General features: G+C 46.2%; 1 protein-coding gene across 6 annotated transcripts; it reads left to right on the top strand.

Annotated features, from left to right (window-relative positions):
* The first annotated feature begins 7,576 nt into the window (after positions 1–7,576).
* Positions 7,577–103,979, top strand: LOC134349858 (tripartite motif-containing protein 2-like). Of its 6 annotated transcripts, none has more exons than XM_063054818.1 (12): positions 7,577–7,748; positions 32,126–32,548; positions 32,860–33,094; positions 35,363–35,514; positions 47,992–48,172; positions 49,715–50,438; positions 68,543–68,646; positions 68,727–68,894; positions 71,369–71,549; positions 83,928–83,998; positions 93,305–93,445; positions 97,686–103,971. In XM_063054818.1, exons 2-12 carry the CDS (start codon positions 32,418–32,420, stop codon positions 97,836–97,838), a joined length of 2,241 nt encoding a protein of 746 aa, XP_062910888.1. In that variant the 5' UTR covers positions 7,577–7,748; positions 32,126–32,417; the 3' UTR covers positions 97,839–103,971. The 6 variants fall into 6 exon arrangements, with proteins under 6 accessions (XP_062910888.1, XP_062910886.1, XP_062910889.1 ...); XM_063054816.1 differs by having other exon boundaries at positions 32,377–32,548; positions 97,686–103,955; XM_063054819.1 differs by having other exon boundaries at positions 32,377–32,548; positions 71,369–71,537; positions 97,686–103,955.
* Positions 103,980–144,179: the final 40,200 nt, after the last annotated feature.

Here is a 144,179-nt window from a genome sequence, read left to right on the forward strand (position 1 = left end):
ATAGAGTTCTTTGAGGAGGTAACCAGGCATATAGATGAGGGTAGTGCAGTGGATGTGATCTATATGGATTTTAGTAAGGCATTCAACAAGGTTCCACGCGGTAGGCTTATTCAGAAAGTCAGAAGGCATGGGATCCAGGGAAGTTTGGCCAGGTGGATTCAGAATTGGCCTGCCTGCAGAAGGCAGAGGTTCGTGGTAGAGGGAGTACATTCAGATTGGAGGATTGTGACTAGTGGTGTCCCACAAGGATCGGTTCTGGGACCTCTACTTTTCATGATTTTTTATGAACGACCTGGATGTGGGGGTAGAAGGGTGGACTGGCAAGTTTGCAGACGACACAAAGGTTGGTGGTGTTGTAGATAGTGTAGAGGATTGTCAAAGATTGCAGAGAGACATTGATAGGATGCAGAAGTGGGCTGAGAAGTGGCAGATGGAGTTCAAACCCGGAGAAGTGTGAGGTGGTACACTTTGGAAGGGCAAACTCCAAGGCAGAGTACAAAGTAAATGGCAGGATACTTGGTAGTGTGGAGGAGCAGAGGGATCTCGGGGTACATGTCCACAGATCCCTGAAAGTTGCCTCACAGGTGGATAGGGTAGTTAAGAAAGCTTATGGGGTGTTAGCCTTCATAAGTCAAGGGATAGAGTTTGAGTCGCAAGGTAATGATGCAGCTCTCTAAAACTCTGGTTAGGCCACACTTGGAGTACTGTGTCCAGTTCTGGTCGCCTCACTAGAGGAAGGATGTGGAAGCATTGGAAAGGGTACAGAGAGATTTATCAGGATGCTGCCTGGTTTAGAGAGTATGCATTATGATCAGAGATTAAGGGAGCTAGGGCTTTACTCTTTGGAGAGAAAGAGGATGAGAGGAAACATGATAGCGTATACAAGATATTAAGAGGAATAGATAGAGTGGATAGCCAGCGCCTCTTCCCCAGGGCACCACTGCTCAGTACAAGAGGAAATGGCTTTAAGGTAAGGGGTGGGAAGTTCAAGGGGGATATTACAGGAAGGTTTTTTACTCAGAGAGTGGTTGGTGCGTGGAATGCACTGCCTGAGTCAGTGGTGGAGGCAGATACACTAGTGAAATTTAAGAGACTACTGGACAGTTATATGGACGAATTTAAGGTGGGGTGTTTTATGGGACGCAGGGTTTAAGGGTCGGCACAACTTTGTGGGCCGAAGGGCCTGTAATGTGCTGTACTATTCTATGTTCTATGTAATCAAATGAGTATTAGTAGGGAATTGTTGGGGAAATTGTAGGGATTAAAATATTAAGGACAAGAAGTCCATAGGACACAGGAGCAGAATTAGTCTATTCAGCCCATCGAGTCTGCTCTTCCATTCCATCATGGCTGTTCCTGGATCCCATGTGACCCCATACACCTGCCTTCTCGCCATAACCTTTGATACCCTTGTCACCGGGTTCAGATATGGCTAAAATGCGGGGTGAGAGACACTGAAGTGTGCCAATAGGTCACAGACTTTGAGTTAAAGGGAAAAGAAAACACTAAACGCTAGGCCAAACAGGGCCGTTAACTAAAACTTTCAAATAGAGAATGAAGCCTACACTGCGGCTGAAAAAGAATAAGTAAATATAAAACCAATACTGCTCATCTTCAGAGTCACTTGACTCGACAGTCCAATTTCTCAGGCAAGGTCGAATGCAAGCAGGCAGCAAAATGTTGCTGTGTTTTGCTCAAGTCTCGACAAGCAGTAGAATGAAAAGAATAGAGTTAAGTACAATCACAATGAAATAATTGCTAGCTGAGACATGCATATTCACAAGCTCAATTGCCATTTCGACTGCGCTGCTGAATCCGTGGTTGTGACAGCTGTGACTGATCAGGAAACAACATCCGCCTTAAATCTACCTGTGGACTTGGTCTCCACCGCAGTCTGTGGCAGAGCATTCCACTGATTCACTGCTCTCTGGCAAAAAAAATTCCTCCTACCTCCATTCTAAAAGGTCACCCCTCAATTTTGAGGCTGTGCCCTCTGGTTCTGGATACCCCCATCACAGAGAACATCCTCTCCACATCCACCAAATCTATAATGCCATAGGATTTTGTCTTGCTGAGCAGACATATGTGTGGCACCTTATCAAACACCTTCTGAAAATCCAAGCAAATGACATCCACTGCCTCTCCTTTGTCCACCCTGCTTGTTACTTCCTCGAAGAACTCTGATTTGTCAGGCAAGATTTCCCTTTACAGAAACCATGCTGACTTTGACTTATTTTATCACTAGTCTCCAAGTACCCTGAAACCTCATTCTTAGTAATGGACTCCAACACTTTCCAAACCACTGAGGTGAGGATAACTGGCCTATAATTTCCTTTCTTTTGCCTACCTCCCTTCTTAAAGAGTGGAGTGACATTTACAATCTCCCAGTTCTCCAGGGCCATGCCAGAATCAAGTGATTCTTGAAAGATCATGACCAATGCATCCATTATCTTTTCAGCAACCTCTCTCAGGCTCTGGGATGTAGGCCATCTGGTTGAAGTGATTTATCCACCTTAAGACATTTGAATTTGCTTAGCACTTTTCCCCTTGTAATAGTAATGTCACTCACTCCTGCTCCATGACACTCACAGACCTCCTGCACACTGTTGGTGTCTTCCACAGTGAAGACTGATGAAAAGTACCCTCTAAGTTCATCTGCCATTTCTTTGACCCCATTACTATCTCACCAGCAACATTTTCCAGTGGTCTAATATCAACTCTCATCTCCCTTTTACTCTTCATCTAACTGAGAAAATCTTCTGGTATCCTGCTTTATATTATTGGCTAGCCTGCCCTCATATCCCCACAACATCACTGGCATTCGTAAGGCCAGTGATGTTGTGGGGATGGAACTGGACTCTCTGACGGTGGTGTCTGAAAAGAGGATGCTGTCCAAGTTGCATGCCATCTTGGACAATGTCTCCCAACCACTACATAATGTACTGGTTGGGCACAGGAGTACATTTAGCCAGACTCATTCTACCGGGATGCAACACAGAGTGTCATAGGAAGTCATTCCTGCCTGTGGCCATCAAACTTTACAACTTCTCCCTTGGAGGGTCAGACACCCTGAGCCAATAGGCTGGTCCTGGATTTATTTCCATCTGGCATAATTTACATATTATTATTTAATTAGTTATGGTTTATATTGCTATATTTATATTCTATTCTTGGTTGGTGCAACTGTAACGAAACCCAATTTCCCTCGGGATCAATAAAGTATGTCTGTCTATCTATCTATCTATTTATCTATCTATCTATCTATCTATCTATCTATATTTCATCTTTTCCCCTCTTATAGCTTTTTTAGTTGCCTTAGGTTGGATTTTAAAAGCTTCCCAATCCAACTTCCCACTCACTTTTGCTACCTTATATGCCCTTTCCTTGGCTTTTATGCAGTCCTTAACTTCCTTTGTCAATCATGCTTGCCTACCCCTGCCATTTGAGAACTTCTTCCTCTGTGGGACATAGCTATCCTTTGCCTTGTGAACTTTCCCCAGAAACTTCAGCCATCTCTGCTCTGCCATCATCCCCGCCAATCCATGTGGGCAAGCTCCTCTCTCATGCTTCTGTAATTCCCATTATCCTATTGTGATACTGAAACATGTGACTCATGCTTCTCCCTCCCAAGTTGCAGTATGAATTCAATTATATTATGAACACTTCTCCGAAGTCTTCCTTTATTTTAATCTCCCTAATAAGATCTGGGTAATTACAGAACACCCAATCTAAGATAGCTTTTCCCCTACTAGGCTCAAGCAGAAGCTGCTCTAAAACGCCAACTCATAGGCATTCAACAAATTCCCTTTCTTACGATTTGACGCTGGCCTGATTTTCCCAATGCCAGAGTCATGGTAGCACTGTGTAAATGTTTGTCTCTGCCGGATCTGGAGTATGGTGTGCAGCTCTGGTCACCGTCACTTCTTTCCTGGAAGCTTTGGGGAGGGTGCAGACATTGCTCACAGGATGCTGCCTGGATTGGAGAGTATGTACTGTAACATAGAACATTGGAACAGTACAGCACAGGAACGGCCCTTTGGCCTGTGAAATACATACCGACCATGGTGCAAAACTAAATGAATCCTGTCTGACTGAAGATGACCCGTGTCCCTCTATTACAGAGTAACACACACAAACTGCTGCAGGAACTCAGCTGGTCAAGAAGATCTATGGAGAGGAATAAACAGTTGACATTTTGGGCTGAAACCCTGTCCTGATGAAGGGGCTTGGCCCAAAATGCCAACCCTCTCTTCTTTTCCATATATGCTGCTGACATCCAGCATTTTGTGGGTGCTGCTCAGGATTTCCAGCATCTGCAGAATCTCCATTCCATGCCTTGGAGTGCTGTTCTATCTGCCTCCAGCAACCCACCACTCTGCAAAAAATGTTGCCCTGCAGATCTCCTTTAACCTTTCTCCTTTCCTTATAAACCACTCCTGCATTTGACCTTTCTACCCTGGGAGAAAGACTCTGACCATCTACTCTAATCTTAATTTTAGAAACTTTTATCAAGTCTCCCCTCGGCTCCAGAGAAAACAACCCAAGTTTGTACATTCTGCACACTCTCCAAAGTTTTCTCATCCTTCCTATAGTCTGTCAACCAGAACTGCACACGATGCCCCAAATATTATCCAACCAAAGTTTTGTGCAGCTCCAACATTACTTACCAACTTTTCAAATGAAAGCCTGATCTATTGAAAGCAAACATGCAAAACACATTCTCTAGCAGCCTACCCACTTGTCTGGCCGCTTTCAGAGAGCTGTGGACTTGTACCCCAAAATCCCTTTGTACATCAATACTTCTGAGGGTCCTATTATTTACTGTAGAATTTCCCCTTATATTTGACCTCCCAAAATAAACATCTGTCCACAGATCCCACTCTGTCTATTGACAAACTTCCTCACTATCCACAGCTCCACAAATTTGAGTGCAATCTGCAAACTTACTAATCAATCCACTGACTTTTTCATCCTAACCATGAATAAGCATTGAATGTCATTTACAGTACACATGTCAAGAAGAATGAAATAATTGTTACTCCAGCCTGATGCAGCACAAAACAACACAATAAGATAAAGAACCCAATAATAAAAAAACACTATATATACACACACACACACACACACACACACACACACACACACACACATATATATATATATATATATATATATATATAGAGGGCTTATGGACATAGACTATTGTATGTCCGTAAAGTAATGCAAGGCATAGGAGAGTCAATATGTACAGAACTATGAAAAGTCTTAGGAACAAATATATAGGGAGGCACAGTACTGCATTTGTCAATATGGAGCAGAAAGCAAACTTGGTATTCTGGCAGGAACAAAGGATGTTGGGAATGTTGAGAGAGGAGCGCTGCAGAAGGAGTGTGGGAGAGTACTGTGCAAACGTCTGAGGCACCCTACCTATATAAATGGTACATGCCTAAGATTTTGGCACAGTACTGTAAGGTTCCTGATGGGAAATGATAAAGTAGTAATGGTTGAGGGAGGGGATGGGCAGGGTGGTGTGGTGGTGATTTAGTCCGTGGAGGTGTGATCAGACGTACTGCTCGGGGAAAGTAGCTGTTTGTGAGTCTGGTGGTTGGATGCAACATATCTCCTTCCTGCTGGGATTAAGACAAACAGCACATGAGCAGGGTGGGTGGGATCCGTCATGATGTTACTGGCCTTTTTCTGACTACATGCTTTGGCAGTGAAGCCAGCAGAGCATCTGAGTGGGTGGGGTGTATTTGGATTTTCACAAAGCTTCAATAACATTCCATGTAAGAGATTAACGCGCACAGAATTAAAGGTGAAGGAATTGGCAGGAAGGTGTTGTCATTGAGAAGGAAGCAGATTGCTGACAGAAACAGAAACAAGGGAGCACCTTTCCAAGTGTCAGGTAGTGACTATTGCAGGATCACAGGTTCACCACCTTTTACATGGTCAGGTACTGACCAGCAGGGTATCACAGGCCCACACCAACGCCTGTGCCTTCCTGCCTGTCCTTTCGATACAAAGTATATCCTCTAATATTAAGCTACCAATACCTAGGCTTCTTTCGGCCACAACTAAGTGATGCCCACAATTTTATACTGACCAATCTCTAACTCTGCCATAAGTTCGTCCACCTTATTCCAAATACTACGTGCATTTCACCTTCAGTCCTGCAATTTTCGCCCTTTTGAATTTTGCCTGTGGTACAATTTAACTGTTTGCTCTGTCTGCATTTGTACCCAATCATCGGTTTGTCCTTCCTTACATTCATGTCACACCCATCATCTGCTTGTAAACCTGCTCAGTTCTGTCATAATACCTGCCGTTCCCATCACCCTGCCATATTAGTTTAACCGACTCCCGACAGCTCTAGTAAATCTGCCCGCAAGAATATTGGTCCCCCTTACAGTCAAGTGCAACCTGTCCCTTTTATACAGGTCACACCTGCCAGAGAAGAGGTCCCAACTGTACAGAAATCTGAATCCCTGGCCCTGCTCCAATTCTTCAGCCACGCATTTATCTGCCACCTCATTCCATTCCTATCCTCACTGGCACGTGATACAGGCAGTTATCCCGAGATCACTACCCTTGAGGTCCTGCTTCTCAGCTTCCTTCCTAACTCGCTGTAGTCTGTTTTCAGGCCCTCCTCCACCCCTTTTTCTTTCTGTGTCATTGATACCAATATGTACTGCAACTTCTGGCTGCTCACCCTCCCTTTTCAGGTTATTGTGGATGAGTCCAGAAACATCTCAGATCCTGGCACCTGGGAGGCAAACCACCATCCGTGTTCCATTTTCGCTTTCACTGAGTCACCTATCTGTTCCTCTGACTATAGAGTCCACTATCATTGCTGCCATCCTCTTCCTTTCCCTCCCTTCTGAGCTACAGGGCCAGACTCTGTGCCTTATGGAATTCCACAGATTCATGACCCTCTGGGTGAAGAAAATCTTCATCATCTCTGTTCCAAAAGGACGTCCCATTATTTTGAGTCTCTGCTATTGAATGGTGTATTTCTGCTGCATTGGTGGCAGAGAACATTATTAGTGCATTAGCAGAAGGGTACTGGATAATATCTGGATAATTAATTGAGCCACATTAATTGAGTAGGGTATTGTTGCTGTCTTGGGGATATACTACACCAGATATTGTTTATGCATTGATGAATGTACTATGCCGGGCATTGCTGCTGCATGGGGAGGGGATCATGTATTACACCGGACGTTGTTGCTGCATTGGTGGGAGTATTGCTCCGGGCATTGTTGCTGCATTAGTGATATTGGGTTCAGGCATTGTTGCTGCATTAGGGATACACTGCCTGGGCATTGTTGCTGCATTGGTGGGAGTACAGTCCAGGCGTTGTTGGTGCACCAGTGATGTGGTGTTCGGGCATTGTTGCTGTGTTGAGCCGGTGCGAGCCCTCTCCACGCACCGCTCCCGGAGTGAGCCCCGCCCCAGCTCGCTCCTGGTGCCCGGTAAGCAGCCGCTGTCGGCCCCCTCCACCGGTGCTCGGTGCCCGGTCCCTCCCCGGGGCGGAGCCGCTCCGCCCCCGCCCGGCACCGCCTTGCTGCAGCCTGACGTCAGTGCCCGCAGTCAGCGGTCGGCGGCGGGCGGACGGACCGGACCGGGGGATCGGGAGTGCCGGGAGGAGGGATCGGCGGGTGGATCGGCAGACGGATCCGTCGTCCTCGGCCTCTGGCGCCGCCGCTTCCCGCAGCCGGGGCTCGCATCCCGCGGCCATGAGCGGCACCGTGAGTCTCTGTGTCCGGGGCCTGTGGGCGGGCTGGCAAGCGGAGAGAGGGAGCCGCCGGTCGCGACGACGGGGGTATCACGGCTAGGAGGGGCTGCACCGGCTGCTGATCCCGGTGTCCGAGACCCGGGCTGGGAGCGGCTCAGGCCTCAGGATTAGCGGCGAGGGAGTGGCCCCGGGGCTCGAGAATGGGCTGGCCGGGCGGCTCCGGCCTCAGGATCGGCGGAGTTAACGGGGCCGTCCCCTGGTAGCAGAGAATAGCCAGCGTGGGTCACAGTTTGTGGCTGAGGGAGGGGTACGGGGTGATGGGGTGGGGTTGATGGAGGGAGAGGGGTGGGGATTATGGGAGGGTAGGGGGTGAGGGGAGGGGTACGCGGTGTTGGGATGGGAGGGAGGGGTGCGAGGTGATGGGAGGGGAGGGATATGGGGTGATGGGGTGTGGTTGATGGAGGGAGAGGGGTGATGGGGAGGGTGGGGATTATAGGAGGGTAGGGGGTGAGGGGAGGGGGTGGGGATTATGGGAGGGTGGGGGTGAGGGGAGGGGTATGGGGTGGTGGGAGGGGAGGGGTAGGGGGTGATGGGGTGGGGTTGATGGAGGAAGAGGGGTGATGGGGAGAGGTTGGGGATTATGAGAGGGAAGGGGGTAAGGGGAGGGGTGGTGGTGAAGGGGGGTTTGATGGGAGGGGAGGGGTATGGGGTGATGGGGTGGGGTTGATGGAGGGAGAGGGCTGATCGGGAAGGGGTGGGGATTATGGGAGGGTGGTGTTCAGGGGAGGGGTGGTGGTGAAGGGCGGGTGTTGATGGGAGGGATGGGGACAGGGTGATATGAGTGGGATTCTGGTGGTTGGGTTGACAAGCCCCTGAATTCCATTGAGACTCTGCATTGGTGCGGAGTGTGTGTGGGGTCACTGACCGGATTGACCCTCCATCTCCCCACTTGTCTCCCTCTGCTTCCCCCTCCCCCTATCTCCCTCAGCGCCCTGCTCCTCAGTCACTCAGACCTCTCCCTGCTGGGCCATCACTCACAATGAGTCTGCACACCCTTCCCATCCCCTGTCACCCACCCTCGGACACAGTCCTCCTCCCACCAGGTTTAGTGTCTGTGCCTAAGGCTAACCCTGGATGGAACATCAATTGTGTGGGTCCGTCTGCCAGTGAGGGTCAGTGTGTGTGTGGGACCGTCCCCTGTGAGAGTCAGTGTGTGTGTGTGGGTCCGTCCTCCGGTGAGGGTCAGTGTGTGTGTGTGGGACCGTCCCCCAGTGAGGGTCAGTGTGTGGGTCAGTCCCCCGTGAGGGGCAGTGTGTGTGTGGGTCCGTCCCTCAGTGAGGGTCAGTGTGTGTGTGGGTCCGTCCCCTGTGAGGGTCAGTATGTGTGTGGGTCCGTCCCCCAGTGAGAGTCAGTGTGTGTATGTGTGGGTCCGTCCCCTAGTGAGGGTCAGTGTGTGTGTGGGTGGGTCCATCCCCCAGTGAGGGTCAGTGTGTGTGTGGGTCCGTCCCCCAGTGAGGGTCAGTGTGTGTGTGGGTCCATCCCCCAGTGAGGGTCAGTATGTGTGGGTCTGTCCCCCAGTGAGGGTCAGTGTGTGTGGGTCTGTCCCCCAGTGAGGGTCAATGTGTGTGTGGGACCGTCCCCCAGTGAGGGTCAGTGTGTGTGTGGGTCCGCCCCCCCAGTGAGGGTCAGTGTGTGTGGGGCCGCCCTGCCAGTGAGGGTCAGTGTGTGTGGGGCCATCCCCCAGTGAGGGTCAGTTTGTGTGGGTCCGCCCCCCAGTGAGGGTCAGTGTGTGTGTGGGTCCGCCCCCCAGTGAGGGTCAGTGTGTGTGGGGCCATCCCCCAGTGAGGGTCAGTGTGTGTGGGGCCGTCTGCCAGTGAGGGTCAGTGTGTGTGTGGGTCCGTCCCCCAGTGAGGGTCAGTGTGTGTGGGTCCGTCCCCTGTGAGGGTCAGTATGTGTGTGGGTCCGTCCCCCAGTGAGGATCAGTGTGTGTGTGGGTCAATGTGTGTGTGGGTCCGTCCCCCAGTGAGGGTCAGTGTGTGTGTGGGTCCGTCCCCCAGTGAGGGTCAGTGTGTGTGTGGGTCCGTCCCCTGTGAGGGTCAGTATGTGTGTGGGTCCGTCCCCCAGTGAGAGTCAGTGTGTGTGTGTGGGTCCATCCCCTGTGAGGGTCAGTGTGTGTGTGGGTCCGTCCCCCGTGAGGGTCAGTGTGTGTGTGGGTCCGTCCCCCAGTGAGGGTCAGTGTGTGTGGGTCCGTCTGCCAGTGAGGGTCAGTGTGTGTGTGGGTCCATCCCCCAGTGAGGGTCAGTGTGTGTGGGTCCGTCCCCCAGTGAGGGTCAGTGTGTGTGGGTCTGTCCCCCAGTGAGGGTCAATGTGTGTGTGGGTCCGTCCCCCAGTGAGGGTCAGTGTGTGTGTGGGTCCGCCCCCCAGTGAGGGTCAGTGTGTGTGGGGCCGTCCGCCAGTGAGGGTTAGTGTGTGTGTGGGTCCGCCCCCCAGTGAGGGTCAGTGTGTGTGGGGCCATCCCCCAGTGAGGGTCAGTGTGTGTGGGGCCGTCCGCCAGTGAGGGTCAGTGTGTGTGTGGGTCCGTCCCCCAGTGAGGGTCAGTGTGTGTGGGTCCGTCCCCTGTGAGGGTCAGTATGTGTGTGGGTCCGTCCCCCAGTGAGGGTCAGTGTGTGTGTGGGTCCGTCCCCCAGTGAGGGTCAGTGTGTGTGTGGGTCCGTCCCCCAGTGAGGGTCAGTGTGTGTGTGGGTCAGTGTGTGTGTGGGTCCGTCCCCCAGTGAGGGTCAGTGTGTGTGTGGGTCCGTCCCCTGTGAGGGTCAGTATGTGTGTGGGTCCGTCCCCCAGTGAGTCAGTGTGTGTGTGTGGGTCCGTCCCCCTGTGAGGGTCAGTGTGTGTGTGGGTCTGTCCCCCGTGAGGGTCAGTGTGTGTGTGGGTCTGTCCCCCAGTGAGGGTCAGTGTGTGTGGGTCCGTCTGCCAGTGAGGGTCAGTGTGTGTGTGGGTCCGTCTGCCAGTGAGGGTCAGTGTATGTGTGGGTCCATCCCCCAGTGAGGGTCAGTGTGTGTGGGTCCGTCCCCCAGTGAGGGTCAGTGTGTGGGGGTCTGTCCCCCAGTGAGGGTCAATGTGTGTGTGGGACCGTCCCCCAGTGAGGGTCAGTGTGTGTGTGGGTCCGTCCCCCAGTGAGGGTCAGTGTGTGTGGGGCCGTCTGCCAGTGAGGGTCAGTGTGTGTGTGGGTCCGCCCCCCAGTGAGGGTCAGTGTGTGTGTGGGTCCGTCCCCCAGTGAGGGTCAGTGTGTGTGGGGCCGTCCGCCAGTGAGGGTCAGTGTGTGTGTGGGTCCGTCCCCCAGTGAGGGTCAGTGTGTGTGGGTCCGTCCCCCAGTGAGGGTCAGTGTGTGTGGGTCCGTCCCCCAGTGAGGGTCAGTGTGTGTGTGGGTCCGTCCCCCAGTGAGGGTCAGTGTGTGTGGGGCCGTCCGCCAGTGAGGGTTAGTGTGTGTGTGGGTCCGCCCCCCAGTGAGGGTCAGTGTGTGTGGGGCCATCCCCCAGTGAGGGTCAGTGTGTGTGGGGCCGTCCGCCAGTGAGGGTCAGTGTGTGTGTGGGTCCGTCCCCCAGTGAGGGTCAGTGTGTGTGGGTCCGTCCCCCAGTGAGGGTCAGTGTGTGTGGGTCCATCCCCCAGTGAGGGTCAGTGTGTGTGTGGGTCCGTCCCCCAGTGAGGGTCAGTGTGTGTGGGTCCGTCCCCCAGTGAGGGTCAGTGTGTGTGTGGGTCCGTCCCCCAGTGAGGGTCAGTGTGTGTGTGGGTCAGTGTGTGTGTGGGTCCGTCCCCCAATGAGGGTCAGTGTGTGTGTGGGTCCGTCCCCTGTGAGGGTCAGTATGTGTGTGGGTCCGTCCCCCAGTGAGAGTCAGTGTGTGTGTGTGGGTCCGTCCCCCAGTGAGGGTCAGTGTGTGTGTGGGTCCGTCCCCCAGTGAGGGTCAGTGTGTGTGTGGGTCAGTGTGTGTGTGGGTCCGTCCCCTGTGAGGGTCAGTATGTGTGTGGGTCCGTCCCCCAGTGAGAGTCAGTGTGTGTGTGTGGGTCCGTCCCCTGTGAGGGTCAGTGTGTGTGTGTGTCTGTCCCCCGTGAGGGTCAGTGTGTGTGTGGGTCTGTCCCCCAGTGAGGGTCAGTGTGTGTGGGTCCGTCTGCCAGTGAGGGTCAGTGTGTGTGTGGGTCCGTCTGCCAGTGAGGGTCAGTGTGTGTGTGGGTCCATCCCCCAGTGAGGGTCAGTGTGTGTGGGTCCGTCCCCCAGTGAGGGTCAGTGTGTGGGGGTCTGTCCCCCAGTGAGGGTCAATGTGTGTGTGGGACTGTCCCCCAGTGAGGGTCAGTGTGTGTGTGGGTCTGTCCCCCAGTGAGGGTCAGTGTGTGTGGGGCCGTCCGCCAGTGAGGGTCAGTGTGTGTGTGGGTCCGTCCCCCAGTGAGGGTCAGTGTGTGTGGGTCCGTCCCCCAGTGAGGGTCAGTGTGTGTGGGTCCATCCCCCAGTGAGGGTCAGTGTGTGTGGGTCCATCCCCCAGTGAGGGTCAGTGTGTGTGTGGGTCCTCCAGTGTGGTGGTAAGGAAAGCAAATGCAATGTTCCTCAACTTGCAAGTTAACCTTTAGGGATTCCTGCACTTTGCAGCTCTGATTTTTGAATTTCCTCTGTTTATTCCTTTATTTGCCTTTATTCCTTCTACGAAAGTGCATGACCGTACACTTACTGGCACTGTATTCCATCTGCCCATTCTCCTAATCTATCTAAATCCTTCTGCAGATTCTCTGCTTCTTCAACACTACCTGCCCCTGTCTATCTTTGTATCATCCGCAATCCAAATCATTGATTTATAACGTGAGCAGAATCTGTTTCTAAGGATTTAATTGTATTTTGTATCAACAGAGCCACCCCATCGCATTCACTGGTCTTTCTCATCCCCACTGCTGGGAATATCCCCAACTACTCCAGAGGAACCCTAATATGACTTACCATAAATTGTTGATTGTGCTCAGTGGATATTATTCTTTCTGCTGGGTTTGATGTGTGTCCTTTATTGCAGGTCTAGGCAATGCCCCCACTGCTGATGTTTGCCTGTGTAATTGGTCTTTCCCTGTTCACCTTCTCCCTCCTGCAGTACGGAAACCACATCTCACCCCCTTCCGTTTCACAGAATCGGTTAAACCAGAGCTCTCACCATCTTCATCAGCACCTTATTCAAAGTTCCGGCACCTCATGCATCATGTTCCTTGTGAAATGCTGAGGTTAACAACTCTTCCTGCTGATTAATGATTCAGGATCTGGCCAAAACCACTTATTATTTGTGTCTTCTGGTGATAATGCATCCCTTGGTACTGAGCGTGAGTGATCAGCCATGATCTCAGTAGAAGGGCTTGAGTGGTCTCTGCCTGTTTCTTTAGTGTTGGTTGGAAAGTGATGGTGTTGTTGGGTCTTGAGTTCTAGGGAAAGGTTGCAACAAACACAAAACTGCTGGAAGAACTCAGCAGGCCAGGCAGCATCAATGGAAAAGAGTAAACAGTCGACATTTTGGGCCAAGGCCTTTCACCAGGCCTGAGGGAAAAAAAGATGAGAAGTCAGAGTAAGAAGATGGGGGGGTATAGGTATACATGGAGAGGTGGTAAATTGGATTAGACATTGGCTCGATGGAAGAAGCCAGAGAGTGGTGGTAGAGAATTGCTTCTCTGAGTGGAGGCCTGTGACTAGTGGTGTGCCACAGGGATCAGTGCTGGGTCCATTGTTATTTGTCATCTATATCAATGATCTGGATGATAATGTGGTAAATTGGATCAGCAAGTTTGCTGATGATACAAAGATTGGAGGTGCAGTAGACAGTGAGGAAGGTTTTCAGAGCCTGCAGAGGGACTTGGACCAGCTGGAAAAATGGGCTGAAAAATGGCAGATGGAGTTTAATACTGACAAATGTGAGGTATTGCACGTTGGAAGGACAAACCAACATAGAACATACAGGGTTAATGGTAAGGCACTGAGGAGTGCAGTGGAACAGAGGGATCTGGGAATACAGATACAAAATTCCCTAAAAGTGGCATCACAGGTAGATAGGGTCGTAAAGAGAGCCTTTGGTACGTTGGCCTTTATTAATCGAAGTATTGAGTATAAGAGCTGGAATGTTATGATGAGGTTGTATAAGGCATTGGTGAGGCCGAATCTGGAGTATTGTGTTCAGTTTTGGTCACCAAATTACAGGAAGAATATAAATAAGGTTGAAAGAGTGCAGAGAAGGTTTACAAGGATGTTGCCGGGACTTGAGAAACTGAGTTACAGAGAAAGGTTGAATAGGTTAGGACTTTATTCCCTGGAGCGTAGAAGAATGAGGGGAGATTTGATAGAGGTATATAAAATTATGATGGGTATAGATAGAGTGAATGCAAGCAGGCTTTTTCCACTGAGGCAAGGGGAGAAAAAAACCAGAGGACATGGGTTAAGGGTGAGGGGGGAAAAGTTTAAAGGGAACATTGGGGGGGCTTCTTCACACAGAGAGTGGTGGGAGTATGGAATGAGCTGCCAGACGAGGTGGTAAATGCGGGTTCTTTTTTAACATTTAAGAATAAATTGGACGGATACATGGATAGGAGGTGTATGGAGGGATATGGTCCGTGTGCAGGTCAGTGGGACTAGGCAGAAAATGGTTCGGCACAGCCAAGAAGGGCCAAAGTGCCTGTTTCTGTGCTGTAGTTTCTATGGTTCTATGAAATACGAGTTGGTAGGTGATAGGTGAAACCAGGAAGGGGAAGGGGATGAAGGGAAGAACTGGGAAGTCGATTGGTGAGAGAGGTAAAGGCTGGAGAAGGGGGAATCTGACAGGAAAGGACAGAAGGTCATAGAAAAAAGGGAAGGGGGAAGCTCCAGAGGGAAGTGATGGGTAGGTAGGGGGATAAGGTGATAGAGGGAAATGGGAATGGGGATTGGTGAGGGGGAGGGCGTTACCGAAAGTTTGAAAAATCAATGTCAATATCTTCAGGTTTGGAGGCTACACAGAGTGACTATAAGGTATTGCTCCTCCAACACAAATGTGGCCTCATCACAATAGTGGAGGATGCCATGGATTGACTGTGGAAGACACGAGTACTGTGCCAGATGTAGTGTGTGAAGGAATAGAAGTTTCTATTACAAGGGAGAAGGTGCTCAAAAAGCTGAAATATCTAAGGGTACATAAGTCACCTGGACCAGATGAACTGCATCCAAGGATTCTGAAAGAGATAGCGGTAGAGATTGCGGAGGCATTAGTAATGATCTTTCAAAAATAATTGGACTGTGGCATGGTGCCAGAGGACTGAAAAACTGCAATGTCACTTCTCTCTTTAAGAAAGGAGGAAGGCAGCAGAAAGGAAATTGCTGACCAGTTACCTTGACCTCAGTGGTTGGGAAGATGTTAAAGTCAATTGTTGAGGGTGAGGTGATGGAGTACTTGGTGACACAGGACAAGATAGAACAAAGCCATGGTTTTCTTCAGGGAAAATCCTGCCTGATGAACCTGTTGGAATTCTTTAAGGAGATTACAAGTAGGATAGATAAAGTGGATACAGTAGATCTTATATATTTAGACTTTCAGAAGGCCTTTGACAAGGTGCCACACATGAGGCTACTGACTAAGTTAAGAGCCCATGGTATTATAGGAAAGTTAGTAACATGGTTAGAGCATTGGCTGATTGGTAGGGGGCAGCGAGTGAGAATAAATAGTTTCTTTTCTGGGTGGCTGCCAGTGACTAGTGGTGTTCCGCAGGGGTCGGTGTTGGGACCACTTCTTTTTATGCTGTATATCAGTCATTTAGATGATGGAATAGATAGCTTTGTTGCCAAGTTTGCAGATGATTCGAAGATTGGTGGAGGAGCAAGTAATGTTGAGGAAACAGGTAGGATGCAGAAGGACTTAGACAGATTAGGAGATTGGGCAAGAAAGTGGCAAATGAAATATAATGTTGGAAAATGCATGGTCATGCACTTTGGTAGTAAATGTAAATGTGCAGTCTATTTTCTAACCATGGAAAAAATCCGAAAATCTGAGATGCAGTGGGACTTTGGAGTCCTTGTGCAGAACAGCCTAAAAGTTAACTTGCAGGTTGAGTCAGTGGTGAAGAAAGCAAATGCAGTGTGAGCATTAATTTCAAGAGATCTTGAATATAAGAGCCGGGATTTGATGCTGTGGCTTTATAAGGCACTGGTGAGGCCTCACCTTGAGTATTGTGAATGGTTTTGGGCTTCTCATCTCAGAAAACTGTGCTGTCATTGGAGAGGGTCCAGAGGCAGTTCACGAGGATGATTCCGGGAATGAAAGGGTTATCATATGAGGAAAGTTTGATGACTCTGGGTCTGTACTTGCTGGAATTTAGAAGGATGACAGGGAATCTTATTGAAACCTTTGAAAGGCCTAGACAGAGTAGATGTGGAAGGGATGTTTCCCGTGATGGGAGAGTCTAGAACAAGAGGGCACAGCCTCAGGGTAGAGGTACATTCATTTAAAAAAGATGTAGAGAAATTACTTTAGCCAAAGGGTTGTGAATTTGTGGAATTTGTTACCACATGCAGCTGTGGAGACCAGGTGGTTGGGTGTATTTAAGGCAGAGATTGATAGGTTCTTGATTGGACATGGCATCAAAGGTTACGGGGAGAAGGCAGGAGAATGGGGTTGAGGAGGGGGGTAAAAGGGTCAGCCATGATTGAATGGCAAAGCAGACTCGACGGGCCAAATGGTCTAGTTCTGCTCCTGTGTTTTATAGTCTTATTGCTTTGTGTCAGAATGGGAAGTAGAATTAAAATTGGTTGCCGCTGGGAGATCCAGCTTTTTCTGGCAGGTGGAGTGTAGGTGTTCAGTGAAGCTCCCAATCTGCGTCGGGTCTTGCAGATATACAAGAGGCTACACCAGGAGCATCGGATACAGTAGAAGACAGCAATAGACTCACAGGTGAAGTGTTGCCTCACTTGGAAAGATTGTTTGGGGCCCTGAATGGTAGTGAGGGAGGAGGTGTAGCACTTGTTCTGCTTGGAAGGATAAGTACCAGGAGGGAGATCAGTTGGGTTGCGGGGGGGGGGGGCGGGTGGTAGATGAATAGACAAAGGAGTCACGTAGGGAGTGATCCTTCTGGAAAGCAATAAGTGGGGGGGAGCGGCGGCGATGAAAATATGTGCTTGGTGGTGGGATTCAATTGGAGGTGGCGTAGAAGATGGTGGCAAAGACGATCACAGAAGGATACGTGGCTATGGTAGGGGGTCTCTGAGCACATGGTCAGAGTCGGATGACAGCAGAGATCACAGAGGGGGGCAGTGAGAGGTTTCACTGAACTCCTGTTGAAGGGAGAATTTAAACTTCAGTTAGGCATCCCTGGAAAAGACCTCACTGTGTAGTAGTCCAATCACAAAGAATAAGGAAAGGAATAGGTTAGAACTTTATTCCTTGGAATGTAGATTGAAGGGAGTTTTGATGGAGGTATACAAAATTATTAGGGATATAGATAGGGTAAATGTAGGTAGATCTTTTTCTACTGAAGTTGGGTGAGACTAGAGCTAGAGGTCATGGGTTAAGGGTGAAAGGTGAAATGTTCAAGTGGAACATGAGGGGGAGCTTCTTCACTCAGAGGATAGTGAGAATGTGGAACAAGCTACCAGTGGAAATGGTGTATGCGTGCTCATTTTTAGCATTTTAGTCATAGTCATACTTTATTGATCCTGGGGGAAATTGGTTTTCATTACAGTTGCACCATAATTAAATAGTAATAAAACCATAAATAATTAAATAGTAATATCTAAATTATGCCAGGAAAATTTTTAAGAGAAATTTGGACAGGTACGTGAATGGGAGGGTTATGAAAGGCTATAGTGCGGGTACAGGTCGATGAGAGAAGGCTGATTAATAGTTTGGCATGGATTAGAGGGACTGAAGGGCCTGTTTGTGACTGTAGTATTCTAGTGACTAGACAATGACAATGTACTTCTAAACAAGAGAAAGCCTACAGATGGTGATGTTGCACTGCACCTGCAACCTTTGTCTTTGGTGTTAAAGTCACATGAATGAATATAGATGGAGTGAGATGTCCTTGCTCCTTGTATTTGAATCCTCTGGTAACAGTCCCAGACCTGGAACGTTACCTGCTTCTCTTTGCCCAGGCTGAATCTATCTATTCCCTGCTTTCAGTACAGGCTTGCTTTAACTTGGTGGTTGGTATCCAGAGGGTATAACTTCGTTCACCCATCACTAAACTATTCCCATAACATTGGACTCACTTTGAAGGCCTCTTCATCTCATGTTCTCTATATTTATTGCTTATTTATTATTACTATTTATATTTTTCCCATTTTTCTATTTGCACAATTTGTTTGACCGTCCTCTTGGGTCGGTCTTTCACAGATTCTTTTGTGTTATTTGCATTTATTGTGATTGCCTGCAAGAATCTCAGGGCTGTATGTGGTGACATATATGTACTTTGATATTAAATTCATTTTCAGCTTTGCAAGGACACTGTGGTCTCTGAACACCAGTGCCTTCTATCCTTCCACTGTTTTAAGATCTATTTCACCTCTGCAATTTTTTTTAACAGCGAGAAGATGATCATGTTGTGTTCCATCTGCCTCTTCCTTGCTGCTCCACTTACACCATCTGTGTTCACTCGAAGCTTCCCTGTACCCTGTTCACGGCTCATGCTGACACCCAACTTTTATCACAGATCGGTCATAGCTCATCCCTTCATCCAAAGCATGCAGGCAGATTGCCTCACCCAACTCTGGCCACGGCTCTTGAAACCAGAAATGGCCCGTATAGTCCTCCGTTCAGCTGCCTGTTTAGCTCACCTCTGGATATTACCATCAATAGCTTGCTCTATGTTTGTTCAATAATCTCTTGTGTGGCACTCGACTCAGTTCCAACCTCACCACATCAGCTGGTCCACCGAACCCTCCCTCTCAGTGTACTCTGTTGGTTAACATCAGTGTTATAGTGCATGAACCCTCGTCTTTAACAATAGATTGCAGCACTCTCCTGCTGGTGTCAGACTAACTGACCTGTGATTGTTTTTCTCTGAATCATAATCAGGTTCAATATCACTGATATATGTCGTGAAATTTATTGTTATGTAGCAGCAGTACATAAAAATATAAATTACATGAAGATATATAGTGCAAAAAGGGAGAGGAAAAAATAAAATAGTGAGGTAGTGGTCATGGGTTCATTATCCATTCAGAAATCTGATGTGGAGGGAGGGAAGCTGATCCTGAAACATTGAGTGTGTGTCTTCAGGCTTCTGTACTTCCTCTTCGATAGTAGCAATGAGAAAAGGGCATTTCCTGGGTGATGGTGGCCTATAAAGATGGCAGATGAACTAAATGAGTATTTTGCATCAGTCTTCACTGTGGAGGACACGAGCAGTGTGCCAGATGTTGTAGTGCAGGAAGGCAGAGAAATGGGTGCAGTTACTATCAGAAGGAAGAAGGTGCTCAAAAAGTTGTAGGACCTAAATGTACCAGAGGAACTGCACCCTAGGGTTCTGAAAGAGGTAGTGTTACAGATTGTGGTGGCATGAGAAATGATCTTTCAAAAATCATTGGACTGTGGCATGGTGCCAGAGGACTGGAAAATGGCAAATGTCACTCCACTTTTTAAGAAAGGAGGAAGGCAGCAGAAAGGAAATTATAGACCAGTTAGCCTGACCAAAATGGTTGGGAAGATGTTAGAGTCGATTGTTAGGGCAAGGTGATGGAATACTTGGTGACACAGGACAGGATAGGATAAAGTCAGCATGGTTTCCTTCAGGGAAAATCCTGCCTGATGAACTTGTTGGAATTCTTTGAGGAGATTACAGGTAGGATAGAAAAAGGGGATGCAGTGGATGTTGTATATTTGGACTTTCAGAAGGCCATTGACAAGGTGCCACACATGAGGCTGCTTACCAAGTTAAGAGTCCATGGTATTACAGAAAAGTTATATGGTTAAAGCATTGGCTGATTGGTAGGAGGCAGCGAGTGGGAATAAAAGGATCCTTTTCTGGTTGACTGCCAGTGACTAGTAGTGTTCTGCAGGAGTTGGTGTTGGGACCTCTTCTTTTTATGCTGTATATAAATGATTTAGATGATGAAATAGATGGCTTTATTGCCAAGTTTGCAGATGATATGAAGATTGGTGGAGGGACAGGTAGTGTTGGGGAAATAGGTAGGCTGTAGAAGGATTAAGACAGATTAGGAGAATGGACAAGAAAGTGGCAAATGAAATACAGTGTTGAAAAATGCCTGGTCATGCATTTTGGTAGCAGAAATAAATGTGCGGTTGTAGTGGTGTGCTACACACAGCGCTAGAATAACCACACGGAGTCGGTGAGTTAGAGTTGCGATGAAAGAGATTTAATCAAACTTCGCGGCCTGCTTTAAAGCCTTCCCGTTCCCGCCCTCCTTGGGGTGGAACTGCTGTGGGGAATGCATATTCCCAGACCCTTTCTGCGCGCGGGATTTTCCCCCTGCTGGTGAAGATGGCCTGGCGCCCTTTTTGGGGCTGGCCCTCTGCCTGCATCCGCTGTTGTGAGCCGGTTCGTGTGTGCCAGAAAGTGGGTCGCCACATAACCCCCCCACCCTAGAATCGGCGATACCTCCCCCAAAGTCCACAGTCTGGATCGGCCTCTGTTTGGGAGGTCTGCCCCTGCACCGCGGTGCCTGAGCCTGGACCGGTTGCACCAAGTCCACATGGGCCGGTTTGAGTCGGTCCACTGTGAAAACCTCCTCTCTCCTCCCAATGTCCAGCACGAACGTGGACCCGTTGTTCCTGATCACCTTAAACGGTCCCTCGTAGGGCCGCTGTAGCGGTGCCCGGTGTCCGCCCCGTCGTACAAAAAGAAACTTACAGTTCTGCAGGTCTTTGGGTACGCAGGTCGGGCTCTGTCCGTGCTGTGAAGTGGGTATGGGGGCCAGGTTACCGAGCCTCTCCCGTAGTCTGTCCAGGACTGCTGTGGGTTCTTCCTCTTGCCCCCTTGGGGCTGGTATGAACTCTCCTGGGACGACCAGGGGTGCGCCATACACCAACTCGTCCGACGAGGTGTGCAGATCCTCTTTGGGCGCCGTGCAGATTCCGAGCAGGACCCAGGGAAGCTCGTCCACCCAGTTAGGCCCCTCCAGGCGGGCCATGAGAGCCGATTTCAGGTGACGGTGGAAGCGCTCCACTAGTCCGTTTGACTGTGGGTGGTAGGCAGTTGTGTGGTGTAGCTGAGATCCTAAAAGGTTGGCCATAGCCGACCACAGGCTGGAGGTGAACTGGGCGCCGCTGTCGGAGGTAATGTGGGCCAGTACCCCGAAGTGGGCTACCCAGGTTGCGATCAGTGCTCGGGCGCAGGAGTCGGAGGTGGTGTCGGTGAGCGGGACTGTCTCTGGCCATCTGGTGAACCGGTCTATCATAGTTAGGAGGTACCGCGCTCCTCGTGACACTGGCAGGGGCCCCACGATATCCACATGGATGTGGTCGAACCTCCGGCGGGTGGGTTCGAACCGCTGCGGCGGAGCCTTGGTATGCCACTGCACCTTGGCCGTTTGGCACTGCATGCACGTTTTGGCCCATTCACTGACCCGTTTACACAGTCCTTGCCACACGAACCTGTTGGCGACCAGCCGGACGGTTGTCCTGATGGAGGGGTGCGCTAAGTTGTGAATGAACTGGAAAACCCGCTGGCGCCAGGCTGCTGGGACAATGGGGCGGGGTTGGCTGGTAGCTACGTCTAGTAGGGTCCTCTCACCTGGGCCTACGGGGAGGTCTTGGAGCTGCAAACCGGAGACTGCAGTCCTGTAACTGGGGATCTCAGTGTCTGCCTGCTGTGCCTCTGCCAGCTCTGCATAGTCCACCCCCTGGGACAAGGCCTGTATGGTAGGTCTGGAAAGTGCGTCCGCCACGACGTTGTCCTTTCCAGAGACATGCCGGATGTCCGCCGTGTACTCGGAGATGTAGGACAGATGTCGCTGCTGGCGGGACGACCAGGGGTCGGACACCTTCATGAACGCAAAGGTAAGCGGTTTGTGGTCTGTGAACGCGGTGAAGGGCCTACCTTCTAAGAAGTACCTGAAATGCCGGATTGCCAGGTATAGTGCCAATAGCTCCCGGTCGAAAGCACTGTATTTGAGTTCAGGTCGTAGGTGTTTGCTGAAGAACGCCAGGGGTTGCCAGCGACCCTCTGAGTTGTTCCAGTACTCCACCGACTGCTGTGTTGGATGCGTCCACCGTGAGGGCAGTAGGAACGTCCGTTCTGGGGTGCACTGGCATCGCGGCCTTTGCCAAGGCTTCTTTGGTTTTAACAAAAGCGGCTGCGGCCTCTTCGTCCCAGATAATGTCCTTGCCCTTACCCGACATTAGAGTGAACAGGGGTCGCATGGTTCGGGCTGCTGAGGGGAGGAAACAGTGGTAGAAATTCACCATACCCACGAATTCCTGCAGGCCTTTGATTGTGTTGGGTCGGGGGAAGTTGCGGACCGTGTCTACCTTGGCGGGCAGCGGGGTTGCCCCGTCTTTAGTAATCCTGTGGCCCAGGAAGTCGATGGTATCAAGTCCGAACTGGCATTTGGCTGGGTTGATTGTAAGGCCGAATTCGCTCAGGTGGGAGTAGAGCTGGTGGAGGTGGGACAGATGCTCCTGCCGACTACTGCTGGCTATGAGGATGTCGTCCAAATAGATGAATGCAAAGTCCAGGTCGCGTCCCACCGCGTCCATTAGCCGCTGGAAAGTCCGTGCGGCATTCTTTAGACCAAACGGCATTCGGAGGAATTCGAAAAGTCCGAATGGGGTGATAAGTGCTGTTTTGGGGATGTCGTCCGGATGTACAGGGAGTTGATGGTATCCCCGGACGAGGTCTACCTTGGAAAAGATCCTTGCGCCGTGTAGGTTTGCTGCGAAGTCTTGAATGTGCGGCACAGGGTAGCGGTCTGGCGTTGTAGCCTCATTCAGTCTGCGGTAGTCACCGCATGGTCTCCATCCTCCCCCGTTGCCTTGGGCACCATGTGAAGGGGGGAGGCCCATGGGCAGTCGGACCGTCGTATGATCCCCAATTCCTCCATCTTCTTGAACTCCTCCTTCGCCAGTCGGAGCTTGTCTGGGGGAAGCCTTCGAGCACGGGCGTGGAGGGGTGGTCCCTGGGTCGGGATGTGGTGCTGTACTCCGTGTCTGGGCATGGCTGCCGTGAACTGCGGTGTCAGTACTGATGGGAAATCCGCCAGGACCCTGGTGAATTCGTCGTCGGACAGCGTGATGGAGTCCAGGTGTGGGGCTGGCAACTGTGCTTCACCCAGGGAGAACGTTTGAAAAGTCTTGGCGTGGACTAATCGCTTCCCTTGCAGGCCGACCAGCAGGCTGTGGGCTTGTAGAAAATCTGCCCCCAGGAGTGGATGGGCCACGGTGGCCAGTGTGAAGTCCCATGTGAACCGGCTGGAGCTGAACTGTAGCCGCACCGTGCAGGTGCCGTAGGTTCGTATTGTGCTGCCATTTGCGGCCCTCAGGGTGGGTCCCGGTTCCCTGTTGCGGGTGTCGTAACTCGTTGGAGGTAAGACGCTGATCTCCGCTCCGGTGTCGACCAAAAAGCGGCGTCCCGACTGCTTGTCCCAGACGTACAGGAGGCTGTCCTGATGGCCAGCCGCCGTAGCCATCAGTGGTGGCTGGCCCTGGCGTTTCCTGGGAATTTGCAGGGTGGTCTGCAGCGGCGGGCCTCTGTGCCCCACCGCTGGTGGTAGAAACACCATTGTTCGTTGGGCTCCTCACTCCCGTCGCCGGTTTTGTAGGCTCTGCTGCCGGGCCTGGTCTGGTCTGTCGTTGGGCACGCGGCTTGGTGATCTGTGCGACGGATGCCCCTCTCTCTTTCCTGGCATTCCACAGCACATCTGCTCGGGCCGCCACCTCCCGGGGTTTGCTGAAATCTGCGTCGGACAGCAGCAGGCATATGTCCTCGGGCAGTTGCTCTAGGAACGCCTGCTCAAACATGAGGCAGGGTTTGTGTCCTTCAGCCAGGGCCAGCATCTCGTTTATTAAGGCTGATGGCGGCCTGTCTCCCAAACCATCCAGGTACATTAAGCGGCGTGCTCGTTCGCGCCGTGAAAGTCCGAAAGTCCTTATGAGCAGTGCTTTGAATGCTGTGTATTTGCTGTCCTCCGGGGGCAACTGTATAAACTCCTCAACTTGTGCAGCAGTCTCCTGGTCGAGTGAGCTCAGCACGTAGTAGTAGCGAGTGGACTCCGAGGTTATCTACCGAATGTGGAACTGTGCTTCTGCTTGTTCGAACCATAATTGGGGTCGCAGCGTCCAGAAGCTTGGCAGTTTTAACGAAACTGTGTGAACAGATGTAGCGTCGGTCATCTCTGGTCCAAATATTGTTTGGGTCGTCGGGGTCACCAATTGTAGCGGTGTGCTACACGCAGCGCTAGAATAACCACACGGAGTCGGTGAGTTAGAGTTGCGATGAAAGAGATTTATTCAAACTTCGCGGCCTGCTTTAAAGCCTTCCTGTTCCCACCCTCCCTGGTGCAAGACTGCTGTGGGGAATGCATATTCCCAGACCCTTTCTGCACGCGGGATTTTCCCCCTGCTGGTGAAGATGGCCTGGCGCCCTTTTTGGGGCTGGCCCTCTGCCTGTGCGCGCTGTTGTGAGCTGGTTCGTGTGTGCCAGAAAGTGGGTCACCACACGGTCTATTTTCTAAATGTAGAGAAAATGCTAAAATCTGAGATTCAAAGGGATTTGGCAGTCCTTGTACAGAACACCCTAAAGGTTAACTTGCAGGTTGAGTCGGTGGTGTGGAAGGCAAATGCAATGTTAGTATTCATTTCAAGAGATCTAGAATATAAGAACAAGGTTGTGATGCTGAGGCTTTATAAGGCACTGGTGAGGCCTTATCTTGAGTATTGTGTATAGTTTTGGGCTCCTCATCTTAGAAAAGATGTGCTGGCATTGGAGAGGGTCCAGAGGAGGTTCACAAGGATGATTCCAGGAATGAAAGGATTGTTGTATGAGGAATGTTTGATGGCTCTGTGTCTACAGCTGGAATTTGGAGGGATGAGGGAGGATCTCATTGAAACCTTTCGAATGTTGAAAGGCTTAGACACAGTAGATGTGGAAGAGATGCTTCCCATGGTGGGAGAGTCTAGGACAAGGGGGCACTGCCTCAGGATAGAGAGGCATCCATTCAAAACAAAGATGTGGAGAAATTTCTTTAGCCAGAGGGTGGTGAACTTGTGGAACTTGTTGCCATGTGCAGCTGTGGAGGCCAGGTCGTTGAGTGTATTTAAGGCAGAGATTGATAGGTTCTTGATTGGACATGGCATCAGATTTTGTGGGGAGAAGGCTGGGAACTGGGGTTGAGGAGGAGAAAAAAAAAGATTAGCCATGATTGAATGGTGGAGCAGACTGGATGGGCCAAATGGCCTAATTCTGCTCCTATGTCTTATGTCAGCTTTTTGAGGCATCGCCCTTTGAAGATGTCCTCGATGCCGGGGAGGTTAGTGTCCACGATGGAGCTGACTGAGTTTGTAACTTGCAGCTTTTTCTGATTCTGTGTGGTTGTCCCTTCATACCAGACAGCAATGCCACCAGTTAGAAAGCTCTCCACAGTACAACTGCGAGTTCTTTGATGTATCAAGTCTCCTCAAACTCCTAATGAAATATAACTACTGATGAACTTTCTTTCCTCTATATTTCAGTTACATTTTCTACCTTGCAGTCTGTGTGATGCCATTGAATTCATCCACTTTCCCGCAATACTCCAGGTCCAACGATCTACTGGCTTTCTAGCTCATTGGATTGTTACTGCTGCTGATATTTTTAAGCTCCCCATTCACTCTGGTCCTCCACTGCTCTATGTTTAATTTCTCTATCATTTTCTTTTTCTTCAAAGTACAGTCTCTTGTCTTAGTCTGGAATGGGCCCATGTTACCTCTGGGTAGTTTTTTCCTTGACACTCACCCCCGGTGGTTTAACAATCTTAATGTGTGTTTCTCGTGTTTCGTTTTCATTCTCTTGTGCTAGCCCTTGGCTGAAGTTTGAGAGATTGGCTCTTTTTGGGTTGGCTGTAGCCAGTGTTGCTCCTCTTTCCATCCAGTATGATATGATGTTTCTGTTGACCACAACTAGACCACTTTTCTTGTTGGGTTTTTGTGATGTAAAAGGGTACATAATGTTTAAACTATTTGAGTTTAAAGAATAGTTGATGTTTTAGAGAGATACCCTACATCAGATTCTGAATTAAGGTCTTGACTTGAATTGTTGACCATTCCCTTCCTTTGACCTGCCCAAGATTACAGGGGAGGGAACAGTGGAAACTCTAGACCTTACACCATAAGACATAGGAGCAGAATTAGGCCATTCAGCCCATCAAGTCTGCTCTGCCATTCCATCATGGCTGATCCCAGATCCCACTCAACCCCATACACCTGCCTTCTGGCCGTATGCTTTGATGCCCTGACTGATCAGAAAACGATCAACTTCTGCTTTAAATACACGCTCAGATTTGACCTCCACAGCAGTCTGTGGCAGAGCATTTAACCCATTTAATAATCTCTGGCTAAAAAAAAGTTCCTCCTTGCCTCTGTTCTGAAAGGTCGCTTCTTAATTTTGAGGTTGTGCCCTCTAGTTCTGGATACCCCCACCATAGGAAACATCCTCTCCACATCCACTCTATCTAGTCCTTTCAACATTCGGTAGGTTTCAATGAGATCACCCTGCATTCTTCTAAATTCCAGTGAGTACAGGCCCAAAGCTGTCACAAGCTCCTCATAGGTTAACCCCATCATTCCTGGAATCATCCTTGTGAACCTCCTTTGGACTGTCTCCAATGACAAAACATTCTTTCTGAGATGTGGGACTCAAAACCGTTGACAATACTCTCAGTGTTGGCTGACTAGTGTCTTATAAAGGCTCAGCATTATCTCCTTGCTTTTATACTCTGCTCCCCTTGAGATAAATGCCAATATTGCATTTGCCTTCTTCACCACAGACTCAACCTGTAAATTAACCTTCTGGGAGTCTTGCACAAGGACTCCCAAGTCCCTCTACACCTTAGAAGTCCTTGTGCAAAACCTTGACGGGACTGGACAGGATGGATGTGGAGGGAATGTTTCTTCCTGAGGGTATCTAGAAATGGGGTCACTGTGTGGTGATGGTTTGTTCCCCCTTTCAATGATGGTGAGTCTTTGGAGCTCTTCCTCACAGGGTGATGAAAGCACAGTCCTTGAATATTGTTAAGGTAGAGGAAGAGCGATTCTTGGTGAGCTACCTGGGTGGGTGGGAATGGGAAGATGAAATTGTGGTCAGATCAGCAGTGTGAGCACCTTCATTGGCTATATACTTTCCTGCTCCGAATCCATTTGTTCGCGTTTTATCAGCATCCTTCTGAAGGCCTTGACATACAAGATGATGAATTTTGCGGTTCACTTTGTAGTCTGTGAAGTAGTTGCTTCCTGGTTCCTTAAAGACATACGAGCAGAGTTAGGGTCATTCGGCCTGACAGGTTTTCTCTGCCATTCCATCTTGGCTGATTTAGTATCCCTGCCAACCTATTCTCCTGCCTATTCCCCGTAGCCTTTGATGCCCTGTAAAATCAAGAACCTGTCAACTCCACTTTAAATATACCCAGTGGCTAAATTACAAAAATAAATAGTGCAAAAAGAGGAAGAGTGCTTTGTGAGGTATAGTCCTCAATGGTGTTGCCCGTGATAGGTCTGTGAGGGTTTACGACTTCTGCAGCTTTTTCCGATCCTGTGCAGTGACCCCTCCATACCAGATGGTGATGCAACCAGTCAAAATGCTTTCCACCATACATCTGTAGAAATTTGCTCTGGCGACACTCCAGATGTCCTCAAATTCCTAATGAAGTAGAACATATAGAACATAGAATAGTACAGCACAGTACAGGCCCTTCGGCCCACAATGTTGTGCCGACCCTCAAACCCTGCCTCCCACATAAACCCCCAACTTAAATTCCTCCATATACCTGTCTAGTAGTCTCTTAAACTTCACTAGTGTATCTGCCTCCACCACTGACTCAGGCAGTGCATTCCACGCACCAACCACTCTCTGAGTAAAAAACCTTCCTGTAATATCCCCCTTGAACTTCCCACCCCTTACCTTAAAGCCATGTCCTCTTGTATTGAGCAGTGGTGCCCTGGGGAAGAGGCGCTGGCTATCCACTCTATCTATTCCTCTTATTATCTTGTACACCTCTATCATGTCTCCTCTCATCCTCCTTCTCTCCAAAGAGTAAAGCCCTAGCTCCCTCAATCTCTGATCATAATGCATACTCTCTAAACCAGGCAGCATCGTGGTAAATCTCTCTGTACCCTTTCCAGTGCTTCCACATCCTTCCTATAGTGAGGCGACCAGAACTGGACACAGTACTCCAAGTGTGGCCTAACCAGAGTTTTATAGAGCTGCATCATTACATTGCGACTTTTAAACTCTATCTCTCGACTTATGAAGGCTAACACCCCATAAGCTTTCTTAACTACCCTATCCACCTGTGAGGCACTTTCAGGGATCTGTGGACATGTACCTCCAGATCCCTCTGCTCCTTCACACTACCAAGTATCCTGCTATTTACTTTGTACTCTGCCTTGGAGTTTGTCCTTCCAAAGTGTACCACCTCACATTTCTCAAGGTTGAACTCCATCTGCCACTTCTCAACCCACTTCTGCATTCTATCAATGTCTCTGTGCAATCTTTGACAATCCCCTACGCTATCTACAACACCACCAACCTTTGTGTCGTCTGCAAACTTGCCAACCCACCCTTCTACCCCCACATCCAGGTCGTTAATAAAAATCACGAAAAGTAGAGGTTCCAGAACAGATCCTTGTGGGACACCACTAGTCACAATCCTCCAATCTGAATGTACTCCCTCTACCACGAACCTCTGCCTTCTGCAGGCAAGCCAATTTTGAATCCACCTGGCCAAACTTCCCTGGAACCCATGCCTTTTGACTTTTTGAATAAGCCTACCATGTGGAACCTTGTCAAATGCCTTACTAAAATCCATATAGATCACATCCACCGCACTACCCTCATCTATATGCCTGGTCACCTCCTCAAAGAACTCTATCAGGCTTGTTAGACACGAACTGCCCTTCACAAAGCCATGCTGACTGTCCCTGATCAGACCATGATTCTCTAAATGCCCATAGATCCTATCTCTAAGAATCTTTTCCAACAGCTTTCCCACCACAGACGTAAGGCTCACTGGTCTATAATTACCCGGACTATCCCTAGTACCTCTTTTGAACAAGGGGACACATTCGCCTCCCTCCAATCCTCTGGTACCATTCTCGTAGACAACGAGGACATAAAGATTCTAGCCAGAGGCTCAGCAATCTCTTCCCTTGCCTCATGGAGCAACCTGGGGAATATTCCGTCAGGCCCCGGGTACTCATCCATCCTAATGTATTTTAACAACTCCAACACCACCTCTCCCTTAATATCAACATGCTCTAGAACATCAACCTCACTCACATTGTCCTCACCGTCATCAAGTTCCCTCTCATTGGTGAATACAGAAGAGAAGTTTCATTGAGGACCTCGCTCACTTCCACAGCCTCCAGGCACATCTTCCCACCTTTATCTCTAATCGGTCCTACCTTCACTCCTGTCATCCTTTTGTTCTTCACATAATTGAAGAATGCCTTGGGGTTTTCCTTTACCCTACTCGCCAAGGCCTTCTCATGCCCCCTTCTTGTTCTTCTCAGCCCCTTCATAAGCTCCTTTCTTGCTTCCCTATATTTCTCAATAGACCCATCTGATCCTTGCTTCTAAACCTCTTGTATGCTGCCTTCTTCCACCTGATTAGATTTTCCACCTCGCTTGTCACCCAGGACTGTCTCAAGTATGACTGTGTAATAGTTAGGACTGTGTGGTAGTCACTCACTCTGCTGTTCTGTGTCAGAGACACACTCACTTGCCCTGAATTGTGGTCTTATGGAGGAACACTCAGCCACACTCAGGTTGGAGGAACAACACTTTATATTCCGTCCGGGTAGCCTCCAACCTGATGGCATGAACATTGACTTCTCTAACTTCCGCTAAGGCCCCACCTCCCCCTCGTACCCCATCTGTTACTTTTTTTTTAATGCACATATTCTTTCTCTCACTCTCCTTTCTCTCCCTCTGTCCCTCTGAATATACCCCTTGCCCATCCTCTGGGCCCCCCCCCCGTCTTTCTTCCCGGACCTCCTGTCCCATGATCCTCTCGTATCCCTTTTGCCTATCACCTGTCCAGCTCTTGGCTCTATCCCTCCCCCTCCTGACTTCTCCTATCATTTTGGATCTCCCCCTCCCCCTCCAACTTTCAAATCCCTTACTCACTCTTCCTTCAGTTAGTCCTGACGAAGGGTCTCGACCTGAAACGTCGACTGAACCTCTTCCTACAGATGCTGCCTGGCCTGCTGCGTTCACCAGCAACTTTGATGTGTGTTGCAATATTACATGTATTTGTTGGAAAAAGTATGTGAACCTCTTGGATAAGGCCTTCTACAAAAGCTACTTGGAGTCGGGTGTTCCAATCAATGAGATGAGATTGGAGGTGTGGGTTGTAGAGGTGCCCTGCCCTATAAAAAAGACACACAAAGTCAGGTTACTGACAGGGCCTGCATTTCTCAAGAAAGATCTGTTTATGTGCATGATGCCTCGATCGAAACAACTTTAAAAGGACCTTAGAAGAAGAATTGTAGAGATGCATGAAGCTGAAAAAGGCTACAAAAGCATTTCTAAAGACCCGAGTGTTCATCAGACCACAGTAAGAGAAATTGTCTCCAAATGGAGGAAATTTGGTACTGTTGCTGCGTCCCTAGCAGTGGGCATCCTACAAGGATAAATCCAACAGAACAAGGGTAGCAGCAAAAGACCTAACTGCACACATCTGTAGAACTTGCTGAAGTCTCTGTTCATGTGTCCACTGTAAGAAAAACACTGAACAAGAATGGTGTTCGTGGAAGGACACCACAGAGAAACCCACTGCTCTCTTAAAAAAAAAACATTGCTGCACATCTCCAGTTTGCAAAAGATCACTTGGATTTTCTACAATGCTTCTGGGACAATGTTCTGTGGACAAATAAGATGAAAGTTGAACTTTTTGGCACCTGAAGCTTAATAAAAACATAGAAAACCTACAACACAACACAGGCCCTTCGGCCCACAAAGTTGTGCTGAACATGTCCCTACCTTAGAAATTATTAGGCTTTCCCATAGCCCTCTATTTTCCTAAGCTCCATGTACCTATCCAAAAGTCTCTTAAAAGACCTTATCATATCCGCCTCCACCACTGTTGCCGGCAGCCCATTCCACGCACTCACCAGTCTCTGTGTTTAAAAAAAAAGAAATCAACAGAATGGTTTAAAAAGAAGAAAATTTGTATTCTGTAATGGCCGAGTCAAAGTCCTGACCTTAAATCCTATGGCGATGTCGTGGAAGGAATTGAAGCAAGCAGTGCATGCAAGGAAGCCCACCAGCATCCCAGAGTTGAAGCAGTTTTGTGAGGAATGGCCTAAAATTTCTCCAAGCTGATGTGCAGGACTGATCAACAGTTACTTGAAACTTTTGGTGGAAGTTAATTGCTGTATGGTGGGGCGGGTGGGGGGGGGTCACACCAGTAACTGAAAGCAAAAGGTTCACATACTTTTTCTAACAAATACATGTGATTTTGGATCATTTTTCTCAATAAATAAATGTACAAGTAGAATTTTTTTGTGTTATTCAGATTCTCTTTTTCTAGTCTCAGACTTGCCTGAAGATTTGATTACATTTTTGGTCAAATTTATGCAGAAATAGAGAAAATTCTATAAGGTTCACAAACTTTCTAGTACTACTGAATATGTCTCTATATTACCCTGAGTTTCATAGCAAATACAAAGAAATACAATAGAATCAATGTAAGACTGCACCCAACAAGACAGACATACAACCAATGTGAAAATACATAAAGAGAAAGAAAAATGAAATAATAATAAATAAGCAATAAATGGTGTGAATTGAGATGAGTCCTTGAAAGTAAGTCAATAGCTCGTGGGAACAGGTCAGTGTTGTATAGTGAAGTTTGAGTTTGTGGACTACTCATTCGGGATGTCTCCTTCATCATGCAACCTGATCCCATGGCATATGCTCCTGGAGCTGGTGCTGAAGACCCTCAGGGCATTTCTCTCCTGCTGTACACCATTGTACCTCCCCCTCTGTAGGGTCAACTCTGTGGGTGTACACCACCACAGTGCCCAAGGTCTGAGAGCAGGGCTCTTTAAGGTCACTGAGGAGAGACTTCAGATTTTTGGTTTTTGATTCAGTTTAAACAGTGAATTTGTTTTGTGTTGCTTCATCTCCCCTCACCCAATCCTTCCTTTCCCCTTTTCCCCCTTTTCTCCCTACCCCCGTGGTATCATTTGCTGCAAGTTGGCTTCTAAGATTTCTGACCCATTTCTCTCCCTCCTTTTCCCGCACCTCTCCTTCCACCATTCTCTCTTTCTGCTGTCTATTGTTCCCTGCCCTCCTCTGTCAAACTCTTTTATTTTCCACCCTCCCTCTTACCCCCTTCCTTCACCTTGTTCTTTCTTTTTCCTTGGCCCCACTTCTCTTTGCCCTTCTTTCCATCTCTCCCTGTCCTCCCCCACCTCTGCCCTCTCACTGCCCCCACCCCTCTTGCTGCTCCTCTGCAGGTTGGCCGTGCTGTATGAGTGGTAATTGAGTAGAGCTGACGATGGCGAGTTGTGAGTCTCTCAGCAGCCCGGTGGTCCGACAGATTGACAAGCAGTTCCTTGTCTGCAGCATCTGTCTTGATCGCTACAACAACCCCAAGGTGCTGCCCTGCCTGCACACCTTCTGTGAGAGGTGAGTGTACTTCACCACTTCCTGAGCGTTGTCACAGAGTGAGAGAGAGAGTGTGTGTGTGTGCGCGCGCGCGCCTCCAAGTGTGGGACTGGTAGTGTTGATTGGCGCCTAGTGTTGGTGCCTGCATTCAGTAGAATGGTGGGGATGGGGATGGGACAGTGAGTGCAGGAGTTTGACCTGGGAAGGTCAGTGGGTGTGGGTGAAGTTTGGGGGAAGGTCAGTGGGAGGGCTGTTGTTGGTGGGTGGAATTTGGTTTCTGTCTGCATTCAGCAGTCTCTGGCTCTCTCACCATCACTCCCTCCCCTCTCCAGGTGCCTACAGAACTACATACCGCCGCAGAGCCTGAGCTTGTCCTGCCCCGTGTGCCGACAGACATCTATCCTCCCCGAGAAGGGGGTGGCTGCCCTCCAGAACAACTTCTTCATCAGTAATCTGATGGAGGTGCTTCAGCGAGATCCGTCCTGCAACCGAGAGGAGACGTCCATGAAAGCAACAGTGGGGGCCGTCTCCGGGCACTCTCTTTCCTGCCCCAACCACGAGGGCAAGGTTAGTGGACCTACCACCTCTGGCCCCACGCTGCCTAGGGTCACAGGGCAGGAGTTGGGGTGGAGTTGGACCTGATGTTTAGTATACATCATAATCTTCCCCCAGCATATAGTCAAGTTCAGTTTATACCGCCAAACGAAACAATGTTCCTCCGCGCAACACAGTACATGTAACTTGTACGTCTCAACGCATGAAGTAATGTTATCACATATAAGTTAACAAATAACAAGGTGCATTTATGACACAAGTTAAAAGGTGAACAGTCTAATGCCACTGGTGCTTCATACATGATGAAACCTGGGTGGTGGCAGGAAATTCAGTCTGTGTGCCTGGAGGAAGAAGCTGTTTCCCATCCTAACAGTCCTTGTTCTAATGCTACAGTACCTCCTGACTGATGGTAGGGGTCAGAGATTGTTGGACAGATACACTCACACTCTCACTCTGGCCCTCTGACCCCCTCCACCTGTCCGCTCTTCCCGCACCCCCCACCCCCCAGCTAGCTGCCCCCTCTCTGGTTCCTGCCTAATACCATTGTATTAGCCTTTATCCAATGTAGTACTTTTCCACAAGCTCTGATCTTGTCCATAACTATACTGGACAGAGCTGTTCCAATCCGTTATCAAAAACCAGTCCCATTGAAATATCATGTTGCTAGTCATGGATTAGCTTCAGGTTTTTTGTCAACTGACTATACATATATACCACCAAAAAAAAAGCAAAGTTTCTCTGGACTGTGGTGATCCACAAAACATATTATCACACACAGCACAAAAAACAAAACATTATCACAAATAAGTTAATATAATCCATAGTGCATACAGTCAAGTGCAGTAAATGGCTTGCTTGTCCTGGTGAGGAGACCTCGATGACGGCAGGGTATTCATTAGTTTCACAGCCTGAGGGAAGAAGCTGTTACCCAGTCTGGCAGTCCTAGTCCTGATGCCCCTGTAGCTCCTTCCTGACAGTGGTGGGGCAGAGAGAGTGTGGGATGGGTGGTAGGGATCCTCAACAATGCTCTAGGCCAGTGATCCCCCCAGCAGTTTTATACTGTCCTTTGTAGGGTCTTTCAGTCCAATGCCTTGTAGAACCCATTCCACACAGTGATGCAGCCAGACAGGGCACTCGATGGTGCTCTTGTAGAAAGTTATTAGAAGTTGTTGCCCAGTGCACGGTCCAATGTGTCCCCTTCCTTCATTGAATTAGATGAAGGGTCTCGACCCAAAACATTGATTCTTCATTTCCCTCTGTGGATGCTGCCATGACTTGCTGAGTTCTTCTAGCATTTTGTACGTTGTTCTACATTTCCAGTATCTGCTGTCTCTTGTGTCTCCATCAACATCTTGTGTCAAGAAACCCTTGATGCATCTAACAATATCTGCCTTGTCCAAGCCTCTGACAGTAAGGAAGTCTCAATCAATATTGGGGAAATCAAGGGCATGCACTACAACTACCCTGAACTTTCTATCATCTGCCCCTCTATCTCTTTGTTCACTGTGGACAGGATAGAATAAAATACAAGAATTAGTGTTTATGGATTTAAAAACATTATTTTCATAACTCTCAAAATGGTGAAGATTTGTATCACATTAGTAAAAATATATTTTATTGAACAGTAGCTCTGCCCATTCTGCCTGACTGGATGGTCTCTCCAGGATGTCGCTGTGCCCCTCTCCCTTGTCACTGGTCCTCTTTCACATCCCTCTCTTGTGTCTGAAACCTGGAATGCTGAGCTGCCAGTCTTGCCCTACCCTCAGCCAATTCTCTGTAATGGTTACAACTCTGTGGTTCTGTGTGGGTTTGAGACCCCCTGAGTACCACACAGTCTCAGCCTGGGACAGGACTGGCTTCCCTCATAGCTCGAGGACTTTTGGATTCCTCAATGTGCTTTTTGGTTCACACCTCTCACTTTCCATGCCTGTTCTCACTATCACTGGACACCCCCCCCCCACCCCCACCATCCCGGGGTGTCTCTGGGTCAGTCCCAGCATCTCCCTAATGGGGAGGGTCCTACTACACTGACATCCACCAGGAGTAGGTGGTGGAATGTGTTATATCAATAGGGTTCAGAGGTTCTGCGACTGGCTGTCCTCCCTGCCCATTCCAAGAGTTATATTACCCCAGCCGGTCTGTAGAGTCTTTGACCCCTCAACAGCCGAGCATCCCGGTCCTGTCCAGTGGAAGGCCGTCTCTACCCCGTCCTGTCGACGTCCCTCACCTCCTGGGTCAGGTGGACGCACCCTCTGGCCTGACGGTGGTTCTCTGTGACAGGTGATGGAGTTTTACTGCGGCCCCTGTGAGACGGCCATGTGCGGGGAGTGTACCGAGGCCGAGCACCGTGAGCACCGCACTGTGCCACTCAAGGATGTGGTGGAGCAACATAAGGCGGCACTTCGCAAGCAACTGGACACCATCAAGAGCCGGTGAGCAGAGCAATTGCACCCTCCAGCTCCGGACCTCCGACTTACCCCTGACCCCCTTCCCCACACTGACCCCTCCCACCTGCACTGTTTCCCTCTTCCCTTCCACTGCCTCCCCCCTCTTTCTCTTCCCTCCTCCTCTTTCCCCACCACTACTCTCTGGGTTGTGCTCTTCCTCAGGCCCTCACCGTTTGTCCATTGGGTGTTGGATGGGGAGGGGACCCTGTCTCCGGGTGTTCTGTTGGTCAGAGCTGTGGGCTGTTACAGGTGGGTCAGTTCTATGGTTTTGAATTAGTGGGTGGGTGGATGTGCAGTAACTGAGGAATCTGGGCACAAGCCTACAAGAAGGGCAGGGTATGGTGAGAGAGTGGTGAGATCTGGGCTTCCTAATGCAGACCTGGTTCAGATCTAGAACGTATGGCCCTACTGCCCCACACTGTACTCTGGACTTCCTGTACCTGGGAATTCTTCTCAGTGAGATGGAACTCACCACAGTCTGCACCACATTAACTTGGACGGTCTCGGCAAGAAATGTTGACTGTTTTTTCATTTCCGTAGATGCTGCCTGATCTGATGAGTTCCTCCAGCGTTTTCTGTGTTGCTTTGGATTTTCAGTATCTGCAGAATCTCCTGTGATTGTTAATACAAACTGGTGGACTGGAGCAGGGCAGGAGCTGCCCTGTGAACCCTGACCTTGTTGACTCTGGGGTTGCCCACAGCTCATCCTAATCCGGGCTCTGATAAACATTCAATTCCTCTACCACAACGATCTACATGTCCATCGATGAATGGCAGGTTCCCCATGTGACTTGTCTCTCATAAGAGTGGTGTCCGTGATGGAATGAAATTGATTTATATAGTCACACACATCGCGCTAGAGTGCAAAGCTTGTCTTGTATACTGTTCCTACATTACACAGTGCATTGAAGTACAACAAAATGAAACAATAGCAATGTAGAATGAAGTGTTCCAGTTACAGAGAAAGTGTGGTAATGCACACACACTGCTGGAGGAACTCAGCAAGTTGTGCAGCATCTGTGGAGGGGAATAAGCAGGGTCTAGGCCCAAAATATAAAATGTTTATTCCCCCTTCCATAGATGCTGGCTGACTTGCTGAGACCCTCCTGCAGTGTGTATGTGTGTTACTGTGTGTTTCCAGCATCTGCACAGTCTCTTGTGTTTAAAGAAAGTGCAGTCCAGGTAAACGATAAAGTGTACGATCATGACGAGGTAGATTGTGAGGTCAAGAGTCTGTCCTATCATACAGCAATCTGTATGATGTATAATGGGAGTGGGCACCTGACAATGGAGATGGACAGTACAGGAGAGGGAGTTTGTGTTCCAGCTCTGGAGAAGCAGAGAACACGGGATTTGATGGACGGGGATAAGGTGACAATTGGATAAGAGTTCAGTGTTGAGTGTTCAAGGAGCAGACCAAAATGAATATAGCATCAATTGAAAAGAGAAAACACTGGCAACACACAACTTGTCAGGCAGTGTCTGTAGAAAGAGGAACTGTTAATATTTTAGGCCGAAGACCCAAGTCAGGCAGTGTCTGTGGGAAAAGAACTCCTTCAGAACTGGGTATGACCAGATGAACTGCACCCTAGGGTTCTGAAAGAGGCAGCATTAGAGATTGTGATGGCATTAAAAGTGATCTTTCAAAAATCATTGGACTCTGGCATAGTGCCAGAGGACTGGAAAATTGCAAATGTCACTCTACTGTTTAAGAAAGGAGGAAGGCAGCAGAAAGGAGATTATAGACCAGTTAGCCTGACCTCAGTGGTTGGGAAGACATTGGAGTTAATTATTAAGGATGAGGTGATGGAGTACTTGGTGACACAGCATAAGATAGTACAAAGTCAGCATGGTTTCCTTCAGGGAAAATTATACCTGATGAACCTGTTGGAATTCTTTGAGGAGATTACAAGTAGGATAGATAAAAGGGATGCAGTGGATGTTGTATATTTGGACTTTCAAAAAGGCCTTTGACAAGGTGCCACACATGAGGCTGCTTACCAAGTTAAGAGTCTATGGTATTACAGGAAAGTTACTAACATGGTTAAAGCATTGGCTGATTGGTAGGAGGCAGCGAGTGGGAATAAAAGGATCCTTTTCTGGTTGGCTGCCAATGACTAGTGGAATAGATGGCTTTGTTGCCAGGTTTGCAGTTGATACAAAGATTGGTGGAGGGGCAAGTAGTATTGAGGAAGCAGGTAGGATGCAGAAGGACTTAGACAGATAAGGAGAATGGGCAAGAAAGTGGCAAATTCTTCAAAATGGTTATTTCTTCAGCAGCTTGATCGGGGCACAACTGCGCAAGCACATGGACGTCAACCAGTGAGAACACTGAGAAGAGTTTAAAAGCAAGAAGTGTTTAAAGGGAGACGGTTATTTTTTTCAGCAGTTTGATTGGGGCACGACTGCGCAAGTGCGTGGATGTCAGCCAGTGAGAACAGCGAGAAGAGTTTAAAAGGAGACACCTTATAGAGCGGGTGTTGGAGGAGTGAGCGACGGAGTAGAGGTAGACAGAGTAGAAAAGCTTTGGCTCAATGGGGCTTTGGTGATAATGGGTCGAGGTGAGGTAGGTTGACTTTGTAGAATACAAACAGGAAGAATGTGTGTGAGGCTGGTGTTCTTGTGCTCGGAGTCAGATGTGGGAAGTCTGGGAGACTCCAAGCCTCCTGGATGGCCACATCTGCACCAGGTGCGTCGAGCTGCAGCTCCTTAGGGACCGTGTTAGGGAACTGGAGATGCAGCTCGATGGCCTTTGTCTGGTCAGGGAAACTGAGGAGGTAATAGAGGGACCTGTAGGCAGTGGGTAACAGTCAGGAGGAAAGGGCAGGAGTCAGAGGCTAGAGAGCACCCCCGAGGCTGTACCCCTTGACAATAAGTACTTGTGCTTGAGTACTGCTGGGGGAGAGGGGTACGACCTACCTGGGGGAAGCAACAGAGTCTGGCCCTGTGGCTCAGAACGCTAGGGAAAGGAAAGGATGGCAGCAGTGATAGGGGACTCTATAGTTAGGCGGTCAGACAGGCGATTCTGTGAATGCAGGAAAAAAGCATAGATGGTAGTTTGCCTCCCAGGTGCCAGGATCTGGGATGTTTTTGATTACGTCCACGATATCCTGAAGTGGGAAGGAGAACAGCCAGAGGTTGTGGTACATATTGGTACCAATGACATAGGCAGGAAAAGGGAGGAGGTCCTGAAAGCAGACTGCAGGGAGTTAGGAAGGAAGTTGAGAAGCAGGATCTCAAAGGTAGTCATCTTGCGATTACTGTCTGTGCCACATGACAGTGAGTATAGGATAGAATGAGGTGAAGGATAAATGTGTCACTGAGGGATTGGAGCGGGGGCAGGCATTTAGATTTGTGGATCATTGAGACCTCTTTTGGGGCAGGAGTGACTTGTACAAAAAGGACGGGTTGCATTTGAATCCCAGGAGGACCAGTATCCTAGCGGGGAGGTTTGCTAAGGCTACTGGGGAAAGTTTAAACTAGGATTGCTGGGGGGTGGGAACCAAACTGAAGAGATGGAGGAGGAGGAGGTTGGCTCACAAGTCGAGAAAGCTTGGAGACAGTGCGAGTGGGAAGATAGGCAAGTTATAGAGAAGGGATGAGCTCAAACCTATGGTTTGAGATGAGTCTATTTTAATGCAAGTAGTATAATGAACAAAGCAGATGAGCTTAGAGAGTGGATCAATATTTGGAGCTATGATGTTGTGGCCATTACAGAGACTTGGATGGCTCAGGGGCAGGAATGGTTACTTCGAGTGACAGGCTTTAGGTGTTTCAGAAAGGTCAGGGAGGGAGGCAAAAGAGGTGGGGGTGTGGCACTGTTGATCAGAGATAGTGTCATGGCTGAAGAAAAGGAGGAAGACATGGAGGGATTGTCTACAGAGTCTTTGGGTGGAAGTTAGGAACAGGAAGGGGTCAATAACTCCACTGGGTGTTTTTTATAGACTACACAATAGGGACATCAAGGAGCAGATAGGGAGACAGATTCTGGAATCGGTAATAGTAACAGGGTTGTCGTGGTGGAAGATTTTAATTTCCCAAATATCGATTGGCATGTCCCTAGAGCAAGGGGTTTAGATGGGGTGGAGTTTGTTAGGTGTGTTCAAGATGGTTTCCTGACACAATATGTAGATAAGCCTACAAGAGGAGAGGCTGTACTTGATCTGGTATTTGGAAATGAATCTGGTCAGGTGTCAGATCTCTCAGTGGGAGAGTATTTTGGGGATAGTGATCGCAATTCTATCTCCTTTACCATAGCATTGGAGAGGGATAGGAACAGACAAGTTAGGAAAGTGTTTAATTGGAGTAAGGGGAGATATGAGGCTATCAGGCAAGAACTTAGAAGCATAGAAACCATAGAAACCACAGCACAGAAACAGGCCCTTTGGCCCTTCTTGGCTGTGCTGAACCATTTTCTGCCTAGTCCCACTGACCTGCACACGGACCATATCCCTCCATACACCTCCCATCCATGTATCTGTCCAATTGATTGTTAAATGTTAAAAAAGAACCCGCATTTACCACCTCGTCTGGCAGCTCATTCCATACTCCCACCACTCTCTGTGTGAAGAACCCCACCTTAATGTTCCCTTTAAACTTTTCTCCCCTCACCCTTAACCCATGTCCTCTGGTTTTTTTCTCCCCTTGCCTCAGTGGAAAAAGCCTGCTTGCATTCACTCTATCTATACCCATCATAATTTTATATACCTCTATCAAATCTCCCCTCATTCTTCTACACTCCAGGGAATAAAGTCCTAACCTATTCGACCTTTCTCTGTAACTGAGTTTCTCAAGTCCCGGCAACATCCTTGTAAACCTTCTCTGCACTCTTTCAACCTTATTTATATCCTTCCTGTAATTTAGTGACCAAAACTGAACCCAATACTCCAGATTCGGCCTCACCAATGCCTTATACAACCTCATCATAACATTCCAGCTCTTATACGCAATACTTCGATTAATAAAGGCCCAATGTACCAAAAGATCTCTTTACGACCCTATCTACCTGTGACGACACTTTTAGGGAATTTTGTATCTGTATTCCCAGATCCCTCTGTTCCACTGCACTCCTCAGTGCCTTACCATTAACCCTGTATGTTCTACGTTGGTTTGTCCTTCCAACGTGCAATACCTCACACTTGTCAGTATTAAACTCCAGCTGCCATTTTTCAGCCCATTTTTCCAGCTGGTCCAAGTCCCTCTGCAGGCTCTGAAAACCTTCCTCACTGTCTACTACACCTCCAATCTTTGTATCATCAGCAAACTTGCTGATCCAATTTACCATATTATCATCCAGATCATTGATATAGATGAAAAATAACAATGGACCCAGCACTTATCCCTGTGGCACACCACTAGTCACAGGCCTCCACTCAGAGAAGCAATTCTCTACCACCACTGTCTGGCTTCTTCCATCGAGCCAATGTCTAATCCAATTTACCACCTCTCCATGTATACCTAGCGACTGAATTTTCCTAACTAACCTCCCATGCGGGACCTTGTCAAAGGCCTTACTGAAGTCCATGTAGACAATATCCACTGTCTTCCCTTCATCCACTTTCCTGGTAACCTCCTCGAAAAACTCTCAACAGATTGGTCAAACATGACCTACCACGCACAAAGCCATGTTGACTCTCCCTAATAAGCCCCTGTCTATCCAAATGCTTGTAGATTCTGTCTCTTAGTACTCCCTCCAATAACTTACCTACTACTGACGTTAAACTCACCGGCCTATAATTTCCCGGATTACTTTTCGATCCTTTTTTAAACAACGGAACAACATGAGCCACTCTCCAATCCTCCGGCACTTCACCCGTAGACAGCGACATTTTAAATATTTCTGCCAGGGCCCCTGCAATTTCAACACTAGTCTCCTTCAAGGTCCGAGGGAACACTCTGTCAGGTCCCAGGGATTTATCTACTTTAATTTTCCTGAAGACAGCAAGCACCTCCTCCTTTTCAATCTGTACAGTTTCCATGGTCTCACTACTTGATTCCCTCAATTCCATAGATTTCATGCCAGCTTCCTTAGTAAATACAGATGCAAAAAACCTATTTAAGATTTCCCCCATTTCCTTTGGTTCCGCACAAAGCCGACCACTCTGATCTTCAAGAGGACCAATTTTATCCCTTACAATCCTTTTGCTCTTAATATACTTGCAAAAGCTCTTTGGATTATCCTTCACTTCGACTGCCAAGGCAACCTCATGTCTTCTTTTTGCCCTCCTGATTTCTTTCTTAAGTATTTTCTTGCACTTCTTATACTCCTCAAGCACCTGATTTACCCCCTGTTTCCTATACATTTCATACAACTCCCTCTTCTTCTTTATCAGAGTTGCAATATCCCTTGAGAACCAAGGTTCCTTATTCCTATTCAATTTGCCTTTAATCCTGACAAGAACATACAAACTCTGCACTCTCAAAATTTCCCCTTTGAAGGCTTCCCACCTACCAATCACATCTTTGCCAGAGAACAACCTGTCCCAATCCACGCTTTTTAGATCCTTTCTCATTTCTTCAAATTTGGCCTTCTTCCAGTTCAGAACCTCAACCCTAGGACCAGATCTATCCTTGTCCATGATCAAATTGAAACTAATGGTGTTATGGTCACTGGAACCAAAGTGCTCTCCTACACAGCCTTACGTCACTTGCCCTAATTCGTTTCCTAACAGGAGATCCAATATTGCATCCCCTCTAGTTGGTCCCTCTATATATTGATTTAGAAAACTTCCCTGAACACATTTTACAAACTCTAAACCATCTAGACCCTTAACAGTATGGGAGTCCTGATCAATGTATGGAAAATTAAAATCCCCTCCCACCCCAACTTTATGTTTCCTGCAGTTGCCTGCTATCTCTCTGCAGATTTGCGCTTCCAAGTCATGTTGACTATTGGGTGGTCTGTTATACAATCCCACTAATGTGGCCATACCTTTCCTGTTTCTCAGCTCCACCCATAAGGACTCAGTAGACAAGCCCTCTAATCTGTCCTGCCTGAGCACTGCTGTAATATTTTCCCTAACAAGTAATGCTACTCCCCCACCTTTCATTCCTCTGCCTCGATCACATCTGAAACATCGGAACCCTGGAATATTAAGCTGCCAGTCCTGCCCCTCCTGTAGCCAAGTTTCACTAATTGCTACAACATCATAATTTCACGTGTCAATGCACGCCCTCAACTCATCCGCCTTCCCCGCAGTACTCCTAGCATTGAAATATATACACCTCAGAAGATTTTTACCACCACTCACAACCTTTCTATCAACGGATTTGCTTAAACTTTCAACATCATTTATTTTCACCCCAGCCACACTGTCAGCTCTGGCACTCTGGTTCCCATCCCCCTGCAAATCATAAATTGGGAACATGTTCTCAGGGAAATGTACGGAAGAAATGTGGCAAATGTTCAGGAGATATTTGCATGGAGTTCTGCATAGGTACCTTCCAATGAGACAGGGAAGTTATGGTAGGGTACAGGAACCGTGGTGTACAAAGGCTGTTGTAAATCTAGTCAAGAAGAAAAGAAGAGCTTACAAAAGGTTCAAAAAACTAGGCAATGATAGAGATCTGGAAGATTATAAGGCTAGCAGGAAGGTGCTTAAGAAAGAAAGTAGGAGAGCCAGAAGAGGCCATGAGAAGGCCTTGGCGGACAGGATTAAGGAAAACCCTAAGGCATTCTACAAGTATGTGAAGAGCAAGAGGATAAGACATGAGAGAATAGGACCAAACAAGTGTGACAATGGAAAAGTGTGTAGGGAACCGGAGGAGATAGCAGAGGTGCTTAATGAGTACTTTGCTTCAGTATTCAGTATGGAAAAGGATCTTGGCGATTGTAGAGATGACTTGCAGCAGACTGAAAAGCTTGAGCATGTAGATATTAAGAAAGAGGATGTGCTGGAGCTTTTGGAAAGCATCAAGTTGGATAGGTCACTGGGACCGGACGAGATGTACCCCAGGCTGTGTGGGAGGTGAGGGAGGAGATTGCAGAGTCTCTGGCAATGATCTTTGCATCATTAATGAGGATGGGAGAGGTTCCGGAGGATTGGAGGGTTGCAGATGTTGTTCCAATATTCAAGAAAGGGAGTAAAGATAGCCCAGGAAATTATAGACCAGTGAGCAATGTTCCCTCTAATTTTTGGTAGTCAGTGTGCGCAAAAAATCTTATGTTGTGGTCCCGGAGGACTGGAAAATTGCAAGTGTCACTCTACTCTTTAAGAAGGGAGGAAAGCAAAAGAAAGAAACTTGAAGGCAGTTAGCCTAATCTCAGTGGTTGGGAAAGGGTTGGAGTCCATTAGTAAGTATGAGGTTTTGGAGTACTTGGAGACTAACGATAAAATAAGTCTAAGTCAGCATGGATAAAATGCTGGAGGAACTCAGCAGGCCAGGCAGCAGCTATGGTGAAGAGTACAGTCAAAGTTTTGGGCCGAAACCTCTTGGCAGACTGAAGAAAAAATGCTGAGGAATAGATGTAAAAGGTGGGGGGAGGGGGAGAGGAGAGAGAAACCCAAAGTGATGGGTGAAACCTGAAGGGGAAGGGATAAAGTAAAAACTGGGAATTTGTTTGGTAAAAGAGATCCAGGTCTGGAGAAGGTTGAGTCTGATAGAAGACAGAAGGCCATGGAAGAAAGAAAAGGGAAGCGAAGGGAAGGGAACCAGAGGGAAGCGATGGGAGGGCAAGGATATAAGGTGAGGGAGGAAAAAAGAGGATGGGGAATGGTGAAGGAGGAGGCTATGGATACACATATCAGAATGGGAAGTGGAATTAAAATGGGTGGCCACTGGGAGATCCGGCTTTTTCTGGCAGATGGAGTGTAGGTGCTTGGCAAAGTGGTCTCCCAATCTACGTCAGGTCTCACTGCTATGCAGGAGGCCACACTGGGAGCAACACACACAGTATATGACCCCAACAGACTCACAGCTGAAGTTACAGCTCACCTGGAAGGACTATTTGAGGCCCTGAATGGTAGTGAGGGAGGAAGTGTAGGGGCAGGTGAAGCACTTGCAAGGATAAGTACCAGGAGGGAGATGAGTGGGCAGGGATGAATGGACAAGGGAGTCACGTAGGGAGCAATCCCTGTGGCAAGCAGAAAGTGGAAGGGTGAGGAAAAGATGTTCTTCTTGGTGGGATCCCTTAGGAGATGGCAGAAGTTGCGGACAGTTATGTGCTGGACGTGGAGGCTAGTGGGGTGGTAGGTGAGAACAGGAGGAACCCTATCCCTGGTAGGGTGGTGGGACGATGGTGAGAGCGTGTAATGGAAGAAATGTGGTTGAGGGCAGCGTTGATGGTGGAGGAAGGGAAGCCCCTTTCTTTGAAGGAGGAGGACATCTTTGTTCTGGAGTGAAAAGCCTCATCCTGAGAGCAGATATAGCAGAGACAGAGGAATTGAGAAAAAGGGATGGCGTTTTTACAAGTACCAGGGTGGGAAAGGTATGGTCCAGGCAGCTGTGAGAGTCCGTGGGTTTGTAACAGACATCAGTAGATAAGCTGTCTTCAGAGACAGAGAGTTTGGGGGGGCGGGGGAGGTGTTGGAAATGGACCAGGTAAATTTGAGAGCAGGGTGGAAGTTGGAGAAAAAGTGGATGAAATTGACAAGTTCAGCATTGGGTACAAGTAGCAGCACCAATGTAGTTGTCAATGTAGTGTCAGAGAAGTGCAGGGTGATCACCAGTGTAGGCTTGGAACATACACTGTACCACGTAGCCAACAAACAGGCAGGTATAGCTGGGACCCATGCGAATGCTAAGGCTGCACCTTTTGTTTGAAGGGAGTGGGAGGAGCCAAAGGAGAAATTATGTAGAGCGAGGACAAGTTCTGTTAGGCAGAGGAGAGTGGTGGTGGAGGGGAACTGGTTGGATCTGGTGTCCAGAAAGGAACGGACAGCTTTGAGTCTTCCTGGTGGAGATGGAGGTGTATCGGGACTGGGCATCCACAGTGAAAATAAGACGATGGGGGCCAGGGAACTTGAAATCATTGAGAAGATCCAGAGCGTGTGCAGTGTCACAGATGTTGGTAGGAAGGGACTGAACCAGGGGGATAAAACAGAGTCGAGGTATGCCGATATGAGTTCAGTGAGGCAGGTACAAGCTGAAACAATGAGTCTACCTGGACAAGCTGGTTTGTAGAACTTGGGTAGCAGGTAGAAACGGGAGATGTGGGGTGCGGGAACTATGAAGTTGTTGGCGTTGGATTGGAGACCCCCCACCCCCACCCCCAGAGTCAATAAGGTTGATGATGTTGTGGGAGACAATGGCCTGGTGTTCCTTAGTGGGGTCCTTTTTGAGGGGTAAGTAAGAGGAAGTGTATGAGAGTTGGGGCTGGGCCTCAGCAAGGTAGACGGAGGTCAGTATGCCAGACTACTACATGCTCCCTTGTCAGCGGGTTTGATAGTGAGGTTAGGATTGGTGCAGAACGAGTGGAGAGCAGAGCTTTCAGCCATTAATGAGGTTTGAATTAGAGAGAGGAATGTTGAAGTCTAGACTCTCCCCACCTTTTAAATCTTTTTTTCTCCAGTCCTGCCAAAGGGTCTCGGCCCAAAACGTCAACTGTACTCTTTTCCATAGATGTTGCCTGGTCTGCTGAGTTCCCCCAGCACTTTGTGTGTGTTGCTTGGATTTCCAGCATCTGCAGACTTTCTCCTGTTTGTGCTAAGTCAGCATGGTTTCTGTGAAGGGAAATTTTGCCTGACAAATCTGTTAGAGTTCTTCAAGGAAGTAACAAGCAGGATGGACAAAGGAGAAGCACAGAATGTCACTTACTTGGATTTTCAGAAGGCATTTGACAAGGTGCCACAGATGAGGCTGCTGAACAAGATCAAATCCCGTGACATTACAGGAAAGATACTGGCATGGATAGCGGAATGGCTGACAGGCGAGACAACAAGTGGGAATAAAGGGGGGCTTTTCTGGTGGCTGCCAGTGACTAGTGGTGTTCCTCCGGGATCAGTATAGGGACTACTACTCTTCACATTGTTTGTCAATAATTTAGATAGTGGAATTGATGGCTTTGTGGCAAAGTTTGCAGATTATAAGATAGGTAGAGGGGTAGGTAGTGTTGAGGAAGCAATATGATTGCAGCAGGACTTAGACAAATTGGAAGAATAGGCAAAAAAGTGGCAGATGGAATATAGTGTTGGGAAATGTATGATAATGCATTTTAGTAAAAGGAACAAAAGTGCAGACTATTATCTAAATGGTGAGAAAATTCAAACATCAGAGGTGTAGAGGGACTTAAAGAGTCCTTGTGCAAGACTCCCAGAAGGTTAATTTACAGGTTGAGTCTGTAGTAAAGAAGGCAAATGCAATGTTAGCATTTATTTCAATGGAAATAGAATATAAAAGCAAGGAAATAATGCTGAGCCTTTATAAGACACTGGTTAGGCCACACACAGCATTGTCAACTGTTTTGGGCCCCATATCTCAAAGGATGTGGTGTCATCGGAGAGAGTCCAGAGGGGGTTCATGAGGATGATTCCAGGAATGAAGGGGTTAACATATGAGGAGCTTTTGGCACCTTTGGGCCTGTACTCACTGGAATTTAGAAGAATGTGGGGGGAATTCATTGAAACCTACTGACTGTTGAAAGGACTAGATAAAGTGGATGTGGAGAGGATAATTCCTATGGTGGGGGTATCCAGAACTAGAGGGTACAGCCTCAAAATTGAGGGGTGACCCTTTTGATCAGAGGTAAGGAGGATTTTTTTTAGCCGGAGAGTAGTGAATCTGTGGAATGCTCTGCTGCAGACTAAGTACGTGGTTACTTTTGAAGCGGAAATTGATAGTTACCTGATCGGTCGGGGCATCAAAGGATATGGGAAGAGGGCAGGTGAGTCAGAATCAGGATCAGCCATGATGAAATTTACAAAGTAGACTGGATAGGCTGAATGGCCTAATTCTGCTCCTGTCTTATGATTTTCGAAGAGCTATTTAATTACCGACTTCGAAATACAGTGCAAACCAGGCCCTTCCTGCCCACCGAGCCACACAGCACAGCAACTCACCAATTTAACCCCAGCCTAATCATAGAACAATTTACAATGACCAATTAACCTACTAACTGGTACGTGCTTGGACTGTGGGATGAAACTGGAGCACTAGAAAATACGCAAACATTCTATGAGGAGAATGTAGAAACTGCTTGCAGAGGGTGCTGGAATCGAAGTTCCAACTCCCAACACCCCGAACTGTAATAGTGTCATGCTAACTGCTGAGTGACTGTGGTGCCCCGTGATTCTCTAAGTGGGCGGAGAGTAGGCACTGAACACAGGTGGAATTATTAATTAATAAGTGGGTCCATTGAAGGTGGTGGTGGGGGGGGGGAAGAGAATTGGGAGGGGGCAGATGGAGAGGGGGAGTTCCGGGAGGGAGGGGAGGTGTGGAACCACTAAGTTGCTGAAGGGGAAGGAATGCTGGTCTGCAAAGTGACTGCCCCCTCTGCTCTCACCTTCTCCCCTCTGCCCACCACAGGCTCCCCCAGCTGAACGCGGCCATCGAGTTGATCGATGGGATCTGCCGGCAGCTGGCAGTGAACAAGGACGAGGCAGTGGGGCAGGTGAGCCGAACCTTCGAGGAGCTGGAACAGACCCTGCAGCAACGCAAGGCTGGCCTGGTGCAGGGCCTGGAGAGCGTCTGCAGCAGCAAGCAGGAGGTGAGGGGGGGTGGGGATGGAGAGGGGAGGGGGAGAGGGAAAAGAAAGGGGCAGGGCGGAGGGGGGAGGGGACGGGTAAAGGTGGAGGAGGTTTAGTGTGAGGGGTAGTAGAGGGTTATGAGGGTGGAGGGCTTTGTGAATGCAAGGCTGGTCAGATGTAGGGCCTGTGGAGCATCTGCAGCCCTGGGCAGGAGGTGAGGTGGATAGGGGAGATGGGTGGCTGACAGGGTGGGGAGGTGTGAAGGGTTAAAGGAGTGGCAGGAAGAGGGGAAGCAGAGAGTTAGAGGAGTGGGTGGTAGAGAAGGGAGGTTAGGGTTAGAAGGGTGGGGGAAGAGGGGGAGGGAGGATGGGCAGGGATAGAAGGGGAATGGGCGAGGAAGAGGGATTGGGTGTGACTGCTGAAGGAAGGGGCTGGGGTGGTGATCGGGTTTCACCTGTCTGTGGTTGGGCACCGGACTGTGGTGAATGACCGGGGCTCAGGTTTGAGGGTTCACCTATTGCAGGGTGATGTGTGGTATTGAGGACCTGGTTGGGATTGCACTGTGCACCTGGTGCTGAGAGGGTGGGGAATGGTCTCTCTGTGACCCTATTACCCGTGGTGTGGGTCTCCCCTGCATTCATGCGGCCAGTGGGGTCAGACGCGACGCCTTGCCCTTTGCCCTCTAGTTGTCTCAAGGTGCTGGGGTTGGAGCAGCCTCTACATGGCTTCGTCAGCTATTTGGCCCATTGAGTCTTCTCCGACATTCCACTTTTATCCCTCTCAACCCCATTTTCCCGCCTCTCCCTGTAACCTTTGACACTCTGACTAATCGAGGACCTATCAACCTCTGATTGAGCCGCGAACCGTCACTACCTCAGTACAGCAGCTATGACCACTTCGCACCCTAATGGATTTCTTCATTCTAATTATGTTCTTCGTTGATAAATTCATGTATAGTTTACATTTAATTTATATTTTGGTCGTGAATGCTGCTTATATGCAGCTGTGTCAAAATTTAAAGTAAATTTATTATCGAAGTACAAACCTTTGTACATCTGTATCACCATATACAAACCTGAGATTCATTCTATTCCAGGCATTTACAAGAGAATTAAAAAAATGGAATTTATGAGAAATTGTGCATAAAGATTGACAAACAACCAATGTGTAAAAGAAGCCAAACTGCAAATTAAGTAATATCAAGAACATAAGTTGAAAGTGAGCTGGGTCCTTGAAAGTGAGGCTGTAAGTAGTGGAATCAGTCCAAGTTGACATGACCTTGCCCTTTGCCCTTGAGTTCTGTGGAGGCACTGAGGGACAGAATGCTCTCCCCTGACCCTGTCAGCTCTCTGGACACTGACATGACCCCGCCCTGTGTCTGTACAGCTGATGAGGTGTGGACACTGGTGCGCCTCATGCTCTTTGTCCTTGGGTTCCCTGGAGGTGCTGGGTGATGGAGTGCTCACCCCGTGACCCTGTCAGTCTTCTGGACACTGACCATGTTCATGTCTATGTGGTTGATGGAGTGCGGACACTGATGTGCCCATGTTCTTTGTCCCTAGGTTCTCCGGAGGCAGCTGCAGCAGTTGATTCAGGGCCGGGAGCAGATCCGGAGTAGTTCGGAGTTTACGGAGCAGGCTCTCAGCCAGGGAACTGAGGCTGAGGTGCTCCTGGTGAAGAAGCAGATGAATGAAACACTGAGAGAGCTTGCTGAGCAGGAGTTCCCTCTGCACCCTCAGGAGAATGAACACCTCGAGTGTGTGGTGGAGACGGAGGCAGTACGGCGTTCCTTGCAGAACCTGGGGGCCCTGCTCACCACCAGCGCAGTGGCCCGGCAGACAGTGGCCTCGGGTGAAGGACTGCGCAACACAGTGGTGGGTCAGCCCACCACGGTCACCATCACCACCAAGGACAAAGATGGTGAGCTGGTGAAGACGGGCAGTGCGGACGTCCGGGCACAGATCACTGCTCCAGACAGTAGCACAGCTGAGGGTGAGATCGTGGATAACCGGAATGGCACCTATGACCTGCTCTACACCCTGAGGTCAGAGGGCGACCACATGCTATCCATCACTCTGTATGGACAACCGGTCAGGGGCAGCCCCTTCCGGGTCCGCGCTGCCAAGTCCTCCGAGGCGGTGCAGTCGCCGGATGATGTCAGACGTAGAGTGAAGTCACCGGGCAGCGGCCACATACGGCAAAAGGCTGTCCGGCGCCCAGCCAGCATGTATGGCACTGGCAAGAGGAAGGACAATCCCATTGAGGACGAACTGATCTTCCGTGTGGGTGAGTTGGCACAGCAGCCTGGGGCTGGGGGCTGGGGGCAGTGGAGAGAGTGAGGGGGCAGAGCGAGGAGTGATGGTGACACAAAAGACTGGGGGTACAGGAGGTACAGGATTTGAGAGAGAGCTGGGGGAATGGGAAATGAGAGGGAACTGGTGATGAATGGAGGAGGAGAAATGGGGAGTGGGGGAGAGAGAGCTGATGGGTATCCAGGGAGAGAGAGAGAGCTGGGGAAAACTAATGGAAGGGTGGAGAGAGAGTGTGTGCTGGAGAAAACTGATGGAAGGGAGGGAGCTGAGGGATGAACAGGGAAGGGGTGGGGGATTTGGGGAACGAGATTGAGGGGCAGGAACAAACATGGAGAGATAGAGTTGAGGGGTGTGGGGTTGTGAACAGATGGAAACAAGTGAATGAGAGAGAGTTGGGGGCATGTAGGGGAGTTGTTTGGAGACCATGGCTGGGTAGATGGGAGTGGGGAAGGGAAGGGTCACAGAGAGTCCGTACCTGTATTTGGACAATCCAGATTTGGACCATCAGACATAGCAGTATTCGTTCTTTCACTCCATCGTGTCTGCTCTGCTATTCCATCATTTATTATCCCTCTCAACCCCATTCTCCTGTCTTCTCCCGTAACCTTTGATGCTTTGACTAATCAATAACTTATCAGACTCCCTTTAAATATACCCAATGACTTGGCCTCCACAGCTGTCTGGCACTGAATTCCACAGATTCACTATCCTCTGGCTAAAGAAATTCCTCCTCATCGCTGTTCTAAATGAACATTTCTCTCTTCTGAGGCTGTTCCCTCTGGTCCTGGACCTCCCCACTATGGGAAACATCCTTTCCACGTCCACTCTATCCAGCTCTTTCAATATTCAGTAGGTTCAATAGGTACATTTAATGTCACAGAAGTGTATACAATATACATCCTGAAATTCCTTTTCTTCGCAAACATCCATGAAAACAGGAGTGCGCCAAAGAATGAATGACAGTTAAATGTTAGAACCCCAAAGACCCCCCACTCCTCCGACGCACAAGCAGCAACAAGGCAAAAATCCGCCCCCCCCCACACCAGCAAAAAAACATTAGTGCCCTCCGCTAGGCACTCAAGTGTGCAGCAAAGCATCAATAAAGACACAGAATTGCAGTACCCCAAAGGCTATTTGTTCACCCAGTAATTCGACATACCCCAGGCTCTCTCTCTCCTTAGTAAGGGCAAAGATGTGTCCCCATTTCCCAGCGAGAGGGGAGATACAACAAACAACGTGCTGACTTATGGTGTTAAAAGTCTGTTGTGTTGCTTTTTCCGAGCTCTGGGCCCAAAGAACTCGTGTCTCTGGGCACACAGCCATCAGCTAGCCTGCTGCTTCCGGTGTCCCTACCTCAGTCAGGAGCACCGACCTCGAATCAGCCCGACTCCAGAGCCACGAAAATCTGGCACCGCTAGTCTTCCAGGCCGCGCCCTTGGCATCTCAAAAAGTGGCCGGTCATGAGGCCCTGAGAGTGGGTCCCATTCCTGCAAAGAATCGAACTCAGAGTGTAACTCCAGGTCAGGGTCTTCAAAAGAACCTTGAGAGGGGAAAAAAGGAGATATCAAAGATAGAAATAGAGCTGTTTCCAAGGATGCGGGCAAAGGAGTCGCTGTTTAGCGCCATCATGACTATGCTGTTCCCTTTGATAGGTTTAATTGAGATTCTCCTTTATTTTTCTAACCTCCAGCAAGTACAGGCCAAGGGGCATCAAATTCTCCTCATTCGTAAACCCTTTCATTTGTGGTATCGTTCTCTTGCGCCTCCTCTGGACCTGTTCCGAAGCCAGCACATCTTTTCTTAGTTAAGGGGCCCAAGACTGCTTTCAATACTCCCAAGTGTGGTCTGACCAATGCCTTATAAAGCCTCAGATTACATCCTTGTTTTTATATTCTTGTCCTCTCGAAATGAATGCTAACATTCCACGTGCCTTTCTCACCATCGACTCAACCATGGAGTTTGTGTTTGGCTGCTTGGAATGAGTGGTGAAGGCTCGAGACGGTGGTCGGTGAGGGAACGGGAAAAGTAGTTGAAATGACACAACAGGAGCTCAAGACAACTTGTGGACAGTAGACAGTGTTTTGTTAAGCACCGGTTCTTTGCTTGGTGTCACTAGTGCAGAGGACGCCACAGTGTGGTTTGGTCAGGAAGGTTCATTGCTCGACATTCAAGATGAGGTAGTGAAATTGGATCAGACGTTGCCTTTGTGGGAGAAGCCAGAGAGTGGTAGTAGATGGTTGCCTCTGTTTGGAGGCCTGCGACTAGTGTTGTGCTGCAGGGATTGGTGCTGGGTCCATTGTTCTTTGTCATTATTATCAATGATCTAGGTGACAAGATGGCTGAAAGAAGATTATAACTGGGAGCTTAATGTCCAAGGATACACATTGTATTGAAAGGATAGGCAGGAAGGCAGAGTGGTGCCATTGCTCTGTTGGTAAAAAAAAATGAAATCAAATCATTAGAAAGGGGTGACATAGGGTTGGAAGGTGTTAGATCATAGTGGATACAGCTAAGGAACTGCAAGGGACCCTGATGGGAGTTGTATACAGACCCCCCAACAGTAGCCAGGATGTGATCTACAAATTACAATGGGAGATAGAAAATGCGTGTCAAAAGGACAATGTTATAATAGTATCACTTTTAGTACGCTGGATGAACTCAGCAGGTCGGGCAGCATCAGTCAGAAACGATGAGTCGACGTTTCGGGCCAGAACCCTTCATCAGGACTGAAGAATGAAAGATGTGGAAGGATTTGAAGAATGCTTCTAGCTTCAGATGAAAGACCAGTAGTTTGAAAGACAAAGGGGTGGGGGAGGGGAAGCATTGACGTCATAGCCCTGAAAACAATGGCTAGTAGAAGAAGGAGGCGGAACTATGAGGGGGCTGGGGGAGGGGGTAGAGTGAAATAGGGATAGAGGAAGGGAGGGGGAGGGAATTACCGGAAGTTGGAGAATTCTATGTTCATACCAAGAGGCTGGAGACTACCTAGACGGCATATGAGGTGTTGCTCCTCCAACCTGAGTTTAGCCTCATCATGGCAGTAGAGGAGGCCATGTATTGACATATCTGAATGGGAATGGGAAGCAGAGTTGAAGTGGGTGGCTACCGGGAGATCCTGTCTTGTTGTGGCGGACGGAGTGGAAGTGCTCGATGAAGCGGTCCCCCAATCTGCGTTGGGTTTCACCGATGAGGAGGCCGCATCAGGAGCACTGGATGCAATAGATTGCTCTATTCCTATTTCACTCTACCCCCTCCCCCAGCTCCCTCATGGTTCCGCCTCCTCCTACTACCCATTGTTTTCAGGGCTATTGCGCCAATGCTTCCCCTCCCCCACCCCTTTGTCTTTCAAATTACTGGTCTTTCAACTGAAACTACAAGAATTCTTCAAATCCTTCCCCATCTTTCATTCTTCAGTCCTGACGAAGGGTTCTGGCCCGAAACGTTGACTCATCATTTCTAACTGATGCTGCTGGACCTGCTGAGTTCATCCAGCATACTGAAAGTGTTGCTTTGATCACAGCATCTGCAGATTATTTAATGTTATAATAGTCATGGGGGACTTCACTATGCAGGTAGATTGGGAAAATAAGGTTGGTACTGGATACCAAAAGATGGAATTCATGAATGCCTATGAGTTAGCTTTTTAGAGCAGCCTGTGGTTGAGCCCACCAGGGGATCAGCTATTCTGGATTGGATGTTGTGCAATGAACCGAAATTTTATCTTAAGTCAGAGCTTAAAACGAAGAACCCTTAGGGGGACAGGTGATAATCGAATGATCAAGTTCCACCTGAAATTTGAGGAGAAGCTAAAGTCAGATGTATCAGTATTACAGTGGAGTAAAGGGGATTACAGAGGCATGAGGGAGGAGTTGGCCAGAATTGATTGGAAAAGAACACTGGCAGGGATGATGGCAGAGTAGCAATGTATGTACCAAAGAGGAAGAAATAGTCTAAAGGCAAGATGAAACAACTGTGGCAAACAAGAAGAGAAAGAGGCAGAAGAAAGGAATGTATAGGCCAATTAGTCTGATCTCAGTGGTTAGGAAGACGTTGGAGTCAATTGTTGGGTCAGTTTGATAGGCCAAATGGTCAAATTCTTATGGTCAAGGATGTGGTTTCAGGGTACTTGGAGGCACATGATAAAGTAGCCTGTAGTCAGCATTGTTTCATCAAACCTTGCCTGAGAAATCTGTTGAAATTCTTTGAAGAAATAACAAGCAGGATAGACAAAGGAGAATCAGTTGATGTGTATTTGGATTTTCAGAAGGCCTTTGACAAGGTGCCATACATGAGATTGCTTAGCAAGGTAAGAGCCTGTGGTATTACAGGAAAGATTCTAGCATGGATAAAGCAGTAGCTGACTGGCAGGAGGTAAAGCGTGGGAATAAAGGGAGCCTTTTCTGTGTGGCTGCTGATGACTAGTGATAGTCCACAGGGGTCTGTGTTGGGACCGATTCTTTTTATGTTATATGTCAGTGACTTGGAAGATGAAATTGATGGCTTTGTTGCAAAGTTTGCAAATGATATGAAGGTAGATGGAGGGGCAGGTAGTTTTGAGGAAGTAGAGAGGCTACAGAAGAAAATAGGAGCAGAATTAGGCCATTCAGCCCATTGAGTCTGTTCCATCACTCCATTATGGTTGATCCTGGATCCCATTCAACCCCGAAACATCGACTGCACTTTTTTTCCATAGATGCTGCCTGGCCTGCTGAGTTCCTCCAGCATTTTTTGTGTGTTGCTTGGATTTCCAGCATCTGCAGATTTTCTCTTGTTTGTGACAGGAGATGGGATGTTCTGTTGAATTTGTATAAGATGTTGGTGGGGCCTAATCGGGAGTATTGTCTGCAGTGTTGGCCACTTACCTACAGGAAAAGAGTAGAGAGATTATTCACAAAGATGTTGCCAAGACTTGTATAGTGAAAGGATGAATAGGTATGGTTTGAGCAGAGATTTGATAGAGGGATACATACTTAAGAGAGGCATAGATAGGGTAAATGTAAGCAGGGTTTTTCCACTGAGATTGGGTGAGATTACAACTAGATCATGGGTTAAGGGTAAAAGGTGAAATATTTAAGGGGAATACGAGGGGGAACTTCTTCTTTGAGGATGGTGGGAGTGTGGAACGAGCTGCCAGAGGAAGTAGTGGATGTGGGTACGATTTCAACATTTAAGAGAAGTTTGCATAGGTACAATAATGGGAAGGGTATGGAGGACTATGGGCCAGATGCAGGTTGATGGGTCTAGGCAGATAAACAGGTTGGCACAGACTAGATGGGTTGAAGGGTCTGTAGTGTTCTGTGACTCTGTGATCAGTGGTGTTCCCCAGGGATCTGTACTGGGACCTCTTCTGTTTGTGATGTACAGTTGGAAGAAAGAGTTGGTGAACCCTTTGCAATTACCTGATTTTCTGCATTAATTATTTATAAAATGTGGTCTGATATTCATTTAAATCAATAATAGACAAATATAATCTGACTGAAATAAACACAATTGTAATTTTCATGTCTCTATTGCATTAGAAACATAGAAAACATACAGCACAATACAGGCCCTTCGGTTCACAAAGCTGTGCTGAACATGTCCCTACCTTAGAACTACCTAGGCTTTACCCAGAGCCCTCTTTTTTTTTTGTAATTTTTTTTAATTGAATTTCATCATCAAACATTTCCAAAAGATGTATTTCAGATACTGTACATATATATCGTGTAATCATATTTGTCACAAATCTCCACATAATATTTATCTGAGGTTCTGTGTACCCATCCAGGAGTCTCTTAAAAGACCCTATTGTTTCCGCCTCCACCGCCGCTGCTAGCAGCCCATTCCACACACTCAGCACTCTCTGCCTCTGACTATCCACACAATCAGTGCATCTCATTATCTTATACACCTCTATCAGGTCACCTCTTATCCTCGGTCGCTCCAAAGAGAAAAGGCAGAGTTCACTCAACCTATTCTCATAAGGCATGCTCCCCAATCCAGGCAACATCCTTGTAAATCTCCTCTGCACCTTTCTATGGTTTCCACATCCTTCCTAGAGTGAGGCATTGTTTAATGATTTACAGTCCAGGGTGGAAGTGAACCCTTGTATTTAATAACTGATAGAACCTCCTTTAGCAGCAATAACCTCCACCAATCAGACTTGTACAACAGTGAGGAGGAATTTTAGACCATTCCTCTATTTAAAACAGTTTCAGTTCATCAATATCTTGGGGCTACCTTGCATGAACAGCCACAACATCTCAATTGGGTTAGGGTCTGGACTTTGACTCTGACTTGGCCATTCCAAAACACAAACTTTCTTCTTTTTAAACCATTCTGTTGTTGATTTACTCTTGTCTTTCAGATCATTGTCTTGTTACATTATCCAACTTCTACGTTATTAAGCTTCAGGTGACAGACTGCTACCCTGACATTCTCCTGTAAAATGTATTGATACAATTTTGAATTCATTGTTCTCTCAATGAATGCAAGCTGTCCAGGCCCTGAGGCAGCAAAGCAGCCCCAAACCATGATGCTCCTTCCACCATGCTTCACAGTTGGGATGAGGTTTTGATGTTGGTGTGCTGTGCCCTTTTTCCTCCGAACATAACAATATGCATTTCTGCCAAATAGTTCAACTTCTGTATCATCTGTCCACCAAACATTGTCTCAGAAGCATTGTGGAATATCCAGGTGGTCTTTTGCAAACTTGAGACGTGCAGCAATGTTTTGTTTTGGAGAGCAGTGGTTTTTTTCATGGTGTCCTTCCATGACCACCATTCTTGTTCAGTGTTTTTCTTATAGCAAACACATGAACAGAGACTTCAGCAAGCTCTAAAGGTTTCTGCAGGTCTTTTGCTGTTACCAACCACAAACAAGGGAAAATCTGCAGATGCTGGCAATCCAAGGAACACACACAAATGCTGGATGAATGCCCCAGGCCAGGCAGCATCTATGGAAAAGAATATAGCCGACATTTTGAACCCTGAAACTCCTCCAGCATTGCACATTGTACTCTTGGTGTGATCTTTGCAGGACACCCACTCCTAGGGAGAGTAGCAACAGTACTGAATTTCCTCCATTTGTAGTCAATTTCTCTTGCTGTGGACTGATGAATGCTCAGGTCTTTAGAAATGCTTTTGTAGCCTTTTCAAGGTTCATGCATCTCTTCAATTCTTCTTCTAAGGTCCTTTGAAATTTGCAACTGTATTTAAATGACCTGCATGAAAATGTTGATGGGTGGGTTAGTAAGGTTTCAGTTAATACAAGGATTGGTGATGTTGTAGATCACTTGCAGATATGGATGGAGAAAGGCGATTGAATTTGAATTGACTTTATTTCTTACATCCTTCACATACGTGAGGAGTAAAAGTCTTTACGCTACGTCTCCGTCTAAATGTGCAATCATAGTAGTTTATAACAATTTATGATAAATAGGACAATCAATGTAATATGGAGTACACTCAAATCAGCATGAGTTAATCAGTCTGATCGCCTGGTGGAAGAAGCTGTCCCAGAGCCTGTTGGTCCTGGCTTTTATGCTGTGGTCCTGGCTTTTATCCTGGATGGTAGCAGCTGGAATAGATTGTGGTTGGGGTGACTTGGATCCCCAATGATCCTACGGGCCCTTTTTACAGACCTGTCTCAGTAAATGTCTTGAATCATGGGAAGTTCATAACTACAGACGCGCTGGGCTGTCTGCACCACTCTCTGCAGAGCCCTGCAATTAAGGGAGGTACAGTTCTCGTACCAGGCAGTGATGCAGTCAGTCAGGATGCTCTCAATTGTGCCCCTGTAGAAAGTTCTTAGGATTTGGGGGCCCATACCAAACTTCCTCAACCATCTGAGGTGAAAGAGGCGCTGTTGTGCCTTTTTCACCACACAGCTGGTGTGTACAGACCAGGTGAGATCCTTGATGTTGTGGATGCCGAGGAACTTAAAGCTGTTTACCCTCTCAACCCCAGGTCTATTGATGTCAATGGGGTTAGCCAGTCTCCATTCCTCCTGTAATCTACAACCAACTCCTTTGTTTTTGCAACATTGAGGGAGAGGTTGTTTTCCTGATACCACTGTGTCAGAGAGATGATTTCTTCCCTGTAGGCTACCTCGTTATTGTTTGAGATAGGCCAATCAGTGTAGTGTCATCAACAAATTTAATTAACAGATTAGAGCTGTGGGTGGCAACACAGTCATGGGTATACAGGGAGTAAAGGAGGGGACTCAGTACACAGCCCTGTATTGAGAGTCAGAGGGTTGGAGTTGAGGGAGCCCACTCTTACTACCTGCTGGTGATCTGACACGAATTCCAGGATCTAGCTGCACGGCAGGGTCAAGGCTGAGCTCTCTGAGCTTATGGTCGAGCCGGATGGAACTATGGTGTTGAATGCTGAACTGTAGTCCAAGAACAGCATTCTCACATAAGCATTGACTTTTACCCATCCAAATGTGAAGTGTTGCCCCTTGATTGGTCAAACATAAAGAGATAGTACAATGTTGATGGCTAGACCTTAACAGTGTTGATGAGCAGGGGGATCTTAGGGTCCAAGTTCAGAGATCCCTGAAAGTGACTATACAGGTTGATTAGGGTGGTTAGGAAGGCATGCAGCATGCTTGCTTTTATTGAGGCATTGAATTCAAAAGTCAGGAAGTTAAGTTGTAGTTCATAAAACTCTAGTTAGGCTGTATCTGGAGTATTGCATACAGTTCTGGTCACCCAATTATAGGAAGGATGGTGAGACTTTGGAAAGCGTACAGGAATTGTTTATCAGGCTGTTGCCTGGATTAGAGGGCATCAGAGTCAAGTTTAATATCACTGCCATATGTCATGAAATTTGTTAATTTGAGGCAGCAGTGCAGGGCAATGCATAATAAAAACTTACTTCAGTGTGAGTCTTGCTTCAGTGGTGGGCGAGTTGTTGGAGAAGATCCTGAGAGGCAGGATTTATGAGCATTTGGAGAGACATAATCTGATTAGGGATAGTCAGCATGGCTTTGTCAGGGCAGGTTGTGCCTTACAAGCCTGATTCAATTCTCAGAAGATGTAACAAAGCACATTAGTAAAGGTAAAGCAGTGGATTTTGTGTATATGGTAAGACATTTGATAAGCAACACACATCAAAGTTGCTGGTGAACGCAGAAGGTCAGGCAGCATCTGTAGGAAGAGGTGCAGTCGACGTTTCAGGCCGAGACCCTTCGTCAGGACTAACTGAAGGAAGAGTGAGTAAGGGATTTGAAAGTTGGAGGGGGAGGGGGAGATCCAAAATGATAGGAGAAGACAGGAGGGGGAGGGATAGAGCCAAGAGCTGGACAGGTGATAGGCAAAAGGGGATTTGATAAGGTTCCCCATGCAAGGTTCATTCAGAAAGTAAACATGGGATCCAGGGAGACCTTGCTTTGTGGATTCAGAATTGGCTTGCCCACAGAAGGCAAAGGGCGGTTATAGATGGTTTGTATTCTGCATGGAGGACGGTGACCAGTGGTGTTCTGCAGGGATCTATTCTGGGACCCCTACTCTTCATGATTTTTATAAATGACCTGGATGAGGAAGTGGAGGGATGGGATAGTAAATTTGCTGATGACACAAAAGTTGGGGGTGTTGTGGATAGTATGGAGGGCTGTCAGAGGTTACAGCGGGACATTGATAGGATGCAGAACTGGGCTGAGAAGTGGCAGATGGAGTTCAACCCAGATAAGTGTGAAGTGGTTTATTTTGGTAGGTCAAATATGGCAGAATATAGTATTAATGGTAAGATCTTGGCAGTGTGGATGATCAGCGAGGTCTTGGGGTCCATATCCATAGAACACTCAAAGCTGTTGTGCTGGTTGACAATGTTGTTAAGAAGGCATACGGTGTATTTGCCTTCATCAACCGTGGGATTGAGTTCAAGAGCCGTGAGGTAATGTTAACAGCGATACAAGACCTTAGTTAGACTGCACTTGGAGTACCGTGTTCATTTCTGGTCACCTCATTACAAGAAGGATGTGGATACTATAGAGAGAGTGTAGAAGAGATTTACAAGGATGTTACCTGGATTGGAGAGAATGCCTTATGAGAATAGGCTGAGTGAACTTGTCCTTTTCTCCTTGGAGTGACAGAGGAGAGGTGACCTGATAGAGATGTACAAGATGATAGGAGGCAATGACCGTGTGGCTAGCCATAGGCTTCTTTCCCAGGGCTGAAAGGGCTAACATGAGGGGGCATACTTTTAAGGTGCTTTGAAAAGGTACAAGGGGGATATCAGGGGTAAGATTTTCCACACAGAGTGGTGAGTGCGTGGAATGCACTGCGAGCGATGGTGGTGGGGTGGATACAATAGGGTCTTTTAAGAGACTCTTAGGTAGGTATATATAGGCATCTGTTAGTCTCATGAGGCCATGGGCAAGGTTGTGTGGAAGACTGGCAGTTGCCCATGCTGCAAGTCTCCCCTCTCCACGCCACTGATGTTGTCCAAGGGAAGGGCACTAGGGCCGATACAGCTTGACACCAGTGTTGTTGCAGAGCAGTGTGTGGTTAAGTGCCTTGCTCAAAGACACAACACGCTGCCTCAGCTGAGGCTCAAACTAGCGACCTTCAGATCACTAGCCCAACGCCTTAACCACTTGGCCATGCGCCAACACAGATAGGTATATGGAGCTTAAAAAAATAGAAGGCTCTGTGGTTGGGAAATTCTTGGCAGTTTCTGGAGTAATTTGCATGGTTGGCACATTGTGGGCTGAAGGGTCTGTAATTTCTGTTTCTGTTTCTATGTAACTATAAATTACAAAAAGAAAATATATGACATTGAGTAAGTACAAAAAGAGGAAAAAGAATAGATAGTTTACATGGATTTATTGTCCATTCAGAAATCGGATGGGAGAGGTAAAGAAGCTGTACCTGAAATGTTGAATGTATGTCTTCAGGCTCCTGTACCTTCTCTTTGATGATACCGATGAGAAGATGGCATGTCCTATGTGATGGGGTTCTTAATGATGGATGCTGCCTTTTTGAAGCATTGCCTATTGAAGATGTTCTTGACGCTGGGGATGATGGAGCTGGCTGAGTTTACAGCTTTCTGCAGCAATAACAAGAGATTGGGCAAACTTAGGTTATTTTCTTTGGTGTGCCAGAGGCTGGGATTAATAAGATTATGAGAGACATAGAGTAGACTGACAGTATCTTTTTGCCAGGGTTGAAACGTCTAGTACCAGAGGGCATGCATTTAAGTTGAGAGCAGGGAAAGGAGATGTGGTGGATGCCCGGAATGTACTGCTAGGGTTGGTGGAGGCAGATACGGTAGAGGTATTTAAGAGGTTCTTCGGAATAAACCTGCTGGATATCGTTAGGCATTTGATTACTAATTTAATTGGCATAATATTACAGGCAGAAGTGCCTGTTCCAGGGCTGTACTTCCTACGTTCCAGGCCGGCTATTTTCCTGGAGTGTTGGAAGCTGAGGGGTGACGTTTATAAAAGATCATAAAATCCTGATGTGCAGTCTTTTCCCCAGGGTAGGAAAGACATAAACTAGCTTTACAATAAAAGGAGATCAATTTAAAACGGACCTGAGGGGCAACTTTTTTGTGCAGACGGTGGTGAGTATGTGGAAGGAGCTGCCATTGGAAATGGTTGAGGCAGATACAATTTAAGAAGCATTTGGATAGGTACATAGAGGGGCAGTGACTAGTGGGATATGGGCCGAACACTGGAAATCAGGACTAGCTGGATGGGCACTGTGGTCAGCAGGGCCATGATGGGTCGAAGGGCGTGTATCCATTATGACCTTTTAAATCTTTCCCCTTTCACCCTACATCTGTGCCCTCTAGTTTGAGACCCTTATGCTGGAGGAAAAGTGCTGTCACTCTCCACCTTATCTACACTCCTCATGATTTTGTAAACCTCTGTAAGTCACCTGTTATCCTTCTTCACTCCAGGGAAAACTCCCAGCCTTGCCTTATAACTCAAGCCATCAGTGCTGGCAACATCCCAGTGAATATTGCTGTACCGTCTCTAGCTTGTTCTCTAGTATCTCCAGATGTGGTCTCACAAAGCATCTTGTAACATCCTGTAGCGGCTATACTGGGGCATAGGCCGCCAACAGCAGCTTGCCGGAGCCCTCTGTCCTGGGCCAGTCTTTCAGGTCAAGATGTAGCACATCTATGTTTTCTAGGCAAAGCTCCTTCTTCTCCCAGAGATGAAGTCTTTGCAGCTGCTGTTGGTGTTTCTGTAGATCTGGGTTTTTATGGGATGTGGTTGCTAGCCCTATTTCCAACCCTCCTCTTTTGGACATGGGGCTATGTAATCATACCAGCTACATTTTCATCTAAGTTGTTTACAAATACGACAAATAGTGGACCCAGCACTGATCCTGACATATCATTGGATACAAGTCTGCAATCTGAAGCACAATCCTCCACTGCTCTCTTCTGACACCTACCACCAAGCCAATTTTGTATCCAAATGGCTGTCTGATCCTGGATCCAATGTGATCAAATCTTTTGGACCAGCCCACTGTGTGGGACCCTGTCTATACCCTTGCCACAGTCCAGAAAGACCATGTACAACTCTGCTCTTATCATTCCTCTTGGTTACCTCAATCACATTTATGTGACACAATGTCCCATGCACCAAGCCTTGCTGACAAGCCATGTACTTATGCATCTATGTACTACTAAAACTCTCATGCTCTGTTTGTGACCTCCAATTAGCTCAAATGGTGCATTACAGTGGCACTATTTTTGGCTAAATCAACTTTAAATGCGCTAACTTACAGAATGCAGGCAAAGTTCAGGGTTATATATTTGTATAAAATTGCTCACTCGCCAAAATCAACAGCCCCGCTTTCACCCGAGAGCTGATGTCAGCCATGATGGAAACCGCAACGCGACACCACGACGCATGAGCACGGCCAGCCTCAGAAGCGACTCATGATACTCACAGCAGCGACACCAACAGGATAAAAGGGCAGGGCAGCTCTATTTCAAGCTGTCACTTTCTGCTAATCACCATCAGCATGTGCAGGATTGGGACAGATCAAACTGAGACCCATCAATAAGAGATAGTTCAATCTTATTGTAATGATGTACTTCGAGACACCCATCAAACCCTTTGCTGCATTCAAAGGGCAGCGGTGACTATATTACGTCCATTTAGGAGAGCACCAACCACATCATCAAGAATAATCAGCATCCTAGAGGCTTTTGGTGTTACTGTTTCATATCTTCTTTCCAGCAATAGGGTAAAAAAATATGGTCAGCCTAATTATGCCGCATGGAAAGAGAAGGGGGACATTATGGTCAAGAGATGATGCCAAACATCGTTGGGAAGCGGCAAGGAGAGGGAGAGAACAAGAATCAGATGAGGCCGTGGCCGCATGACTCCAGGATCAAAGAGTCAGGACAAAAAAAGATGAAAGAAGAAGAGACAGAGGAGGAGAGGCATGCATGTCTCCAAAATGACAACAACTGGCATAGAAGGAGGAGAGACAAAGAGATGAAGGAGCTGAGAAATGCATCTCTCCAGGATCAGAGACAAACAACAAACAGCAGAAGAGATGAAGAGACGAGGGATGAAAGGACTGCACATCTCCAGAATGACAAAAACAGGCACAGGAGGAGGAGAGAGGAAGAGACAAAGGAGCAGAGAAATGCATGTCTCCAGGATCAGAGACAAAGAATAAACAGCAGAAGAGATGAAGAGATAGCGGATGAAAGGACTGCACGTCCCTAGAATGACAATGAGAAGCACAAGGGTGACAGATCAACCAGAAATGATGCCATCAAAAGTGACCTTCGTTAAACGAGGAGGAGCTATATTTGCCTTGCTACGCGTCATTCTTCTTTAAGAAACTGAGGTTTTCTTCTTCAATTTCCAAAGCATAGCAATACCAATAGCATTCAGAAAAATTTAATGTTCATTCTGGTCACATCAGACTGCACTACCCTTCTCTCAAAGGGTGCCCCAACGGGCCACCCCATTATCTAGTATGACATAAACCTGACTAACCCTAATCAGTCCTTGTCTTTGCGAATGCAGGTAGACAGTCTCTCTGAATTCCCTCCAGTTCCCAGCACTGGTGTTAGGTTCACAGGCCTGTAGTTCATGGTATCTCATTGTCATCCTCCTTGAAGGCACATTTTTCATCCTCCAGTCTTCCGGTAAATCACCATGGCTAAAGAAAATACCAAAATCTCAAATTTTGGTATGAAAATCTCAAGATTCACATTTATTAATTTATCAAGTATGTTATAGTGAAATGCATTGCTTGTCTCAAGATATCAAATTGAGATGAAGGGTCTCAGCCTGAAACATCAGCTGTTTATTCCTCTCCACAAATGCTGCCTGACCTGAGTCCCTTCAACAATTTGTATGTGTTGCTCCAGAAATTTCTTTACTTGCTTCCCACAATGTCTTAGGATATACTTGGTCAGCGGATTTATCCACCTTTATGTGTCTTGAGACAGCCAGTTCCTACATTTTTGTAACATGGATTGTTTTTGAGACATCACTCTTCTCTTGCCTGAATTCCAAAGCTTCTATGACCTTCTGTATGGCAAATATCGATGAGAAATACTCCTTTAACTCCTCACCCTTCTTCCATGACTCCATACAGTCAGACACACTGATCCTTTAGGAAACGTATTCTCTCCTCAGTTGCCCTTTTTGTCTTAATTTACTTGATAGAGGTGTTGAATTGAATTGACTTTATTTCTTACATCCTTCACATACATGAGTAAAAATCTTTATGTTATATCTCTGTCTAAGTGTGCAATGTGTAATCATAGTAATTTATAATAAATAGAATAGTCAATGTAACATAGAAATCCACTCAAATCAGTGTGAATTAATCAGTCTGTAACAAGGTGTTACAAGAGTAACTGGAGGCTTTTTCCCAGGTGGAAATGGCTAATAAGACCAGAAGACATAGGAGCAGAATTAAGCCATTTGGCTAATCAAGTCTGCTTTGCCATTCAATCATGGCTGATCCTCCCCAGCCCTACTCCCAGTAACCTTTGATGCCATGTCCAATTAAGAACCTATCAAGCTCTGCCTTAAATACACCCCAACAACCTGGTCTCCACAGCTGCCTATGGTAATAAATTCCACAAATTCACCACCCTCTAGCTAAAGAAATTTCGCTGCGATTGAGGGGTCTTCATTTTAAGATGATTGGAGGATGTCAGGGGTAGGTGGTCGTTGTTGTTTGTTTTTTTTTAAACAGAGTGGTAGGTGCCTGGAATGCACTGCTGGGGTAGAAACATAGAAAACCTACAGCACAATACAGGCCCTTCAGCCCACAAAGTTGTGCTGAACATGTCCCTACCTTAGAAATTACAAGGCTTACCCATAGCCCTCTGATCTTCCGCACTGCCAAGAGTCTTACCATTAATACTATATTCTGCCATCATATTTGACCTACCAAAATGAACCACCTCACACTTAGCTGGGTTGAACTCCATCTGCCATTTCTCAGCCCAGTTTTGCATCCTATCAATGTCCCGCTGTAACCTCTGACAACCCTCCACACTATGCACAATACCCCCAACCTTTGTGTCATCAGCAAATTTACTAACCTATCCCTCCACTTCCTCATCCAGGTCATCTATAAAAATCACAAAGAGTAAGGGTCCCAGAACAGATCCCTAAGGCACACCAGTGGTCACCGGCCTTCATGCAGAATATGACCTGTCTGCAACCACTCTTTGCTTTCTGTGGGCAAGCCAATTCTGGATCCACAAAGCAATGTCCCCTTGGATCCCATGCCTCCTTACTTTCTCAATAAGCCTTGCAAGGGGTACCTTATCAAATGCCTTGCTGAAATCCATATACACTACATCTACTGCTCTTCCTTCATCAATGTGTTTAGTCACATCCTCAAAAAAATCAATCAGGCTGATAAGGCACGACCTGCCCTTGACAAAGCCATGCTGACTATTCTTCATCATATTATATCTCTCCAAATGTTCATAAATACTGCCTCTCAGGATCTTTTCCATCAACTTACCAACCACTGCAGTAAGACTCACTGGTCTGTAATTTCCTGGGCTATCTCTACTCCCTTTCTTGAATAAGGGAACAACATCCGCAACCCTCCAATCCTCCGGAACCTCTCCCATCCCCACTGATGATGCAAAGATCATCGCCAGAGGCTCAGCAATCTCCTCCCTCGCCTCCCACAGTACCCTGTGGTACATCTTATCTGGTCCTGGCGACTTATCCAACTTGATGCTTTCCAAAAGCTCCAGCACATCCTCTTTCTTAATGTCTATATGCTCAGGCTTTTCAGTCTGTTGCTAGTCATCACTACAATTACCAAGGTCCGTTTCTATAGTGAATACTGAAGTAAAGTGTTCATTAAGTTCCTCTGCTATTTCCTCTGGATCCATACACACGTTTCCACTGTCACACTTGATAGGTCCTATTCTTTCATATCTTCTTGCTGTTCATGTACTTGTAGGATGCCTTGGGGCTTTCCTTAATCCTGCCTGCCAAGGCCTTCTCATGGCCCCTTCTGGCTCTCCTAATTTCCTTCTTAAGCACCTTCCTGTTAGCCTTATAATCTTCTAGATCTCTAACATTACCTGGCTCTCTGAACCTTTTGTAAGCTTTTCTTTTCTTCTTGACTAGATTTATTACAGCCTTTGTATACCACAGTTCCCGTACCCTACTATAACTTCCCTGTCTCATTGGAACATACCTCTGCAGAACTCCACACAAATATCCCCTGAACATTTGGCACATTTCTTCTGTACTTTTCCTTGAGAGCATCTGTTCCCAACTTAATCTTCCAATTTCCTGCCTGATAGCCTCATAATTCCCCTTACTCCAATTAAATGCTTTTCTAACTTGTCTGTTCCTATCTCTTTTGAATGCTATTGTAAAGGAGATAGAATTATGATCACTATCTCCAAATATCCTGAATATTGCTGTGACGTTTTAGACCAGAAGACCGTAAGATATAGGAGCAGAATTAGGCCATTTGGCTCATCGAGTCTACTCCACCAATCAATCATGGCTGATCCATTTTTCCTCTCAGCCCCAATCTCCTCCTCCCCCCCCCAACCCGATCTCCTTTCATGTTCTGACCAATCAAAAATCTATCAACCTCTGCCTTACATATACTTAAGACTTGACCTCCACAACTTCCTGTGGCAATGAATTCCACAGATTCAACACTCTGGCTAAAGAAATTCCTCATGACCATTCTAAAAGGACACCCCAAATTTTGAGGCTATGTCCTCTGTATTAGACTCTCCCACCATAGGAAACATCCTCTCATTCACTCTCTATCAAGGCCTTTCACCATTCAATAGGTTTCAATGAGTTCACCCCTCATTCTTTTGAATTCCAGTGATTACAGTTCCAGAGCCATAAAATGCTCTTCATATGACAAGCTGTTTAATCCTGGAATCATTTTTGTGAACCTGCTTTGAACCCTCTCCAGTTTCAGCACATCTTTTCTAAGATGCTGCTTTAGTCTGCCTCTGGGTCTAGCCATCCGCAGATGTGTGCTTGAGTGTCTTTGAATCTGTGCAGGGTGGTGGATTGTGTTCGTGTGTGTGTCTGTGGCAATCTGTCTCTCAGCCCCTCACAGCTGTGTGTGTGAGCGTCTCTGTGTATCCCTGTATCGCAGCCCCTCACGGTTGTGTGTGTGTGTGTGTGTGTCTGTCTCTGTGTATCCCTGTATTGTAGCCCCTCAGGGTTCTGTATGTGTGTGTCTCTGTCTATACCTGTATTGCAGCCTCTCACGGTTGTGTGTGTGTCTGTCTATCCCTGTATCGTAGCCCCTCACGGGGGTGTGAGTGTGTGTCCCTGTCTTTATCTGTATTGTAGCCCCTCACAGTTCTGTGTGTGTCTGTCTCTGTGTATCCCTGTATCATAGCCCTTTACGGTTCTGTGTGTGTGTGTGTGTGTGTGTGTGTGTTCCTCCATCCATACCTGTATTGTAGCTGCTCACAGTTCTCTGTGTGTCTATGTATCCTTGTATCACAGCCCCTCACGGTTCTGTGCATGTGTGACTGTCTATACCTGTATTGTAGCCCCTCACAGTTCTGTGTGTGTGTACCTCTGTGTATTCCTGTATCACAGCCCCTTACAGTTCTGTGTGTGTTGTGCCCACAGGGAGTAGAGGTCGGGAGAAGGGAGAGTTCACCAACCTGCAGGGAATCTCTGCCTCGGGAAACAACCGCATTGTGGTTGCCGATAGCAACAACCAATGTATCCAGGTACTGGCACTGCGTCTGTGAGCAGGGAACTGTCTTTGACAGGAGGGAGCGTTTGTGACGATGTGCTGTCTGTCCCCCAGATATTCTCCAACGATGGACAGTTCAAACTACGCTTCGGGGTGCGGGGGCGATCTCCAGGCCAACTCCAGCGTCCAACTGGAGTGACCATTGACCCCAACGGTGACATCATTGTGGCCGATTATGACAACCGATGGGTCAGCACCTTCACTCCTGATGGCAAGTTCAAGGTAGGGGCTGAATGGGTGGTGGGGGGAGTGAGGGGGGATAGGTGAATAGGTAGGGCCCGAATGGGTGTAGGGGAGTAAAAGCAAAGGGCAGGTATGGGGACCGAATGGGGCAGTGTGAGAGAGAGCGGAGAGGTGGAGTGGGGGTGGTCCGGGGGGAGTAAATTGGTAGGAAAGTGGAGGTTGTGAGTGTAGAGAGGGGAGAAGGTAATAAGATGGCAATAAGATTGAAAAGTGCAGAGAAACTTTCAAAAAAATGTTGCAGGGACTCGAGGACATGAGTTATAGAGAAAGTTTCAATACGTTAGGACTTAGGGAGATTGGATGAGGGGTATAGATCGGGTAAATGCAAGCAGGCTTTTTCCACTGAGCTTGGGTGAGACTACAACTAGAGGTCAAGGGTTAAGGGTGAGAGGTGAAATGTTCAAGGGGAACATGAGGAGGAACCTCTTCACTCAGAGTGGTGATAGTGTGTAACAGGTTGTCAGCACAAGTGGTGGATGTGGGGCCGATTTCAACATTTGAGAGAAATTTGGATAGGTACATGAATGGGAGGGGTATGGAGGGTTATGATCCCAGTGCAGGTCGATAGGACAAGGCAGATCAATAATTCAGCATGGACCAGATAGGCTGAATGGCCTGTTTCTGTGTTCTATGACTCTGACTGCAAGTTATGTTGCAACTTTATAAAACTCTCGTTTGGCCACATATGGAGTATTGCATCATTTCTGTTTGCTAGGATGTGAAGGCTATGGAGAGGGGGAAAAGAGGGACTCACCAGACTGCTGCCTGGATTAGAGAGCATGTCTTATAAGGGCTTTTCAGCAGAGGAGGATGGAGAAGCACCTTGACAGAGATGTAAATACGAGGAGTGATTGATAAGTTCGTGGCCTAAGGTAGAAGGAGTCAATCTTAGAAAACCTAGCACATTTATTTTTCAACATCGCCCCCTCCTACATGTACACACTTAGTCCAGTGGTCATGGAGCATACGCATCTCTTTGTAGAAGTGGTCCACAGCAGGGGTCATTGATAAATTCGTGGCCCAAGGTAAAAGGAGATGAGTTATTAACTTCAAACTTTCTGCATAATCACTCAGAGTTGAACTGCACGTGCATGTAATGAGAGCGTCTTGGACCTCCAGGTGGTCCACAGTAGGGGTGATAGATAAGTTCGTGGCCTTGGGTAGAAAGAGATGATTTATATGCACGTGCAGTTTAACACTTTGAGTGAAATTGCAGAAAGTTTGAAGTTAATAAATCATGTCCTTTTACCTTCGGCCACGAACTTATCAGTCACCCCTGCTGTGGACCACTTTCTGGAGGTCCAAGACACTGACTTCTACAAAGAAGGGATCTGTATGCTCCACGACTGCTGGACTGAGTGTGTAAATGTAGGAAAAATAAATGTTCTAGGTTTTCTAAAATTGACTCCTTTTACCTTTCACCCCTTGTAATATCAGAGGGATTGATAAAGTGTATAGCTGGTTGCTTTAACCCAGTTTTGCAATGTCTGATAGCAGAGGGCATGTATTCAAGCTGAGAAGGGGTAAATTCAAAGGAGATGTGAGAGGCAAGACGTTAAAAAAAAAGTATGTGTGGTGGGTGCCTGGAATGCACTGCTGGAGTGGTGTTGGCAGAAATGATGGGCGTCAGATTCATTCAGTCAATGGATTACTTAGCTCAGCTAAGAGGGGAGGGGCAGTGAATGGGGAGAGAACGAGGGAGGGGGCAGTGAGTGGGGAGAGGAGGGGCGTGAGCGAGTGAGATGGAGGGGGTGTAGTAAACTACATTAACAAGCATTCTCCGATACAATTGCTCAAGAGTAAACATCAAACAGAAACAGGCCCATTGGACCTCCATCAGATCTCCTCTCGGCCTCCGCTGCTCCAGAGAAAACAACCCAAGTTTGTCCAACCTCTTGCTAGAGCACATGACCTCAAATCCAGGCAACATCTTGGTAAACCTTTTCTGCATTCTCTTCAAAGTCTTGACATCCTTCCCAGAATGGGGTGAACAGAGCTGTGTGCAATACTCCAGATGCAGCCTAACTAGAGTTTTATGAAGCTGCCACATAACTTCCTGACTTTTGAACTCAATGCCTCAATCAATAAAGTCGAACATAGCACCCGTCATGTTAACCACCTTATTATTTGCTCGTTCCTCTATCTGTGTCTAATTCCTCACCAACAGTACTGTGCAAATCCCTCTATATGGTTCACCCCCACAGTCTCCTTAGATTCTTGGGAAGGGGCAACAGCCTTGCCTGGTTCCCCCATTCTGAACCCCCCCGTCCGTTTCGCCCGCCCCTGTCATCCACTTCCACCCTCCACTCCCCCATCTTCCCCTTCCAGACAACCCCTCCTGGTCTCCCCACCCTGTCCCCTCCCCCCCTTCCCCTCTTACTGACCCTCGCTTTCTCTTTGACTCTCACTTTGTCTCTGAACTTCTTTCACTTTGTCTCCGACTCTCTCTGCAGAGTAAGATCGGTGCGGGGAAGCTGTTGGGTCCGAAGGGTGTGGCAGTAGACCGGAACGGCCACCTGATTGTGGTTGATAACAAAGCGTGTAGTGTCTTCATCTTCCAGTCCAACGGGAAGCTGGTGACGCGGTTCGGGGCTCGAGGCACTGCAGACAGACAGTTTGCAGGTACACTGGACGGTAATAACTCCCACTACCTCTTCCTCTGCACCACACAGGCCCTTTGGCCTGGCTCATCTGTGCTGACCGATGGTGCAGTTTTGTATTAGTTCCATTGGGTTGGGCTGTATTAGCCCCAAGTCCCTCTGTTTCTCTCCCATCCACGTACCTGATCAAACTCGGCCACCAGCACTTCCTTTATTCATCCATGTATCTGATCAAACTGTTTCCACCTCTTCCTTTATCCATCACCCTTCCTAACCAAGTGCTGTATTGGGGGGATAGCAAGATAGGCAGAGTGTGGCGTGGCTCTGCAGGTAAAGAATAGCATCAAATCAGTAGAAAGATGTGACATAGGATCAGAAAATGGTGAATCCTTGTGGGCTGAGTTAAGAAACTGCAAGGGTAAAAGGACCCTGATGGTAGTTATCTACAACAGTAGGTGGGATGTGAACTACAGATTACGACGGGAAATAGAAAAGGAATGTCAAAAGGGCAATGTTAAGATGGACATGGGAGACTTCAACATGCAGCTTGATTGGGGAAAATCAGGAATCTCAAGAGAGTGAGTTTGTTGAATGTTTACAAGTGGCTTTTTAGAGCGGTTTGTTGCTGACCCGACTAGGGAATCGGCTATACTGGATTGGGTGTGAAATCCGTTATCTCTGGAAATACAGCTCATTAACCCCTCGCTAACAGCCACTGGACTCTGTGGCAAGGAAACCACCTTTCACAGCTCTGTATGTCTAGAGTGTACACAACTTTGTCCTGCCAAACCCGTGAGATTTGGATGTCTCGCCCACCCAAACTCCGGTTTGTGTAAATGCTGTATGATTTATGGCCTCCTGCAATCGCCCGTTGGCAAGAAATAGCAGATTGCACACTGCGTGGAATTATAAAGAAAGTATATTGAAGGATGTTAACTTAAGCAAACATTTGTTAAAGAAAAGTGACTAGTGGTGTTCCGCAGGGGTCGGTGTTGGGACCACTTCTTTTAATGCTCTATATAAATGATTTAGATGATGGATTAGATGGCTTTGTTGCCAAGTTTGCAGATGATACGAAGATTGGTGGAGGGGCAGGTAGTGTTGGGGAAACAGGTAGGATGCAGAAGGACTTAGACAGATTAGGAGAATGGGCAAGAAAGTGGCAAATGAAATACAATGTTGGAAAACACATGGTCATGCACTTTGGTAGTAGAAATAAATGTGCAGACTATTTTCTAAACGGGGAGAAAATCCAGGAATCTGAGATGCAGAGGGACTTGGGAGTGCACAACACCCTGAAGATTAACGTGAAGACTGAATCGGTGGTGAGGAAGGCAAATGCCATGTTAGCATTCATTTCAAAAGGTCTAGAATCCAAGAGCAAGGATGTGATGCTGAGGTGTTATAAGGCACTGGTGAGGCCTCACCTTGAGTATTGTGAACAGTTTTGAGCCCCTCATCTTAGAAGAGATGTGCTGACATTGGAGAGGGTCCAGAGGAGGTTCACAAGGATGATTCCAGGAATGAAAGGGTTATCATAAGAGGAATGTTTGATGGCTCTGGGTCTGTACTCGCTGGAATTCAGAAGGATGAAGGGGGATCTCATTGAAACCTTTTGAATGTTGAAAGGCCTAGATAGAGATGATGTACAAAGGATGTTTCCCATGGTGGGAGAATCTAGGACAAGAGGGCACAGCCTCTTCAAAACAGATGTGGAAAAATTTTTTTAGTCAAAGGGTGGTGAATTTGTTGTCACTTGCAGCTGTGGAGGACTGGTCGTTGGATGTATTTACGGCAGAGATTGATAGGTTCATGATTGGACATGGCATCAAAGGTTACGGGGAGAAGGTCGGGAACTGGGGTTGAGGAGGGGGGAGAAAAAGGATCCACTATGATTGAATGGCGGAGGAGATTCGAATAGCCAGATGGCCTATTTCTGCTCGTATGACTTATGGTCTTACGGAAAAGAAAGGGAAAAAACAAAAAGGGCTCATTACAGTTGAATAGTCACATGTGCATGGTGGAGCTCAAATATTCCAATAGCTATTGTTTTGGGTTGATCACTGTATCAACCCCTATTCACCACTCCCCAGTAAAAGTTCTCCTCTTGGGTTCCATTGGATCGTACATTCGAATCCTACGGTCTGTTCTCTTGAGGCCTTTCTCTCTCCATTTCTCACTGAAAAAGACCTCGGCCTACACCAAGGTCCATCACAAAGTCTGTTCCCCCACTGTTTTCCAGAACCTTCTCCCAGTTCCACCCTCCTGACTGGATGACACACACATTCCTAAGCATCCCTTAACTTTAATCCAAACACTGCCAGCAGAACACACTGCTCCAACAGAAAAACCAATACATAAAATACCCTGCAACACTAGCAATAAAACCTTTACCAGGGCATTACACTCTTTCCCCCCCCCATAGTTATATCTTCGTGACCTTGAAATTTATCATCCCCTCATTAGCAACAATTTTCAAAGGAATTTCGTGATGTCAGGACCCCCAGTGCATTTGTAAATTTCGGTCCACAATGTTTCTGAATGTGTCCACAGTATCCTGTAGGGGGAGGGTGAGCAGCCAACAACATATGTAGAAAAAGGGATGAGGTCCTGAAAGCAGAATACAGGGAGTTAGGAAGGAAGCTGAGAAGCAGGACCTCAAGGGTAATAATTTTGGGATTGCTGCCTGTGCCACGTGACAGTGAGTGTAGAAATAGAATGAGATGGAGGATAAATGCATGGCTGAAGAATTGGAGCAGGGGGCAGGGATTCAGATTTCTGGATAATTGGGACCTCTTCTGGGACAGGTAGGACCTGTACAAAAGGGAACGGATGCACTTGAATCCGAGGGGGACCAATATTCTTGTGGGTTGGTTTACTAGAGCTGTTGAGAGTGGTTTAAACTAATATGGCAGCGGTATGGGAAACAGCATGATAGAACCAGCATGGATGCAACATTAATGTAAGGAAGGACAAGCCAATGATTGGGTGCAAATGCAGACGGAGCAAAGAGTTAAATTGTACCACAAAGGCAAAATTCAAAAGAGTGAAGAATGCAGGACTGAAGGTGCCGTAGTTAATTGCGTGTAGTATTCAGGATGAGGTGGATGAACTCGTAGCACAATTAGAGATTGGTCTGTATGATGTTGTGGGCATCACTGAGTCAAGGCTGAAAGAAGTCCATAGTTAGGAGCTTAATATCAAAGGATAGACTTTGTATCAAACGGACAGGCAGGAAGGCATAGGCGGTGGTGTGGCTCTGTTGGTAAGGGATGGAGTTACATCTTTAGAAAGAGGTGACATAGGGTCAGAGAATCTTGAATCTTTGTGTGCGTAGTTAAGAAAATGGAAGGGTAAAAAACTGTTATGGCAATCATATACGCATCCAAATAGTAGCCAAGATGTGGTGGTGTGATTGCCCAAAGAGCTGGAAAAGGCATGTAATTAGTGTAATGTCCTAACTGTAATGGGGGACCAATATCCAAGGGGATTAGGAAAATCAGGTTGGTGTCACATCGCAAGAGAGGGAATTTGTTGAATGCCTAGGAGGTGGCGTTTTAGAGCAGTTTGTGCTTGAGCCCACTAGGGGGAAGGCTACCTCAAATTGAATATTGTGTAATAACCCAGATTTTATCAGGGAGCTTGAGGTAAAGGAACCCTTGGGAGGCAGTGATCATAATATGATTGGATTTGTACTGCAATTTGAGAGGGAGATGCATAAGTCACATGTATCAGTATCACAATGGGATAAAAGGAACTACAGTGGCATAAGAGAGGACCTTACCCAGGTGGATTAGAGGAGGATACTGGCAGGGATGACAGCAGAGCAGAGGTGGATGAAGTTTCTGGGAATAGTTCACAAGGCGCAGGATAGATATGTCCTAGAGCAGAAGTTCTCAAATGTCAGGAGTAGGCAACTGTGGCTGACAAAGGAAGTTAAGGACTGCATAAAAGGAAAGGATATATAAGGTAGCAAAAGTGAGTGGGAAGCTGGATGATTAGGAAGCTTTTAAAATCCAACAAAAGGCAACTGAAAAAGCTATAAGAAAGGAAAAGATGAAATATGAGGGCAGACTAGCCAATAATATAAAGTAGGATACTAGAAGTTTCTTCTGTTACATAAAGAGTAAGAGGGAGGTGAGAGTTGATACAGGACCACTGGAAAATGATGCTGGTGAGGTAGTAATGGGGGACAAAGAAATGGCAGATGAGCTTGAGAAGAACTTTGCGTCAGTCTTCACTGTGGAAGACACTAGCAATGTGCCAGAGGTCAGGGAGCAGGAGTGAGAGCCATTGCTATTACAAAGGAAAAAGTGTTAGGCAAACTCAAAGGTTTTATGGTGGATAAGTCACCTGGACCAGATGGACTACAACCCAGAGTCCTGAGAGAGGTTGCTGAAGAGGTACCAGATGTATTGGCCATGATCTTTGAAAAATCACTTGATTCTGGCATGGTCCCAGAGGAATGGAAAATTGCAAATGTCACCCCACTCTTTAAGAAGGGAGAAAAGCAAAAGAAAGGAAATTATAGGCCAGTTAGCCTAACCTCAGTGGTTGGGAAAGTGTTGGGAGTCTATCATTAAGGATGCGGTTTTGGGCTACTTGGAGACTAACGATAAAATAATTCAAAGTCAGCATGGTTTCTGTAAAGGGAAATCTTGCCTGACAAATCTGTTAGAGTTCTTTGAGGAAGCAACAAGCAGGGTGGACAAAGGAAAGGTGGTGGATGTCATTTACTTGGATTTTAAGAAGGCATTTGTTGAGGTGTCACATGAGGCTGCTTAACAAGGTAAAATACAATGGCCTTGCAGGAAAGATACTGGCATGGATAGGGGAAGGTTTGACAGGCAGGAGGCAGTGAGTGGGAAGAAAAGGGGCCTTTTCTGGTTGGCTGCCAGTGACTAGTGGTGTTCCTCAAGGTTCAGTATTGGGACTGCTACTTTTCACCTTGCTTGTCAGCAACCTGGATATTGGAATTGATGGCTTTGTGGCAAAGTTTGTGGATGATACGAAGATAGATGAAGGTGTAGGTAGGGCTGAGGAAACAATGCGATTGCAGCAGAACTTAGACAAATTGGAAGATTGGGCAAAATGTGGCAGATGGGATACAGTGTTTGAAAATGTATTATGCATTTTGGTGAAAGGAACAATAGTGCGACTATTATCTAAAAGGGGAGGAACTTCAAACATCAGTGGCATAGAGGAACTTGGGAGTCCTTGTGCAAGACTCCCAGAAGGTTAATTTGCAGGTTGAGTTTATGGTAAAGAATGCATATGCAATGTTGGGATTTATTTCAAGGGGACTAGAATATAAAAGCAAGGATATAATGCTGAGGCTTTATAAGACACTAGTCAGTCCGTAGTTGGAATGTTGTCAACAGTTTTGGGCCCCTAATCTCAGACAAGAAATGTTGTCATTGGAGAGCATCCAATGTACAGGGGTTCATGAGGATGATTCTGGGAATGAAGGGGTTAACATTTGAGGAGCATTTGGCAGCTTTGGGCCTGTACTCACTGGAATGTGGGGTAATCTCATTGAAACCTACTGAATGTTGAAAGGACCAGATAAGGTGGATGTGGAGAGGACGTTTCCTGTGGTGGGGGTATCCAGAACTAGAGGGCACAGCTTCAAAATTATTGGTGACCTTTTAAAACAGAGGTGAGGAAGAATTTTTTTAAGCCAAAGTGGGGAATCTGTGGACTGCTTTGCCACAGACTGCAGTGAAGGCCAAGTCTGTGGTTATATTTAAAGCAGAAGTTGATAGTTTCCTGATTGGTTAGGGCATCAAAGGATATGGCAAGAACGTAGGTATCTGGGGTTGAGTGGGATCCAGGATTAGCCATGATGGAATGGTGGAGCACAGCTGATGGGCTGGTGGCCTAATTCTGCTCCTGTGTCTTATGGTCTAAGATTCTGGGAACCTGAAAGATCTGAAGGTAGGTAAGTCACCTGGACCAGATGGTGTACACCTCAGGGCTCTGAAAGAGGTGGCTGAAGCGGTTGTAGAGACATTCTAATGATCTTTCAAGAATCACTAGATTCTGGAATGGTTCTGGAAGACTGGAAAATTGCAAATGTCACTACACTCTTCAAAAAGGGAGAGAGGCAGAAGAAAGAAACTATAGGCTAGTTAGTCTGACCTCAGTGGTTGGGAAGATGTTGGTGTTGATTAATAAGAGTGAGATCTCAGGGTACTTGGAGATGCATGAAAATCTTGCCTAACAAATCTGTTGGAATTCTTTGAAGAAATAAGCAACATAGACAAAGGAGAATCAGTTGATATGTACTTCGGTTTTCAGAAGGCCTTTGACAAGGTGCCACACATGAGGCTGCTTAACAAGCTATTAGATTAGATTAGATTCAACTTTATTGTTATTGTGCCGATTACAGATTCAAAGCCAGTGAAATGCAGTTAGCATCTAACCAGAAGTGCAAAGAATAGTGTTATTTACAAAATAACTACGAATAAAAAGTACTACAGCACACAAATATAAAAGTACTGAGAAAGTACAATATGGGTGCAGTACTGCTTAGCGCTGTGATGTGAGGTTCAGCAGGGTCACAGCCTCAGGGAAGAAGTTCTTCTTGTGCCTGCTGGTGTGGGAGCGGAGGCTCCTGTAGCGCCTACCGGATGGGAGGAGAGTAAGAAGTCCATGGTTAGGGTGAGATGCATCCTTGATAATGCTTTTCGCCTTGCCCAGGCAGCGTTTATGGTAGATGTTCTCAATGGTAGGCAATTGGGTGCTGATAATCTGCTGGGCAGTTTTCACCACACGCTGGAGTGCTATGAACCCCTGGTATTACAAGTACAATTCCAGCATGGATAGGACATTGGCTGATTGGCAGAAGGCAAAGAGTGGGATAAAAGGAGCCTTTTCTGCTTAGCTGCCGGTGACTAGTGGTGTTCCACTGGGGTCTTTGTTGGGACTGATGCTTTTTATGCTATACAGTGCTTATAAAATGTATTCAACCCCCTTGGAAGTTTTCATGTTTTATTATGTTACAACATTGAACCATAGTGGATTTAATTTGGCTTTTTTTTTACCTGATCAACATAAAATACTCTTTGTGTCAAAAGGAAAACAATTTTCTAGAAATTGTTCTAAAGTTATTTTAATCATTAAATACAAAATATTTGATTGCGTAATTACTCACCCCCTTCCAAGTCAGGATTTAGTAGATGCTCCTTTGGCAGCAATTACAGCCTTGAGTCTGTGTGGATAGGTCTGTATCAGCTTTGCGCATCTGGACACTCAATTTTTCCCCATTATTCTTCACAAAACTGCTGAAGCTCTGTCATATTGCATGGGGCTCGTGAGTGAACAGCCCTTTTCAAGTCTAGCCACAATTTCTCAATTGGATTGAAGTCTGGAGTCTGATCTGGCCACTGCAGGACATTAACTTTGTTGTTTATAAGCCATTCCTGTGTAGCTTTGGCTTTATGCTTGGTGTCATTATCTTGCTGGAAAACAAATCTTCTCCCAAGTCAGAGTTCTCTTGCAGGCCTCTTTTCCTCCGGGCTTTCCCTGTACTTTGCTGCATTCATTTTACCCTTTCGCTTCACAAGCCTTCCAGGGCCTGCTGCAGTGAAGCATCCCCACAGTATGATGCAGCCACCACCTTCACAGTAAGGATGGTGTGTTATTGATGAAGTGCAGTATTTGGCTTATAACCATATAACAATTACAGCACGGAAACAGGCCATCTCGGCCCTTCTAGTCCATGCTGAACTCCTACTCTCACCTAGTCCCACCGACCCACACTCGATCCATAACCCTCCATTCCTTTCCTGTCCATATATCTATCCAATTTAACTTTTAAACGACAACATCGAACCTGCCTCAACCACTTCTGCTGGAAGCTCATTCCACACAGCCACCACTCTCTGAGTAAAGAAGCTCCCCCTCATGTTACCCCTAAACTTTTGCCCTTTAATTCTCAAATCATGCCCTCTTGTTTGAATCTCCCCCACTCTCAATGGAAAAAGCCTATCCACGTCAACTCTATCAATCCCCCTCATAATTTTAAATACTTCTATCAAGTCCCCTCTCAACCTTCCATGCTTCAAAGAATAGAGACCTAACTTGTTCAACCTTTCTCTGTAACTTAGGAGATGAAACCCAGGCAACATTTTAGTAAACCTCCTCTGTACTCTCTCAATTTTATTGACATCTTTCCTATAATTCGGTGACCAGAATTATGCCAAACATAGCATTTAGTCGGTTGGCCAAAAAGCTCAATTTTGGTTTCATCAGACCATAGAACCTTCTTCCAGCTGACTTGAGTGTCTCCCACATGCCTTGTAGTAAACTCTAGCTGAGGTTTCATGTGAATTTTTTTCAACAGTGGCTTTCTCTTTGCTACTCTCTCATAAAACTGCAACTGGTGAAGCACCCAGGCAGCAGTTGTTGTATGCGCAGTCACTCCCATCTCAGCCACTGAAGCTTGTACTTCTCCTAGAGTTGTCATAGGTCTCTTGGTGGCCTCCCTCACTAGTCCCCTTCTTGCAGTCACTCAGATTTTGAGGACAGCCTGCTCTATGAGATTTACAGCTGTGCCATATCTTTTCATTTTTTGATGATTAACTTAACTGTACTGCAAAGGATATTCAGTGAACTGGAAATTTTGTTGTATCCATCTCCTGACTTGTACTTTTCAATAACCTGTTTTGCAGGGTTGTTTGGAGTGTTCTTTAGTCTTCATGGTGTAGTTTTTGCCAGGATAATAACTCACCAGCAGTTGGACCTTCCAGATACAGGTGTATTTTTACTACAATCAATTGAAACACCTTGATTGTCCACTGGTGATCTCCATTTAACTAATTTTGTAACTTCTAAAACTAATTGGCTGCACCAGTGATGATTTGGTGTGTTATATTATAGGGGGTGAATACTCTGATGCAATGAATTAGTTTGTGTTTTATTTTTGAATTAATTTGGATCACTTTATAGAGATCTGCTCTCACTTTGACCCAAAAGAGTCTTTTACTTTTGATCAGTGTCAAAAAAAGCCAAATTAAATCCACTGTGATTCAATGTTGTAAAAGTATAAAACATGACAACTTCCAAGGTGGGGGGGGGGTTGGTGAATACTTTTTATAGGCACTGTATGTCAATGATATGGATGATGGAGTTGATGGCTTTGTTGCAAAGTTTGCAGACGATAAGAAGATATTTGGAGGGGGCAGGTAGTTTTGAAGAAGTAGGATACAGAAGGAGTTAGATTAGGAGAATGGGCAAAGAAGTGGCAGATGGAATATGGTGTTTGGAAGTGTATGGTCATGCACTGTGTTAGAGGAAATGAAAAGGTTTGAGTATTTTCTAAATGGGGAGGAAATAGAATGTAATGTTGAGACTTCATAAAGCACTGGCGAGGCAATACTTGGAACATTGTGAGCAGTTTTGGGTCTCTTAGAAAGGATGTGCTGAAATGGGAGAGGGCTCAAAGGGGGGGTCACCAAAATGATTCCGGGATTGAATGGCTTGTTGTATGAAGAGTGTTTGATGACTCTGGGCCTGTATTCACTAGAATTCAGAAGAATGAAGGGTGACCTCAGTGAAACTTAATCGAATGGTGAAAGGCCTCGATAGTGGATGTGATGCTTCCTATGGTGGGAAAGTCCAAGGCCAAAGAGTGGTGTATTTGTGGAATTTGTTGCCACAGGCAGCTGTGGAGGCCAAGTCTTATGAATATTTAAGGCAGTGATTGATAGATTCTTGATTGGTCATGGTGTGAAGGGATATGGGGAGAGGCAGGAGATTGGGACTGAGAGGAAAATTGGATCAGCCATGATGAAATTGCGGTGCAGACTCGATGGGCCAAATGGCCTAATTCTGCTCCATGTCTTAGTCTTATGGTTTATCTATCAACATACCTGACCAAACTTTCTCTCCACCACTTCCTTTATCAGCTTGTTTCAAATACGCAACGCCCTCTGTCTGAAACTATAGTTTAAATTTCTCCCACCTTATGTTAAATCTATGTGCATTACCCTCCCTGGGGTAAAAATTTTTCTATGTTAATCCTTCAGAGAACTGCAGTTTTCTGGTCAAACACCAAGTTCCCTTTCGGAAATCAGATGTCATGTTACCTGATTACCAAGTGTGAACGGTTCTGCCACTTTCCTGGTAACATGCTGGGTGGCCTGTGCTTTCCTGCTGTCCCTCTCTCTTGCATTTGGTCTTTCCCACTCCAAAGCAACCCTCCCTGACATGAGGGAATTTTAGCAAATTCAACCTCACGCATCAGCCGCCTCGCTCACATTTACATTTCTCAGTCCGGGCTGTGGGGCAGGTAGGTGTGCAATTTGGGGGAGATGTAGGTGTGTTGGAAGGAGATGTGGATGTGTTGGGGGAGGTGTGGGTGTGTGGGAGGGAGGTGTGGGGAGGTGTGTGATTTGGGGGAGGTGCGGGTGCATTTGGGGAGGTGCAGGTATGTTTGGGTAGGTGTGTGATTTGGGGGAGGTACAGGTGTGTTTGGGGAGGTGTGTAATTTGGGGGAGGTGTGTTATTTGGGGGAGATGTGGGTGTGTGATTTGGGGGAGGTGTTGGTGTGTTTGGGGAGGTGTGTGATTTGGTGGAGATGGTGTGTTTGGGGAGGTGTGTGATTTGGGGGAGATGTGGGTGTGTGATTTGGGGGAGGTGTTGGTGTGTTTGGGGAGGTGTGTAATTTGGTGGAGATGGAGTGTTTGGGGAGGTGTGAGATTTGGGGGAGATGTGGGTTTGGTTGGGGAGGTGTGTGATTTGGGGGAGATGTGGATGTGTTGGGGGGGTGTGGGGAGGTGTGTGATTTGGGAAAGGTGCGGGTGCATTTGGAGAGGTGTGGGTGTGTTTGGGGAGGCGTGTGATTTGGGGGAGGTGGTGTGTTTGGGGAGGTGTGTGATTTGGGGGAGATGTGGGTGTGTTGGGAGGGTGTGATTTGGAGGAGGTGTGGGTGTGTTTGGGGAGGTGTGTGATTTGGGGGAGATGGTGTGTTTGGGGAGGTGTGTGATTTGGGGGAGATGGTGTGTTTGGGGAGGTGTGAGATTTGGGGGAAATGTAGGTGTATTGGAGGGAGGTATGTGATTTGGGGGAGAGGTGGATGTGTTTGGGGAGGTGTGTGATTTGGGGGAGATGGTGTGTTTGGGGAGGTGTGTGATTTGGGGGAGATGGTGTGTTTGGGGAGGTGTGTGATTTGGGGGAGATGTGGGTGTGTTGGAGGAGATGTGGGTGTGTTGGGTGGGTGTGTGATTTGGGCGAGATGTGGGTGTGTTGGGTGGGTGTGTGATTTGGGGGAGATATGGGTGTGTTGGGTGGGTGTGTGATTTGGGCGAGATGTGGGTGTGTTGGGTGGGTGTGTGATTTGAGGGAGATGTTGGTGTGCCAGGGGTGGGTGTGTGATTTGGGGGAGATGTGGGTGTGTTTGGGGAAGTGTGTGATTTGGGGGAGATGGTGTGTTTGGGGAGGTGTGAGATTTGGGGGAGATGTGGGTGTGTTGGAGGGAGGTATGTGATTTGGGGGAGATGTGGGTGTGTTTGGGGAGGTGTGTGATTTGGGGGAGATGGTGTGTTTGGGGAGGTGTGTGATTTGGGGGAGATGTGGGTGTGTTGGAGGGAGGTGTGTGATTTGGGGGAGATGTAGGTGTGTGATTTGAGGGAGATGTTGGTGTGCCAGGGGTGGGTGTGTGATTTGGGGGAGATATGGGTGTGTTGGGTGGGTGTGTGATTTGGGCGAGATGTGGGTGTGTTGGGTGGGTGTGTGATTTGAGGGAGATGTTGGTGTGCTAGGGGTGGGTGCGTGATTTGGGGGAGATGTGGGTGTGTTTGGGGAAGTGTGTGATTTGGGGGAGATGGTGTGTTTGGGGAGGTGTGAGATTTGGGGGAGATGTTGGTGTGCCAGGGGTGGGTGTGTGATTTGGGGGAGATGTGGGTGTGTTGGGTGGGTGTGATTTGAGGGAGATGTTGGTGAGCCAGGGGTGGGTGTGTGATTTGAGGGAGATATGGGTGCGTCAGGGCTAGCTGTGGGGTCCAGGCAGCTGCGGAGCATGGTCTATGTGGGTGTGGAGTGGTGTCCAGTAGTGGGTTCTGCAGGGTTTGGAGTGAGGATCAGGAGGGATTGGGAGTTCGGGTGGTGGAGGGGTGTGGGTATTTTGGGCAAAGTTAAGGATTTGGTGTGGATGGAGGCCAATGCTTCTGTGGGGAGTCATGCCGGTCGCTTCACCCTGAGCACCACACAGGCATCCCAGGTGGAATTGGTGGGGCATCCCAGATGAGATTGGTGGGGCATCCCAGATGGGCAGTGTAGCCCGGACTGGTGCGGTGTCCTTAATGTTTCCTCTGTAGTTCACTTTTCCTCTCTGTACGGGGAGAGGAGGTATGACTTCTTTGGGCTGCTGCTGTGACCTGGACTTTCGCGCTCTCTCTTTCTTTGGCAGGACCACACTTTGTTGCTGTCAACAATAGGAATGAGATCCTGGTGACTGATTTCCACAACCACTCCGTCAAGGTGAGGACTTCCTTATTCTCACTGATCTTATGGTTGCTTTCGAGGCCACTATTGTTACCACACCTACTTACACCTGAAGGTGTCGAATATAGTGCAGGGTAGTGTATAAAATCCTAAGGCTTTGGAGCAGAATTAGCCTTTTAGCCTATCGAGTCTGCTCAGCAATTCCATCTTGGCTGATCCATTTCCCTCTCAAACCCCTATCTCCTGTCTTCATGTAATCTTTGATGCCCCAAGTTAGTCAAGAATCTGTCAATCTCCACTTTAAATACACTCAATGACCTGGCCTCCACAGCTGCCTGTGGCAACGAATTCCACAGATTCATCACCTGTTGGTGAAAGAAATTCCTCTTCACCTCTGTACTAAATGGACATCCCTCTATTCTGAGCTTATACCCTCTGATCCTGGACTCCTCTACTATAGAAAACATCCTCTCCATATCCACTTTAGGCTTTTCACCATTCGGTAGGAGATCCCCCCGACTCATTCTTTTCAATTTCAGTTACAGGTCCAGAACCATTAGATGCTTCTCATATGATAAGCCTTTCAAACCCAGAATCATCTCGTGAACCTCCTTTGAACCCTCTCCAGTGTCAGCGCATCCTTTCTAAGATAAGCTAAGCCCCTCCACCTATATAACCATATAAGAATTACAGCACGGAAACAGGCCATCTCGGCCCTTCTAGTCCGTGCCGAACTTTTACTCTCACCTAGTCCCAACGACCTGCACTCAGCCCATAACCCTCCATTCCTTTCCTGTCCATATAGCTGTCCAGTTTAACTCTAAATGATATCGAACCTGCCTCAACCACTTCTGCTGGAAGCTCATTCCACACAGCTACCACTCTCTGAGTAAAGAAGGTCCCCCTCATGTTACCCCTAATGTTACCTATCTTCATATCGTCTGTAAACTTGGTGACAAAGCTATCAATTCCATCATCCAAATCATTGATATACAGAATAAAAAGAAGCCATCCCAACACAGACCCCTGTGGAACAGCACTAATCACTGGCAGCCAATCAGAAAAAGCCACCTTTATTCCCACTCTTTGCTTGCCAATCAACCAATGCTCTATCCATACTAATATCTTTCTTGTAATATCAAGTTCTCTTATCTTGCTAAGCTACCTCATGTTTGACACCTTGTCAAAGGCTTTTGAAAATCCAAGTATGCAACTTCCAATTCTCCTTTGTCTATCCTGCTTGTTATTTCTTCGAATAATTCTAACAGGCAAGATTTTTCCTTGAGGAAACCATGCTGGCTTTGGTCTGTTTTATCACGTGCCTTAAAGTACCCTGAAATCTCATCCTTAACAATCAACTCCATTATCTTCCCAAACACTGAGGTCAGGCTAACTGGCCAATAATTTCCTTTCTTTTGCCTTCCTCCATTTTTAAAGAGTGGATGACATTTATAATTTTCCAGTCTTCCAGAATCTAGTGATTCTTGAAAAATCATTACTTATACCTCTACAAACTCTTCAGCCACCTCTTCCAGAATCCTAGGGTGTAGACCATCTACCTTCTCCCTTGTAATAATGCAAAATAATTATTCAGTTCATCCACCATACCCTTGTGCCCTGTTACTAGTCCATTGTCAATTTCCAGCTGTCCAATATCAATTCTTGCCTCTCTTTTACTCCTTATGTATCTGAAAAGAAACTTTTGGTATGCTCTTTAATATCATTGATTAGCTTACCTTCATGTTGGCTCGACTTCTCTTGTCGGTAACAGTTGCATTTTCCTGCCTTCAGAAAACTACTCTGGAATGTATCCTGAAACTATTGAATTGCTCCCAGAAACTCCAGCCCTTGTTGCTCTGCTGTTATCTCTGCTAGTGTCCTGTTTTAATCATCTGTCATGCCTCTGTAATTCCCTTTACTCTCCTGTAATTTTGATACATCTCACTTTTGCTCCTTCCTCTCAAATGCAGGGTGAATTTTATCATATTATGATCACTGCCTCCTAAGGGTTACCTTAAGCTCTGTAATCAAATCCAGTTCATTACACACACCCAATCCAGAATAGCCTTTCCCCCAGTGGGCTCAATCACAAACTGCCCTAAAAAGCCATCTCATAGGCATTCTGCAAATTTTCTCTCTTGGAATCCAGCACCAAACTGATTTTCTCAATCTACTTGCATATTGAAATCCCCTGTAACTATCAAAACATTGCCCTTTTGACAAGTCTTTTCCATCTCCTGTTGTAATTTGTAGCCCACATCCTGGCTACTGTTCAGAGGCCTGTATATAATTCCCATCAGTGTATTTTTTGTCATTGCAGTTTCTTAACTCCACCCACAAGGATTCAACATCTGCTGATCCTATGTCACCTCTTCCTCAGGATTTGATTTCATTTTTTACCAACAGAGTTACCCCACCCCTCTGCCTACCTGCCTGTCCTTTGGATACAATGTGTATCCTTGGATGTTGAGATCCCAACTATGATCTTATTTCAGTCTTAACTCAGTGATGCCCACAACGTCATACTTGCCAATCTCTAACTACGCTACATGATTATCTACTTTATTCTGTATATTGCATGGATTCAAATATAACATCTTCAATCCTGTATCAACATCCTTTTTGATTTGTCCCACTGTTACACTGCAACTCATCCCACTGATTGTAATTTTGCCCTGTCATCTGCCATTGCTTCCTGACAGTCTCACTATACTCTTCTTCTGTTTGCAAACCAACAGCCCTATCCTCAGTCCTATCATTCAGGTTCCCATACCCCTGCCGTGCACTTTAGTAGAAGGAAGAGAGATGTAATCTGTTTTCTAAACTGGTAGAAAATTTAAAACTTAGAGCTAAGGGACTTGGGAGCCCTGGTGCGGGATTTCCTAAAGGTTGACTCGCAGGTTGAGTCTGTGGTCTTCATTTTGAGGGGACTAGGATGTAAAAAAAAAAGGAAGTAATGTTGATGCAGTTTTGGGGGTGGGTGGTGTAGAAAGTACGTGCTGGAATTACAGAGGGTCCAGAGGAGGTTCACTAGAATGATCCCAGGAATGAATGGGTTAATGTGTGAGGAGCATTTTGATGGCTGTGGGCCTGTACTTGCTGGAGTTTAGAAGATTGGGGCTGGGATGTATGGGGTGTGGAATCTCATTGAAACCTGTTGAATATTGAAAGGCCAAGACAGTTCACTTGGAGAGGATGTTCCTGTAGTGGGTGTGTCTAGGACCAGAGGACACAGCCTCAGAATAGAGGAACATACACTTAGAACACAGTTGTTGGGATTTTTTTTTCCCCAGATGGTGAATCTATGGAATTCATTGCTACAGACTGCTGTGGAGGCCAAGTCATTGAGTATAATAAAGTAGAGGTTGATCGATTCTTGATTAGACAGGGTGTCAAAGGTTATGGGAAGAAGGCAGGAGGATGGGGTTGAAAGGAACAATAAATCAGCCATGATAGAATGGTGGAGTAGACTAGATCAGCATAGTGGCCTAATACTGCTCCTATGTCTGATAGTCTTATGCTATTGGCCCCAGTTACGTTGGTGAAGTCGGGAGGCAGCTGTGTGATTCAGATCCAATGATGATGAAGGAATGGGATATTTCCAGGTGAGGATGGTGTGTGCTGTGAAGAGGAATCTTCAGATGGTGGTGTTCCCTGCTCGACCTGTGATGAATGGAAAGCTTGGGAGGTTCTGTCAGCGTCACCTAGCCTGATGACTACAGTCAGTCTGTAGATACTCCGCACTGGGATGATTGGTGGTTCGAGTGTGGATGGGTGCTCATTGACTTTCTCTTGGTGGTGCGGGTTTTGACCCTATTGTTGCCGTCATCTTGGCGAGCAGAGAGCATTCCATCACGTACTGATGTCCCCTGCGCATATTGGAAAGGACTATCATCAGTTAGAGATCTGGGCACAGATGTAGCACATGGAATTTAATCTGGGCAAGTGCGAGGTTCTGCACTTTGGGAGATCAGACTCTGGGTGGCATGGTCAGTGCAAATGCTTTCCAATGCAGTGATCACTTCTATTCCCGCAGTTGTCTGTAAGGAGTTTGTGCCTCTCCCCATGACTGCGTGGGTTTCCTCTGAGTGCCTCACTTTCCTCCCACAATACAGAGATGTACCGGTTAGGGTTGGTGAGTGATGGGCATACTATGTTGGCACCAGAAACATCGCAACATTTGCGGACTGCCCCCAGCAAATCCTCAGACCGCATTGGTCATTGACGCAAAGCAACACTGACTGTTTGCTTCTGACATTTAGATCTACAGGTGACAAAGCTGATTTAATCTGATCTTAATCAATCGAAAAGAAAAAGTGTACAGTTAGTAGTGGACTTCTTGATAGCACTGAGGTCCAGTGGGCTCCAGGTCTTCACTGGTCTTTGCATCAGTCTTCACTGTGGAAGACACTTGCAGTGTGCCAGATGTTGAAGGGTACGAGGGAAGAGAAGTGAGTGCAGCTTCTATTACAAGGGAGAAGGTGCTCAAAAAGCTGAAAGACCTAAGGGAACTTAAATCACCTGGACCAGATGAAATGCACCCTGGGATTCTGACTCTGGTAGCAGTAGAGATTGTGGAGGCATTAGTAATGATTTTTCAAAAATTATTGGACTCTGACGTGGTACCAGAGGACTGGAAAATTACAAATGTCATTTCATCCCACTCTTTAAGAAAGGAGGGAGGTAGCAGAAAGGAAATTATAGACCAGTTAGGCTGCCCTCAGTGGTTGGGAAGATGTTGGAATCAATTGTTGAGAATAAGGTTATGGAGTACTTGGTGACAAAGGACAAGATCAGACAAAGGAATAGGAAGTATGGCTGTGAGGTTGGTGTTCTGTAGTGGGTGTCGGATGTGGGAAGTCCTGGAGACTCCCCCTCTCAGACGGCTACGTCTACGCCAGGTGCATCGAGCCGCAGCTCCTTAGGGACTGTGATAGGGAACTGGAGATGCAGTTCGATGATCTTTGTCCGGTCAGGGGAAGTGAGGAGGTGATAGAGAGGAGCTATAGGCAAGTAGTCACACCTGGGCCTCGGGAGACAGAAAAGTGGGTAACAGGAGAGGGAAGGGCAAAATTCAGATACTACAGAGTACCCCTGTGGCTGTCCCCCTTAACAATAAGTACTCCTGTTTGAGTACTGTTGGGGTAGGGACCTACTTGGGGGAAACAACAGTGACCACACCTCTGGTACAGAGTCTGGCCCTGTGGTTTAGAAGGGTAGGGAAAGGAAGAGGATGGCAGCAGTGATAGGGGTCTATATAGTTGTGGGATAAGACAGGCGATTCATTGGACCCAGGAAGGAAGCACAGATGGTAGTTTGCCTCCCAGGTGCCAGGGCCCGGGATGTTTCTGATTGCGTCCATGTTATCCTGAAGTGGGAAGGAGAACAGCCAGAGGTCATGGTGCATATTGGTACCAACAACATAGGTAGGAAAAGGGAGGAAGTGCTGAAAACAAGACTACAGGGAATTAAAAAAGAAGCAGAGAAGTAGGACCACGAGGGTAGTAATCTCGGGATTACTGCCTGTGCCACATATCTGAGTATAGGAATAGAGTGAGGTAGATTGTCATGGAGAGATTGTCTACGGAGTCTCTTTTGGGTGGAAGTTAGGAATAGGAAGGGGTCATTAACTTTACTGGGTGTTTTTATAGACCACCTAATAGTAACTGGGACATCGAGGAGCAGATGGGGAGACAGATTCTGGAACGGTGTAATAGTAACAGGGTTGTCGTGATAGGAGATTTTAATTTCCCCGATATTGATTGGCATCTCCCTCGAGTGAGGGGGTTAGATGGGGTGGAGTTTGTTAGGTGTGTTCAGGAAGGTTTCCTGACACAATATGTAGATAAACCTACAAAAGGAGAGACTGTACTTGATCTGGTATTGGGAAATGAACCTGGTCAAGTGTCAGGTCCCTCAGTGGGAGAGCATTTTGGAAATTCTATCTCCTTTAGAATAGCATTGGAGAGAGATAGGAACAGACAAGTTAGGAAAACGTTTAATTGGAGTAAGGGAAAATATGAAGCTATCATGCAAGAACTTGAAAGCATAAATTGGGAGGAGTTCTCAGGGAAATATATGGCAGTAATGTGGTAATTGTTCAGGGGATATTTGCGTGGCATTCTGCATAGGTACGTTTCAGTGAGACAGGGAAAGGATGGTAGTGTACAGGAACCATGGTGTACAAAGGGTGTTGAAAACCTAGTCAGGAAGAAAAGAAAAGCTTACGAAAGTTTCAAAAAACTAAGTAATGATAGAGATCAAGAAAATTAAAAGGCTAGCAGGAAGAAGATTAAGAATGAAATTAGGAGACCAAGAAGGGCCCATGAGAAGGCCTTAGCGAGCAGGATTTTTAAAAAAATCCCCTGACTTACAGTGACTGAAAAGCTTGAGCATATAAACATTAAGAAAGAGGATGTGCTGGAGCTTTTGGAAAACATCAAGTTGGATAAGTCGCCCGGACCGGATGAGATGTACCCCAGGCTACTGTGGGAGGCGAGGGAGGAGATTGCTGAGCCTCTGGCGATGATCTTTGCATCATCAGTGGGGATGGGAGAGGTTCCAGAGGATTGGAGATGTTGTTTCCTTATTCAAGACAGGGAATAGAGATAGCCCTGGAAATTATAGACCAGTGAGTCTTACTTCGATTATTGGTAAGTTGTCAGGGAAGATCCTGAGAGGCAGGATTTATGAACATTTGGAGAGGCATAATATGATTAGGAATAGTCAGCATGGCTTTGTCAAAGGCAGGTTGTGCTTTATGAGCCTGATTGAATTTTTTGAGGATGTGACTAACACACTGATGAAGGTAGAGCAGTAGATGTAGGGTACATGGATTTCAGCAAGGCATTTGATAAGGTACCCCCTGCATGGCTTATTGAAAAAGTAAGGAGGCATGGGGTCCAAGGGGATGTTGCTTTGTGGATCCAAAAATGGCTTGCCCACAGAAGGCAAAGAGTGGTTGCAGGTGGGTTATATTCTGCATGGAGGTTGGTGACCAATATTGTGCCTCAGGGATCTGTTCTGGGACCCCTTCTCTTTGTGATATTTATAAATGACTTGAATGAGGAAGTCGAAGTATGGGTTAGTAAATTGCTGATGATAACAAAGGTTGGGGGTGTTGTGGCTAGTTTAGAAGGCTGTCAGAGGTTACAGCGGGACGTTGATAGGATGCAAAACTGGTCTGAGAAGTGGCAGATAGAGTTCCACCCAGATAAGTGTGAAGTGGTTCATTTTGGTCTGTCAAATATGATGGCAGAATATAGTATTAATGGTAAAACTCTTTGTGGTGTGGGGGATCAGAGAGATCTTGGGGTCCATGCCCATAGGACACTCAAAGCTGTTGCGAAGGTTGTTAGAAAGGCGTATGGTGTGTTGGCCTTCATCACTCGTGGGATTGAGTTAAGAGCCGTGAGGTTATGTTAAAACTAACCTCACGGCTTGGTCAGACCCCACTTGGAGTACTGTGCCCCACTTGGAGTACTGTACCTTGGTCAGACCCCACTTGGAGTACTGTGCTCAGTTCTGGTCACCTCACTACAGGAAGGATGTAGATACTATAGAGAGAGTGCAGAGGAGATTTACAAGGATGTTGCCTGGATTGGAGAGCGTTCCTTATGAGAATAGGTTGAATGAACTTGGCCTTTTTTCCTTGGAGCGATGGAGAATGAGAGGTGACCTGATGGAGGTGTATAAGATGTTGAGAGGCATTGATCGTGTGGGTAGTCAGAGGCTTTTTCCCAGGGCTGAAATGTCTAACCCGAGGGGCATAGTTTTACAGTGCTTGGAAGTAGGTACAAGGGGCATGTCAGAGGCAAGTTTTTCACACAGAGAGTGTTGGGTGCATGGAATATACTACCAGTGAAGGTGGTAGGGGAGGATACAATAGGGTCTTTTAAGAGACTCTTAGATAGGTACATGGAGCTTAGGAACATAGAGGGCTATGCAGTAGGGAAATTCTAGGCAGTTTCTAGAGTAGGTTACATGGTTGGCACAACATTGTGGGCCAAGGGGCCTGTAATGTGCAGTTGAATTCTATGTTCCTATGATACTAAGATTAGTGGAGGTGCAGGTAGTGTTGAGGAAAGAGGTAGGCTGCAGAAGGACTGAGATGATTAGGAGAATGGGCAAGAGAGTGGCAAATTAAATACATTGTTGGAAAATGACCAGGTACTTTGGTAGTAGAAATAAATGTGCGGACTGTTTTCTAAATGGGGAGGAAATCCAAAAATCTGAGATGCCAAGTGACTTAGCAGTCCTTGTGCAGAACGCCCTAAAGGTTAACTTGGAGGATGAATTGGTGGTGAGGAAGTTAGCATTCATTTCAAGAGGTCTAAATACAACAGCAGAGCTGTGATGCTGAGGCTTTGTAAGGCACTGGTGAGGCCTCACCTTGAGTATTGTGAACAGTTTTGGGCTCCTCATTTAAGAAAAGATGTGCTGATATTGGATAGAGTCCAGAGGAGATTCACAAGGATGATTCTGGGAATGAAAGGGTTATCATTACAAGGAACATTTGGTGGCTCTGGGTCTGTACTCACTGGAATTCAGAAGGAGGAAGGGGGATCTCATTGGAACCTTTTGAATGTTGAAAGGCCTAGACAGAGTAGATGTAGAAAGGATGTTTCCCATGTTGGGAGAGTCTAGGACAAGAGGGCACAGCCTCAGGACAGAGGGGCATGCATTTAAAACAGAGATGTGGAGACATTTCTTTAGCCAGAGGGTGCTCAATTTATGGAGTTTATTACCACAGGCAGCAGTGGTGGCCAAGTCGTCGGGTGTATTTAAGGCAGAGGCTCAGGTTCTTGATTAGACATGCCGTCAAAGGTTACGGGGAGAAGGCTGGGGAGTGGGTTTGAGGAGGGGGGTAAAAGGATCAGCTATGACTAAGTGGTGGAGAAGAGTTGTACTGGCCAAGTGGCCTAATTCTGCTCCTGTGTCTAATGGCTTTATGGTCTACTTCACTGAAAATGGCTGAACAAAGAATGCCAGTAATGGATAGCACTGATGTCCAGCGGGGTCTCAGAGGTCCAGCTCTACGGTTCACTGAACATGATTGCACAAGTGGAGCGGTTGATAAAGAAGATCTGTGCCATCCATTCATTCGTCTTCATTGGTAGAATTGTTGAGAATAAGAGTGAGGAAATCATGGTGCATCAAACCACACTGGGAGTATTGTGCAGTGTTGTTCACCTCTTTGCAGGCATGATGTACAGGAGGTTGCCTAGGATGCTCCCTGCATTAGAGGATAGGGGTGATGATGAGATGGTGGACAAACATGGGCTGTTCTCCTTGGAGCAAGCTTGTCTGCATTGTTGTGCTGATGGCTTCCTAACTCTACAGGTTTATAATTCAGACGGTGAATTCCTCTTCAAGTTTGGGTCCCATGGTGAGGGGAATGGACAGTTCAACGCCCCAACTGGAGTGGCTGTGGATGCCAACGGAAACATCATTGTAGCTGATTGGGGCAACAGCCGAATACAGGTGGGTGATGGGATGTCCATGAGTATGTGAAGGGATGGGGTGGAGGGAGCTTCATTCTGTGTTTGACCCTGGGAGTGTGTGATGGGACGGTGTTGAGGGAGTTTTACACTGTGTCTGATCCTGGGAGCATGTGATGGGACAGTGTGAAGTGAGTTTCACTCCATGTCTGACCCAGTAGTGTGTGATGGGTCAGTGTGGAGGGAGCTTCACCTTGTGTATGACCCTGGGAACGTGTGATTGTATGGTGTAGTGTTGATGGGACAGTGTGGAGTTGAACGCTAGCTCTTAGAGCATTTCCCTTCACTTATCTCTCTCATTCTTGTCAATTCCCAAAACCTATTTGACAGAACTGGTCCCTACTCAACAATTTCTCTTTTGGCTCCTCCTGCTTTCTTCAGACTCAAGGGGTAGCCATAGGCACCCAGATGGGCGCTAGCTATGCCTGCCTTTTCGTTGGCTACATGGAATAGTCCGTGTTCCAAGCCTTTCCTGTTAATGCTCCCTAGCTCCTCCTATTTATGTTGACGACTGCATTGGTGCTGCTTTGCCAGTTCCATCAATTTTTGTGTCCAACTTCCACGTAGCCCTTAGCTTCATTTGGTCTATTCCTGACATCTCCCTCTCCTTTCTTTATCTCTGTCTCCATCCCTGGAGGCAAACTGTGACTGACATCTTTTATAAACCTACTGATTCCCACGGCTGTCTTGACTGTACCTCTTCCCACCCTATTTCCTGTATGTTAAAAAAACCCTTTTCTCAGTTCCTTCATCTTCGCCATACCTGTTCCTGGGATGATGCCTTCCCTTCCAGAAGTGTCCTCTTCATTCAAAGACGGGGTTTTCCTTCCTCCACCATTGATGCCTCCCTCACCCACATTGCCTCCATTTCCGGGACATCTGCACTCACTCCATCTTCCTGCCACCTTAACGGTGATAGAGTTCCTCTTGTCCTCACCTACCACCCTAGAGTATCCACATCCATTACATCATTCTTCACAACTCTGCCATCTCCAAAGGAGTCTTACCACCAAACATATCTTTACCTCCCCTCCTACTCTCTACTTTCTGCAGGGAGCACTTCATCCATCATTCCTTTATCCATTTGTCCCTCCCTACTAATCTCCCTCCAGACCTTTATCCCTGCAAGTGAGAGAAATGCTACACCTGCCCATTCATCTCTTCCCTCACCTCCATTTAGGGCCCAAAGCAGTGCTTCCAGGTGAGGCAGTACTTTATCTGAAAATCTGTTGGGGTCATCTATTGTATCCAGTGCTCCCAATGCAGCCTCCTCTGTGTCAGTGAGACCCGACGTAAACTGGGGAACTGCTTTGTTGAGCACCTCCACTCAATCTGCCAAAGGCAGATTTCCTTGATGGCCAAACATTTTAATTCCCATTCCCGTTCCCATTCTGCTGTGTTGGCTCAAGGCGTCTGTTTGTGCCAGGATGAACCCATTTTCAGGTTGGAGGAGCAACACCTTATATTCTGTCTGGGTAGCCTCCAACATGGAGGTATGAACATCGATTTCTCCTTCCAGTAATTTTTCTCCTCCCCCTTCCTTCTTTTCATTTCCCACTCTGGCCTCCTCCTCACCCCCACCCCCCCCATGCCCTACCTTCTTCCCTTTCTCCTATGGTCAACACTCCTCTCCTCTCTGATTCTTTCCTCTCCAGGTGGGTGTGAAAGGTAAAGGGCTGGTTTCACCCATCATCTTCCAGCTAGCCTGCTTCCCCTCCCCCCCCCCACCTTTTTATTCTGGTGTCTTCCCCCTTCCTTTTCAGTCCTGATGAAGGACGTGGCTTGAAATGTCAACTGTTTCCATAGATGCTGCCTGAACTACTGGGTTCCTCCAGCATTTTGTGCATTGCTTTTGATTTCCAACATCTGCAGAATCTCTTGTCCTGTTGCCTTCTTTGCCTTAGCAACTCAGGTGCTCGTCTAGACACCTCTTCAATGTCTCTGCCTCCTCCACCACCTCTTCAGGCACTGCATTCCAGACTCCAGCCCCTCTCTGGGGTAAGCATTCATCCTCGGATTCCTTGAAACCTCTTTCCTCTTACCTTACACCTCTACCCTCTGGTGTCTGTCTGTCTGTTCTGGCCCATTCTGTTCATTCTGCTCATCATGTTGGTCTTATCTTCAGCCAGATGGTGGTGAATCTGTAGAATTCATTGCCAGAAGGTTGCGGAGGCCATGTCATTGAGTATATTTAAAGTGGAGTTTGATAGGTTCTTGATTAGTCAGGGCATTGAAGATTACGGGGAGAAGATAGAAGAATACAGTTGAGAGGAATAATCTATCAGTTATGATGGAATGGCAGAGCAGACTCGATGGGCTGAATGGCCTAATCTGCTCCTATGTCTTGTGGTCTTGTACTTTACATACCTCACTCAGATATAACAAGCCTTACACCTGTAAAGCTCCGCTATATTGGCTCGTATATATCTAAGGGAAATCCCGCCCGGCGCCCACCTGGGTGGGTTGCTGTACCACTGCCACCCCAAATCAGTCCCAAACATCAAGCATCAGGCAACACACACACCAAGTTTTACCAAGTACACTTTATAGATGTTACTAAGTCTATGAAATTAATATAAGTTCAATACAGAAAAAGAAGGAATGGAAAAAGGCGCCAGACTTATCAAAGTTCAAATTCTTCGTGCACAAGTTAGAGCTCAGGAAGTTCCTCGGGACCACCCGGACCCCCGTGGACCTGCGGCTCGGGACCGCCCGGACCCCCGTGGACCTGCGGCTCGGGACCGCCCGGACCCCCGTGGACCTGCGGCTCGGGACCGCCCGGACCCCCGTGGACCTGCGGCTCAGGACCGCCCGGACCCCGTGGACTCGTGGCTCGGGACCGCCCGGAGTGATCGACAGGAGCCTTCCTTCATGTCCGTCATCTATCCTGGTCTCTCGTCCGACTCCCTGCCAAAAACCCCCGTTCCCAGTCATATGAGACAGCATTATCACCCCAAGAAATAATAACGTGAACACCCATTGGCTAATAGCACTATGCTGTCTGTATTAACCCAGGCAAATGACTTTCTCGGCATTTAACATAACAAAGAAGCCATTTTAATCCACATACACAGCAATTTAAAAGATCAACATAACAAAGAAGCCATTTTAATTTTAACATACAAAGAAGAGACCCCGTACACACCGTTAATGGCAGGACCCTCAATAGCATTGATGTTACAAAGAGATGCTGGGGTGGAAGCTCCCTCAAAGTGGCTATGCAGCTTGATCGGGTGGTTAAGGAGGTATTTGACATGCTTGCCTTTATGAGTCAAAGTATTGAATCCAAAAGTCAGAAAGTTATGTTGCAGCTTGATAAAACTCTAGTGAGCCATATGTGGAGTATTGCATGCAGTTCTGGTCACCCCATTGTAGGAAGGACATAGAACATAGAAAACTTACAGCACAATACAGCCCTCTGGCCCACAACGCTGTGCTGAACATGTACTTACTTTAGAAATTACCTAGTGTTACCTATAGCCCTCTATTTTTCTAAGCTCCATGTACCTGTCCAGGACTCTCTTAAAGACCCTATCGTATCCGCCTTCACCACTGTAGCTGGCAGTCCATTCCACGCACTCACCACTCTCTGAGTAAAAAAAACTTGCCCCGGACATCTCCTCTGTACCTGCTTTCAAGCATCTTAAAACTGTGCAATTTTGTATTAGCCATTTCAGCCCTGGGAAAAAGCCTCTGACTATCCACACGATCAATGCCTCCCATCATCTTATACACCTCTATCAGGTCACCTCTCATCTTCCGTCGCTTCAAGGAGAAAAGGCTGAGTTCTATTCTCATAAGGCATGCTCCCCAATCCAGGCAACATCCTTGTAAATCTCCTCTGCACCCTTTCTATGGTTTCCACATCCTTCCTGTAGTGAGGCGACATAATTGAGCACAGTACTCCAAGTGGGGTCTGACCAGGGTCCTATATAGCTGTAACATCACCTCTTGGCTCTTAAACCCAATCCCATGGTTGATGAAGGCCAATGCACCATGTGCCTTCTTAACCACAGAGTCAACCTGCGCAACAGCTTTGAGTGTTGAGGACATCAAAGCTTTGGAGAGGGCAGGGTTCTGCAGCTACTGAAGGTGCACAGATGTTGGTCAGTCTCACTTCTCCCCTCTCCAGTTCCCCCTGCTCAAACTCTTCCCAGCCCTATCTCCCTCCCACCCTCTCCACTGTCAGCCCAATGTGACTTGCCCTCTGTTTCTCTCCATAGGTATTTGACAGCTCGGGATCTTTCCTATCATACATTAACACGGCCGCAGACCCTCTGTATGGCCCCCAGGGACTGGCTTTGACGTCTGATGGACACGTAGCTGTGGCAGACTCGGGCAATCACTGTTTCAAGGTTTATCGATACCTGCAGTGAATGAGGCGTAGTGACTGGCCAGAGCGGCCTGAGCTCAGGACCTGTGTGATTGTAAATATCATGGAGTCCAGCAGTGATACGCCAGTGTGGAGAGAAACCACAGAAATCAGCGACTGCTATTTACCCTGCATCCATGTACAGCGGGCTGGATGCTGTCTGGAGATCAGCCAGGTCCTGACCATAACTGCATCACAGGACTGGCTGACCGCTCACTGGAACCACTAAATACACAATGTTTCCGGGGATAAAGAAAAGACACAACACAGTGACGTCCCACTAGCTCATTCCCAGTGTGCGACTGACCCCCAGTGAGGGTCAGTGTGTGGGACCGACCCCCAGTGAGGGTCAGTGTGTGGGTGTGTGTATGTGTGTGGGACCAACGTCCTCCAGCGAAGGTCAGTATGTGTGCCCCACTGAGGATCAGTGTGTATGTGTGGGATGTCCCCCTGTGAGGGTTAATGTGTGTGTTTGCGTGTGTGGGACCCAGCCTCCAGTGAGGGTCTGCGTGTGCATGGGACCAACCCCCAGTGAGAGTCGATGTGAATGTGGGACCGTCCCCCAGTGAGAATCTGTGTGTGTGTGTATGTTTTAGTCTTGTCCTCTTGTTGGGTCACTGTCATGAGGTGGGAAGGAGGCTTATTTCATGATATATCTGGAGGAGGAAGCTTTGGTCAGTGGCCTGGGGTCATCATTTCTCTGCTGCCCACCCGGGCTGTCTGCAGACCTTCATCTGAGGGATCCCCTGCTCCACCTTCCATCAGTATCATTCACCAACTCCCTGTCACTGTCGCTCTAATCGATACATCTCTCTCTCTCTCTCTCTCTCTATATATATATATATATATATATATATATATATCTCTCTATCTCTGTCTCTTTATCTCTGTCTCTCTCTCTCTCTTTATCTCTGTCTCTCTCTCTCTCTATCTCTATCTCTCTCTCTTTCTATCTCTCTCTATTCCTTTCAATCTCTCAATCTCTCCATGATCACTGAGGGAGCAAAACGTGCCAACTCAGGGAGCTCCCACAGTATTGAGGAAGGGCAAAACTGAGTGTATGTCACACGTGGCTCCTTGGTGCCCATGATGGAAGATTGGCATCTTCCTCAGTCTTAGCTGGACTGCCCACCTCCCCCCCCCCCCCCGTCCTGGTCTGGTCCCCTCCAAATGGCCTCCTGTCTGTATCTCCCACTGTCTGACCTCCCTCTGTGTCACCCTCATCTGATCCTGCCAGCCGTGTGACTACTCCCCTCACCCTGTTCCCCCTTAACTCACCCTTGCTTATCTGCAGGAACAGTTTCCCCTCGCTCTGTTATTGCTCCCCCTGCACTCACTGCCCTGGGCTGATGGTGGGTAGGGTGCACTGATCTCTGACTGCCCATGCTGAAGAGGAAGGGAGGGGCGTTGGATGGGAGGGGCTTCTCTGATCGATGCCTCCTGATAACTGTCTGTAAAATAAATTAACTATTTGCAACAGGTGTCTGTCTGATTGGACATGAACCCCATCCTACAGGAACCAGTCAGTGGACCCTCCCCCCCCCACCATCCACCCCTCCTCCACAACTCCATCCCTCACACTCTCCCTCCCCAGCAGTCACATTAGCTCCAGAAATCTGCTGGAAAACCTCACTGGGTCAAGCAGTATTTGCTGGGAGAAAAGGAACTTTAGTGCGTTCTCTCTTCATAATATCAACAATTCCTCCCTCACAGATGCTGCTCATCCTCCGAGTTATTTCAGCTGATGTATTCCAGATTTCAGTATCACTCCCTCCACACCGGAGTCAGTAAATACAATTCCTTCCTGAAGAAGGGCAGAGGGATGACAGGTCAGAGACCAGCGTGTAGGAAATCATCAGATTAGTCTCTAAGCTGAAAGGCTGGGTGATCAGTGAGAGTTCACGTTTGTTGGTTCCATAAAACAGCAGAATTAGGCCATTTGGCCCACTGAGTCTACTCCATTCAAACATGGCTGATCCTTTTTCTCCCCCTCCTCAGCCCCACAACTTCTGATGCATGTCCAATCAAGAACCTATCAATCTCTGCCTTAAATACACCCATTGGCCTGGCCTACACAGCTGCATGTGGTAACAAATTCCACAGATTCACCACCCTCTAGCTGAAGAAATTTCTCATCTCTTTTCTAAATGGACGTCTCTCTATCCTGAGGCTGTGCCCTTTAGTCAGAGAAATCCTCACCCTGGGAAGCATTCTTTCCACATCTACTCTACGTAGGCCTTTCAACATCTGAAAGTTTCAATGAGATATCCCCCCCATCCTTCTAAATTCCAGTGAGAACTGGCCCAGAGCCATCAAATGTTCCGCACATGATTATCCTTTCATTCCTGGAATCGTCGTCGTGAACGTCCTGTGAACCATCTCCAATGTTAGCACATCTTTTCTTAGATACACAAAGTGAGGCCTCACCAGTGCCTTATAAAGAAAGCCTCAGCATCTTATCCCTGCTCTTATATTCTAGACCTCTTGAAATGAATCCTAACATTGCAATTGCCTTCTTCACCACCAACTCAACATGCAAGTTAACATTTAGGATGTTCTGCACAAGACTCCCTAGTCTCATTGCATCTCAGATTTCTGGATTTTATGCCTGCACATTTATTTCTACTACCAAAGCACGAGACCATGCATCTTCCAACATTGTATTTAATTTGCCACTTTCTTGCCCATTCTGGGAATGAAGGGGTTAACATAGGAGTGTTTGGCAAGTTGGGGCCTGTACTCACTGAAAAGATGTGATAGAATGGACATGGAGAAGATGTTTCCTATGGTGGGGGTATGGTGAGAAGGCAGGTGTGTGGAGTTGAGTGGGATCCGGGATCAGCCATGATGGAATGGCGGAGCAGACCTGAAGGGCTCCTATTCTGCTCCTATGTCTTATGGTCTTACTCTCCTAATCTTCCTAAGCCCTTCTGCAGCCTTCCTGTTTCCTCAACAATCTTATTCGTTTGAAAACCAGGTACCAGCCGTCTATTCCATCATCTAAATCATTGATATACCATATAAAAAGAAGCAGGCCCAATACTGAACCCTGCGGACCATCACTTGTCAATGGCAACCTTCTCACATATCCTGTGGTGTCCTGTCCAATCAGAAAACTATCAACTTCTGCCTTAAATATACCCATGGAACTGGCCTCCACTGCAGTCTGTGGCAGCGCATTCCACAGATTCACTACTCTGTCTAAAATAATACCTGCTTACCTCTGTTCTGAAAGATCGACCTTCAATTTTGAGGCTGTGCCCTTTAGTTCTGGATACCCCCTTCATAGGCAACATCCTCATCCACCCTGTCCTTTCAATGTTCGGTAGATTTGAATGAGATTCCCCCAGCATTCTTCTAAACTCCAGTGAGTACTGGCCCAAAGCTGCTGAACACTCCTCATATGTTAACCCCTTCATTACTGGAATCGTACTTGTGAGCCTCCTCTGGACTCTCTCCAATGACAACTCATCCTTTCTGAAATATGGGGGTCAAAACTGTTGACGATACTTGGTGTGGCCTGACTAATGTTTTAGAGAGCCACAACATTTATCTCTTTATATTCTATTTCCCTTGAAATAAATGCCAACATTGCATTTGCCGCCTTTCCTCCATCTGTCAATTAATCTTCAGGGAGTCTTGCACAAGGACTCCTAAGTCCCCCTGCCCCTCTGGTGTTTGTACATTCTCATTTAAGACCATAAGATATAGGAGCAGAAGTAGGCCATTCGGCCCATTGAGTCTGCTTCACCATTCAATCATGGGCTGATCCAATTCTTCCAGTCATCCCCACTCCCCTATCTTCTCCACATACTCTTTGATGTCCTGGCTAATCAAGAACCTATCTATCTCTGTCTTAAATGACTTGGCCTCCACAGCCGCTTAAGGCAACAAATTCCACAGATTTACCACCCTCTGACCAAAGTAATTTCTCCGCATCTCTTTTTCTCAATTGACGTCCTTCAATCCTGAAGTCATGCCTTCTTGTCCTAGACTCCCCTACCACAGGAAATAACTTTGCCATATCTAATCTGTTCAGGCCTTTTAACGTTCAGAATGTTTCTATGAGATTCTCTACCCCCCCCCCCCCAATTCTCCTGAACTCCAGGGAATACAGCCCAAGAGCTGCCAGATGTTCCTCAAACAGTAACCCTTTCATTCCTGGAATCATTCTGGTGAATCTTTTCTGAACCCTCTCCAATGTCAGAATAAGGAGCCCAAAACTGGACACAGTACTCCAAAGTGTGGTCTCACGAGTGCCTGATGGAGCCTCAACATCACATCCCTGCTCTTATATTCTATACCTCTAGAAGTGAAAGCCAACATTACATTGGCCTTTTGCACCGCCGACTCAACCTGGAGGTTAACCTTTAGGATATCCTGCACGAGGACTCCCAAGTCCCTTTGCATCTCTGCATTTTGAATGTCTCCCCATCTAAATAATAGTTTGCCGGTTTATTTCTTCCACCAAAGTGCATGACCATACACTTTCCAACATTGTATTTCATTTGCCACTTCTTTGCCCATTCCCCTAAACTATCTAGTTCTCTCTGCAGACTCTCTGTTTCCTTAACACTACCTGCTCCTCCACTTATCTTTATATCATGGCAAATTTAGCCACAAATCCATTAATCCCATAGTCCAAATCATTGACATACATTGTAAAAAGCAGCGGTCCCAACACCGACCCCTGTGGAACTCAGCTGGTAACTGGCAGCCAACCAGAATAGGATCCCTTTATTCCCACCCTGTGTTCTGCCGACCAGCCAATGCTCCACCCATGCTAGTAACTCCTTGGGATCTTGTCTTGCTAAGCAGCCTCATGTGCAGCACCTTGTCAAAGGCCTTCTGAAAATCCAAGTACCCCATGTCTACTGCATCTCCTTTGTCTACCCTGCTTGTAATTTCCTCAAAGAATTGCAGTAGGTTTGTCAGGCAGGATTTTCTTTTCAGGAAACCATGCTGGCTTTGGCCTATCTTGTCATGTGCCTCCAGGTACTCTGTAGTCTCATCCCAAACAATCAATTCCAACAACTTCCCAACCACTGATGTCAGGCTAACAGGTCTATAGTTTCCTTTCTGCTGCCTCCCACTCTTCTTAAATAGCGGAGTAACTTTTGCAATTTTCCAGTCGTCTGGTACAATGCCAGAATCTATCAATTCTTGAAAGATCATTGTTAATGCCTCTGCAATCTCTCCAGCTACTTCCTTCAGAAGCCAAGGGTGCATTCCATGAGGGCCAGGAGATTTGTCCACTCTCAGACCACTAAGCTTCCTGAGCACTTCTTAATTGTAATTTTTACTGCACAAACTTCACTTCCTGACACTCTTGAATGTCTGGTGTACTGCAGACGTCTTTCACTGTGATGCAAAATACGCATTCAGTTCCTCTGCTATCCCTGCATCTCTCATTACAATATCTCCAGTATCATTTTGTATTGGTCCTATATCTACCCGCGAAGCCCTTTTACCCTTTATATACTGAAAAAAGCTTTTAGTATCTTCTTTGATATTAGTCGCCAGCTTCCTCTCATAATTCATCTTTTTCTTCTGAATGACCTTCCTAGTTTTCTTCTGCAAGTTTGTAAAAGCTCCCCAGTCCTCTGTCTTTCATCTAGCTCTGGCTTCCTTGTATGCCTTCTCTTTCGTGTTTACTTTGGCACTGACTTCACTTTTAAGCCATTGTAGTGTCCTTCCATTCAATAATTTTATCTTATTTGGAATATTCTGTCTTGCACTTCCCTCATTTTCTGCAGCAACTCCAGCCATTGCTGCTCTGCTGTCCTTCCTGCAAATGTTCCTTTCCAGTCAACTTTGGCCAGTTCCCCTCTCATGCCTTTGTGGTTTCCTTTATTCCGCTGAAATACTGACACATTGGATTTTACTTTTTCCCTCTCAACTTTCAATGAGAACTTGATCATATTGTTATCACTGTTCCCAAAGGGTTCCTTACCTTAAGCTCTGTTATCACTTCAGGATCATTGCACAACCAGCACAGCTGATTCACTAGTGGGCTCAACAACAAGCTGTTCTAAAAAGCCATCCCTTAGACGTTCTACAAACTCTCTCTCTTGAGGTCCAGTACCGGCCTGGTTTTCCCAATCCACCTTCATGTTAAAATTGCAACTATTATCATGAAATTGCCTTTCTTCTTTCTTTTCCAATATTTTTATTATTAATTTTACATATAAGAATACAGAGTACAAGAAAAAATATCAGTACATTATACTAAATTGCATATAAAGACTCCTTACCCTATAGTCATACAAATTAATTAATTCATAACATTGAAATATAGTGATTTTATTATATAAGAAAAAATCTAACCCACTACTAAGACCGAAGCTGATTAGTAAAGGAAAAAAAAAAGTCATCACCTGTGCTTTAAGAGCAAATCAAAGGTTTTGAAAATAATTCAAAACAAGGTCCCCACAATGTTTGAAAGTTTTGGCTTGATTCAGAGATTGAACTTCGAATTTTCTCTAAATTTAAACATGACATCACATCACGTAACCATTGAGCATGCATAGGAGGGGCTGCATCTTTCCATTTAAGCAAGAGCGTTCTTCTGGCCATAAGAAAAATAAAAGTCAAAATGTGCAAGTCAGATGACTCCAAAATAATATCCCTTCCTCCAACAATACCAGATAAAGCGGTCAAAGGATTAGGGTTAAAGTTTACTTTGAAAAGTATCGAAAAAGTTTGAAATACTTCTTTCCAATATTTTCCAAGTCTCGGGCATGTCCAAAACATATGAATGAGTGAAGTTTCTCCATTATTACTTTTATCACAATACGGAGATATATCTAAATAAAAATGAGACAACTTATCCTTAGTCATATGGGCCCTATGGCCCACTTTAAATTGTAGGAGAGAGTGGCAGGCACATAACGATGAAGTGTTAACCAATTTCAAAATTTGGTTCCAAGTTTCCTCAGAAATTTGGTCTGTAAGTCTGTAAATCTTGTTCCCAAAGATTTTTAATTTTATCTAAAGGAACACTTCTCATTCCCAGCAGCATATTATAAATATTAGATACAGATTCATTGTAAAAAGCTTTCAAACTAGAAATTACATTTAGTAGATTCTTATCAGGTCTTTTAGGAAATGTACTTATTTGAGACGATAAAAAATCTCTTATTTGTAGTTATCAAAAAAAAAGAGCTTTGGGTAAACAATATTTAGTTGACAGTTGTTCAAATGAAAAGAGACTTTCCTCTACAAACAAGTCCTGAAAACATTTAATACCTAATCTATCCCATTCTTTAAAAGCCGCATGAATCATAGAGGGTTTTAAAAAATAATTGGAAAGAGAAAATCTCAATAAGCCAAAGTATTTTTGGAATTGTATCCAAATCCTCATAGTGTGCTTAACTACCAGATTACCAGTTAATTTACTCAGGGACAAAGGAAGTGAGGATCCAAGAAGAGAAATAATAGAAATTTATTAACAGAGTTAGCTTCTTAAAAAAAAAACCATATCGGGTAATCCTCACGATTAATGTAATATAACTAAAATGTAAGATTTCTTATATTAACTGCCCAATAACCAAATTTAAGTTTGGTAAGGCTAATCCTCCATTCTTTTTATCTTTCTGAAGATGAATTTTATTTAATCTAGAATGCTTATTCTTCCATTTATAAGAAGATATAATAGAGTCAAGAAAATCAAAAAAAGATCTAGGAATAAAAACCGGCAGTGCCTGAAAAAGGTATATAAATTTAGGTAATATATTCATTTTGATAGAATTAATTAGGCCAATCAGTGATAAGGAAAGAGGCGACCAATTTGATAGTATCCTTTTTACATGATTCAATAGGGTAAGAAAATTTTCTTTAAATAAATGCTTATAGTTCTTAGTGATTGTTACACTCAAGTGTAACAATCACTAGTAGTAAGTGTAAATTGGTTTCTTATAATTTTAAAAGGAAGGTTAGAATTTGTTGGTATCAAATTATTCAAAGGGAAAAGTTCATTTTTATGTAGATTTAATTTATAATCTGAGAACTGGCTAAAGCAGGAGAGTAAAGAAAGTGCAGGGGTAACAAAGTCTCAACATTAGAAATAAATAGCAGCAGATCATCAGCGTACAGCGAGACTTTGTGAACAGTGTCTCTCCTTAAAATACTGGTGATATCATTAGATTCTCGAAAGGCAATGGCTAAAGTTTCTAAGGCCAGATCAAAAAGCAGAGGGCTCAATGGACGGCCTTGTCTAGTGCCACGTTGAAGCTTAAATGAGAATTAGTGATATCAATAGCGGAAGGAGCTAAATAAAGTAATTTAATCCGTTGAATGAAAATGGGTACAAAATTGAATTTTTCTAAAGTTTTAAATAAATAATTCAACTCTGTTGAAAGCTTTCTCAGCATCTAGGGATACCACACATTCCAATATTATGTTAGAAGGAGAATAAATAACACTTAATAACTGATGAATATTAAAGTGAGAATATCAATTTTTGATAAATCCAGTTTAGTCATTGGAAATTATATGGTAAAATATTTTCAATCCTATGGGCCAAAGCGTTAGATAGGATCTTAGTATCAACATTAAGTAAAGAAATTGGTCTATAAAAGAGCATTCAGTTGGATCCTTATTCTTTTTAAGGATAAGTGAAATGGAAGCCTCATAAAAAGATTGAGGGAGTCTGCCTGACTTGAATGAATCCGAAAAAAATGAAAATAAATGAGGTATAAGCAGTGAGGAAACGATCTTGTAAAACTCTCCAGAAAATCCATCTGGACCCGGAGCTTTCCAACAACTTTCTGTTGCCAGCAGAAATTGTAGGAATATTTAGTTGATCTAAAAAAAATATTCATTACAGTGTTATCCTTAGAAGATTCAAAACTATACAGTTTAGAATAAAATTCTCTAGAAGTATCATTTATTTCTAAATAATCAGTTGTCCTATCACCATTTGCTTTGCATATTTCTTTAATCTGCTGTTTAGCTAAAAAGGTTTTAATTTGATCAGCCAATAATTTACCTGTTTTATCTCCATGAATATAAAATTGAATTTTATATTTTAGGAGTTGGGTTTCAATTGGATAGGTTAAAAGAAGATCATATTTAGTTTTAGTTTCAACAAGTCTTTTATATAAGGCAGGTTCTGGAGCCAAGGGATACTCTTGGTCTAATTGTCTCAGCTGATTAGCTAAATCACTTTACTCTTTATTAGCTTTTTTCTTAATACTTGCGGTATAAGAAATAATTTGTCCTCTAATATACACCTTAAAGGCATCTCATGTCCTCTAACGTATTCTCTTAAAAAAAAAGTAATTTATCTCTCCATAAACTTTAAAAAAAATCTTTATCAGATAACAAAGTTAAATTAAATCGCCAAAACCTAGTTGCCTGAAGAAGAACAGGAAGATTTAAAGATAGAAACACAGGAGTGTGATCTGATACAACAATCTCTTTATATTCACAGGAATATATAGAGGAATATCACAGGAATATAATGATGGAATCATTTAGCTATCAATAAAAAATAATCAATTCTGGAATATATATAATGGACATGAGAGAAAAACGAATATTCCTTGTCTACTGGATGAAAAAAAACTCCAAGCATCAACAATACCACCTTTCATTAAAAAAGATTTCATAAACACAGTTGAATTATTTGATATCATTAGTTTAGAAGATAAATGATCTGAAGCTGGATCTAAGCAACAATTAAAATCTCCACCCATCACTAATGAGTACAGACTTAGATCTGGCAAAAATGAAAAAAAAATGCTCAAAGAAACCTGGGTCATCTATATTCGGAGCATACACATTGGCAAATACCATTAGTTTGTTTATTTAGTTTCTCTGATGCTATAACAAAACGTCCATTAGTATCAGAAATTACTTCATGTTGAACAAAGGGAACTTCATTATCTATGGATTGAAACTTCTCTGGCTTTGGCCTGAAATGAGGAATGGGAATGAGATTCTCTCCATCTATTAAAAAGGCGTAAATTGTCACACTTATGTACATAGGTTTCTTGAAGAAAAACAATTGGTACCTTAAGTTTTTTAATATAGACAAAAATCTTATTTCTTTTCACGCGGTGATTTAGCCCTTTCACGTTAAAACTAAGTAAATTAATACTTTGATCCATTTTAAAGCTATTTATAAGAAAGGTTAAAGTAGCAATCAAAGAAATGTATATCAAACCCAAATAATAAACCTTGAGATATATTAACTAAGCAACAGAATTGACTAGATTCCCAAATCAGCTTCAAGAAAAAAACTCCCCTTCCCCCTCCCTCCTCCCAAACAGAGAAAATTCGTTAAAGAACAACTGCTATCTACCCCCACTGAAAACATTCCCTTAGAAAGCCTGTTGGAACCGCTCCAAAGAATTCAAGGTTATTTACTGTTCCAACCAAGACTAAATAATATACAATAAAAAACAAGCTTAGACAGGTTTATCAAACAGAAAGAGCAATTATTCATACTGAAAAATATTAAACAGTCATTTTTATAATATATAGTATTTCTATTTTTGCAAGGTTTTTAACCTATTCAATATATGTATACAGTCATTTTTTTTGAGTCTAAAATTTCTTGCGCCTGCTCCTTCGTACAAAACCATTTAAATGATCCATCTTCCACTGTGATTCTCATTTGAGCCGGAGAACGAAGAGAAGGCTTAAAATTTTGGCTGTAAAGCTCCGCCATAACTTTTTTAAACTTAACATGTTCTGCCATAACTTCTGATGAAAAATCTTCAACAATACAAATCTTCTGACCTTGGTAGTCAATCATACCTTTTCCACGGGCATCACGAATCAGACGGTCCTTTATTTGAAATTCATGGAAACATATTATGACTGATCTTGGTTTCGATTTTGAAGTCGATCCGTAGATAGGCGACCTGTGAACACGATCAATCAAAGGTAGAGACTTTATGATATCAGGGAATAATTCCATCAAAAGGTTTGCAAAGAATTATTTAGAATTATCTCCTTCCGTTTGCTCTTTAAGTTCCAAGATATGTAAGTTGTTCCTCCTACTTCCGTTTTCCAAATCAATAATCTTCTGTCTCAGTATTCATTGGACTTGGTTTGTATTTCATACAGCTTTTGCAAATCATCCATTCGCTCATCCAGTATAGAAATAACCTCTTCATGTTCCTTTATCTTCTTGTCATGCTCAGTTAGAGTTGCTTGAATATCATCTAATTTCATACCTATTTGCTTAATTTCAGTGCTGATTTGTTGTGAATCAGCTGATGCTTCTTTTCTGAACTATTGAAACTCCTCAGTAAGCTTTTGAATTGAGCCCGTAATAGCTTCCAAAGCTGCTTTGGTAGTCATAGTAATATAATAACCCATCTAGCAGTAGTATTTCAAAAGGTTGGAAACAAAAGTAAGTTAGGAGAACCAGCAGGGAGCTTTTACTCCATCGGCGACCACCAGGCAAATCCCGACATTGCCTTTCTGAAACGCCTTTTCTATCTCGTAAGAACATAAGAAATAGAAGCAGGAGTAGGCCATCTGGCCCATCGAGCCTGCCCTGCCATTCAGTAAGATCATGGCTGATCTGTCTGTAAACTCAGCTCCATCTACCTGCCTTTTCCCCAAAACCCTTAATTCCCTTAATATGTAAAAACCTATCTAACTGTTTCTTAAATGTATTTAGTGAGGAAGCCTCAACTGCTTCCCTGGGCAGAGAATTCCACAGGTTCACCTCATCTCCGACCTAAATCTTCTCCCCTGAATCTTGAGGCAATGTCCCCTAATTCTATTCTTACCCACTAATGGAAACAACTTTCCTACTTTTATCTTACCTATCCCTTTCAAAATTTTGTATGTTTCTGTAAGATCCCCTCTCATTCTTCTGAACTCCAAGGAGTATAGTCCCAGGCGACTCAATCTCTCCTCATAGGTTAACCCCTTCATCCCTGGAATCAACCTGGTGAAACTCCTCTGCACTGCCTCCAAAGCCGATATATCCCTCCTCAAGTAATGAGACCAGAACTGCATACAGTACTCCAGGTGCGGCCTCACCGGTACCCTGTATAGTTGCAGTATGACCTCCCTGCTCTTGAATTCAATCCCTCTAGCAATGAAGGCCAACATTCTGTTTGCCTTCTTAATAACCTGTTGTACCTGCAAGCCAACTTTTTTGCGATTTATGAACAAGCACTCCCAAGTCCCTCTGCACAACAGCATGCTGCAAACTTTCACCAATTAAATAATAATCTGCTCTTCTATTATTCCTTCCAAAGTGGATGATCTCACGTTTACCAACGTTGTATCTCCTGCTGTAATTTGTAATCCACACCTGGCTACTGTTTGGAGGCCTGTATACAACTGCCATTAGGGTTCTTTTACCCTTGCCATTTCTTAACTCAACCCATAGAGATTGTACACCTTCTAATCCTATGTCATCTCTTTCCAATGGTTTAATATTATTTCTTATACACAGAGCCACACCACTCCCTCTGCCTACTAACCCATCTTTCTGCTATACCGTATATCCTTAGAAGTTCAGCTCCCAATGGCAGCCATCCTTTAGCCCATAATAAAGTGACTACTGACTGTATATTTGTGGTCTCCTGTTGCTTTAGCCCACCCACTTCATTCCTGTGTATTATGGATTTATAGATGCTCTTCTGCACATCACTGTTGTAACATATTTGAGTTAGTGTCACCTTCCTGTCAGCTTGAACCAGTCTGGCCTTTCTCCTCTGACCTCTCTCATTAACAAGGTATTTTCACCAACAGAACTGCCGCTCACTGGATTTTTGTTTTTTTGAGTTTTTGTAAACTCTGGAGACTGTAGTGTGTGGAAAGTCCCAGGAGATCAGCAGATTCTCAAATCACCCCGTCTGGCACCACCAATCATTCCATGGTCAAAGTCATTTAGATCATATTTCTTCCCCATTTTGATGTTTAGAATGAATAACTGAACCTCTTGACCATATCTGCATGATTTTATATATTAAGTTGCTGCCACATGATTGGTTAATTGGTATTAACAAGCAGGTTTACAAGACTAATTAATAAAGTGGTCACTGCATGTATATCACAAATGGCAGAGGTTTTAGTCCAGATCTGGGACACACCGCTGGTCACAAATCTCCAGCCAGAATAAGCCCCATTGATCACTACCCTCTGTCCTCTTTGGGCAAGTCAGTTCTGAATCTAGACAACCAAGTCACAATGGATCACATGTATGTTAATCTTCTGGATGACTCCATCATGAGGGACCTTGTCAAATGCCTTAGTAAAATCCACGTAGACAAAATCCACAGCTCTACCTTCATCAATTACTCTAATCAGCTCATCAAAAAACTCAATCAAGTTAGTTGGACCTGACTTGTCCTGCGCTAAGCCATGCTGGCTCTCCCTAAATAGGCAATGGATTTCCAAATGCTGATAAATCCTATCCCTAAGAATTCTCTCCAGTAACCTCCCAACCATAGTTTCCAGGATTTTCCGGCTTGAATAATAAAATAACATTAGCAGTTCACCAGTCCTCTGAGGACTCAAAGATATTAGACAAAGATATCAGTCTCATTACTTACCTCTCTCAATAACCTTAATGTTTCTCAAGAAACCTGACTTAACCTCTTCCCTAATCTTGAAATGCCTTGGCTTCTGAACATGCTCCACTGTAACCTCACTACCCTCTACATCTAATAGACACCTGGGACATGTACAGTGAATGTGTGGGTGTTAATGAAGGCTGTGGTTTCATGAGCATGGTAACAAGGTGGAGCCCATGTAACAACAATGGAGTGGATAGTGAAGAAGATGCACAGAAAGATCAACTTCATAAATCAGGACACAGAATATGAAAGTATTTCACAACTTCACAAAACACAAGGGAGACTGTATGGAATATTGTGAGCAGTTCTGGTCATCACACTATGGGAAGGACGTGATCATAAACGCAAAAGATTCTGCACATGCTGCAAATTCAGAGCAACACACACAAAATACTGGAGAAACTCAGCAGGTCAGGCCATGGCGGATTGAAAACTTTGAACATGAATGGGTCAAGGACAGTGAAAGCTGACAGATCAATTGTCTTTGTGATGCACCATCAATAATTCCAAAAGACTGGAAGTAGGGTAAATACTGAAAGGCTTTTACTCGCAGTGAAACGTGACTTCCAGCATGCTGAGTGTCTGCCCCTGGACTGAGGAGGAGGAGCAATGGCGAAATGGCCTTTATTCAGGGGTCTGTGGGAGGAGCCACAGGGGCAGTCATCAGAGGGGCATGTCCAGACAGTTAACCCAGTTACAACATATTTGCTCCTGCCATGTGCTTGGAGGTGGATGCTACCATTTTGTGGAACTGTTTTACATCCTCCATTTTGTCAGATGGAGTTGCTTTGCTTTCTGTGTTTTAAAGTAGACATGATGATGTTTCAGGTAATCTGTGGGACTAGAGATCATTTCCAAATAAGAAGTTATTTGTCATGTGTTCTTTGATATAACATAACATACAGGCTTGTGAATGTTGGGGTTGATGCCCGCCCGGAGGGATTTGACCTGGTTAATGATGAGAACCAACAGCCATAAATTACCGACTGTCACTTGCTGGGAAGAGGGCAATAAATGGATGCTGGCCTGGAGCAGAGCCAATAAAAAGATGTTAAAGGTCAATCAGATGACTGACAGCCAATGACACTAGAACGCAATATTTGATATAAAAGTGGACACTTCGAGTATGCTATCAGCAATAACTCTCTCAAGAGACCCACCATTGCAAGGAAAAATACCCATTTCAGGGCCTGGGTGAAGAAAGGATTGATCATCTGGCCAATGGAGATTCCCTATTTTGGTTTTATAAATGGGAAAAGTGGTCTGAGTGAGTATTGGTACCGAGTGAACAGTAGAATTCATGTTCTAAGCTATTGGCTCGGGGTCAACATGTTTATGTTGCTGTTTGTGCAGAGACAATAAAATGTCAGCTTTGATGAATTATGAGTTGCATAGTGAGTTTCCCGACCTAGTTCCATTGATGAATGGTCAACAGGAAGCGTCTATGGAATTGAATAAACATCTTGGGCTGAGACCCTCCATCGGGACTGGAAAGGGAGGGGGAAGAAGCTAGAATTATGTGGCGAGGGAAGAGGAAGGAGTACAAGCCGGAAGGTGATAGATGAGACCAGGCAAGGGGGAGGGTGGAATGTGGCTGCATTGGATAGAGGTTTCTCCAGGATGTTATTAGAATTGAAGAACATTAATTATGAGGAGAAGTTGGACAGGCTGGATACGTTTTCCAAAAGACCATAAGCTATAGGAGCAGAATTAGGCCATCTGGCCCATTGAATCTTCACCGCCATTTCATCATGGCTGATCTATTTTCCTCTCAGCCCCAAACTCCTGCCTTCTCCCACTCCATACCACCCCTTCCCCATATTCCTTCAAGCCCAAATCAAGAATCTATCAACCTCTGCCATAAATATATGTAAAGATTTAGTCACCACTCTCTGGCTAAAGAAATTCCTCCTCATCTCCGTACTAATTGGACATCCCTCTATTCTGAGGTTGTGTTCTCTGGTCTTAGACTTCCCCATCACAGGAAGCATCCTCTCCATATCCACACTAGTGAGTCCTTTCAACATTCCATAAGACCATAAGACATAGAAGCAGAATTAGGCCATTCAGCCCATCGAGTGGCACCTTATCAAATGCCTTTTGAAAATATAAGTAAATGACATCCACTGCCTCTCCTTTGTCCACCCTGCTTGTTACTTCCTCGAAGAACTCCAACAGATTTGTCAGGCAAGATTTCTCTTTACTGGATCCACACTGATTTTGAATTATTTTATCATTAGTCTTTAAGTACCTCAAAACCTCCAACACTTTCCCAACCACGGAGTTTAGGTTAACTGGCCTATAATTTCCTTTCTTTCGTCTTCCTCCCTCTTAAAGAGTGGTGTGACATTTGCAATTTTCCAGTCCTCCGGGACCATGCCAGAATCAAATGATTCTTGAAAGATCATGACCAATGCATCCGTTCTCTCTTCAGCAACCTCCCTCAGGACTCTGGGATGTAGTCCATCTGGCCCAGGTGACTTATCCACCTTAAGACCTTTGAGTTTGCCGAGCGCTTTTTTCTTTGTAATAGCAATGGCTCTTACTCCTGCTCCCTGACACTCATGAACCTCTGGCACACTGCTAGTGTCTTCCACAGTGAAGACTGATGAAAAGTACTCATTAGGTTCATCAGCCAGTTCTTTGTCTCCTATTACTACCTCACCAGCATCATTTTCCAATGATCCAATATCAGCACTCACCTCCCTTTTCCTCTTTAAATAACTGAAAAAATTTTTCCAGTATCCTGTTTTTTATTATTGATTAGTCTGCCCTCATATTTCATCTTTTCCCTTCTTATTGCTTTTTTCAGTTGCCTTCTGTTGGATTTTAAAAGCTTCCCAATCATTCAACTTCCCACAACACACATCAAAGTTGCTGGTGAATGCAGCAGGCCAGGCAGCATCTCGAGGAAGAGGTACAGTCGACGTTTCGGGCCGAGACCCTTCATCAGGACTAACTGAAAGAAGAGCAGTAAGAGATTTGAAAGTGTGAGAGGGAGGGGGGATCCAAAATGATAGGAGAAGACAGGAGGGGGAGGGATGGAGCCAAGAGCTGGACAGGTGATTGTCAAAAGGGATATGAGAGGATCATAGGACGGGAGGCCTAGGGAGAAAGAAAGGGGGAGGGGGGAGAAGCCCAGAGGATGGGCAAGGAGTATAGTGAGAGGGACAGAGGGAGAAAAAGGAAGAGAGAAAAAGTATATATATATATAAAATAAAGAATGGATGGGGTATGAGGGGGAGGTGGGGCATTAACGGAAATTAGAGAAGTCAATGTTCATGCCATCAGGTTGGAGGCTACCCAGACGGAATATAAAGTGTTGTTCCTCCAACCTGAGTGTGGCTTCATCTTTACAGTAGAGGAGGCCGTAGATAGACATATCAGAATGGGAATGGGATGTGGAATTAAAATGTGTGGCCACTGGGAGATCCTGCTTTCTCTGGCGGACAGAGCGTAGGTGTTCAGCGAAACGGTCTCCCAGTCTGCGTTGGGTCTCGCCAATATATAGAACGCCACATCGGGAGCACCGGACGCAGTATATCACACCCAGCCAACTCACAGGTGAAGTGTCGCCTCACCTGGAAGGACAGTCTGGGGCCCTGAATGGTGGTAAGGGAGGAAGTGTAAGGGCATGTGTAGCACTGTTCCGCTTACAAGGGTAAGTGCTGGGAGGGAGATCGGTGAGGAGGGATGGGGGGGACAAATGGACAAGGGAGTCGCGTAGGGAGCGATCCCTGTGGAAAGCCGAGAGTGTGGGGGAGGGAAAGATTTTCTTAGTGCTGGGATCCAGTTGGAGGTGGCGGAAGTTACGGAGAATTATATGTTGAACCCGGAAGCTGGTGGGGTGGTAGGTGAGGGCCAGAGGAACCCTATTCCTAGTGGGGTGGTGGGAGGATGGAGTAAGAGCAGATGTATGTGAAATGGGGGAGATGCGTTTGAGAGCAGAGTTGATGGTGGAGGAAGGGAAGCCCCTTTCTTTAAAAAAGGAGGACATCTCCTTCGTCCTGGAATGAAAAGCCTCATCCTGAGAGCAGATGCGGCGGAGACGGAGGAATTGCGAGAAGAGGATGGCATTTTTGCAAGAGACAGGGTGAGAAGAGGAATAGTCCAGATAGCTGTGAGAGTCAGTAGGCTTATAGTAGACATCAGTAGATAAGCTGTCTCCAGAGACAGAGACAGAAAGATCTAGAAAGGGGAGGGAGTTGTTGGAAATGGACCAGGTAAACTTGAGGGCAGGGTGTAAGTTGGAGGCAAAGTTAATGAAGTCAACGAGCTCAGCATGCATGCAGGAAGCAGCGCCAATGCAGTCATCAATGTAGCAAAGGAAAAGTGGGGGACAGATACCAGTATAGGTTTGGTGAGACGCGACACAGACTGGGAGATCATTTCGCTGAACACCTACACTCTGTCTGCCAGAGAAAGCAGGATCTCCCAGTGGCCACACATTTTAATTCCACATCCCATTCCCATTCTGATATATCTATCCACGGCCTCCTCTACTGTAAAGATGAAGCCACACTCAGGTTGGAGGAACAACACCTTATATTCCATCTGGGAAGCCTCCAACCTGATGGCATGAACATTGACTTCTCTAACTTCCGTTAATGCCCCACCTCCCCCTCGTACCCCATCCGTTATTTATTATATATATATATATATGTGTGTATATATATATATATATATATATGTGTGTGTGTGTGTGTGTATATATATATATATATATATATATATATATATATATATATTTATATTCTTTTTCTCTCTCTCCTTTTTCTCCCTCTGTCCCTCTCACTATACTCCTTGTCCATCCTCTGGGCTTCCCCCCCCCCTTTTTCTTTCTCCCTAGGCCTCCTGTCCCAGGATCCTCTCATATCCCTTTTGCCAATCAACTGCCCAGTTCTTGGCTCCATCCCTCCCCCTCATGTCTTCTCCTATCATTTTGGATCTCCCCCTCTCCCTTCCACATTCAAATCTCTTACTAGCTCTTTCAGTTAGTCCTGACGAAGGGTCTCGGTCCAAAACATCGACTGTACCTCTTCCTAGAGATGCTGCCTGGCCTGCTGTGTTCACCAGCAACTTTTGTGTGTGTTGCTGGAAATTCCAGCATCTGCAGATTTCCTCATGTTTGCATCCAACTTCTCACTCACTTTTGCTACATTATAAGCCGTTTCCTTGGCTTTTATGCAGTCCTTAACTTCCTTTGTCAGCCACGGTTGCCTACCCCTGCCATTTGAAAACAACTTCTTCTGAGAGACACGTCTATCCTGCACCTTGTGAACTATTCCCAGAAACTTCAGCCATCTCTGCTCTGCCATCATCCCCACCAGTATCCTCCTCCAATCCACCTGGGCAAGCTCCCCTCTCTTGCCTCTGTAATTCCCTTCATTCTTTCGTGATACTGGTACATGTGACTTGTGCTTTTCTCTCTCAAATTGCAGTATGAATTCAATCATATTATGATTACTGTCTCCTAAGGGTTCCTTTACATTAAGCTCCCTAATAAGATCTGGGTTATTACACAACACCCAATCTAAGTTGTCCTTTCCCTGAGTAGGCTCAAGCACAAACAGCTCTAAAAATCCATCTTGTATGCATTCCCTCACTTGTGATCTGACACCAACCTGATTTTACCAATCGCTTTGCATATTCAATTCTCCCATTACAATTGTGATATTACCATTAGTAGATGCCTTTTCCAGCTCCCTTTGCAATCTCAACCCTGCATTTTGGCTACTATTTGGAGGCCTATATATGATTCCCATAATCTTTGTTTTACCTTTGCAGTTTCTTAACTCCTCCCAGAAAGATTCAACAATCTCTGGCACTGTGTCACCTCTTTCTAAATATCTAATTCTATCTCTTACCAACAGAGCCACACCACTGCCTACGCCTTCCTGCCTGGCCTTTCGATACAAAATATATCCTTTGATGTTAAACTCTCAACTATGGCCTTCTTTCAGCCGCGACTCAGTGATGCCCACAACGTCACACTGACTGTTCTAGAACTGCACCACGAGTTGGTCCACCTGATTCTGAATGCTACGCATATTTAAATACAGCACCTTCAGTCCTGGATTCTTCACCCTTTTGAATTTTGCCTTTGGTACAATTTATTTCCTTGATCTATCTGCATTTGTACCCAATTGTTGGCTTGTCCTTCCTTACATTCATATTACACCCATGATCTTTTTGAAAATCTGCTGGCTTGAGTTTACTGGCTCCCATTCCCCACCATATTAATGTGGGACAGAAAGGCTCAGCACGACTTTTGTGCAGATTTCTGCATTTTAACATTGCTTTACATAATATTCCAGCGACGTGCTCAGACCAGGCCACCACACGGATTGCCTTGCTCTTGGTGACACTTTTCGATGCCTTGATGTCCTTGGTGGATTTGACTGATGATTTGGCATGCATAGATGCAGGAATGATGAGCCTGTAGCCCTTTAGCATCAAGAATGGTGAGTGTCTCTTTCATACCAATAAGGTCTAAGTCTGTGAGCTCCTTTTGGAACAACTGGCCTTTCACGTTCATGGTATTGCATGGCCTTGCTGCAGATTTGGTCCTTACTCAGATCAGTGCAAATTTTGTATAGTTGACTTTGTGATTCAGGAAAGCTTTCACAAATCTAAGCTAAGTAGATTAGATCTTTTCCATGGGAATTAACTTCCGCCCACTCTCTTTTGCATGGCATCCTCAACAGAGTGTCTGGTGTTGTGAAAGAGTTGCCGGGGACATGTTCAATGTCATAACAGTATCACATAAGCTTCATCCTGAATCTTTGCAGACGTGGAGGTAAGTCATTCAAATGTTCCAAGCTGAGGAGGCTGAAGAGTGGCCTGTGGTCTGTTTCAAGGTGGAATTTTGTGCCTATCAAATAGCAACTGAAGAATTCACAAGCCCACAAAAGAGCCAGTGTCTCCTTTTTGATTTGAGCATAACACTGTTCAGTAGGAGTCAGTGCTCTTGATGCATATGCCACTGCTTTCCATACACCACCACAGTATTGCATGAACACTCCCCCTAGGCCAAAGGAAGAGGCATCTGCTGAGACCTTGATAGCTTTGTTCAGGTCATAGAGCACCAATGTTGATGGAGACATAAGCTCTGCTTTAAGTGATGAGAATGACCTCTCTTGCAATGCGTCCTGCATCCAAATATTTCTCTGAGAGAGAAGGTCACGTAGTGGTTTTGTTTTCTTTGCCAAATCTGCAATGAACTTTCCCAGCTGGTTTACTGTGCCAAGAAAACTGCAGATCTCTGATACATTCGTAGGTTGTTCCATGTTCTGAACTCCTCTGCCAGTTTGTCTGAATCTGGTTGCACTCCCTCTGAGGACAATTAGTGGCCTAAGAACTTCGCCCTCCAACTCTGCAAATGCATATTTCTTTTCGTTCAGGGTGATTCCTGGGTGTTTCAGCTTCTCAAAGGGAGCTTCAACATTTTTGTCATGTTCCTCACTTGAGCCTCCGAAGATGAGTATATCATCCATGTGGCAGGGTACTCCTTCCAGTCCCTCCAAAGTTTGATTCATCCTCATCTGAAAGAGTTCAAGGGCTGATGATATGCCAACAGTGAGACCCTTGACGGCAGAACATCCATTTGGTGTGATAAAGAGTGTGAGCTTCTGTGCTCCAGGAGCTCAACGGATCTGCCAGAACACCAAGTCTGCATCTAGTTTGCCTGTGCAGTTGCCTGTGGTAACAAATTCCACAAATTCAACACCCACTGGCTAAAGAAATTTCTCCACATCTCTATTCTAAATGGATGCTTTTCTATTCTGAGGCTGTGCCCTCTTGTCCTGGACTCCCCACCATGGAAACACTCTGAAGAGGCCTTTCGACATTTGAAAGGTTTCAGTGAGATCCCCACTCATACTTCTGAATTCCAGTGAGTACAGACCCAGAACCATCAAATGTTCCTTGTATGATAACTCTTTCATTCCTGGAATCATCCTTGTGAACCTTGCAAGACCATAAGATATAGGAGCAGAAGTAGGCCATTTGGCCCATTGAGTCTGCTCCGCCATTCAATCATGGACTGATCCAATTCATCCAGTCATCCCCACTTCCCTGCCCTGGCTAATCAAGAACCTATCTATCTCTGACTTAAATACACCCAATGACTTGACCTCCACAGCCGCTCGTGGCAACAAATTCCACAGATTTACCATCCTCTGACTAAAGTAATTTCTCCATATCTCAGTTCAAAAAGGACGTCCTTCAGTCCTGAAGTCGTGCACTCTTGTCCTAGAATTCCCTACCATGGGAAATAACTTTGCCATATCTAACCTGTTCAGGCCTTTTAACATATGGAATGTTTCTATGAGATCCCCCCTCATTCTCCTGAACTCCAGGGAATACAGCCCAAGAGCTGCCAGACGTTCCTCATACGGTAACCCTTTCATTCCTGGAATCATTCTCGTGAATCTCCTCTGAACCCTCTCCAACGTCAGTATATTTTTTATAAAATAAGCCCAAAACTGCACACAATACTCCAAGTGTGGTCTCACGAGCACCTTATAGAGCCTCAACATCACATCCCTGCTCTTATATTCTATACCTCTAGAAATGAATGCCAACATTGCATTCGCCTTCTTCACCACCGACTCAACCTGGAGGTGAACCTTTAGGGTATCCTGCTCAAGGACTCCCAAGTCCCCTTGCATCTCTGCATTTTGAATTCTCCCCCGATCTAAATAATAGTCTGCCTGTTTATTTCTTCCACCAAAGTGAATGATCATACACTTTCCAATGTTGTATTTCATTTGCCACTTCTTTGCCCATTCCCCTAAACTACCTAAGTCTCTCTGCAGGCTCTCTGTTTCCACAACACTACCCGCTCCTCCATCTATCTTTGTATCACCTGGCCAGCATAACTTTTCTTAGAGGAGAAGCCCAAAACTGTTCACAATACATTAACAATGCCTTATAAAGTCTCAGCATCACACCCCTGCTCTTGTATTTTAGACCTCTTAAAATGAATGCTAACATTGAATTTGCCTTCCTCACCACCGACTCTACCTGCAAGTTAACCATTAATGTGTTCTGCACAAGGACTCTCAAGCCCCTTTGCATCTCAGACTTCTGGATTTTCTCCCCTTTTAGAAACTAGTCTGCACATTTATTTCTGCTACCAAAGTGCATGACCATGCATTTTCCAACATTGTGTTTCATTTGTCACTTTCTTGCCCATTCTCCTAATCTAAGTCCTGCACCCTGTCTGTTTTCTCAACAGTACCTGCCCCTCCACCAATCTACATATCATCTGAAAACTTGGCATCAAAGCCATCTAGTCTATCATTGAAACCATTTATATACAGCATAAAAAGACACTGTCCTATGAACACCACTAGTACCTGGCAGCCAAACAGAAAAGGATCCTTTTACTTCCACTCGCTGTCCCCTACCAATCAGCTAATACTCTATGTTAGTAACTTTCCTATAATACCATGGGCTCTTAACTTGGTAAGCAGCCTCATGTGTGGCACCTTGTCAAAGGCCTTCTGAAAGTCCAAATATACAACATCCACTACATCCCCTTTATCTATCCTACATGTAATACACGTAGTTCCAACAGGTTCGTCAGGCAAGATTTTCCTTATGGACAAGGATAGATCTGGTCCTAGGGTTGAGGTTCTTAACTGGAAGAAGGCCAAATTTGAAGAAATGAGAAAGGATCTAAAAAGCGTGGATTGGGACAGGTTGTTCTCTGGCAAGGATGTGATCAGTAGGTGGGAAGCCTTCAAAGGAGAAATTTTGAGAGTGCAGAATTTGTATGTTCCTGTCAGGATTAAAGGCAAAGTGAATAGGAATAAGGAACCTTGGTTCTCAAGGGATATTGCAACTCTGATGAAGAAAAAGAGGGAGTTGTATGACAGGTATAGGAAGCAGGGAGTAAATAAGGTGCTTGAGGAGTATAAGAAGTGCAAGAAAATACTTAAGAAAGAAATCAGGAGGGATAAAGGAAGACATGAGGTTGCCTTGGCAGTCAAAGTGAAGGATAATCCAAAGAGCTTTTACAGGTATATTAAGAGCAAGAGGATTGTAAGGGATAAAATTGGTCCTCTTGAAGATCAGAGTGGTCGGCTATGTGCGGAACCAAAGGAAATGGGACAGATCTTAAATAGGTTTTTCGCATCTGCATTTACTAAGGAAACTGGCATGAAGTCTATGGAATTAAGGGAAACAGGTAGTGAGATCATGGAAACTGTAAAGATCAAAAAGGAGGAGGTCCTTGCTGCCTTGAGGAAAATTAAAGTGGATAAATCCCCGGGACCTGACAGGGTGTTCCCTCAGACCTTGAAGGAGACTAGTGTTGAAATTGCAGGGGCCCTGGCAGAAATATTTAAAATGTCGCTGTCTACAGGTGAGGTGCCGGAGGATTGGAGAGTGGCTCATGTTGTTCTGTTGTTTAAAAAAGGATCGAAAAGTAATCTGGGAAATTATAGGCCAGTAAGTTTAACGTCGGTAGTAGGTAAGTTATTGGAGGGAGTACTAAGAGACAGAATCTACAAGCATTTGGATAGACAGGGACTTATTAGGGAGAGTCAACATGGCTTTGTGCGTGGTAGGTCATGTTTGACCAATCTATTGGAGTTTTTCAAGGAGGTTACCAGGAAAGTGGATGAAGGGAAGGCAGTGGATATTGTCTACATGGACTTCAGTAAGGCCTTTGACAAAGTCCCGCATGGGGGGTTAGTTAGGAAAATTCGGTCACTAGGTATACATGGAGAGGTGGTAAATTGGATTAGACATTGGCTCAATGGAAGAAGCCAAAGAGTGATAGTAGAGAATTGCTTCTCTGAGTGGAGGCCTGTGACTAGCGGTGTGCCACAGGGATCAGTGCTGGGTCCATTGTTATTTGTCATCTATATCAATGATCTGGATGACAATGTGGTAAATTGGATCAGCAAATTTGCTGATGATACAAAGATTGGAGGTGTAGTAGACAGTGAGGAAGGTTTTCAGAGCTTGCAGAGGGACTTGGACCAGCTGGAAAAATGGGCTGAAAAATGGCAGTTGGAGTTTAATACAGACAAGTGTGAGGTATTGCATGTTGGAAGGACAAACCAAGGTAGAACATACAGGGTTAATGGTAAGGCACTGAGGAGTGCAGTGGAACAGAGGGATCTGGGAATACAGATACAAAATTCCCTAAAAGTAGCATCACAGGTAGATAGGGTCGTAAAGAGAGCTTTTGGTACATTGGCCTTTATTAATCGAAGTATTGAGTATAAGCAACACACATCAAAGTTGCTGGTGAACGCAGCAGGCCAGGCAGCATCTCTAGGAAGAGGTACAGTCGACGTTTCAGGCAGAGACCCTTCGTCAGGACTAACTGAAGGAAGGATTAGTAAGAGATTTGAATAACGGGGTCCATTATTTATTTTTATACACATGTTCTTTCTCTCACTCTCCTTCTTCTCCCTCTGTCCCTCTGACTATACTCCTTGCCCATCCTCTGGGTTCCCCCCCCCTCTTGTCTTTCTCCCCGGACCTCCTGTCCCATGATCCTCTCAAATCCCCTTTGCCAATCACCTGCCCAGCTCTTGGCTCCATCCCTCCCCCTCCTGTCTTCTCCTATCATTTTGGATCTCCCCCTCCCACTCCCACTTTCAAATCTCTTACTAGCTCTTCCTTCAGTTAGTCCTGACGAAGGGTCTCGGCCTAAAACGTCGACTGTACCTCTTCCTAGAGATGCTGCCTGGCCTGCTGCGTTCACCAGCAACTTTGATGTGTGTTGCTTGAATTTCCAGCATCTGCAGAATTCCTGTTGTTTGTATTGAGTATAAGGGCTGGAATGTTATGATGAGGTTGTATAAGGCATTGGTGAGGCCAAATCTGGAGTATTGTGTTCAGTTTTGGTCACCAAATTACAGGAAGGATATAAATAAGGTTGAAAGAGTGCAGAGAAGGTTTACAAGGATGTTGCCGGGACTTGAGAAACTCAGTTACAGAGAAAGGTTGAATAGGTTAGGACTTTATTCCCTGGAGTGTAGAAGAATGAGGGGAGATTTGATAGAGGTATATAAAATTATGATGGGTATTGATAGAGTGAATGCAAGCAGGCTTTTTCCACTGAGGCAAGGGGAGAAAAAAACCAGAGGACATGGGTTAAGGGTGAGGGGGGAAAAGTTTAAAGGGAACATTAGTGGGGGCTTCTTCACACAGAGAGTGGTGGGAGTATGGAATGAGCAGCCAGATGAGGTGGTAAATGTGGGTTCTTTTTTAACATTTAAGAATAAATTGGACAGATACATGGATGGGAGGTGTATGGAGGGATATGGTCTGTGTGCAGGTCAGTGGGACTAGGCAGAAAATGGTTCGACACAGCCAAGAAGGGCCAAAAGGCCTGTTTCTGTGCTGTGGTTTCTATGGTTCTATGGTTTTTTTTATGGAAACCATGCTGACTTTGTCCTATCTTGTCCTGTGTGACCAGATACTCCATAACCTCATCTTTAACAATTGACTCTAACATCTTACTAACCACAGAGGTCAGGCTAACCGAACTATAATTTCCTTTCTGCTGCCCCTCTCCTTTCTTAAAGAGTGGAGTGACATTTGCAGTTTCCCAGTCCTCTGCCACCATGCCAGAGTCCAATGATTTTTGAAAGATCATTGCAAATGCCTCCACAGTCTCTACTGCTACCTTTTTTTGAACCCTAGGGTGCAGTTCATCGGGTCCTGATGTCTTCTGTACCCTTAGGTCCTTAAGGTTTTTGAGCACCCTTGTGATAGAAACTACACTCACTTCTCTTCCCTCATACCCTTCAACATTTGGCATGCTGCTGGTGTCTTCCACAATGAAGAATCATGCAAAATACTCATTTACTTCACCTGCCCCCTGCTTGTCTCTCATTATTATTTCTCCGGTCTCATGTTGTAGCGGCCCTATATCCACTCACGTCTCTTCTATTTTTTACATACTTGAAAAATCTTTTACTATCTACTTTGATATTGTTTGCGAGCTTGTTTTCATATTTCATCTTTTCCTTTCTAATGATTCTTTTAGTTGCTCTCTGTAGGTTTTTAAAAGCTTCCCAATACTCTTTTTCCCCCCACTAATTTTGGCTTTGCTGTATGCCCTTTCTTTTGCTTTTACAATGGCTTTGACTTCCCTTGTTAGCCACAGTTGTACTATCTTGCCATTTGAGTATTTCTTCATTTTTGGAATACACATGTCCTGCACCTTCCTCATTTTTCCCAGAAACACACACCATTACTGCTCTGCTGACATCCCTGCCAGCAGCTCTTTCCAATTTACTTCACCCAACTCCTCTCTCAAACCACTGTAGTTTTCCTTACTCCAATGAAATACTGCTATGTCAGACTTTATTTTCTCTCAATCAAATTTCAAGTTGAACTCAATCATATTGTGATGACTGACTCCAAAGGGTTATTTTACCTTCAGTTCCCGAATCACCTGCAGTTCCCGAATCACCTGCAGTTCATTACATAACACCCAGTCCAGTATATCTGATCCCCTAGTAGGCTCAACGACGAACTGCTCTAAAAAGTCATCTGTTAGACATTCGACAAACGCACTCTACTGAGATCTATTTCTAACCTGATTTTTCCAATCTACCTGCATATTGAAATCTCCCATGAGTATCATAACTTTGCCCATTTTTTTTCTATTTCCCATTGTAACCTGTGGTCCCCATCCCAGCTACTAATGGGAGGCCTGCATATAACTGCCATCAATGCCCTTTTACCCTTGCAGTTTCTTAACTCAACCAATAAGGATTCATCATCTTTTGATCCTAGATCACATCTTTCTATCGATTTGATGCCATTTTATACCAGTAGAGCCACACCACCTCTTCTGCCTACCTTCCTAACCCTCTAATACAATGTGTAACCTTGGATATTCCGCTTCGAACTACAACCAGCCTTCAGCCACAATTCAGTGATGGACATATCATACCTGTCAATCTGTTATCGTGCAACAAGATCATCCACCTTATTTCTTATACTCTGTGCATTGAAATATACCACTGTGGAGACCCACTTTCTAGCACACACGAACCGGCTCACAACAGCGCGCGCAGGCAGAGGGCCGGCCCCAAAAAGGGCGCCAGGCCATCTTCACCAGCAGCGGGAAAATCCCGCGCGCAGAAAGGGTCTGGGAATATGCATTCCCCACAGCAGTCCCGCCCCAGGGAGGGCGGGAACAGGAAGGCTTTAAAGCAGGCCGCGAAGTTTGAATAAATCTCTTTCATCACAACTCCAACTCACCGACTCCGTGTGGTTATTCTAGCGCTCTGTGTAGCACACCGCTACAACACTTTTAATACTGTACTTGCTGCCCTTTTTGACTCTGCATCCCTAATGCACTGATACTCACCCTGCTGACTGCAACTTTGCCCCATCATTCGCCTGACCATCCTGACAGTCTGACTGCACGCAATCTTTGCTTTCTTTTTTACCATCTTTGCTATCCTGAGTCCCTTCACTCCTGTTCCCATCCCCCTGTCAAATTAGTTTAAACCCTCCCCAACAGTTCTAACAAATGTGCCCATGAGAATATTGATCTCATTCAGGTTCAGGTGCAACCTGTCACTGTCACTGCCCCAGAAGAGATCCCAATGATCCAAGAACCTGAAGCCCTGCCTCCTGCATCAGCTTCTCAGCCACACATTTATCTGACAAATCATCCTGTTTCTACTCTCACTGGCACATGGCACAGGTAGCAATCCAGAAATTACAACCCTGGAGATCCTGCTTCTCAGCTTTCTGCCTAGCTCACTGAATTCTCTTTTCAAGACCTCGTTGCTTTTCCTTTCTATGTCATTGGTACCAATACGTACCAACACATCTGGCTGCTCTCCCTCCCTCTCCAAAATGTTATGGACATGATCTGAGACATCCCTGACCCTGGTACCTGAGAGGTGACATACCATCTGAGTGTCCCACTCACATCCACAGAATCTCTTGTCTGTTCCCCTGACCATTGAGTCCCTTATCACTACCACTGCCCTCTTGTTCCTCTTTCCCTTCTGCACCACAGACCCATGTTCCATGCCAGTAACCTGGTCTCCATGGTATTCCCCTGAGAGGTCATCCCGCACAACAGTATCCAAAACTGTGTACTTATTATTGAAAGGAATGGCCACAGGGGTGCTCTGCGCTAACTGCCTATTCACATTTCCATTTCTCCTGACAGTCACACAGCTACTCGCCTCCTGAAACTTAGGGGTGATTACTGACCTGAAACTCTGATCGATTATTCCTACATCGGCTGAAGGTCACCCAGCTGCTGCTCCAGATCCCTAACACGGTCTGCAAGGAGCTGCAGCCAGATATACTTCACACAGATGTAGTTCCCTGGAGACTCTGGGTCTCCCAGGACTGCAACATCCAGCATGAAGAACACAAAATGGGCATCACTACACTAGGTACAGTAAGAGGGGTAAACAAGGCAACCTTAACAGAAACATACCCAGAGCCAACACCTCTTCTGAGCCGAAACCTCCTTTTGAGACAAAGCCTGGCACTCCTACTCTCACCACTGGCCCACACCCACAACGTCGCCCTGCTTGTCCCTTCGATATTTTTAGACAAGCATGGCCAACCTGTGAGAAACCTCGTTGCTGAATCCTGGCCTTCTTTGACTTCCTGGTTTTGAGTGACACTGGCCTTTTTAGTGGCATTGGTGGCATTTCTCTTCTGCTGGTCAGAACTCTTAGCCGTGGAATTGTTACATGCCTCAAGGAGCTCTTGTGACTTTCTTGTGGGAATGATGTAATGGTCTTTTGGAGGTCACCTGATGTAATTTTCCCACTGATGTGAGGTCACGTGATGACCTGTTCACCACGGGTATAAAAGGTAAGACCTCTGGTGACGCAGTTAGTTTTCCAGCTAGAACATTAGTCAGTGTCTCCGTTCCGTTGTGTATTTGTTTTATGACGCAGTTTCATTTTTACAACCGAGTGTTATGTTCTATTGCAAAGTACAATAGTGCTGGACTGGCAATTTCTGCCAGATTTGTTGATGTACCTTTTCAGTAGTATTGGAGAGTGAAGACTTTATTGAAGTACAGGATATGAAGGATTAAGAGAAGTTGGTATAGTTCGGCAGTTTAACAAAGGATTGACCTTATTGAGTCGTCGTTGAAGAAGTAACGACCTGCATCAAAGATAACCCTTGCCAAAAGAGCAAGGTAGTTCATGCAGGATTTGCTCTCTAGAAATTAAGGTCAGTGGTTTTAAGCTGTTTATTTCCTTCATCGTGAATCCTTTGGACAGAACCAGCAGGAAAGTCGAGTCTATGAAGAAATCCTTCTCCAGAGAAGTCTCTCCTAATTAAGTATATAAATCTGTTGGACTTTCGAATTTACCATTTTAAGAACTGTATTTGACTTTACCGCTTTAAGAACTGTTTTCGCATTTATCGCTTTAAGAACCAGTACCGAGTGACGGTTTGTTGAAGGGCCACGTAGCGGTTAACTTCCGGTTAAGGTTTTCGTTTGTTTTATATTGTCTATCTGTGTTTAATAAATGTTCGGTTGTTTTTATATAACCTGACTCGATTGATATTCATTGTTGTCGGTTACGTAACAGGATAGAGATTTGCCACACCTCCTGCTGTTGGACATTTTACCCTGTCTTTGCTTTGCTTGTCTGTTCCGTTTGAGCTGAGCTCTACTGTCATCTCTTTCTGTACTTTTTCTGACTGCACCTTGTTTCTACCCTTCTTTTTGTGCAGCTTCTAGCTTTACCTCAGCTTCATTATCGTGCATGAGTTCTGCCTGTTGCTGACAAACATTCTCACTCTTCCTGACCACAGTAATAGCTTTCTCGAGTGTGAGACTTGCCTGCAACTGGAGTTTCTCTGGTAACTTGGCATCTAGTAGCCCAACAATAATCCTATCTGTAATGAGCTCATCTCTCAGATTTCCATAAGCACAGTTGTCTGACATAAAATGCTGTGATAAAGTCATTTACACTTTCATCTGGCTCCTGGTTTATGGAGTTGAACTTTGCCCTCTCATATATCACATTTCACTTTGCAGTGAAATATTCTTTGAATTTGTCCTGCAGAGTTTTGTACTCCTTTTCCTGAGCATCTGTCATTTCTCATCCACTCATGTCCCTCACGAACATATCAGTGTGCTTACTTGATGTTCTTCTGCTGATTGCAACCCTAAATGTCTTAAAGTGTCTGAGCCATCTCTCAAAGTCCCTTATTTTAGAGAAATCAAAGGTCTCAGGGGGTTTTAATAGGTACATTAAGTAGAAGTAGTACTGCATTTTTTTCTTTTTCCTGTTTGTTTGTTTAATTAGTTGAATTACAAAAGTCTTCTTTTCTCTCCCTGATAGTTAGACTGACTTCCTTGACATGTCTGTGTCTCTGTGCACTTCCCCAGGCTAGTAACCCACAGATTATTACAATGTATCCACTTCTGGGTGCAGCCTGAAGGCATTGCCAGTTCTCAGCTCATGCAGTGCATACAATTAGCAACTAGCATAGGCAGTTTAGGTTGATAAATCTCTGGAGATGTTTCATTGATATATATGAAAAAGAACAATCTTACTGTAAATTCTTTCCCATTGGGGATCTCAATTGGTCTGTAGCACCAATTCATCAATGATCAACCATGCCTGACACAATATTGTGTTTGATATTAAGGGTTAGTGCAGAGCACACCAAGATGCCGGCGTGCAGGATGCTCAACTGAACTTTATTGATAAAGATATTGCCAGGTTTTCCAATGATACAAAGATTGGTGGAGGGGCAGGTAGGCTGCAGAGGGACTTAGACAGATTAGGAGAATGGGCAAGAGAGTGGCAAGTGAAATACAATGTTGGAAAATGCATGGTCATGCACTGTATTAGCAGAAATAAACATGCAGACTATTTTCTAAAAGGGGAGAAAATCCAAAAATCTGAGATGCAGGGGGACTTGGGAGTTCTTGCGCAGAACACCCTGAAGGTTAACTTGCAGGTTGAGTCAGTGGTGAGGAAGGCAAATGCCATGTTAGCACTTCAAGAGGTCTAAAATACAAGAGCAGGGATGTGATGCTGAGGCTTTATGAAGCTCTGGTGAGGTCGTTCCTTGAGTATTGTGAACAGTTTTGGGCCTCTCATCTAAGAAAAGATATGCTGGCATTGGAGAGGGTCCAGAGGAGGTTCACAAGGATGATTCCAAGAATGAAAGGGTTATTATAAGAGGAATATTTGATGGCTCTGGGTCTGTACTCGCTGGAATTCAGAAGGATGAGGGGGGATCTCATTGAAACCTTTTGAATGTTGAAAGGCCTAGACAGAGTAGATGTGGAAAGGATGTTTCCCATGGTGGGAGAGTCTAGGACAAGAGGGCACAGCCTCAGGATGGAGGGGCATCCATTTAAAACAGAGATGTGGAGAAATTTCTTTTGCCAGAGGATGGTGAATTTGTGGAATTTGTGGCTGCTGTAGAGGCCAGGTCGTTGGTGTACTTAAGGCAGAGCTTGATAGTTCTTGATTGGACACGGCATCAATGGTTACGGGGAGAAGGCTGGGGGAGTGGAGTTGAGAGGGGAGAAAAGGATCAGCCATGATTGAATGGCGGAGCAGACTCGATGGGCCAGATGATCTAATTCTGCTCCTATGTCTTATGGTCTCATGGATAATCCTGCTTGTACGGTATGTGAACTCTCCCATGTGGGAGTGGCTAACTGAATGGTGTAGGGTTAACCCTGTTAACTACCTCACTACACAGAGTGGCCAGTCCTCTCAACAACAAGTATACCATTTTGGATAGTTGGGGTGAACGACCCAGTGGGGTGGTGTGGGGGAAGCTGCGGTGGCCAGGTCTCTGGCATTGATTCTGGGGCTGTAGCTCTAAAGTGAAGAGGGCAGAGGAGGAACGGCGCGGTGATAGGAGATTCCATAGTCAGAAGAGTAGATGGGAGAGTCTGTGGATGCAATGGAGAGATCCAGATGGTATGTTACCTCCCAGGTGCCAGGATCATTGACATCTCAGGTTGTGTCCAGGACATTTTAAATGAGGATTGTGAGCAGCCAGATGTCTTGGTACATTTAGGTATCAATGACATAGGAAAGAGAAGAAAGGAGGTCTTAAAGAGAGAATTTAAAGAGCTAGGTAAAAAGCTGATAAAGCAGGACCTCCAGGGTAACGATCTCTGAATTTCTGCCTCTGCCATGTTCAAGAATAGGATGATTTGGCAGATGACTGTGTGGCTGAGGAACTGGAGCAGGGGCATGGTTTCAGATTAATGGATTATTGGGATCGCTTCTGGGGAAGGCATGACCTGTATAAAAGGGATGGGCTACACCTGAACCCAAGGGAGTCCAATATCCTTGCCAATGGATTTTCTAGAGATGTTGGGGAGGGAGGCAGAAGGAAAGAAATCATAAGCCAGTTAGCTTGACGTCAGTGTTTGGGAAGGGTGTGGTTTTGGGGTACTTGGAGGCACATGACAAAATAGGCAGTAGTCAGCATGGTTTCCTTAAGGAAAAATCTTGCCTTGCAAATTTGTTGGAATTCTTTGAAGAAACATCAAGCAGGATAGACAAAGGAGAAATGGTTGATTTTGTGTACTTGGATTTTCAAAGACCTTTGACAAGGTGCCGCACATATGGCTGCTTAAAAAGTTAAGAGTTCATGATATTACACGAAAGATACTAGCATAGAAACATAGAAAACCTACAGCACAATACAGGCTCTTCAGCCACAAAGCTGTGCCGAACATGTCCTTACCCTAGAACTACCTAGGCTTTACCCATAGCCCTCTATTTTTCTAAGCTCCATGTACCTATTCAGGAGTCTCTTAAAAGACCCTATTGTTTCCGCCTCCACCACCATCGCCGGCAGCCCATTCCACACACTCAGCACATTCTGCTTGACCCCTGACATCTCCTCTGTACCTATTTCAGAGCAGCTTAAAACTTTGCCCTCTCGTGCTAGCCATTTCAGCCCTGGGAAAACGCCTCTGACTATCCACACGATCAATGCCTCTCATTATCTAGTCAAGTCAAGTTGCTTTTTATTGTCATTTTGACCATAAGCTGCTGGTACAGTACACAGTAAAAACGAAACAACGTTCCTCCAGGACCCTGGTACTACATGAAACAACACAAAACTACACTGGACTAAGTGAGACAACACAAGGTTACACTAGACTATGTAAGACAACACAAAAACTACACTAGACTACAGATCTACACAGGACTACATGAAGTGCACAAAACAGTGCAGGGCAGTACAATAAATAATAAACAAGACAATAGGCACAGTCGAGGACAAATTACAATATAATAATAAATGATGTAGATGTCAGTCTAGTCTCTGAGTATTGAGGAGTCTGATGGTTTGGGAGAAGAAACTGATGCACAGTCTGGTCGTGAGAACCCGAATGCTTTGGTATCTTTTGCCAGATGGCAGGAGGGAGAAGAGTTTGTATGAGGGGTGTGTGGGGTCCTTCATAATGCTGTTTGCTTTACGGATGCAGCATGTGGTGTAAACGTCTGTAATAGCAGGAGGAGAGACCCCAGTGGTCTTCTCAGCTGACCTCACTATCTGCTGCAGGGTCTTGCGATCCGAGATGGTGCAATTTCTGAACCAGGCAGTGATGCAGCTGCTCAGGATGCTCTCAATACATCCTCTGTAGAATGTGGTGAGGATGAGGGGTGGGAGATGGACTTTTCTCAACCTTCGCAGAAAGTAGAGATGCTGCTGGGCTTTCTTGGCTATGGAGCTGGTGTTGAGGGACCAGGTGAGATTCTCCGCCAGGTGAACACCAAGAAATTTGGTGCTCTTAACGATCTTAACGGAGGAGCCATCAACGTTCAGTGGAGAGTGGTCACTCTGTGTCCTCCTGAAGTCAACAACCATCTCTTTTGTTTTGTTCACATTCAGAGACAGGTTGTTGGCTCTGCACCAGTCCATTAGCCACTGCACCTCCTCTCTGTATGCTGACTCATCGTTCTTGCTGATGAGACCCACCACGGTTGTGTCATCGGCGAACTTGATGATGTGGTTCGAGCTGTGTGTTGCAGCACAGTCGTGGGTCAGCAGAGTGAGCAGAGTGGACTGAGCACACAGCCCTGGGGAGCCCCCGTGCTCAGTGTGATGGTGTTGGAGATGCTGCTCCCGATCCGGACTGACTGAGCTCTCCCAGTCAGGAAGTCTAGGATCCAGTTGCAGAGGGAGGTGTTCAGGCCCGGCAGTTTCAGCTTTCCAATCAGGTTCTGAGGAATGATTGTGTTGAATGCTGAACTGAAGTCTATGAACAGCATTTGAACATACGTGTCTTTTTGTCCAGGTGGGTTAAGGCCAGGTGGAGGGTGATGGCACCCGTTGAACAGTTGGGACGGTACGCGAACTGCAGGGGTCCAGTGAGGGGGGCAGCAGGGACTTGATGTGCCTCATGACGAGCCTCTCGAAACACTTCATGATGATGGATGTGAGAGCAAGGGGATGGTAGTCGTTGAGGCAGGACACTGAAGACTTCTTCGGCATGGGGACAATGGAGGTGGCCTTGAAGCACGTAGGAACGACGGTACTGCTCAGGGAGATGTTGAAGATGTTAGTGAGAACACCTGCCAGCTGGTCTGCACATCCTCTGAGCATTCTGCCAGGAATATTGTCTGGTCCAGCAGCCTTCTGTGGGTTGACCCTGCACAGGGTTCTCCTCGCATCGGCCACGGTAAGACACAGCACCTGGTAATTGGGAGGAGTAGTGGTCTTCCTCGCCACCATGTCATTTTCCGCCTCTATCAGGTCACCTCTCATCCTCCGTTGCTCCAAGGAGAAAAGGCTGAGTTCACTCAACCTATTCTCATAAGGCATGCTCCCCAATCCAGGCAACATCCTTGTAAATCTCCTCTGCATCCTTTCTGTGGTTTCCACATCCTTCCTGTAGTGAGGCGACAGAACTGAGCACAGTAAGGATAGACTATTGCCTGATTGGCAGGGGCAAAGAGTGGGTGTAAAAGGGGCCTATATTTATAAAGACTCAGGCATGTTGTCATTAATTTCATGAGGACTAGACTACAAAAACAAGGTTGTTATGCTCAGTCTGTATAAGGCACAGGTGAGGCCTCATTTGGAGTATTGTGAGCAGTTTTGAGCCCCTTATTGGAGAAATGATGTGCTGACATTGTAGAAGGGTTAGCGGAGGTTCACAAGAATGATTCTGGGAATGAAAGGCTTATCATCTGAGCAATGGTTGAAGGCTCTTGTTGGAATTTAGAAGAAACAGAATGGAGCTAAAAACCTATCAAATATTCTGATTATAATAAGATTGACTTCATGCTGGATTTTGAGAGGGAGAAGCACAAGTCACGTGTATCACTATCGCAATGGAATAAAGGGAATTACAGAGGCATGAGAGAGGAGTTTTCCCAGGTAGATTGGAGGAGGATACTGACTGGGATGATGGCAGAGCAGAGATGGCTGAAGTTTCTGGGAATAGTTCACAAGGCGCAGGATAGATATGTCCCACAGAAGAAGTAGTTCTCGAATGGCAGGGCTAGGCAACTGTGGCTGACAAAGGAAGTCAAGGACTGCATAAAAGCTAAGGAAAGTTTGCAGATGCCACAAAGGTTGGTGATGTTGTAGATAGTGTAGAGGATTGTCAAAGATTGCAGAGAGACATTGATAGGATGCAGAAGTGGGCTGAGAAGTGGCAGATGGAGTTCAACCCGGAGAAGTGTGAGGCGGTACACTTTGGAAGGACAAACTCCAAGGCAGAGTGCAAAGTAAATGGCAGGATACTTGGTAGTGTGGAGGAGCAGAGGGATCTCGGGGTACATGTCCACAGATCCCTGAAAGTTGCCTCACAGGTAGATAGGGTAGTTAAGAAAGCTTATGGGGTTTTAGCTTTCATAAGTCGAGGGATAGAGTTTAAGAGTCGTGAGGTAATGATGCAGCTCTATAAAACTCTGGTTAGGCCACACTTGGAGTACTGTGTCCAGTTCTGGTCACCTCACTATAGGAAGGATGTGGAAGCATTGGAAAGGGTACAGAGGAGATTTACCAGAATGCTGCCTGGTTTAGAGCGTATGCATTATGATCAGAGATTAAGGGAGTTAGGGCTTTACTCTTTGGAGAGAAGGAGGATGAGAGGAGATATGATAGAGGTATACAGGATATTAAGAGGAATAAATAGAGTAGATAGCCAGCACCTCTTCCCCAGGGCACCACTGCTTAATACAAGAGGACATGGCTTTAAGGTAAGGGGTGGGAATTTCAAGGGGGATATTAGAGGAAGGTTTTTTACTCAGAGAATAGTTGGTGCGTGGAATGCACTGCTTGAGTCAGTGATGGAGGCAGATACTCTCGTGAAATTTAAGAGATTACTAGACAGGTATATGCAGGAATATAAGGTGGGGGTTATATGGGTGTCACAATGGGGGCGCTAGGAGGTGGACCCAAATGCAAGACACAGACACTGAAGAACAAGGAACAGGACTAGGTTAGTCAAGGAAGCAAGGGAAGTGGGTAAGAAAGGACGCTGCACATGACACAGGCCCTGGATGAGACAAGGATACAGGGCCTGGGCTAGGACTTGACTGCTAGGACTTGACTAGGATAGTGGATCTGGGACATGGAACTGAGAACTAGGAGCCAGGAGCCTGGGCTTGGACTCCGAGCCAGAGACTGGACCTGGGTGTTGACTCGGGCTTGGACCCTGGAACTAGGCGAGGACATGACGTGACTACAGGACGAGGAGAGGCCACAGGACTGGAGGTGAGACTCCTGGACAGGACAAGGGAACCCCAGCACAGGACAGGGAACCACAGCACCGGGCTGGGCAAGGTACTCCTGGGCTGGGTGAGACACATGGACAAGACGAGAACACAAAGCCATGGCTTGGAGAGGACAAGGTTCTTGGATCATGGCTAGGACTGGACAAGACCCCGAAGCCTTAACATCATCCCAATTCGCACCTGCAAGTTCTAGACTTATAGCCTCATAATTTGCCCTTCCCCAATTAAAAATTTTCCTGTCCTCTCTGATTCTATCCTTTTCCATGATAATGCTAAAGGCCAGGGAGTGGTGGTCACTGTCCCCCAGATGCTCACCCACTGAGAGATCTGTGACCTGACCTGGTTCATTATCTAGTACTAGATCTAGTATGGCATTCCCCCGGTCGGCCTGTCCGCATACTGTGACAGGAATCCGTCCTGGACACACTTAACAAATTCTGCCCCATCTAAACCCTTGGAACTAATCAGGTGCCAATCAATATTAGGGAAGTTAAAGTCACCCATGATAACAACCCTGTTATTTTTGCACCTTTCCAAAATCCGCCTCCCAATCTGCTCCTCTGTATCTCTGCTGCTACCAGGGGGCCTATAGAATACCCCCAGTAGAGTAACTGCTCTCTTCCTGTTCCTGACTTCCACCCATACTGACTCAAAAGAGGATCCTGCTACATTACCCACCCTTTCTGTAGCTGTAATAGTATCCCTGACCAGTAATGCCACACCTCCTCCCCTTTTTCCGCCCTCTCTATCCCTTTTAAAGCACTGAAATCCAGGAATATTGAGAATCCGTTCCTGCCCTGGTGCCAGCCAAGTCTCTGTAATGGCCACTACATCATAATTCCATGTATGTATCCAAGCTCTCAGTTCATCACCTTTGTTCCAGATGCTTCTTGCATTGAGGTACACACACTTCAGCCCTTCTGCCTTACTACCTTTACACCGTTTATTCTGCTTCTCCTTCCTCAAAGCCTCTCTGTATGTTAGATCTGGCTTTACTCCATGCACTTCTTTCACTGCTCTATCGCTCTGGGTCCCACCCCCCTCGCAAATTAGTTTAAACCCTCCAGAACCATGCTAGCAAACCTACCTGCAAGGATATTGCTCCCCCTCGAGTTCAGGTGCAACCCATCCAATCTGGACAGGTCCCACCTTCCCCAGAAGAGATCCCAATGATCCAAATATCTAAAACCCAGCTCCCTGCACCAACTCCTCAGCCACGCATTCAACTGCCATCTCCTCCAATTCTTACCATCACTGTCATGTAGCACTGGCAGCAATCCTGAGAACGCCACCCTTGAGGTCCTGTTCTTCAGCCTTCTGCCTAGTTCCCGGCCTTCTGCCTAGTTCCCGAAACTCACACTTCAGGACCTCATCCCTCTTCCTGCCCATGTCGTCGGTCCCAACATGTATCACGACTTCTGGTTGCTTTCCCTCTTGTACCAGGATGTTGTGCATCTGGTCAGAGAGATCCTGGACCCTGGCACCCGGGAGGCAACAAACCATGCGGGGAACACACATCAAAGTTGCTGGTGAACGCAGCAGGCCAGGCAGCATCTCTAGGAAGAGGTACAGTCGACGTTTAAGGCTGAGACCCTTCGTCAGGGCTAACTGAAGGAAGAGTTAGTAAGAGATTTGAAAGTGTGAGGGGGAGGGGGAGATCCAAAATGATAGGAGAAGACAGGAGGGGGAGGGATGGAGCAAAGAGCTGGGCAGGTGATTGGCAAAGGGGATTTGAGAGGATCATGGGACAGGAGGCCTGGGGAGAAAGACAAGCGGGGGGGGGGGGAACCCAGAGGATGGGCAAGGGGTATAGTCAGAGTGACAGAGGGAGAAAAAAGAGAGAGAGAGAAAGAATGTGTGTATAAAAATAAATAACGGATGGGGTACGAGGGGGAGGTGGGGCATCAGCGGAAGTTGGAGAAGTCGATGTTCATGCCATCAGGTTGGAGGCTACCCAGACGGAATATAAGGTGTTGTTTCTCCAACCTGAGTGTGGCTTCATCTTTACAGTAGAGGAGGCCGTGGATAGACATGTCAGAATGGGAATGGGATGTGGAATTAAAATGTGTGGCCACTGGGAGATCCTGCTTTCTCTGGCGGACAGAGTGTAGATGTTCAGCAAAGCGGTCTCCCAGTCTGCGTCGGGTCTCACCAATACATAGAAGGCCACATCGGGAGCACCGGATGCAGTATATCACCCCAGCCGGCTAACAGGTGAAGTGTCGCCTCACCTGGAAGGACTGTCTGGGGCCCTGATTGGTGGTAAGGGAGGAAGTGTAAGGGCATGTGTAGCACTTGTTCCGCTTACAAGGGTAAGTGCCAGGAGGGAGATCAGTGGGGAGGGATGGGGGGGACGAATGGAGAAGTGAGTTGCGTAGGGAGCGATCCCTGCGGAAAGCAGAGGGCGGAGGGAGGGAAAGCTGTCCTTAGTGTTGGGATCCCATTGGAGGTGGCGGAGGTTACGGAGAATAATACGTTGGACCCGGAGGCTGGTGGGGTGGTTGGTGAGGACCAGGGGAACCCTATTCCTAGTGGGATGACGGGAGGATGGAGTGAGAGCAGATGTACGTGAAATGGGGGAGATGCGTTTGAGAGCAGAGTTGATAGTAGAGGAAGGGAAGCCCCTTTCTTTAAAAAAGGAGGACATCTCCCTCGTCCTGGAATGAAAAGCCTCATCCTGAGAGCAGATGCGTGGAGGATGCCCCCACTGCTTTATTTTCACCATGGATGTCCAGTCCCTATATACTTCCATTCCCCATCCTCAAAGCTCTCCGCTTCTTTTTGGATTCCAGACCTAATCAGTTCCCCTCTACCACCACTCTGCTCCGTCTAGTGGAATTAGTCCATACTCTTAATAATTTCTCCTTTGGCTCCTCCCACTTCCTCTAAACTAAAGGTGTAGCTATGGGCACCCGTATGTGTCCCAGCTATGCCTGCCTTTTTGTTGGCCTTGTGGAACAATCTATGTTCCATGCCTATTCTGGTATCCGTCCCCCACTTTTCCTTCGCTACATCGATGACTGCATTGGCGCTGCTTCCTGCACGTATGCTGAGCTCGTTGACTTTATTAACTTTGCCTCCAACTTTCACCCTGCCCTCAAGTTTACCTGGTCCATTTCCGACACCTCCCTCCCCTTTCTAGATCTTTCTGTCTCTGTCTCTGGAGACAGCTTATCTACTGATATCTACTATAAGCCTACAGACTCTCACAGCTATCTGGACTATTCCTCTTCTCACCCTGTCTGTTGCAAAAATGCCATCCCCTTCTCGCAATTCCTCCGTCTCTGCGCATCTGCTCTCAGGATGAGGCTTTTCATTCCAGGACGAAGGAGATGTCCTCCTTTTTTAAAGAAAGGGGCTTCCCTTCCTCCACTATCAACTCTGCTCTCAAACGCATCTCCCCCATTTCACGTACATCTGCTCTCACTCCATCCTCCCGTCATCTCACTAGGAATAGGGTTCCCCTGGTCCTCACCTACCACCCCACCAGCCTCCGGGTCCAACATATTATTCTCCGTAACTTCTGCCACCTCCAACGGGATCCCACCACTAAGGACATCTTTCCCTCCCCCCCCCCCCCGCTTTCCGCAGGGATCATTCCCTATGCGACTCCCTTGTCCATTCGTCCCCCCCCATCCCTCCCCACTGGCACTTATCCTTGTAAGCGGAACAAGTGCTACACATGCCCTTACACTTCCTCCCTTACCACCATTCAGGGCCCCAGACAGTCCTTCCAGGTGAGGCGACACATCACCTGTGAGTCGGCTGGGGTGATATACTGCGTCCGGTGCTCCCGATGTGGCCTTCTATATATTGGTGAGACCCGACGCAGACTGGGAGACCGCTTTGCTGAACACCTACGCTCTGTCCGTCAGAGAAAGCAGGATCTCCCAGTGGCCACACATTTTAATTCCACATCCCATTCCCATTCTGACATGTCTATCCATGGCCTCCTGTACTGTAAAGATGAAGCCACACTCAGGTTGGAGGAACAACACCTTATATTCTGTCTGGGTAGCCTCCAACCTGATGGCATGAACATCGACTTCTCTAACTTCCGCTAATGCCCCACCTCCCCCTCGTACCCCATCCGTTATTTATTTTTATACACACATTCTTTCTCTCTCTCTCCTTTTTCTCCCTCTGTCACTCTGACTATACCCCTTGCCCATCCTCTGGGTTCCCCCCCCCCGCTTGTCTTTCTCCCCGGGCCTCCTGTCCCATGATCCTCTCAAATCCCCTTTGCCAATCACCTGCCAGCTCTTGGCTCCATCCCTCCCCCTCCCGTCTTCTCCTATCATTTTGGATCTCCCCTTCCCCCTCACACTTTCAAATCTCTTACTAACTCTTCCTTCAGTTAGTCCTGACGAAGTGTCTCGGCCTGAACTGTCGACTGTACCTCTTCCTAGAGATGCTGCCTGGCCTGCTGCGCTCACCAGCAACTTTGATGTGTGTTGCTTGAATTTCCAGCATCTACAGAATTCCTGTTGTTTGCATTTTTAAAACCATGCGGGTGTCCTTCTCACGTCCATAAAATATCCTGTCTGATCCCCTGACTATAGAGTCTCCTATGATGACAGCTCTCCTCTTCTTCGTCCCATCCTTCTGCACTACAGAGTCAGACTCAGTGCCGGAGGCCCTGCCACCGTGGCTCACACCTGGTTGGTCGTCCCTGCCAACAGTATCCAGGATGGTAAACCTACTATTCAGGGGAATGGCTACAGGGGTGCTCTGCACTACCTGTCTGCTCATCTTCGCTTTCCCCCCTCTGACTGTCACCCAACGACCTGCTTCCGACAGCCTAGGTGTGACTACCTTCCTGTAGCTCTCATCTATGACTGCCTCATTCTCCCTTATGAGTCGAAGGTCATCCAGCTGCTGCTCCAGATTCCTTACACGGTCTTTCAGATCGCCCAGCCGTATGAACTTCTGGCAGATGTGACTCTGCGGGAGAGGGGAGTTCCCCTAAGACTGCCACATCTCACACGAGAGGCACATCACCTTCTCAGGAGGCATTGTAAAGACTAACTGCGAGCTAGCTTGTCTTCCGCCTCTTCTCGTCGAAGCCTCTTGAGTCAAAGCCTCAAAGCTCCACTCCTTCACTGGCCCACTCACGCACTGGCCGCTTTCCACAAGATAGGACCAAGCCAGCATAGTTTCAGGAAGGGAAGATCCTGCCTCACCAACCTATTGGAAGTTTTTGAGGTAATCTCAAATAAGATTGACAAGGGAGAGGCTGTGGATGTTGTGTATTTGGATTTTCAAAAGGCCTTTGATAAGGTGCCGCATATGAGGCTGCTTAATGAGATGAGAGCCCATGGAATTATAGGAAAGATATTGAAATGGGTGGAGCATTGGCTGATAGGCAGAAAGCAAAGGGTGGGAATAAAGGGATCTTATTCTGATTGGCTGCCGGTTACTAGTGGTGTTCCGCAGGGGTCGGTGTTGGGGCCGCTTCTTTTTACAATGTATATCGATGATTTGGATTATGGATTAAATGGTTTTGTGGCCAAGTTTGCGGATGACACCAAGATAGGTGGAGGAGCAGGAAGTGTTGAAGAAACGGAGAAGTTGCAGAGAGACTTGGTCAGATTAGGAGAGTGGGCAAAGAAATGGCAGGTGAGATACAATGTTGAGAAATGTACAGTTGTACATTTTGGAAGAAGAAATAATTGGGCAGATTATTATTTAGATGGGGAGAAAATTCAAAAATCGGAAGTGCAAAGGGACTTGGGGGTCCTCGTGCAGGATACCCTAAAGGTTAACCACCAAGTTGGATTGGGGGTAAGGAAAGCGAATGCTATGTTGGCATTCATTTCAAGAGGAATAGTGTATAAGAGTAAGGAGGTGTTGATGAGGCTCTATGGGGCACTGGTGAGACTTCATTTGGAATACTGTGTGCAGTTATGGGCCCCCTATCTTAGAAGAGATGTACTGATGTTGGAGAAAGTTCAGAGAAGATTTACGAGGATGATTCCTGGAATGCAGAGGCTAACATATGAGGAGCATTTGTCGGCTCTTGGACTGTATTCATTCGAGTACAGAAGAATGAGAGGGGATCTCATAGAAACATTTCGAATGTTGAAAGGGTTGGACAGAGTAGATGTGGAAAGGCTGTCTCCCTTGGTGGGTGAGTCCAGGACAAGAGGCCACAGTCTTAGAATTAGAGGGTACCCATTTAAAACAGAGATGAGGAGGATTTTTTTTAGCTAGAGGGTCGTGGATTTGTGGAATTCGTTGCCACATACAGCTGTGAAGGCCAGATCATTGAGGGTGTTTAAGGAGGAGATTGATAGATATCTAATTAGTCGGGGTATCAAGGGATATGGGGAAAAAGCTGGAAATTGGAACTAGATGGGAGAATGGTTTAGCTCATGGTGGAGTGGCGGAGCAGACTTGATGGGCTGAATGGCCTACTTCTGCTCCTTTGTCTTGTGACCTTGTGATCTTACGAGTCCTCATGCAAGACTCCCAGAAGGTTAATTTACAGGTTGCATCTGTGGCAAAGAAGGCAAATGCAGTGTTAGCATTTATTTCAAGGGGAATAGAATATAAAAGCAAGGAGATAATGCTGAGCCTTTATAAGATACTAGTCAGGCCGAACTTGGGTATTATCAACAATATGGGCTCCTTATCGCAGAAAGAATTTATTGTCATTGGAGAGAGTCCAGAGAAGGTTCACGAGAATGATTCTGGGATTGAAGGGGTTAACATATGCAGAGCGTTTGTCAGCTTTGGGCCTGTATTCTGGAATTTAGAAGAATGCAAGTGGATCTCATTGAAACTTACCGAATGTTGAAAGGACTAGATAAGGTGGATGTGGAGAGGATGATTCCTATTGGGGGGGGTATCCAGAACTAGAGGGCACAGCCTCAATATTGAGGGGCGACCCTTTAGAACAAAAGTAATGAGGAATTTTTTTAGCCAAAGAGTGGTGAATCTGTGGAATGCTCTGCCACAGACTGAGGTGGAGGCCAAGTCCGTGGGTATATTTAAGGCGGAAGTTGATTGGTTGGGGCATCAAGAGTTATGGAAAGAGGGCAGGTGTATGGGGTTGAGTGGGATCCCAGATCAGCTGTGATGAAATGGTGGAGCAGACTCATATTTAAGCAGACACTTGGATGGTGCAGGGGCAGGAATGGCTACTTCAAGTGCCAGGCTTTAGATGTTTCAGAAAGGACAGGGAGGGAGGCAAAAGAGGTGGGGGCATGGCACTGTTGATCAGAGATAGTATCACGGCTGCAGAAAAGGAGGACGCCATGGAGGAATTGTCTACGGAGTCTCTGTGGGTGGAAGTTAGGAATAGGAAGGGGTCAGTAACTCTACTGGGTGTTTTTTATAGACCACCCAATAGTAACAGGGACATCGAGGAGCAGATAGGGAGACAGATTCTGGAAAAGGAGTGATAATAACAAGGTTGTTGTGGAGGGAGATTTTAATTTCCCAAATATTGATTGGCATCTCCCTAGAGTGAAGGGTTTAGATGGGGTGGAGTTTGCTAGGTGTGTTCAGGAAGGTTTCTTAACACAACGTGCAGATAAGCCGACAAGAGGAGAGGCTGTACTTGATCTGGTATTGGGAAATGAACTTGGTCAGGTGTCAGGTCTCTCAGTGGGAGAGCATTTTGGAGATAGTGATCACAATTCTATCTCCTTTACCATAGCATTGGAGAGAGATAGGAATAGACAAGTTAGGGGAATGTTTAATTGGAGTAAGGGGAAATATGAGGCAATCAGGCAGGAACTTGGAAGCATAAATTGGGAACAGATGTTCTCAGGGAAATGTACGGCAGAAATGTGGCAAATGTTCAGGGGATATTTGCGTGGAGTTCTGAAGAGGTACGTTCCAGTGAGACATGGAAAGGATGGTAGGGTACAAGATCCGTGGTGCATAAAGGCTGTTGTAAATCTAATCAAGAAGAAGAGAAGAGCTTATGAAAGGTTCAGAAAAACTAGATAATAATATGTGTCACGTACCCCGTGACGGGAATAAAGAACCAGCAGAGATGGCAAACACTTTGGAGTCCAGTATTGCTATTAACTAATAATATTTATTAGTAACTATGCAATACAGTAATATAAATGTAGATAAATCCAACAGGTTAGTAATGATTATATATAAGTAAGTAAATCAATAAGTGTGGAAATATATGAAAATCAAGCTTCTTCAAGTCTAGGGTAAAAAGATACAGTCTTACGATGATGAGTAAAGTTCAATTCAGTTCACTTAGTGGTATTGAGTTGAGTAGTGATGGAGAGAGAGAGAGGGAGAGATTTGAGTCTTCAGTTGAGCTGACGCCGTTGATCTTCTCGTTGTCCTCCAAAATCCTTTCCAAGTTACCGACTGTGACCACAACAAAGGGGACTGGTTTTCTGTGGTGGAACTATCAACCCAGGCAAAGGTTGGACACATGGACAACTCCCCACCTTTTCTCTGTCTTTTCATAGGTCACTGCCTTTTCTCACTGCAAGAGCGACTGATCGATCTACCTGATCGATCCTCCAAAAACCCACTTTTTCTGTGGGCAGAACAAAGCTCATTCAGTGTCCAAAACATGTGTCTGAGATCTATATCATCTGACCTCCTATTTATCTCACCATACTGGATACCAGTTGTCATTCAAATAACTCCTACTTCTCATCTCTGTGTAAGAAATGCACAAGCAGGTGAACGTCCTTGAGAATTACAAACACACTGCCGAAAAATCATAACATCGATTGTCCATCAAATAACAACACCCTCGGTCACCATAGCAACTTACGAGCTGCTTGGTGCCATCTCCAACTCAGCAGAAATCCAAAAGTTAGCCAGTTCTTTCTCGTGCCTTAAAGTGACAGTCCAACAGTTAGTCTTCCTCTCTCTTTCTCTTTCTTCCTCACTCTCTTTTCAAAACAACATGTCGGTATTAAATAACTCCCTCTCTCTCTTTTCAAAAGCACAGTTCATAAGGGGTAATCAAGCACAGTTCATAGGGTAATTCAGGACCCCGTCTCACCTCCTTTCTTCTGAAAAAAAATTTCGATGAAGGTGAAATTTTTCGTTTAAATGTAAATTACAGAGATTGAAACA

Source organism: Mobula hypostoma, chromosome 7, assembly GCF_963921235.1.
Source record: "Mobula hypostoma chromosome 7, sMobHyp1.1, whole genome shotgun sequence".
Taxonomy (NCBI): domain Eukaryota; kingdom Metazoa; phylum Chordata; class Chondrichthyes; order Myliobatiformes; family Myliobatidae; genus Mobula; species Mobula hypostoma.

Excerpts from the sequence above, each read along its gene's own strand:
- LOC134349858 (XM_063054818.1), top strand. The coding sequence starts at position 32,418 with ATGGCGAGTTGTGAGTCTCTCAGCAGCCCGGTGGTCCGACAGATTGAC. Across the intron at positions 48,173-49,714 it reads TCTGCAGCAGCAAGCAGGAG|GTTCTCCGGAGGCAGCTGCA; the intron begins GTGAGGGGGGGT and ends CTTTGTCCCTAG. Across the intron at positions 68,647-68,726 it reads GCAACAACCAATGTATCCAG|ATATTCTCCAACGATGGACA; the intron begins GTACTGGCACTG and ends TCTGTCCCCCAG.